At 39.0% G+C, this 144179-nt stretch overlaps 4 protein-coding genes and 1 pseudogene across 5 annotated transcripts in view; 2 read left to right on the top strand and 3 right to left on the bottom strand.

Annotated features, from left to right (window-relative positions):
- The window catches only part of si:dkey-251i10.3 (uncharacterized protein LOC553498 homolog), a 19257-nt gene extending 8982 nt beyond the window's left edge, over window positions 1-10275 (top strand). For both annotated transcript variants that reach the window (XM_052102656.1, XM_052102650.1), the window contains exons 7-15: window positions 694-813; window positions 1983-2077; window positions 2159-2282; window positions 2373-2450; window positions 3924-4278; window positions 6329-6759; window positions 8149-8333; window positions 8579-8678; window positions 9594-10275. In XM_052102656.1, coding sequence (XP_051958616.1) covers window positions 694-813; window positions 1983-2077; window positions 2159-2282; window positions 2373-2450; window positions 3924-4278; window positions 6329-6759; window positions 8149-8333; window positions 8579-8678; window positions 9594-9908 — 1803 coding nt within the window. In that variant the 3' untranslated portion in view covers window positions 9909-10275. The remainder of the gene's footprint in view (window positions 1-693; window positions 814-1982; window positions 2078-2158; window positions 2283-2372; window positions 2451-3923; window positions 4279-6328; window positions 6760-8148; window positions 8334-8578; window positions 8679-9593) is intronic.
- A 23803-nt stretch (window positions 10276-34078) lies between these two features.
- On the top strand, window positions 34079-41812 carry si:dkey-251i10.2 (uncharacterized protein LOC562682 homolog). Its single transcript, XM_052106406.1, has 5 exons — window positions 34079-34447; window positions 35253-35365; window positions 37312-37421; window positions 37642-37706; window positions 38565-41812. Exons 1-5 carry the CDS (start codon window positions 34165-34167, stop codon window positions 38675-38677), a joined length of 684 nt encoding a protein of 227 aa, XP_051962366.1. The 5' UTR covers window positions 34079-34164; the 3' UTR covers window positions 38678-41812.
- A 1668-nt stretch (window positions 41813-43480) lies between these two features.
- Window positions 43481-57246, bottom strand: LOC127621780 (ADP/ATP translocase 3-like). Its single transcript, XM_052095505.1, has 4 exons — window positions 57219-57246; window positions 47556-47668; window positions 44555-44801; window positions 43481-43638 (listed from the first exon to the last, which is right to left on the bottom strand). The coding sequence occupies exons 1-4, from the start codon at window positions 57244-57246 to the stop codon at window positions 43481-43483; spliced, it is 546 nt and encodes a 181-aa protein (XP_051951465.1).
- Window positions 57247-58991: 1745 nt separating this feature from the next.
- ebf2 (EBF transcription factor 2) lies at window positions 58992-105780 on the bottom strand. Its single transcript, XM_052104244.1, has 16 exons — window positions 105421-105780; window positions 103533-103689; window positions 103000-103063; window positions 102631-102686; window positions 102439-102512; window positions 100987-101055; window positions 73014-73095; window positions 68668-68809; window positions 68222-68352; window positions 67971-68097; window positions 67421-67509; window positions 65365-65430; window positions 64433-64610; window positions 63502-63687; window positions 60977-61144; window positions 58992-59567 (listed from the first exon to the last, which is right to left on the bottom strand). The coding sequence occupies exons 1-16, from the start codon at window positions 105552-105554 to the stop codon at window positions 59536-59538; spliced, it is 1755 nt and encodes a 584-aa protein (XP_051960204.1). The 5' UTR covers window positions 105555-105780; the 3' UTR covers window positions 58992-59535.
- Window positions 105781-120422: 14642 nt separating this feature from the next.
- Window positions 120423-141700, bottom strand: LOC127631498 (polymerase delta-interacting protein 2-like; annotated as a pseudogene).
- Between the last annotated feature and the right edge of the window lie 2479 nt (window positions 141701-144179).

Here is a 144179-nt window from a genome sequence, read left to right as displayed (position 1 = left end):
TTTTATTTTTAATAAACTTGTTGTGTTTTCTGAAAAAATTGTACATGCTCAAAGCCTGGTGTCCACCCGTTATACTCCTGGTCTCTTGGGCCACACCTATCATGAGTGGAAATCAATCATGTCCAATCCTGTGAAAGAGGAGAGAGAGAGAGAGAGAGAAAAAAAAAAAAACTATGAAAGGAAAAAAAATTTTCAACAACAACTGGACGATATAATGCCATAGGACGTAACACTTAAGCAAATGAGCTTTGCGCTATCCTATCTCTAATTCGCACAGAAGGAAGCCCTTTTGTTGTGCTCACCCTCCAGAGATAAGATAAAGCAGAGTGGATCACCTGTGTGAGTGGTTTCATGAAGGGACTTGTTACAAGAAAACCAGACTTGAATTGCACCACTCACATGTGCATTTCAGGTGAGATGCATATTTAGCATATTTAAAACGGTGAACGTGAGATGAATTGAGTGACTACAAAGCAAAATAAAATTCCTTTTGAAAATGGACACTTCACAGTTTGTTAGACACTGAAACCATGTTTCACCTGGTTTAACCATTTCCTCCCAAGTATATTTGTGAATCTGATCTTGAGTTGCAAATGTTGCTTCAAAGTTATTTTGCTTCTTTCCGGGTTAACCTGGTGTACCTAAAGCATATATTCATTTTCATAATAACTCTATGTATATTCTCTCTGACAGGTTCAGACACCTCTTGAACAAGAGATTTTCAAACTCTTGCACAACAACAAACAGCCAGTCCATGATCCTGTCCTGACTCCTGTAGAGGAGGCATCGCTTAAGGCCATGAGTTTGGAGGAGGTATGACTTTTTTATAAAGATTCAAAAGGGTGCAGCAGTCGGGTTTCGGAAGTAAAAATCCTGTTCATTTCTAGAGAAATGTTTTAATTTTTTTTAATCCCCTCAATTTGGAATGCCCAATTCCCACTACTTAGTTGGTCCTCGTGGTGGCGCGGTTACTTGCCTCAATTCGGGTGGCGGAGGACACGTCTCAGTTGCCTTCGCTTCTGAGACAGTCAATCCACGCATCTTATCACTTGACTCGTTGTGCATGACACCACGGAGACTACAAGCATGTGGAGGCTCATGCTACTCTCTGCCATCCACACACAACTTACCACGCACCTCATTGAGAGCGAGAACCTCTTACCACAACCACAAGGAGGTTACCCCATGTGACTCTAACCTCCCTAGCAACTTGGTGAATTTGGTTGCTTAGGAGACCTAGCTGGAGTCACTCAGCTCACCCTGGATTCGAATTCACGACTCCAGGGGTTGTAGTCAGCGTCAAAACTTGCTTAGCTACCAAGCACCAGAGAACTTGTTTTTCTCCCCAATTTGGAATGCCCAATTCCCAATGCACTCTAGGTCCTCGTGGTGGCGTAGTTGCCTCCATGCCTGAGACAGTCAACCAGCACATCTTATCATGTGGCTTGTTGAGCTCGTTACCGCGGAGACATAGCGCATGTGGAGACTTCACGTTATTCTCCACGGCTTCCACGCACAACTCGCCACGTGCTCCACTGAGAACAAAAACCACATTATAGCAACCACGAGGAGGTTACCCCAATGTGACTCTACCCATTCTAGCAACTAGGTCAATTGGTTGCTTAGGAAGCCTGACTGGAGTAACTCAGCATGCCCTGGATTCGAACTTGTGACTCCAGGTGTGGTATTCTGCGTCTTTACTCACTGCGCTACCCAGGCCCCAGAGAAATAGATTTTTAACAAAAACATATAAACCTTTTAGAACAGGCACCATAAGCTTTAGATTAAGTGATATTTTATCCTATAGAAGCTCAGTAGTGACTGTTTACTCCCATGAAGCATTGCCAATGATGTAATTGGACTTCCTACTTCTGGTTAATGTTGGAAAATTTTGCAATAAAATGTTTTCCAATATTTTTTATTATATGGAACAAAGGCTAATGTATTCTTCAGTTTATGTAACAGTTTGTTTTAAATGGCAGGCTAAGATTCGTCGTGCAGAGCTCCAGAAAGCAAGAGCACTCCAGTCGTACTACGAGGCAAAATCCAAAAGAGAGAGGAAAATCAAGAGCAAAATGTGAGTTCTATGAATGAACATATTTAAACAACTTTTGTAGTATCCTTCTTTTGCTTAAAGTACGAAATATGTCTGTCTTAGGTACCACAAAGTTCAGAAGAAAGCTAAACGTAAGGAATTTCTGAAGCAGTTTGATGAAATGGTAAAAACAGACCCCACAGGAGCTCTTGAAGAGCTAAAAAAGATGGAGCGCTCCAGGATGGAGGTGTGTGTTGATGAGAAGATCAGCCTGTAAAGAGACAGAATGACAGAATCACTCAGACTAAATCTTTTTGTACCTCTTTATTCAATGCAGGAGAGGATGTCTCTGAAACACCAGAACAGTGGCAAGTGGGCCAAATCAAAAGCCATCATGGCCAAATATGATGATTCGGTAAGAATGAAAAAAAAATTAAATCTTGTCTCAAAGTGTGGAAATGTTTCACATTCCTCTTGTTTGTAGCTTTTGTATTTTGTATAAAGCACTCCGTATCCTCTCTAGGTACCTCGTGTCAATATAACAAGTGACCCAGCAACGGTTTTTAATTATTATTTTTTTGGATCATTTTGATAGAATCCTGCTTAAAACAACTCGAACACACATTGCTCTTATAGGCTCTCATTGTTAAAAGGCAAACGCTTGTTGGGGCAACAGTTGCTCAACCAGGATTGGTCAGAAATTGTGTAAGGCGGGGCTTAGCTAAGGGTCAATTTTCATAACCGATTAGTCGATGTGTTGTCTGAGCTAGGAAACTAGGAAAGGAACCCATGTGTATTTACACTGCAAACAAAAACAATAATTTTCTTATTAGATATTTTTTACTTGGACGTACAAAATGGCATTCGAAATTAATTCTTGTTTTTAGAGAAGTCTGACAAAATGAAGTGAACATTGTTTAAAAAAAAAACTAAGAAAACTGCTAATGGGATATGAAGGGTTATGAACTTAATTCAATAGGTTTTTCCTTTGAATTAAGTTATAGATTTTTTTCTTGTTTTAAGCATAACCTTACTAAATTTAATTCAATTTATTTTAAAATGAGACTTAAACATCTTGTGCCATTTTGCCCATCAATGTTTTTAATAATGTTTTGTAATTTTACTGGGAAAGTCCAAATACTAATTAAGAAATGTATTTATTTACTTTTAATTTTTTGCAGTGGCTGCATTATGTCAATATGACCCAATGAGATGTAGGATATATGGACGTTAAGCACAGCCCTTTTACAGGGTAATTCATTGATATTCAACAAATAATTAGGCTAAATAACTGTCATGGATTATCAAAAAAAGAACTATTACTGTAAGAAACTTAAGAAACAAGAAAAGCTTCAAAACAGAGCTGCACAAAACCTTCCCGGATGCAGAATGGCGCACTTCTATGTTATCAGACCTCTTGGAGTTACAGGGCGTTCCACAATTTTAATTCAAATTGCACAGCTAAATATTACTGGAGCACAACATGTAGTTCATGGCATCCAACTGTTTGATGAACCTTTTTAATGCAACTATTTATTAAGAATCTGCAGAATGACTCCTGAAAAATAACCTCACAAATAAACATGTAGATTGTGAATAACAGTAACATTACCCACAGATTATTGTAAAGAATAAGAGAGATGTAACTTCTCGGGGAGAAAACCTGTCTCCCTATACCTATCTACCATAATATTAGCATATTAAACTAAATGTAAAATGAGACCAATATGTTGCGACGAGTCCACTGTATGTTTGTAAGGTGAGCTATATTTTGTTGTGAAAATTTGCAAGCAGAGAGCTTAAGGTGTTAACTGTATAACCACGGAGGTCATTCATGCTAATGAAAGTTGAGGTTGTGATATTTGTCTGTTTCTCTCATGTTCATCAGGCACGTAAAGCAATGCAGGAGCAGCTGCAGATGAATAAAGATCTGACCCAGAAGATGGTGGTGCTTTCTGATGATGATGATGGAAATGATGATGAAGAATCTGAGAAAGTTCCTGATTTTGTAAACGATCCTGAGCTGATCATTGACACGGTCAATCCATGGATGAGAGGCAAGCTTACACATGAAGAACCTGAGGTCAGCACGGCCACAACAACAGAGCATGCTCAAACTGCTGAAGAAGAGAAGGAAGAGGAAGAGGATGAGGATGAGGAACTTCTTGATGACTTTGAGATGAAGAGGAGGCTGAGGAAAGCAGATGAAGAGGACTTGATTCCTGCACCCACAGATGAAGAGGGTATGAGACCAAGGAATAATTAATCTAGAAATACTCTGTCATCATTTACTCACATATATGTAGTTCCAAACCCAAATAAATGTATTCTGTGGACACAAAAGGAGATGTTTGGCAGAATGTACAAGATGCTCTTTTGCATTCAATGAGATTAAATGGTGACCAGATACTGTCAAGCTCCAAAAAAAAGTCCAAATGCATGTATAAGGAACAAGCCCAAATTTAAGTCATTCAATAAAAATAAATATCTCTGCTCTAGCTCTCAAATCTCATTCGAACTTGAACATATTTAAACCTGATTCCTCAAGACTTGTGGCACTATGTTTGATGTCAGTAACTTCCAATTTCTGGTTCTCGTGCAAGATTTGAATACGCATTAGCAGGAATGGCATTTCAGAGCTATGGCGGAGGGGAAGATTTTCAGTGATTAATGACTTTGTTCGGTTCCACACAAAGCAGTCATTTTTCTTGAAGACTTTGAGTATAGTACATAAGTGATTTTATATAGACTGCTTTTATGATCATTTTAAGGTGGTTTTTTGGAGCTTAACAGCACTTGAGAGATGAGTTACTAAGAAATTAAATAATCTGGAGGGCACTGATGCCTTTTCTGAAGGGCTTCTCTTTTCATAGAAGAAACTAGTCCATAATTACAACAATTTAAGTTTCACTAACCCTACAATGCAGCGTTTTAGAATTGCTTTCAAACGTAACAGTAACAGTTCTATACTTATTTCGAGTCCGACATAAAAACAACCTGCTGTTCAGTGAATGAGCGAGCGAGTGAGTCATCTGTGCTGATTCAGTCCCGTTCAGACCAATGACTCCTGTGTTTCATTCACTCAGTAGCTCAACGAGTAAATACGCTAACTACCACCCCTGGAGTTCGAATACCAGGGTGTGCTGAGTGACTCCAGCCAGGTCTTCTAAGCAACTAAATTGGCCCAGTTGCTAGGTAGTGTAGAGTCACATGGGGTGACCTCCTCGTGGCCACTATAATGTGGTTCGCTCTTGATGGAGGGCGTGGTGAGTTGTGCGTGGGTGGTGTGAACCCTCCACACATGCTATGTCTCCTCAGTAATGCGCTCAACAAGCCACGTGATAAGATGCGCAGGTTGACTTTCTCAGACGCGGAGGCAACTCATCAGTGAGTCACTACGCCACCACGAGGACTTAGAGCACATTGGGCATTCCAAATTGGGGAGAAAATAAAGATAAAGAACTACACCAACCAAGCTCATTGATTGCACTTTATATTTGTGTGCCTTCAGTGATTACAATGCAACAGAAAGTTGTCCAAATTTGTGTTCGTTGGCGGTACAGAAAATGTGACATCCCGTATGGTGTTGATTCATTTTCTAAAGCTGCTCAGATATGCGGTAGTTTGAAAAAGCAATTTCACCAGCTATGTAAAAACTGAATGGATTGAATGTCTAGGGATGGGCCTTTTCAAGTAATTTTGTAATTAAGTACTCTTACCAACAAAACAAAATAGTAATCAATTACTGGTAAATTAAAATGCAACTCAAAAACAATTATAATGCGTACGTGAAATTAATATTTTGTTTTATTCACAAATTTTACCCAGAACTGTTTCAAAATAAGCAAATTTTCTTTTGGAAATAAATAAACAATATGCATTAATAAAAATAAATATATAAAAAAACACATTTGCACTCACCTGTAGCTTCAGAGGAAAATTGGGAGTATTCAGCACTGCTCTCTGCAGTCAAATGTGCCAAGAATCATCCAGTTAAGATATTCGTAAATAGTTTTTATGGTGGACCAGCTGGTGTGGAACGAATACTTGATTACTTGGGCACAACCCTATGAATATCCATTAAAATACTGTACTAATATATTATAATGTGACATTTATAAGTCATGTTTATAGCATATATGGGTAAGTGGCACACACAAACACGTTTGCTGGAAAAGAGCGGAATGAAAGGATCTTCCATTTTTGGGAGGATAGTGTCAGCTTTGATGTTTTTCTTGTATCAATGTGTTAATATCATCTAAATTCTTGAATCTTATTTTTCTGATATTTTAGCCAAAAAAACAAGAGTGGTATTGATAGAAGAGGTGGTTGGAGAAGATGTGGTCGAGGTTTCCGACAGTGAGGAGAATGATGATGATGATGAAGAAGAGGAGGTTGTTTCTGAGTTTAACACTATTTTCAAGCTTATGCGAAGTGAGAAGACACGTGAAGCTCCAGCTCCGACACAAGAAAGGCAAGAAGATGAGGATGGGCTTTTAGATGAGGGACCGATTTTGATCAGGGATATGGAAGACCTGGATGTGTTGGGGGAAGTTTTGGACCCCAAACCCAGCACAGCTCCATCAGTCCCACAAGCAGCTGCTGTGGAGGCAACATCTGAACCAATTAAAAAGAAGAACAACAAGGAAATCAACCTTAGTGAAGTTCTGACTAAAGAGGCTAAAGTCATCAAAGTGCCCTTTGCACCAACAGTGGTTGAAGAAGTGAGTGAAAAAATTATTATGGTTCTGTTCCAAACACCTATTGATCTGCCTTGCTGCCTATTGCCTTTTAAGTCAGTATCTTGACTGATATGAAAGCTCATAAGTTACTGATTCAGATCACTACATGCGTAGCAATACTGAGTTTTTAAATGCACACCACCTAAAATCAGCTCATAACAAAAATGCAACAACGCAAGAAAACAGCACTTTATGTGAGACTTGATATAATTGTTTTTTCCTCTGCTTTTGATGTCAAAATATAAACAAACATGCACACAACACTTGCGAACATTGGATAAGCTGGTAAGAACAGCAATTAAGGTAGGTGTTCACATGCTATGCAAAGTCAGGATAATGGTCAAAAATCTGTGTGTGCCGATCGGTATCTCGACATCAGAGATTACAAGAAGGGACAGAAGCAATTGAGACTGCCGAAATAGATAGAAGAACTTTGGTGAATTCTCCAAGAAGCTTGGAACATCCTATCTGCCAACAACCAAGAAAACTGTGTCCAGGTGTACCTAGCAGAATTGGTGCTGTTTTAAAGGCAAAGGTGGTCACACCAAAGTGTGATTTAGCTTTTTTTAAGTTTATTGGACTTTGTATGATGTTAATTGATAAATGAAAACTATTTTATGGCATTATTTCTGAAGACATCCTCACTAAGCAACATTTTTCACAAGTGCCTAAAACGTTTGCACAGTGCTGTAGATTGAGTGTGTAGTAAGACCCACTTGATTGAGTCATTCACAGGACATCATGCAAGTGGGTGGCCGCTGCAGCACTTGTTTGGTGTGCTTTGTTGACCGCGATTCTCTGAAGCATTTCTCTTCAGGATCAGGGATAGTCTAGATCTTTACCAAAAACTTTGCCATTAAACATTTTTTTTTTTAAATAACATGGAGTGATGGCTTCAACAGAAGCATACATCATCAATTCACAACTTCGGAGCTCAAGGTTTATAAAGTTATTGTTAAAAATGTATCCATCTTTGGACAAATTTTATTTAAAAAATCTGATTTGTGGCTCAGGTGGTAGAGCACGTTGTCCACTAATCGCAGGGTTGGCGGTTCGATTCCCGGCACACGTGACTCCACATGCCGAAGTGTCCTTGGGCAAGACACTGAACCCAAGTTGCTCCCAATGGCAGGCTAGTGCCTTGCATGGCAGCTCTGCCGTCATTGGTGTGTGTGAATGGGTGAATGAGACGCAGTGTAAAATCGCTTTGAATACCTCTAATGTTAAAGGCACTATATAAGTGCAGACCATTTACCTTAGATTACCAGTGAATGCTTTTATCAGAGTAAATACACACTGATGAATCGAATTTGTAAAAACTCCTACTAACATTATTTTTGCTGCATTTAAAATGCTTCCCCTTTTTGTTAGGAGCATGATGAACAGATCAACATCATCAAGGAGGCTTTCGCTGGAGATGATGTCATATCTGATTTCCTAAAAGAGAAAAGGAAACAGGAGGCAGCGGGACGGCCAAAAATTGTGGACCTGACACTGCCTGGCTGGGGAGAGTGGGGGGGTGTTGGCCTCAAACCATCACGCCAGAAACGCAAAAGGTAGTTTTGTTGATGTAGGAAGTTGGGCTGCATCAAAGGGCTCCTCCCTGGCCAATAGCTATTAGTTTACATCACAGCCTTGAACCATGATACAGTATACAAATACCAATTATTATGACTAGTCTGTGGCAAGTGGTATTAGCATTTTATTAGATATCAATTCGTATATAAATGTGTATACCTTAGGAATTAAAAAAGCTACCGTTTCATAGCTGTTTCTCTAAAATTCATGTGTCTCTCTGTAGATTTAGAAAGAAAATGGCCCCTCCGCCTCCAAGGCAAGACCAGAAACTGCCTGATGTCATCATATCAGAGAAGAGAAATACATCCGTTGCTGCCCATCAGGTAACAGATCTTATTGCTGCTGATCTTATTATCATCATAATATAATTTATTTGACAAATGATTAAATTGACAGCTTTTGTTGGAGTTGTGTTCTAGCAGTTATCTATGGGATCAAAATCCCGCCAAATGTATTGCAGTCACGGATCCAAAAATAATAAAGAGTGATTCATGCTTATTTTTTTGATCTGTGCTTATTATTTTTTTGATTCACTCTTATTATTTTTGGATCCGTGACCGCAATACATGTGCTGGGATTTGATCCCATAATTATCATCCATGTAAATAAAATCCTGTTAAATTTACAGTAAAACAGTTGGCAGCTGTGGTTGCCAGAAATTCACCGTAAAAACTTAATTGACCATGTTGTCATTTTATTTTATATAATTAAATCATTATATCAGATACATTAGTGAATGATATAATGTTAATATTCCAACCTACTAGAACTACAAAAATCTGCTTTGTACTTTTTAATAAATGTTAAACGCCACAGTAACACAGAGGGTAAAACAAAATGCCACATGAGGACCAAAATATCAAGAAGAGTGGTCTTTCCAGAAGCAATAGCAAAAAATATGTATTGACAATCACAAAACACCATCAAGGTAAAACACAACACTAAAATAGTGCAATAAACATGAACTAAACAACGTAAAATGTAACATTTGTAAGACTTCTGTGAAGGACCATTTATTGCTTTTCAACTTAATTTGAACAATAATTTACTGTAAATGTTTTTGTCTTGTTAATTCAAATTTTCACTGTTAATGATAAGGTAAATCATACTTGTATTTCGAAAGGGTTCAATTTTATTTACAATGTTTACCCCAAAATTATATGAATTGTATTGTTAAATTAAATATCATTTTAATATAATTATGGAGTTTATAATATCAACTCTTTCTTATTTCATAGGTTAGTCACCTACCGTTCCCCTTTCAAAACACTGCACAGTTTGAGTCCTGCATCCGTACTCCTATCGGACAGACGTGGAACACACCAAACACTGTGAAGAAGATGACAACACCCAAGATCGTCACTAAAATGGGGGCAATCATCGAGCCTGTGGTCAAAGAGGACTTCATAAAGGATAGGACAACCACAGTAGCGGATAAAGGAGCAACGATCATGTTGGGAGAAGCCAATAAAAGACCAAAAAAAGGCAGACAGCGGTCATCAGAAAAAAATCATGGAAGAGGATCAAAGAGGAGAAAAAGAAACGATCATTAAAGACTAATTTCAGAATATGCAACAAGAGTGACTGGAAACATGTACTTAAGCAAAGATTTGTATGAAAATTGTTTTAGGACATATAATAAAGCAAAACTGCTGATCTTCATCGAAATATTTTCCACGTCGATTTTGTTTTGTTTGGAGGGGGTGGTGTCATTTGTACATGTAATATTTACCATATCTAAAATTCTGTATTGTGTTTGAGAACATTCAGTGGTGGAAATTACAACTTATTTAAATGTATTTGGAATAATATATAGAATTTGAAGTTATCCTAAATGCACACACATAGTATTTTCAAAAGTTTTGCATAATTTGATAAAATTCCAGATTGATTAGAAATGTTGCACAATAAAATATTTGACTGAAGTGATATTTACCTTGATTTTTTTCATACAACATATTTAATCTTGGAATGCTCCCTGGCAGATATTTTCTATTGATGAAAGTGGCATAAAAGTACAGCTCCCATCTTCCTGAATGGAGAAACACTGAAATCTTCAAAACGGTTGGTCAAGATTACGATGAAAGAACATTTTAAATCGGCAGTAAAATCTGACAAGATCTGTATTGTGAATTGTGCTTCTTTAGCTCAGATCAGGCCGAAAAAACACAGTTTTTCATGAGTATGTGTGTTCCTGTTTTGACTGACAGGTGATGTCTGTATCTAAAAGTTGATTGGCTCTTTTTCTATGCTCCTATTCTACATCTGCCATATTGAGCATTCCAGTTTTTCTGATTCATTTTAATGCTTTAATGCAGTTCTCCATCTAGGGCTAAATTGTTTCTGGCTCTTTACGGTCACTTGTCTCCTTTGTAACAAAGCACACTAACTTGTGAAAAGATTTGTTATCATAATGGGAAATTATCCCACAGCTTTGGAACAGTTGTAAGTTGTGCAAAACAAAAAATGTAAAAGCATGGGTCTGGGAAAAGGGTAAAACTATAAAAATCTATCCGTAAAGGTTTTTTATATAAAGCAAAAATAAGTTGTTTTAATGACATGTAACAAAAAGTTTTTAAAGTTTGAAGTTATGTCTGAGGTCTTTAGGCCGGAGTCTCTGATGGACAGGTCTGGGTAAAGTCTTGAGTCTTTCATCATGAGTCTAAATTTAGTTTTAAGTCATCAAATGTTTCATCATTTAAACAAAAAAATATTCTACCTAAATAAAAACATATAAAGCATATTTACTGAAATGCATTACAAAGCCAAAAGTAAATTCTGTTAAATCTGGGATATTACCACTAAAAACGCAATAGTCTGGTTCAGGATGTAAAAATCCCATTCATTTTTTCCATAGACTAATTGATTTTCAACGAAAACATTTAAACCTTTTAATACAGACCTACCGTGAGCGCTGAGGTTGTTCAATGATATATGCTTATGTTGAAGCCATCAGTTCATATTATTTAAACTTCATTGTTTAAAAAATTGGAAAATAGCAGAATTCCTGGTGGAAAAACTACACTACCCATAGTCCTGCAGAGAAGGATCCACCCATCAGTGAATCATGGTCAACAAAGCCCTCCAAACAAGTCCAGCAGCCAGCGCCCACTTCCATGACACGAATCGAGACTACACTCCCTACACTCAAATTCTATATATATTTGTATATATCTGAATATTTTGCAGTAAACTTAACATATATTGTTTCCATACTCCAAATCAACAACCTAAAATTAATAGTTTTATATATTTCCTTTTTTTTAGTTTTTTATTACATTATTCTCAGTGCTTCATGGGGTTTGTGGTCTTGTGAAAGACAGTATAAGAACACAGTCTTGTACCTTTTGTCTTTTTCTGATTTTCAAATACTTTTTTGCTTCAAATCAAAGTTTGAAATGTTTTGATTCATCTCAGTGCAGGTCAGTTTGGTTCATGTCTTATGAAGGACTTTATGAAAAATCTATGGGGGAAAAATGAATGTATATATGCATAGAGTCAATATTTACAGTGTTGACCCTTGTTCTTCATAACCTCTGCAATTCGCTCTGGCAAATCCTGACTGATGGCGATCCATTCTTGACTTATTGGTGCTCTGATTTGATCACAATTTTGGGTTCTTCTGTTTGTCCACTCGCCTTTTGAGGATTGACCACAGGTTCTCTATGGGATTAAGAACCAGGGAGTTGCCTTGCCACAGATCCAAAATTTCAATGCAATGATCTCCGAGCCACTTCATTATCACTCTTGCCTTGTGACATGTTGTCCCATCATGCTGGAAAATGCACGGATCATCACCAAATTACTCCTGGATCAATGAGAGAAGTTGCTCTTGCAGGACGTTTTGATACCATTCTTTATTCATGGCAGTGTTTTTGGGCAGAATTATGAGAGAGCCCACTCCCTTGGATGAAAAGCAACCTCACACATGGATGGTCTCAGGATGCTTCACTTTTGGCATGACAGAGGACTCATGGTAGTGTTCACCTTTTCTTCTCCGGACTTGATTTTCAAGATGTCCCAAACAGTCGGAAGGGGGCTTCATCAGAGAAAATAATGATTCTGCAGAATTTCAGTCTGTCCTTGATGTTTTTCTTGGTGAGAAGTGGCTTCTTTGCTGCCCTTCCTGACACCAGGCCATTGTCCAAAAGTACAAAAGTCTTGCAGAAGCACTCACACCAACCTGCTGCCAATATTGAGCAAGTTCTCCACTGGTGGTGACACGATTCCGTAGCTCCACACTTTCCCAGGTGCTGCTGATATTATTTGTGAAATTATGTAAGCTGGTAATTTTGTGCCAGGGCCAAAAAACATTGAAATTTGGGTTTTTGTGATAATGATCACTCTGCACAATAATCTAGAAACAATATGAATCAACACCACAACAGCTGAAGCAGAAACCTTTGCAAAAAACAAAATGTATGTCACTGTCAATACTTTTGGCCACGGCTGTAATCTACTAACAAAGACAGTGGGGCGTCGTTTAATGTGAGGGAAAGCAAAGCCTTAATACCACAGTTACTATATTTTATCATCCTCACTTTTGTTTACAATTTATTTTTAAAATAAAGAGTAATAAATGCCTAGTTACCCTTCACAATTCAGCAGAAATAACCAAGTAATTGACAGAATGTCCTCTCGTGGACAAAAACTGATTCACATGAAAAAGATAACTTTTATCATGTGTTGTATCTGGTTAGGACACGGTGTAACTGTATCTGTCTCAGCCTTCCTTGATTTCCTAGTACTCCAGCTCATTCAAATAAGCCTGGGCATAGAAATGCATCTCCTCTTTGACTTCAAAATCTTCAGATATTTTTGTAAGTTCGGTTCTCTTGTTTGTGAGCTGCTGTGTTTTGTTCTCTTTTGTTAATATCTCTGAAGTAGTCTGGTTGTAGCAAACAAAGCGAGTTCTCGCATGAACACCCCCTCTCACAAGTGGGGGCTGTGTGAACTGCTGCTCGTGTGCACTGGTAAATGCGCACCAGAGAGCAATGGTCGATGGACATTCTCAATAAATAATACATTTTATTTCAGTTTATTTGTCACCAAAACATATTGCATGCCTTCAAAATAGCATGGCATGAGTTGCTTGGAATAATTTATTAGACTTGTATATTATAATTTTGTGTCCTTTTTGAAGCTTGATGTGGTCACCATTCACTGACATTTTATGACTTAAGTGAGCAGAACTTTTTTCAAAATGTATCCTTAATTTTACCAACAAAAAAAAAAGGCAAATGGTTTTACAACAACATGAGGGTGAGTACATAATGACTGAATTGTATTTTTGGGTGAACTATCCATAATCAATGGGTCAAATGCAGTATATTGTAATCAATGTACTCGACCAATAAGACTTCATATGTGCCTCCTGACAGACACTATTTATTTGGCTTGTTTAGACTGAAACAAAAAAATCAAATTGAACATATGCAAAACAGCTCCATATACTTAATATACAGAGAACTATTTAGTCAGTTCCCTGTTGGAGGGACAGGAGTTCCACAGCTGCTAGATAGATCCATTATTCTGTAATAAAGATTGTCTGGCATGACCAAATTTCACAATTTCCAAGTTAGCAGAGTCTATCAATGATACCAAAGATCAGATGGCTAGAACTTTCCTACTACTAAATTTCAACAAAACAGAGCTACTAATTATTGGCCCAAAAAATCTCTAAAAATAAGCTGCACAAGCTGCTTGAGTCTCAATGTCTTCTACAGCGAAGAACTGAGGTGTTATATTTGATAGCAATATTTGTAGAACAGCCAGTTGTCTTCCTACTCAGAAATATTGCTAAGTTACAACATATGCTCTTTGTTTCTGATGCCAAAAAACTAATATATACATTCAAGACTCTGATTAAATGCTAGATTATTTCAATGCATTACTAGGAGGATATCCTGCAGGTTCAATAGATGAACTTAAACTGGTTCAAAATGCAGTTTTGCATTTTAAGCTTGAGTGCTGACAAGAACCAAGAAATATGATCATATCAGCCCAATTTTATGGTCGCTACACTGGCAACCAGTTACATTTCTTATTCATTTAAAATTCTGTTAGTTACATACAATACTCTGAATGGTCTAGCTATACAGTAATCTACAGTACACATTTCATCACGTTCAATACAATCACAAAATTCTAGCCTGTTAAAAATACCTAGAATATCAAAATCCACAAAATGAGGTAGATCCTTTTCCTACTTAGCACCTAAACATGGTTCGGGACTCAGACACACACTCTCAATTTAAGTCTAGACTAAAGACTCATCTTTTCAGCCAGGCATACACCTAATTTATCCATCAACTCAATTTATACTGCATTAGACAAGTCTGCCGGAAACAGAAACACTTCTCATATTCTATAATTCTGATTTAAAGTGACTGGCATCTGCACTCATATTATTATATTTGTTTCCCTGTCTCAACCTCAGAATACATATCCTGCGGTTACCAGATCCAGCTCCGGTCCTGCCTGATGTCTGACTGCTATGTGTTGCTGAGTGAGGACGACTAACTGCAGCCTGTGCCAGCCAGATATCACTTCTGTCTACCACGATGGACTTCACAGAGGATTAACTGGTGCAGCTCCAACTGTAAGACATGATATACTTCACTGACCACTGCCTGAAACTTGGACTTCAGATGGGCTGCACTGGAAATTAACTGCCACTTGCTTCCAGTCAAACTGTGATGCACCTCACTGACTTTTTCTACATCACCTTGGTCAAAGGATGGATCACATTCGTAAAATGGAATACATAGTCAATAAATTATTTACCAACTAAAGTCTTCATCAGCAAAATAACAAAGGACTAACACATCTGTGGGTCATTTCACTTCATTTTAATATACATTGTTATATTTTATTTTGATATATCTGTGCAATAGGATTCTATTAATTAGCATTAGAGTGCATTCAATCCTAAAAATCTGACCAAAAGTTCAGTTTCAGGTTGCAGATGATGTTTGGACCACTTAACATGTTTGGCAGACATGGACAATTGTAATCAGTACATAGATTCAGAATTTTTTATTCAACATTTTATTTTAACATGGTTGGTATTGATTAGATGATGCTTGACATTACATTGAATCAGAATTAACTATGCAAATGTCTAATGTAGTGTCTGTAACATCTCAAAAACATGAATAATCAACACTCCTGGAAATATAATAAACAATCTGATAAAAAATAAATCTGACTTTCTGTAGCTTAGTTTCATTTAAATGTGGACATATGTGCACATTGTAAATCTTTAGGAAAACTATTTGCTCTTGAAGTTTTTTGCTTGTTTATTAGTAGCTAATTGTTACAAATCAAAAAGGGAAATGGAAAATGCACACAGTAGTCACGCATGGGTCACAAGAGGTTAAATATGGACCCCTAACGTTTACTTTAGTTTATTTATTTTATAGCATTAAATTTACGCTATTTTGCCAGAGGGGAACTGGCCCCCACAGTGAGCCTGGTTTCCCCCAAGATTATTTTCCTCCATTAAACAACATGTTATGGAGTTTTGTGCTCCTTTAGACCCACAGATAGGGTCTAAATGCAAATATTATATACTTATTTATTTTAAGGCACACTTTACAATCACTTTTTTTTATCAAACCACACAATTATGACTCTAAGACATTACAGATTTTACAGCTAATTTTTGTGTTTTGAAATGCTTTGAAATGATGTGTGCTGTTAAAAGCACTATACAAATAAAATTGATTTGATTAGACCTTGTAAGGTAAAACATCAAAGAAGGAATTAATTTCTGTGTAACAATCCCCATTTACTTATGTAAACAGTAGACTTCTTGCATTCCAAGGCATACAGAGGGGGCTGATAGTGATCCATCAGCCCATTGGTTACAGTGTTTTTATATCGGGGGTCTGAAAATGGTCACAACTCCGCTGTCCCAGTTCTACAGGGATGCTTGAGGGTGCTGCTAATCGGGTCGATTTATCAAGTTTTTTTTTTGAGATCTTTCATTTATCTGGCTATCATGCATCCACAAGCTTTTAATATTCTCAGGGTTGCCAGATAATATATGCAACACCCCAATCAGAGATTTATACTTGCACAAATTAGAAATATTTCGCCTTGTGTCATACTTAATTTATGCAATCTGCAACCGTACATGAGTGCATGTGCTTTCTCCACAAAAAAACAAACAAACAACAACTTAGCGCTCAATAGTGGAGGGGACACACGAGTAAAACCAAGTGAGAGAGGAATACATTTATTCTTTGTGTTATTTGTAAAATGCTGAAGTCCCTCACACCTGTATGTGAATGTTACTCTGACAGTTATCATTTATCACTGTCATTTAGCTTGTTTTATTCAGTTGTGTACTGAATGGGGTGCTAAACATTGACAAGACCCACATCATGACCCATGAGCATGTAAACGGGTTGATAATGTTCTGAGAATAAAACAAGTAAACAGGTCCACTTTGCGGCCAACATTAAAATAAGCTAATCATTTCTATCCCGAATATTTTATTTTCCTTTTAAACCAGATTATATAGAGTGTTAAATTGAATACTAAATTACCATTGCATTGAAGTATGGTAAAATAATAAATTAATAATTCAGCTTTATTCAGTTTTACTAACACATGATAGAAAGAATAGCAGCAAAACTTCAAGCAACCACAGAATGGTCCCATCAGTATACACTTCAGAAAATTGTGCATCATTCATTGAGTGTATGTCTGGGCTTAACTTTTTATCTACTTAATGGCTGATGTGGCCACAGTATCAAAATAATTGCCTAAGTTTTGCACCCAATTGCACCCTGCACAATAGAATATGTATGACTAATACTGTAAATTGGCAAGCAGATTTTCTTGAATACCAGGAAACACACAAAAATCCTTGCATTTTGTGAATGCTGCATCAAGTCTTATAAACGGGTATGATTTTGCAAATCAGTATGTCCTAATCTGCAGGCGCAGAATTTTGCTGTCGGATAAGGCGCCATTCCTTGACGCGCCTATCGCTCCAAGCGGCCTGTTCGGATCAGCGGTAAAAGAATTCGCTGAACGCTTCACTGAGACCCGGAAGGATTCGCAAGCTATGCGTCACTTCCTGCCCAAGCGCTCCAGCTCGTCTCACCAGAGACCGCCTCAGCAGCAGCAGCGAGCCAGGGCGGCCCCTCCCGTCTCCCAAAAGCCGAAGAGCAGACCTGAAACGGACGCCGACGCCGCTCGCGTCCGCTGGTCGAAGAAAGCCGCCTGAGCAACGAGGTCCTCGCCCAAGATCGTGCTGAACCCGGAGCCTCGTAAGTCTTCCTAGCAATAGGAAGAAAAGAGAGAGTACGTGTCTCGCAAAGGCCGGACCACTCTCTCTAAAACATGTAAAACATTACCCAGTCCCCTTACAGGCGGTTGGAAATGTCTGTACAGCAGTCAATGGGCCAGTCACAGAACTCGCTCACCTGCAATCAAACGCCGTTTTAACGGCGACACACAGAAATCACGAAAAGAGTCATTTTCTGCCTGTGTCACTAAGGGTTCACATGTCCACACTAAAGTGCGCATTCCCACATACCAATACTGTCCAAAAGTGCCAAATACTTCCCCAGCTCAGGCTGGACGTCCAATAAATGTAGATCGTGTGCCTATTGTCATGTATGCACCACTACACACAAGCACTGTTCCCACAGTTATAAACACTTCCCCAGTAAAAGCGGGAAATACTATAAAGGTAGCGCGTGTGCCTGCTGTCCTGCATGCACCCCTACAAACAAACACTGTATGCATAGCCAAAAAACTCCCGCCGTGAGCGGAAGACTTTATGAAAGTGGTGCGCGTGCCTACTACAGTATATGCACCCCCACCCATAAGTGCTGCCCATACAGTTTCAAACAGTTCTCTGTCTCATGCCGCAAACATCACAGATGCGATGCGCGAGCCAAGAGACGCCCCGCTAAAAGCGGGAAGCTTTATGAATGTGGCGCGCGTGCCTATTACGATGTATGCACCCCCACCTGAAAACTCTGTTCATACAGTTTCAAGCATTTCTCCGACTCATGCTGCAAGCATTTCGGAGATAGCGCGCGTGCCTGTACTCTCACACGCACCTCTGCACTCGGCACTCAATACGGCTGCTCAGCGCGCACCTGCGCCTCTGAGAGCTGTAATCTCAGTGTTAGCACAAGGCAATTTGCCGGTGGGGCCCATACGTCACAGCGACATGCCCCCAGCCAGCATTCAGCCCATATCTGTGCGAGCAAAAGCCTGGGAAAAAATCCCCGACATGCCGAAATGGGTTTTGAACATAATAAAACACGGTTACTCACTTCAATTCGCTCGCAGACCGCCCCGCTTTTCAGCGGTGGTCGAGACGAAAGTGAGGAAAGATGTGTCACATGTTCTACGCACCGAGGTGCTCAAACTGATAGAGAAGGGCTTATAGAAACTGTTCCTCCCTCTATGAGCGAGGCGGGTTTTTACAGCTGCTATTTTCTCGTCCCGAAAAGGACGGTGGCCTCCGCCCCATCCTAGATCTCAGACATCTGAACAAAGCTTTAATGATTCGCTCGTTCAGAATGTTAACAACCAAACATATCCTCGCGCAAGTTCACCCCGGGATTGGTTTCTATCAGTGGATTTGAAAGACGTTACTTTCACATTCGATAGCGCCTCATCACAGGCCTTTTCTAAGATTCGCTTCGAGGGACAGTCATACCAGTACACAGTACTACCATTCGGCCTATCATTGGCCCCCGTACATTCACGAAATGTATGGACGCTGCACTTTCCCCTGAGACAGCGGGAGTGCGAATACTGAATTACCTCGACGATTGGCTAATCATAGCACAATCAGAGGGTCAGTTAACGACGCACAGATCTTGGATTATCAGCCATCTAGAATGCCTGGGTCTGAGAATCAATTTTGCAAAGAGCGTGCTATCCCCCAGCCAGAATATCTATTTTCTGGGAATAGTGCTAGACTCAGTGCAGATGACAGCACGCCTCTCATCAGAGCGCGCGCTCTCTATTCGACGCCTTGCAACATCATTCAGAACGGGCGCACACGCCCCCGTCAAACGATTTCAAAGAATGCTTGATCTCATGGCCTCGGCATCAGCGGTACTCCAGCTAGGATTGTTGCACATGCGTCCTCTCCAGCGCTGGCTCAAGAGCCGTGTCCCCACTCACGCGTGGCGCTCGGGCCACTTTTTGATCAGAGCGAATCACGGCTGTATAAAAGCCCTGATGCCCTGGAAAGCCGTCAACTGGTATCAAACCGCCGTGAGTCTGGGCGTAAATACGCGGAGAAAAATGATCATGACAGATGCCTCCAAAATAGGATGGGGGGCCCTTTACGAGGGCAGACCTGTATCCGGCTTTTGGTCAAACCTGGAAAAGCGCCTACATATAAACTGTCTGGAAATGAAACCGGTCGCCTTGGCTCTCAGAGCCCTGCTTCCGTACCTGAAAAACGAACACGTCCTGGTCCGAACGGACAACATGACGGTAGTTTCATATATAAATCGCCAGGGTGGACTCAGGTCGAGCTCCCTGCACTCTATGGCCAGGGAGCTCATCTTATGGTCACAACACCACCTTCGCTCGCTGAGAGCAGCGCATGTGCCAGGCGCCCTGAACCAGGGAGCAGACATGCTGTCCAGAGACAAGGTTCTCCCAGGAGAATGGTCTCTCCACCCCCTGACGGTTCAGTGGTTATGGCAAATCTTTGGCGAGGCAGAGGTCGACCTCTTCGCCTCCAGAGAAAACGCGCAATGCCCCCTTTTCTTCTCAAAGAGCACGGACGCGCTCGCCCAAGTCTGGCCGAGCCACCCCTTGTATGTTTTCCCCCCGATCACGATGCTACCTCAGGTCATCAGTCGGATCAGGGAAGTGAGATGTGCAGTGCTCCTGGTAGCCCCACTCTGGAACAACCAAACGTGGTTTCCAGAACTGATGCAGATGATGCAATCTGCCCCATGGCTGATTCCGTTGAGGCTAGACCTCCTCAGGCAGGCCAACGGGATGATTCTTCATCCCCGCCCCGATCTGTGGGCCCTCCATGCATGGCCCCTCAACGGGTTCCCGAGAACCTCCCCAGTGGAGTTTTGAGAACCATCACTGAGGCGCGAGCACCCTCTACGAGGCGCTTATATGCCCAAAAGTGGAAAGTGTTCAGTGACTGGTGTGATACCAAGAGCTTGAACCCCAAATCGTGCGAGATACCAAGTGTACTCGCCTTTTTGCAAGAGCTGCTGGAGGCGGGCCGCACACCCTCCACGCTCAAAGTCTATGTGGCTGCCATAGCGGCATCACACAATCCTGATAAAGGACGTTCATTAGGGAAAAACGGCCTAATCATTCATTTCCTAAGAGGCGCTAGGAGGATGAACCCTCCTCGCCCCCCTCGGTGCCAATCTGGGACCTGGCCACGGTCCTGGACGCACTCAAGAGTGCCCCGTTCGAACCTCTCCGAACCGTGCACCTTAAACAGCTCTCGCTCAAAACTGCGCTCTTGCTGGCGCTCGCCTCAGTCAAGAGAGTGGGTGACCTGCACGCGCTGTCATCAAGAGCTGCTTGCCTGGAATTTGGACCTAACGACTGCAGAGTTGTCTTTAGGCCAAAGCACGGGTATATTCCTAAAGTGCTCTCCACACCCTTCAGAGCACAGGTGATATCTCTGGCAGCTTATCGTCCCCAGCAGACTAAAGCGACGCTAATTTACTCTGCCCGGTCAGGGCGCTCAGAGTATATTTGGAACGTTCTGCCCTGTTCAGACAGACGGGACAATTATTTGTATGCTTTGGCGGCCGCACTAAAGGTCTCGCAGTCTCAAAGCAAAGAATATCGCGCTGGATAGTGGATGCTATAGCACTAGCTTATGAAGCCAAGGGCCTTCAATGCCCCTTAGGCGTCAGAGCTCACTCTACGAGGAGCATGGCCTCCTCGTGGGCTTGGTCGAGTGGGATACCCATTGAAGATATTTGTGCGGCGGCGGGCTGGGCCTCGCCTTCGACATTTATCAGGTTTTATAACCTACACGTCCCCTCATTGCATTCCAACATTCTATCAGCCTGACTGTAGAATGGACTGGAGTATGTATATGCTGAGCATTATCTCCTCCCTTATAAGGTCCGTCTCTGACTGACTTAGAGGATTTTTTATGCATATCAGTACATAGAAAAAAATGCATTCCAACATTCTATCAGCCTGACTGTAGAATGGAATGGAGTATGTATACGCTGAGCATTATCTCCTCCCTTATAAGGTCCGTCTCTGACCGACTCAGAGGATTTTTTATGCATGCCAGTACATGCATAAAATACAGGCACCCATACTCCAGTACATGCTGTAGAATGGACTGGAGTATGTATACGCTGAGCATTATCTCCTCCCTTATAAGGTCCGCCTCTCGAGCCTCCTACGGCTCCGCCCCAGAGACTCCAGCGCCATCTAGGGCTCCGCCTCCAGAGCCATCCAGGGCTCCGCCTCCAGAGCCTTCCAGGGCTCCGCCTCCAGAGCCATCCAGGGCTCTGCCTCCCGAGCCTCCTACGGCTCTGCCCCCAGAGACTCCAGAGCTCCCCTCTAGAGCATCCTACGGCGCCACCTCCCTCGGCTTCACCTCCAGAGCCTTCCAGGTCCCCGCCTCTAGAGCCTCCTACGGCGCCTCCTCCCTCGGCTCCGCCTCCCGAGCCACCCTCAGCTCCGCCCCCTGAGCCGGCCACGGCTCCGCCCCCTGAGCCTCCAGAGCTTTCCATGGTTCTGCTCCCTCGGCTCTGCCCCTTGAGCCTCCCAAGCCTCCCTTGGCTCTGCCTCTTGTGCCTCCCTCTGCTCTGCCTCCTGAGCCTCCCACGGCCCCGCCCCCTGAGCCTCCAGAGTTTCCCATGGTTCCGCCTCCCTCAGCTCCGCCTCCTGAGTCTCCCTCGGCTCCACCTCCCGAGCCTTTCCCGATTCCGCCTCCTGAGCCTCCCTCGGCTCCGCCTCCTGAGCCTTTCCCGACTCCGCCTCCAGTGGCTCCCTCAGCTCCGCCTCCTGAGCCTCCCTCGGCTCTGCCCCCAGGGTCTCCTGCGGCCCTGCCTACGCCTTCTTCGGCGCCGTCACCTAAGTCTTCGACTGCTCCGCCTCAGAAGTCCTCCTTGGCCCCGCATCACACAGCTCTGTCAGCTTCCCCAGTGGCCACTCCCAGGCCACCCAAACTGGTCCTTGCCCTGTGGCCATCTCCCTGGCCTCCTAAACCTGTCCTTATTCGGTGGACACCCCCCAGACCACCTGACCTGGTCCCCGTCACATACCCCCATGGACTTCCTGTCTTGCCCTCTGTGCCCCCCGGTCTTCCTGCCTGCCCATTGTGCCCCCCTGGTCTGTCTGTCTGCCCCTTGTGCCCACTTGGACTGTCTGTTTGCCCCTGGTGCCCTCATGTTGTTTTTGTGGGTTTTTGTCTTTTGTTTTTTGTGTTAGGATCGTCTGGAATCCAATCCTTTGAGGGGGGATTCTGTCATGTTCATTGTTGTCCTTTGTTCTTTTGTGTTCTTTTATTTTGAAATTCCTGTTCAGTTCCTAGTCTTGTCACATCCTGTTTTCCCTCCATGTTTTGTATCTGGTTTTTATTGTTTCATTGTTTGATTACTTTGAATCGGTTCTTGTTTGTCATTGGTTTTAGTTAATTATCTTGTTCTCTTACGAGAGGTTCTCTCGTATTGCGTAAGCTATCTTACGCTACGGGAAAGATTCATCTTTTCTGAGATATTGAAGCCAAAAAATTATCCTTAATTTTTGTATCCATTGTCAAGCAGTGCGGCAGCTGCAGACCTTGAGCGGGCTAGCTAGCGAGCTCATAGGATGCTCTGCGGCAACTGCTGCAGCCTATAGACGAGCTTGGGCGAACTCGCATCCAATGAGAGGCGTCCGCGCGCTCACTGCATCAAAGCCCGCCAAAATGGGCGTGACTTGAGTGCATATAAGCGTAGTTCGTAGGCTGGAACCCTGATTTGCATCTCTTCAGCGAAGCTCTTCGCATCGCTGACCTGGAAGCCGCGTCGCCGTTCGAGGGGCATCAAGCAAGCGTGGACAGCGCTAGAAGAAGCCGGCCGTCTCAGCCACCTTCAGCCATCCTGCGAGCTACGCCATCCGATGACGTATCCTTTTGTTCAGCAAGCTAGTTCTCACGAACTATTCACAAAAGAGTACGAGCGTCTTTTTCAAGATGCCTCGCTCCACTTGCGCCTCATGTCGCGCCCTTCTCAGCACAGGAGACCGCCACATCATCTGCGCTCTCTGCCTGGGACTGGGGCACGCAGAGCTCGCCCTCACTGAGGGCGAATGCGATTTCTGCGAGGAGCTACCGATGTCGACCCTGCGGGCTCGACCCGAAGCGCTCAAAGCAGAAACCGCCGCGCCTCCTTACCTTCAGCCGCGCAGGAAGAAGCGCCGCTCACAAAGGCTGCCGGAAACTGTGGTTGAAGCGACTGCCTCGCCGGAGCCTCTCCTCGAAGCATCGCTTTCACCCTCCCCGCCCCGGACGCCGCGCAGTTGCCGCCGAGCGGCCGCACTGCTGCCATCTCGGATGATGAGGCGGAGGATAAGGGCCGCTGTTCCATCATGGCTTCGGACAGCGAGGAGTGGTCAGGCTCCCAAGCCTCCTCCTCGGCCCAGGAATCCAGCAGGACCCGCGCCGGAGTCGAAGGGGAGTTAACACGCCTCACACAGGCCGTTGACCGCCTCGGGCTCGAGTGGTCACCGCCCCCTGAGCAGGCACCCAACAGACTCGACGGCTGCTTTCTTCAAAGCCATCGCCGCTCTACACCCGCGGCCCGGGCCGCTCCCTTCCTACCGGAATTACACACGGAGCTTGCAAAGTCGTGGAACGCTCCTTTTTCAGCCAGGTCCCGTTCCCACGTCTCCACCTCTCTCGCGTCGGTGGACGGCACCACTGAGAGAGGCTACTCCTCCATCCCCCCGGTCGAGGACTCGGTAGCACCACACCTTTGTCCGCCCTCCGCGAGATGGCGTTCCAAGCCTGTGCTCCCGTCTAAGGCCTGCAGAGCGACTTCCGCCTATGTTGGCCGCGCCTATTCCGCCGCCGGCCAAGCCGCATCTGCTCTGCACTAAATGGCCGTTTTACAGATCCTACAAGCAGACCATCTTCGGGAGTGGGATGAGAAAGGCAGGCACCCAGAGGCTGTTACTGATCTACGAAGCGCGACAGACCTCGCCCTTCGTGCTACCAAAGCTGCAGCCCAAGCTGTAGGGAAGTGCATGGCCTCGCTGACTGTGACCGAGAGACACTTGTGGCTAATACTAGCTGACATGGGAGAAGCAGAGCGCTCCACGTTCCTCAATGCACCGCTCTCTCCGACCGGTCTCTTCGGCTCCGCGGTGAGTGGCATTGTTGACCGCTTCTCAGAAGTCCAGAAAGCCACCCAAGCCATGAACCTCTACCTGCCGCGTCATGCTAGCTCCTCTGCAGGCCGCTCACGTGATCAGCCTCCTGCACGAGCCTCTTCACAGCGCCCAGTTCAACAAACTCAGACTTCTCAGCATCGACAGGGCGGCCGCCCTCGATCGCGCTCAGACAGCCGCCGCAGACCGCCGCCCCCCCGCGGGCCTCGATCTAAGGTAACGCTGAAACCCGAGCAGCCGAAGTCTTCCTAACTGTGTTGAACAAAACGACGGCTCAGTCCGCCGCGGCCGGACCACCGCCAAAGCTTCGCCCCTGTCAGTCCCCTTCTCTCAGGCTACTGCAGTGGTGAATTTAGCAGCCAACAAGCCGGTGACACTGCCCGCTTGCTCAGCACTCAAACGCCGTTTCCACGGCAACCCAAATAAATCTTGTAAAGAGCAAACATGTCTTATGTGTAGAAAATGTGCCCACAACCCAGTGTTCACCCCTACACACAAGCATAACACATCCCGTGCCCCTATCAGAGCACGCTCTCATAAAGCGGTTACTGAACCGCTCGAAGCGCCAGAGTCAATGAAGGCGCTCACAAATGCGTGCGAGCGCCCATTCTCTGGCCGCTCTGTCACACGACCAGCCCTATGTGTAGAAAATGTGCCCACAATCCAGTGTTCACCTCTACACACAAGCACTGCATGTCTCGTGGTCCCCACCAGAGCATACTCACATAAAGCGGTTACTGAACCGCTCGAGCGCTAGAGTCAATAAATGCGCCCACGAATACGCTGCGCTGCCCATTCTCTGCCCGCTCTGTTACACGGCCAGCAAACATTCGTCTGTGTGTAAGTCCCGTGCCCATGACTATGCTTACGCATCACGTAACAGATGTGACTCTTTCCCCATTCATTCCAATCGGAAGTCACTCACAAAACAGCCTGTTCATGCTGTCTGCGAGCAATCATGCATAAACACACTAAACGCGCTCACACATTTTGTTCAGCTCTGTGTGCGGCAATCAGAGCTGAATTGGCCATTCACCCTCTAGCGCTACGCTTCAAAGCGTGGGAAGCTATTCCAGGGATATCCAAGTGGGTGTTAAGCACAATACAACAGGGCTATTTGCTACAGTTCGATCGCCGCCCTCCTCGCTTCAGAGCGTGGCTCGAAACCACTGTGAACACGGAAGCAGCATGCATGCTTCGTTCAGAAATAGCAAGCCTTCTGTGCAAAAGGGCCATAGAGAAAGTGCCACCCTCTCTGAGCGAAGTCGGGGCTTTACAGCCGTTATTTTCTTGTTCCCAAGAAAGACGGCGGCCTCAGACCCATATTAGATCTCAGGGTTTTGAACAAGGTGCTTGCAAAAAGACCGCTCAAAATGCTTACAATCAGGAAACTCCTCGCGCATGTGCGCCAGGGGACTGGTTTATTTCTCTCGATCTGAAAGATGCATACTTTCAGATTCAGATAAATCCCCGTCACAGGCCATTCTTGAGATTCGCCTTCAACGGCCAGGTTTATCAATACACCGTCCTTCCGCTCGGCCTGTCCTTAGCACCCCGTACTTTCACGAAGTGCATGGATGCGGCGCCGCATCCCCGCGGAGTCAGGGTTTGCGAATTTTGAACTATTTGGACGACTGGCTGATTATGGCACAGTCACATATGGAGCTTCTGTCTCACAGAGCAGTTCTCCTCAGCCATCTGAACAGTTTGGGTCTTGCAGTCAATTGGACCAAGAGCTCACTATAGCCCAGTCAGACAATTTCCTTCCTTGGAATAGAACTAGACTCCGTGGCAATGACGGCTCGCTTATCTACACAGCGCGCACGCCGTGTTCAGCGACTAGCCACATCTTTTCAGATGAACAGCCTCACGCCTCTGAAGAAATTCCAGAGAGTGCTAGGTTACATGGCCTCAGCCGCAGCAGTACTTCAGCTGGGTTTACTGCACATGCGCCCGCTTCAGCATTGGCTAAACACCCGCGCGTCTCGCCGGGCTTGGGCCACAGGCCGCCAGCCCATCAAGGTGACTCAGACCTGTATTTCAGCTCTGCAGCCATGGACAGTGGCGGAATGGTATCAGCAGGGAGTGACAATGGGAGCTGTATCTCGCCGAAAAGTCATCTCGACAGACGCGTCCAACACGGTTGGGGCGCGGTCTGCGAGGGCTCTCCGGTTTTCGGCCTATGGTCAGTTCAGGAAAAGCTCCTTCACATAAATTGTCTGGAAATTATAGTGGTCGAGTACGCGCATGTGCGCTTTCTCCCAGTCATTCAGGGTCACCACGCCCTGGTCCGTTCGGACAACAGATCTGTGGTATCCTACCTAAACCGTCAGGGCGGTGTCAGATCCAGGAACCTATTCCATCTGATCGAAACGCATACTGAGTTGGTCCCAGTGCCACCTGCGCCGCTGAGGGCAACGCACGTGCCAGGCCACCTGAACGACGGCCCGGACAGACTGTCCAGAGCCAATATTCCCCCAGGGAATGGTCCCTGCACGCTCAAACAGTCCAGACGTTATGGCACCTATTCGGCAGAGCAGAGATAGACCTCTTTGCGTCCAAAGAGAACTCTCACTGCCCAATATTTTTCTCGAAAGCGAGGACGCCGCTGGCCCAGGACTGGCCCAGACGCCCGCTTTACGCCTTCCCTCCCGTCTCGCTATTGCCACAGGTAATGCAGAGGATCAGGGAAACGAGTCACTCGGTGCTCCTCATAGCCCCACGTTGGGAGAATCAGACATGGTTCCCGGAGCTTACGCAGCTGTCACTGACAGCGCCGTGGCCCATCCCAGTGAGAGCAGATCTCCTCTCTCAAGCTCGCGGCACAATCTGGCATCCCCACCCAGAGCGCTGGGCGCTGCATGCGTGGGTGATCAACGACTACCCGTTGCTCTGCCAGGAGTAATAAACACCATCATACACGCTAGAGCCCCTTCCACGAGAAGACTCTATGCGTCAAAATGGTCTGTGTTCTCAAAATGGTGCACCGACAGAGACCTGGACCCGCGGACATGTGGGGTGTTGTCGCTGCTCATATTTCTACAAGAGCTGCTGGATAAGGCAGATCCCCATCCATGCTCAAAGTGTATGTGGCGGCCATTGCGGCGTTCGCTGAACCCCTGCACGGCCAGTCATGGGGTAAAAACGAGCTGGTCATCCGCTTCCTCAGGGGAGCTAGAAGGATGAACCCCCCACGCCCCTCATCGGTTCCTATCTGGGATCTTTCTATAGTTCTCGAAACTATGAAAGCCCCCCCTTTCGAACCACTTCAATCCGTGGATTTGAAATACCTTTCACTCAAAACCGTTTTTCTGACTGCCCTGTCATCAGTCAAACGTGTGTGAGACCTTCACGCGCTGTCTGTCAGCGCTGCGTGTCTTGAGTTTGGACCAAGTGACTCCAAGGTCATTTTAAAGCCTAGACACGGCTATGTTCCCAAGGTGATCGGTACTCCTTTCAGAGCACAGGTCATTTCCCTATCGGCGCTGCCAGCATCCGATAGCTGAACGCGATGCCAATCTCCTTTGCCCGGTCAGAGCACTGAGATTGTATACTGCGCGCTCCGCCGCTTTCAGACGCTCTGAGCAGCTTTTCGTTTCGTTCGAGGGCGCACCAAAGGTCTCGCCGCCTCGAAACAGACACTATCTAGATGGATAGTGGACGCTATTGCTGCTGCATACGCGTCAAAAGACCTGCCATGCCCGTTGGGCATTAGGGCTCACTCCACTAGAGGCATGGCATCCTCGTGGGCATGGTCCAGCGGGATTTCCATTCACGACATATGTGTGGCAGCGGGATGGACTTCCCCCTCCACCTTTGTCAGATTTTACAATATGGAAGTGCCCGCTGTGCAGGCAAAACTACTAGCGGTTTAATACGCTACAGCTCCCCTGGTGAGCTGCACTGATGGAACACATTCCACACAGACCGGCACCGCCGCTCTGTTGTTCCCTTCCCACTATGTGCTTATGTATTACACAATCAATGACCCGCATTCTTGCCGGCCAAATATTATTTCCCCACTCATAAGGGCTCCCCCGGGTCCCCCCTTAATTCCCTGGGGCTCATACAGTGGATGCTTGGCGCGCACGGCGTTGACAATGGGTTCCCATAGCGTAAGCTAGCTTACGCAATACGAGAGAACCTCTCGTAAGAGAACGTATCGGTTACCTAACGTAACCTCGGTTCTCTCTAGATGAGGGAACGAGTATTGCGTAAGCTAGCTTACGCTACGGGAAAGATTAATCTTTTCTGAGATATTGAAGCCAAAAAATTATCCTTAATTTTTGTATCCATTGTCAACGCAGTGCGGCAGCTGCAGACCTTGAGCGGGCTAGCTAGCGAGCTCATAGGTTGCTCTGCGGCAACTGCTGCAGCCTATAGACGAGCTTGGGCGAACTCGCATCCAATGAGAGGCGTCCGCGCGCTCACTGCATCAAAGCCCGCCAAAATGGCCGTGACTTGAGTGCATATAAGCGTAGTTCGTAGGCTGGAACCCTGGTTTTCATTGACTGAAGCGAAAAGTCGCTCGTGGCGCGAGCACGGCCGGCTACGCAATACTCGTTCCCTCATCTAGAGAGAACCGAGGTTACGTTAGGTAACCGATACGTTATCCTGTTTCAGAGTTCTGTTTGTTGATTGGCCTTGTTACCCTTGTCCTTGTGTATTTAAACCCTGTTTGTTCCTCCATTCCCTTGTCGGTCGTTGGATGTTTGCACTTCATGTGTATGTTTATGGTTCCTTGTTCGCGTCGTTACCTGTCCTGCCGTGTTCTCTTTGTTCCGTGTTCCTCCATGGTTTGCTTCTTATGTTATCGTCTTTGTTATCCCATCGTGGATGTTTTATTTATTCCCAGTGTTTTGTTTCATTCTGTGTTTACTTGTTTACTCAATAAAGAGCTGCGTTTAGATCTCCACTCCTCGTCTGCAATCCTGACACAAAGTAAGATCAAACAGGACCTGGTCCTCATTTTTTTTTATATGGAACATTTCTCAGGCTTTAGAAGCGTGTTAATTGTGTGAGGATGTGTATTTATCAACCTGTTATATGTCCAACATGACCATACAGGCCTATTGAACCAAGTTAAAACTTGTGTAGCGACCCTTTGGTATCGAAAGAAGGAGGCAGAGAGTTTCCTACGGGTGCCTTTGTTTATTTAGCTTCAGGTGCAATAAACTTTAATGTTCAGCGATGCCGTTGTTTGATTTCAACCACCTTCATGCATCACATTCTTCTGCAGCACTGTATTGAACATTGTATTTCGTCGTATATCACATCACTTCAAATCTCCTTATGATACATCGTAAGCACTTCAAAACACCGTAAAGCACTGTAAAGCACCGTAAAACTACAAAGAAAGACAAATAAAGAATAAACAAATGTAAATACATATTCACAATATGAAATTAAGCGTTCACAGCATAAGAAACATATATTATTAGCCAAAGTTTAATTACAAATATTATGCTCGAAATAAGAAATCAAAAGGCACAATGAAATTATCATGAAATGAACACGAAACATAACATACCTCGCTCCGCTTTCCAAAGGGCTACTAAAACAAAAAATATTTAAATTTTTAATGATAATTAGAGCTTATTGACTGTTGACTGTGAGCTTGTGTAACACACGTGAACTCTCTTCTGTGTTGCAAATAAATTCCCTTGCGTACCTTACGCCCTCTAGTAGAGATGTAAAGCAAAACAAACAGTTTTTGCCTATATAGTTTTGTTTTTTTCGTGCAAGCATTTTCAAAGTCTAGGCGCAAGTGGGGTTGGCAAAATTATGCGTGCAAAGGACTAAATGAGCTAGGTCAAGTGCAATTAAATTCTGAGGTTTTTCTACGGTAATTGCACCATCTGCATCCTATTATATAGTCCATTCCCTCAAGCACCAGCGATATAAACGAAGACAACACATTCATAAGGGTTAGGAAACCTGCGTGTATACCTCAGTGTACAATGAAGATTGTAGCAGCTACTTGTCCCAGTCAACTTAGCAAGTCTTCCAGTGCTGTTGCTAGAGCCATTTATTAATGGCTATAATTTGCCAGAGGGGCTGTTAGTTTCTTCTCCACCAGTATTGGTGGTGAGAGGTACAGCATTTTGTCCCCTGGTAAATGTGGGTTGTTCACAGTTGACCTTTTATCTAGGTAATCCAGTGGGGTTGTTAACACAGTCACAGGTGGTGAGTTTACTAGTAGGTGTTACTTATGTGTGAAGGTGTTTGATGGTGTAACTGCCATCAATGTGTTGACAAATTTGTTGTCATTGCAGATTCAGGATGTTGATCTGTCTGCCCTTTCTGATCTGGAACAGGATAAAGAGAGTGCCTTGCTTCAAAGGTATGTGTAGTGTTTTCTGACTATGTTTTACTAAACTTATGTCTCATAATTGCCCTTTGTTGGATGACAAGCCCTTAAGACAGGTATAGGCACATACCTCCATCTGATTGCGAAAAGGTAAAAGCCAACTAGCCCCATCCAACAACTTTGTCTTTGCTGAGATCATTCTTGGGGTTTGCCCGTTATTATCAGAGATTTGTTGAAGTCTTCTCCAAGCTGGCTGCTCCACTTCACTGTCGAGTTGCAGAAGTAGGTGAAGGAAAGAGTCGAAAAGGACAGGGGTTAGATTTGATGAATATTGGTCTGATCACTGTGACCACAGTTTTCAGAATTTGAAGTTTGTAAGTGCTCCTACTGTTAAGTTCACTGACTTCTCTCTTCCATTCATCCTAGAAGTGGATGCCTGTCATCAGGGACTGGGAGCGGTGCTTTCCCAAGTACAGAATGGGAAGGTGCGTCCTGTGGCCTATGCCAGCCGAAGTCTGAATCCATCTGAGAAACAGTATAACTGTTTGAAATTCATTTTTGGGTTTAAAATGGGCCATTACAGACTAGTTTCATGACCATCTGTGGGGTAAACAGTGGATAGTATGAACAGATAATAACCCTCTGAGTCAACTGAGTACTGCAAAGTTGCTACAGAGCAATGCTGGGTTGGTCAACTGTTTCCAGAATGTACAAACACAAATGCAGATGCCCTTCCCAGACAATGCCTTGAGTCCTCAGCATCTTACCTTTGTGCCTACATCAAGCTGCCAGATGTCGGCCATTAACCTCTGTCCAGGCAGCCACTGCAGCCTTACCCACTCACAAGAACATTGATCTGCAATGCCTCCAAGAAACTGATCCAGCTATCCAGGTTCACTTACCTTTTTGGAGAGAGAAGAGGTTCCCGCTGTACAGAGCATTGTCAGTGAGAGCACAAGTATTCCTACATTAATGGGATCTACTTGTTTTTGTGAATGGTCTGCTGCATCATAAGATTTATTAAACAGAGGATGTCTTTCAGATTCTCTTACCTGAGTGTCTGCAGCCTGAGGTGTTTATGCAGTTACATGCTAATCATGGACATCAAAGTTCAGAGCGAACAACAGAATTGGTGCGACAAAGGTACTAAGGGCATGGGATGGCCAAAGCTATCAAGAACTGGTGTTTGTGGTGCGAAATGTGCACTATTGCTAAGGTGATCTTCCCACAGATATATGCCCCATGGGCAATGTGCTTGCTTCCAGACCCAACTAGGTGGTTGCCATTGACTTTTCTGTTTTAGAAACTTTCCATGATGGGGTAATCTTCCCCAGACACTTACAGTGGAACATAAGCTACACTGGCCACAGTGTCTTCCTCAAGTGATGTTTCATTATAATTCTGCTATCCCCTCACTCTTTGATGTTTGAGCAGGTGCCGTAGTTGCTGGTTGACATTCTCCTGGGCCGCATTCGTGAACCGGAGGGTGGGGTTATCTGTGAGTGGGTTCAAGAACACCAGAATGTATTGCAAGAGGCCTTTGATAGAGCATGAGATTGTTGATTTCATGCACACAGAGCTGGTTGATAATCCGGTTCCAAGAGGCTTGTCTGCCACGCTGGTGCCGAAACCTGTGATTGGTGGAAGACAGGCAGTCAGAGAGCCCTTGCCGCTGATGGAGGATCACGATGCCAAGGATACACGATCCAGTGGTACTGGAGTAGTTCGCCAGGAGGCGGAGGAGCCCGCTGCCATCTGCTAGGAGGCGGCGGAGCCTGCTGTTGTCCACTAGGTCAGCTGAGCGTCAGCTGAAATGGCGGCGTGGTAAGGAACCAGAGTTTTTGTTTCTCTCTTCTATTTTTTTCTTTTCTTTTCTCTCTCACCCCTCTCTCACTCTCTGAGGCTCTTCCACTCTCTTCCTTTCTCCTCTGTCCCTCCCCTCATCCAAGACCAGTGGTACGGCCGGAGGGGCATCTCAGCCATTAAGCTTTGTGTAACTCAAGTGTTTTTCACAGTTGTAGGCAGCGCCTATTTACTGCAAGTGCTTTCTGCGTGATGCCAATTTTCTTTATGAATTTGATATTGATTTTGTCTTGTTTTTAAATTGTTGAATTAAAAAGAGTCTTTCCATCTCAGCTTGGTAAATATTAAGAGTATTTTCGTGAATTAATTTGTGATTAAAGTATACTTACATATTCTGTCAAAATGTTTTGTTATTGAATAGTCTCCTGGCAAAACATTGTGATGAAACTGATACTTGAAATAGCATGGAAGTCTTATATTATGAAATATCCTATTAAATAATAGAAAACATAATAAAAACATTGTGACGTGGGAACTGTTTAATTGACCAGCATGAGACCCTAAGTGACAGATTATTAATGAACAAGTGCAATTTAAAGTATAGAATTTAGAATAATCAATTATAAAATCAAGCTAAAATCTCAAGTATTGATCAATAATAAATGGAATCTTAATAAAGTTCGAGTTCTTATACAATTGGAGTCAAACTAAATATTGATGGAATCAGATTCAGTCTAAACAAACCAAATAGTTTAAGACACTGCAACTACATGTGCCAGAAAAGACAAATGCCCAGAATGTTTCACAGCTCTGCTGGATACTTTCCTTGGCCCACTGGGGTGGCTCTTACATTTTTAACCAACTGGTGATTTTTTTGTGAAATTATGAAGTTTCCAAATACTTTTGGCGCCTCTGTAATTCTGTGTGCATTTTCTTAATAATAAGTCTTAGAACATGAGTTTTAGCAACAGAAGTATTTCATAATGACATTACATGGCTGTCTAAAAAGATTCTTTGTAAAACATCCTTTTTGACATGCCACCACCCAAACATTACAACAGAGTGATACAGTATGATCCTAGGGAGGAAAATTTAGATTTTTCGTGCTTATTTCCTTCATGACAAAGGATGTCTTTGTTTCTCCATATAGATCAATGGCAGATTCCCTAAACCAAGGATTTTTTTTCTTTTTTTTTTCTGATAAAACGTCTCACCTGACACCATGTGAATACTTCATGCAGAGGAGTGGCAGTGTTCTGTTGCTATGAATCATCCAATTTTCAAGCCACTGTGACTCAGCAACATTGCCTTTCAAAAGTCGAATGTCCAGCACAGGACCTTGTGTGTTTAAATTACTCTGTACTGATTGTCCGACTGAAAATAAGCTGTTAAAGATGCCCATTATAGGAATGATGGATTCTGTGCTTTTAGGGTTTGTTCTACTACAGGTTTTACACTGTGCTGTGTGCTTTCCAAATGGAGCACCAACTTCAGCATGTGTGGACATGATTCCGAGACATGGAGGGGTAGAACCACAGCCAAGCCCTGCTCCTTACATAATACAGCCCAGCAGCAGCACCTTTCAGACGGGCAACCCTGTCACAGGTAGGATGCCACCTTTGTTTCAGAAGAGTATTTTTGTGAATTAATTTGTGATTATATTCTACTTACATATTCTGTCAAGACTTGTTGTTACTGAGTAGTTTCCTCCTGGCAAAAACTGATGCAATTGTTTCATACTTGAAAAAGCATGGAAGTCTTGTATTATGATATATCCTATAAATAATATAAAACATTATAAAAATGTATCCTCCTTCATATCGTCCTTAAAAAATGTATTTGGAAACAGGACTTCGTTTAAAAAAGGTTTTGTTTTGATTTTGTGAAAATATACTCTGTATCTTCACCATGTAATTCTAGGTAATCAGGGAATTTTGGGAATATTTCTCATTTAGAACTGCACCCATAAGGATAATTGTGCAACAAAACTTTGAATATGTATTGTTGTTTGCTCTCTATTCTCTCACATATTTATGTGCTATTCTCACAGACTAACTGGTCTCAAAAGTCAGTTGTAGCTCATCACATTAACTATGGCCATGTTCCAATAAAGTGGAACAACAAAGTGTCTAATATGTTTCACTTTTAACAGTATAACGTATGTTTTTATTATGAACGGTAAGAATCATTTTATCATTTGAAATTTAACAACATGGTTTGAAATGTTAAGACTACAACATGTCTTTGAAATGAATGCTGCTTGGCTTGATATTTTATTATCAGTATAATGCAATGATATTTATACACTTTCATGTGTGACTAAAGTGTTCAAATAAATTAAGTAGCCTTTTTATTTCATATGTTTAGTTATGATAGCATCACTGATAGAAAATGTTTGTTTGTTGGTAAGTTGTAATCAAAGGACCAGACTATCGTGGTGTGCTCTTGGAGGCTCGATCTGGATCAGACACAAATGCAATAGGATCCTGGCAAACACCTCCAGCCAACACAAAGTTCTTAGAGGTAAGCTTTGTGTAGAGTCAGTTATCACACTTCTATTGTACTTATAACAAAGGAATGTTCCAGGTTCTATACAAGTTAAGCTCAGTCAACATGGTTTGTGGCATAATGTTGATTACCACAAAAACTAGCTTCACCTTGTCCTTCATTTAAAAAAAAAAAAAAGGCAAATGACAGTTACAGTAAAAGTATAATCCCAACACGTTAACATTATACATGTTATGTATAATGTATAGCTTATAGACTATACAAGCATTGTGTTGTCATCGCAACAAAGTTGTAATGTTGGAGATAACTATACACAGATAATGTTGGTAGGTGACTCTATCACACTAAAATAATGTAATGTGTATAATGTTTGTCTTGTATTGTTACATGTAACAATGTGTATTTTGGTGTTTATGGACTAGCCCCATATTTTCTTCCTTTGTAAATACCTTACTGGAACCGTGATTTCTGCTTTTTTTTTTAACCCAAAAGTTCCATTAACTGACACAGAACCTCATCATATCTTTATATTGCACTCAAACAAACATCACCATGGTGACTGCAGTTTCCACCAAAATACCTTTTTTACTTAGGTACCTAAAAGGAATTTTAAGTTGCCTCCATTCACTTCCATTGTATGTGAGTTTCTGTAAACAAGAAAGATAAAGGCATAAAGGATGTATATTAAAAAATGCATTTCTTTTTATTGAATATTGTTGGAGCAATACAATTTGTGTGAAAAGAACCATCCTAATAATGGACGGTTGTTTTGATAATTTTTTTAAAAGGTGTAAACATCCCCTGGTGGAATAAAGTGATATTGTGTATATATTAGGACAGTAGTTATAGTGCAAAATTTGTCAACTTAAGAAAATAATTTTAAAACAGCAGGATGCTTTTTTTGAGTAACAAATTAAAATAATACTTCATTTTTAAGATAATACTCAAAATGACTACTTCAAGAAAAACATTTTCTGTTCATTTTAATCATATTTGGTATTTACTAGAATTCTATAAACAAGTTAATCTCCATTGTGATTGGATCAATCAATGGGGCCATCTTTGAACATTCTTCATAACAAATCTATTCGCCCCACTCAAGAAAAACAATGTGTTTTTTACAGGAAGTGGGGTAATAACTTTTTGGGAGAGAGATATTTTCTTTTAATTATAAATGATTATTATGTTTTATTTTATTTATTTATTTTGTGTGTGTGTGTGTGTGTGTGTGTGTGTGTGTGTGTGTGTGTGTGTGTGTGTGTGTGTGTGTATCTATTTGTGACCACAGGGGTGTTCGTTGGGGTAAGGGTGGGTTTGGTGATTGGGGAGGGGTATTAGGGGAGGTTAAATGTTGATTCAGTGTGTATATGTTGTGTTTTTTTAATTTTGTTATACATTTATGAATCATTAAGTATTAAAAAGAAAAAAAAGATAAACAATGTGTTATATGGGTGCCTTTAGCCCCTGCAGCAGGGGGGCTTTTTTCCCCAAATACTATCCTTTCACTTATTGGACAGTTCTTTAAAAAAAAATATTTAATCACATTGAACAAAACTGAAAATGACATAAGTATTTTATATATGTGAATAAATAAATCTGATTGTTTCAGGGATTCTCATTAGCGTAAATGTGCAACATTTTAAAATAAAATATCAAGTATTACCTCAGATAAAATGACCTCAAAATCAAACTTTAGAGATTGGACGCAGTGATCTCATGGATCAGGAATATTTTACAGTGTATAGTGACAAACAGGTGTTGAAGAAAGTATTTTTGTAGTTTTTGTTTCTGTTTAGTGTTTTGGGAGAACATAAAATCATGAGTCTTTTACCCCGGGAGGGCCTTTAGCCCCGTTGGACCCTAACTATAACACGACCACAGTCATTATTCATTTGATAATTCCAGTCATAACAGGGCAATCTGTTAATTCTGTGCATCTAAATTATACTTGTCTTTCTTAGTGTGCAGGAAACCAGCAAGGTGCCATCACCCATGCCAACACCAACGTTAAAGACAACTCCACCATTTATACCTGGATTCCACCAGCTACAGCCAAAACCGTCTTCTTTATGTAAGAGTGGCCAATAACAGTCTCCAAATTCTCACTGTATGACTGTCATGTTTGACACTCTTAAGTTCTAGTTTACTCAAATTGTGCATTTTGTTTCATTTGTGTGCAAATACTTTTCTCAATTTTAGATTATTATTATATGAGTTTATAAATATGAAATCAGTCATAAAGAAGTGACTACTGGTTAAGACACTTCAATATTTGTCTGCTCCTTTCTTAGGGTCACTGTAGCCCAGCAGCGCACTGTGTTTTGGCTAAATGTGAAGTCATCGAATCTGACCCCAAGTAATTACATTTTGATTTATTTTTTAAAACCTCAAACATTGGAATAATTCTGGAATTCTGTATTGATATGATGAAATCAAATGTAAAAGTTTTTTTATATATGCTTTTAATCTATGTCTGTAACCTTTGAGGTCAATTATATGCTAGTGAACTCAAAAAGCCTGACAAAATTATCTTTTAGCAAATTATAATTTTTTTGGTAAAACGGAACAAAAATATTAATGATGCATCTTACACTAATGGGTGATAAATATATATATATATATATATATATATATATATATATATATATATATATATATATTTCCAAGTCAATCAAATGCTCTCTAGAATGAAAACGTCTCCTCCTCCTGGTTCACGGTTTTGATGTAAACTAAAAGCTATTGGATTTTTAATTTTATTTTAAAGCCCTTCGATATGTTTAATGGCCTCCTATTGCTTAACTATTTAAGCAATAGTTCACAAAACATTATAATTCTATCATCATTTACACCCTCATGCCATCTTAAAAGTTGTGTGAATTTTTTCTGCTGAACTCAAATGTAGATAGTTTGCTGGATGTTTTTGTCCATACAATGCAACTCAGTGAGTCCAACACTTTCAAACTCCAAAAAGGGCATAAAGGCAGCATAAAAGTAATCCATACAGCTAGAGGGGTTTAATTCCTGAGAATTAAGTTGTGCAGAAGAAAGAATGCTGAGTTTGAGATAGCATAAGGGTGAGTTAATAATAAGAGAATTAGCATTTATTGGGTGAACTTTTCCTTTAATGACATTTGTACAAGGACAAATTCATACAACATTTATTCAATTCTATGCTTTTGTTGTCTCTGTTGTATTTTTATCTTCTAATTATCAGGTGGTGGAGGAGGAACATTGCTTGATGTAAACAATAGTGCTGAAAAGGCCACACCTGCCGTGCTGCTACTACTTATTGTCCTGCTGGCAAATGTTCATTATTTAGTTGAATGAGGATCCAGGTCTTCTTGTTAAGGAAGATCCAGACTGAATAATGTATGCCAGCTCAGTTAGTCAATATAAAGTATTTAGTCAGCATTATATTAAGACACAGTCTTTAATCAACTCTGCCTCCTTTTAATTCCTTTTTAATCATGAAAAAGAAACAGAATTAACCTGTACTACAATTTCCTTTGTGATTTGGATTTGAATTCACTACTCTAATTTCCTAAATAAAAATGTTATCACAACCAAATGTGAAATAGTGTTGGATTCGAGTCCACCTTAGTCGAGTCTGAGTCTTTAAACAATCGAGTCCAAATCAAAAAGGGGCTGAGTCTCAAATTATTACATACAAATGAGTCAACATAGTAGTAATTAGCGCTTGCTGAAAAGATCTGACTGCAAATGCTACATCCTAAAACACTGGAGAAGCCCACTGATAATATTAGGGCCATTTAACATGGACAGGATTTTCTAGTTAATTGGCGGGAAACCTCACAATGCAGTGCAGTTCTACGTGCTGCTCATGTAGCTACCTAAATCCCCGATGAGTCCATGTGCGTCTCGCAGCAGCTGACCGCAGAAGATGAAAATAAAATAATAATTGATATTTGTTTGAGCGGCAGCCGTGTTGGTCAGCAATCAGTCTGAAATCTTTACATGCCAACCAAACAAAATTTAATTGAGCTCTTCTTTAACCACGAATTTTGAGTCTGAATTTTATAGAATTGTCCTTCAGAAGCATCAGAGATGTATGCTACCCGGTGGTTTAAAATAATAATTAAAAAAACAAACATTTTAAATAAAAACGGCATAACCAACTAAATTCATCTCGTAACATGAAGTTCAGCATCATTCACAAACTCTGTCATCAAATAATACATTTATTTTATAGCCTAATTCAATTATAAACAAAACAATTCACTGCCCTAAATATCCTAATATTTTATTGTGCATGTTTGAATGTTGGACAAATGCTGTAAAAGAATGTATTTTAAGCAACTCGTCAATTCTTTGAAAATGGTCAATCAATAATAAATAAGTGCCAATTATACAGTTAATTCATCAAACTATTAGGTCTGCGTGAACCACAAGAGACTACAGAACCTACATGTGTAGATGCATTATGCCTAAAAAGACTTAATATCCAATAATAATACTATTTTTATGTACTTTTATTTTGATATGCTGTTTTTAGTATAACTAGTAACTGAGAGACATGATGTGGATTACGTTTTTAACCACGTTGAAACTGCAATGCGAGCACTGTCTTGGCTGCACAAACACCACACACAATTTTACCAGTTGTCAAGTCCTGGTTTGTGTAAAACTGCCTTGTTTAATTTCTATTTTCATTGGATACTTACCTCTTTATGTTTTCGTCGTGCCAGCCACAGTTATACGGTAGTCTCTGTAGTATCATTCAAGCGTATTGGCTGACTGATGAGTACACCTGTGCACATGCGGATGTGTGTGTGCATGTGTTTGCTTAAACACAACTCTGGCTACATCTACGCCTTCAGGGGCTGATACAGCTGCATGCAGACAGAGATGTGTTCATTAATTTCTGTTTTGTTATTTATTTATTTGATTAGACCACATCTTTCTTTCTCAGTTTCTGAAACGTATTTACATGCTATTGTGTTCTCAACATTGTCCTACTGTCTTCCAATCTGGTTTCTTACCACTAAGGACATTACGGAACCTATAGCACGACTGTATTACAGAGCACTTAAGATCCACAGTAATCTCCCAAAATGGTCTCATCATTGCAGTGCACTCACACGCACAAATGCTTTGACTTATCAGAACTTTGTAAACAGCCATGCTCTTGCTTTTTATTTTCGTATTCAAAATAGCTCTTCACCTGCACTTACAGGTCTTCTCCCGACACAAACTTCGAGACCACTACGCCTTACTCGGTCAGTCTCGCAGGCACTCATTCCAGTTCCACAGTACAAAAATAACTATGGTCAGAAATCGTTTTTCTATACTTACACTAAAATTTGGAATGACATTCCTTATCATATTCGAACATTATCGTCCTTCACATATTTCAAAAAGTCATATAAACAGTTTCTTCTTACTAGTCAAACTTGTACACATTGATTGCTCATGTACTGTTTTTAGTCTTGTTTTTCCGTATTTTATGTTTTGTTTATATCTATCTAGTCAATAACAATGTCTTGTATAAATGTGCTGAAATTCTGTTTATTGTTTTATGTTGCTGCAGAACAGGAACCTGCTGTAAACCAGTTTTTAAACTGAGCCAGGCCCGTTTTACTGTAACTATACTGTTGCTGTTGAATTTTCCTGTATAATGAATGAAATGAATGAATGAATGAATTGCTTCACAAATGGCATGAACTCTCAAAGGCTCGAGTCCGAGTCAAGTCTGAGTCCAAACTCGAGTACCCCAACTCTAATGTGCAGTGTATACAATGCAATCCAGTTTGAGTCCCTCAGAGTACAAAAGTGTATGTGGTGGAGCTATGGAGTGGCCAGGTGTTTCCGGGCCACCCCACTCGAAATTGCTGTTTTAGTAATTTGTTTTGGCACACTTTACTTTTTTAGAGGTGAATAAATCCCAAACATGCCAAACATGTTGAGTGGTCCAAACATCATCTGCAGCCTGAAACTGAACATTTGGTAAAATGTTAGGAGATCAGCATAGGAAAGCTATAGAATGCTCCCTTGCTTCTTGTTTAGTGAATTTCTTAACCTCCAGTGTGCTGTCTGTCTGCACTGTTCTCAGAACAGTTCAAAATGCATCTTATTTTCATCCTAACTCCATATAAAGCCTCTGAAAGCAACATTTTTCAGATTTTGGATGAATACATTTATTCTCAATGTGAAAATGCAGTTGAGTAAATGAGTAAATATATATAGGAATGCATTTATTTACTAATCTTATTGTACAGTGATAACAAACAAAAATATAAAACATTTTAGATTAAAATGACGTGAAATGACCTACACATTTGTTACTGTGAAAAGTTATTGATAATATCGAACATGTTTTTGGAACATCTGCCAGAAATCCACTCCACAGTACTCATCATTCATGTTAACCTTCAGGTACTTCAAGTTTATCAGCACGCCAAAGTGCAAAAAATTTATGGAATATTGAATGCAGCATTTAAAAAAAAGATTTTAAAGAAAGAAAACGTATCAGTTACGAAATCTCGGTTCCCTAAGATGAAGGGAACGAGACATTGCATAGTAATGCATATGGGTGTGCTTCATACACGACCTTTTTGAAACCTCTCTATAATAATGGCAATATTCTAATATTGGCTATGGTGTTTGAGCCCCGCCTGTTTTGGCACGAAACTGACCACTATAAAAACGGGTGCACAGACACCATTTCCTCAGAATTTCTGACTGAGAACAAGGAGCGCATCACTCGTGCCTCAAGAACTCTGAGTCTTGTAGTGCGGCAAGCGTTTGCAATGTCTTGTTCTCTTCGTCTCAGGGAACCGAGATTATGTACGTAACCGAGACGTTCCCTTACGACTCAGTCCACTTGACATTGCATATTAATACATATGGGGAACAGAATCCCATCACGCCGCACTACACGACATAACTTCCCGGAGAGGAAACATGGCGGTGCAGTCTTATGGGACGACGACCGACATGAGCATGCCGCAGTGAGTGATCCTCATGATGACCAGGAGGAGAAAGCTCATAACGAATATATGAACTATAGTCATATATTATAATTAACTCCTTATGTACCCAGACGGGAAGGGAGTTTATTTATAATGAAAGTGCTTGTGAGTTTATGGTAATTATAACGGCCTGAATGCAGGTGGTTGTGTAATGATGGGGAGCCCATACTTAAAGGGCACAAGTATATATTGAGGAGGCCATGCCTCTAGTTGAGTGTGCTTTAACACAAGTCTGAACCTGCGACTCATAAGCCATTGATCTCATGTAGTCTACATCGACAGGGACCCTCCACACTCTGCTCCTAGAGACACAAGGAGACCGAAGCTGGCTCCCCGAGGAAAGGCACACTCTGCGTTTTTATGGCAGTCTTGATAAGGCCCCACTCACATCAGCTACCTCATCATCCGCTGCCCAAACAAATGAGGTTCATAAAATTGCGCATCTCCTCGTCTCCAGCCCACTGCTGTTGCGAGCCTGGCTGAAAGATGGCCCTAAGAGGTGGGGCGACGATGACGAGAGGGAGAGTTGGGTAGTTCCCCAACATCATTTTGACCAATGCATGAACTAATGTTATTATATACAACCATATTGTGCTGTTTTATGAAATTTATGTCTGAAATGTGACAAAAATATTATAAAAATACTTGAAAAATAAAGTAGATTCATTACAAAAATTGTAAATAAACTTTTTGGAACTCCAAAATCAAATATACGTGTTATTGTGCATTCTTCAAAAAAAAGCCAAGCTCATCCTCACCTTTTTCAATTGGATGAACTAACAGTGCACTTGCAGTTTCCATAAACTATTGCGATGTTCATTTTTGTTTGAAAAGAATAAATGTATACCATGTTTATTTTTTTTATACAATAATACAATTATGGTAAACTATTCCAAATAAATGCAATATAATAGATACCAATGAGAAAATGCATTAGACAAAACAATGTTATCCCATTATATATATATTTAATCATGTACGGTGAACAAAGTAAGTTAAACCAATGAGAAAATAAGTCAACCATGGCAGATTACAGAGAACAGGTGAGTCTTCAGTTTTCAGTGATCGTAGAGGAATGACAATTTTGGGGGGTTGTTTTTCAATGGCGTGTTTTATATGGCATGTTTTATATAAACGTTGTTTACATGATTTTCTTGAGCTCGTCATACAGAACCAGCACGAAGGCTCTGCCAATGCCTCTGAGCACGTTGGACCAGGCACCCTTGAAGAAGGCATTGCCACCCTCATCACGTGCAATCTTCATCCAACAGTCAATAGTGCCACTGTACATTATGTCAGCTAAAAAATATGTATAAAAAAATTCATTAAATACCTGCTTCCCACATCTTTTGACCAAAGATTTTTCATGACTTTTCCCGATCAGTTGTGATTTGTGGATTAGGGTTTTTATGAGGGATGCAACAATATTAACTAAAACCTATTGGCCAAGTATATGACCAATATTTTGCCAATAATATTTTGCCATAATTTCTAAGAAAAACAAAAGGACAAAGTGGTAAAAAAAACATTCTAACAATCAATAATTACCATTAAATTAATTACATTTAATTAAAAGGAACAAACCCCATTTTAAATTCTGTATTATGGTGAATTCCATCCAGGCCGCTAGAGGGCACCACTAGCTAACAAAGCGCTGACTGACACGCTGAATGCAAAATATGTTTTAAAACACAGCCTTTCATGGTTTAGCAATCACACAAGGCCATATTGCAATTTCAGTCTTAGTTCAATAAATCATGCAGCATTAATGGTTATCATACCGATATCTCAGAAGTCAAAGTTTGCTGGTTTCAAAGCATTTTGAATGGTTTCCCTCAACATGTAATCTATAACTTTCACAACCATCACGTCCATTTATGGCGTTTTTTTCTGCAATAACGTGAGAACAACAAAGAATAGAAATTAAATATTACGTGCTCTTAGGAGTGCCAACTCTTATCTTACTCTTATTATTTCTGTACTGTGCATTTAAATGTAGAGTTTTTACAAAGTGTTTTAATTATAAATAAACAATTTTTCATATCAGCATTTAATGCTTAAAACCGATATGCAGATGGTTTTAATTTTGTCAATAAATGTCGGCAGCTGATACATCGGTGCATCCCTAGTTTGTAAAAATAACTTCCTCACAAGTCACAATAATACATTTCCATCAAATTCAATAAATTAAGTGAGGTAGCTCCTGCAGCACAACCAGAGGCGAGGTTTCCAGCGAAGTACCTCCAAAACTGGGTGTGCTTGTCAACGCCGTCCAGGAGGACCTTCTTGTACTTATCCTTGAAGGCAAAGTTGAGGGCCTGTGTTGGAAAGTACCTGATGACATTGGCCAAGTTGCCCCTCCAGAAGGACACGAAGACCTGCTCCTTGGGTATACGTACAACACAGTCAATAATACCTTTGTATTGCTTGTCTGCTGTGATCTGCTTGCAGGCATGTTGGATCTGCAAGAAAACAAGTAACATTTTTCCAACCATTTAAAAGTTTGAAAAGATAAATTGTATATATACATTTGAAAAAGGCTCAAAAATTATTTAGTTCTCAGCAAAGTCCCTTCAAAGTTGACAAAAAGCATAACATTTTAAAAAAAATAGAATGAAATGGCTTGACAAGAGCAGTGGTCTTTCTGGTTGATGCATTTTAATTGTATTACTTTGTGTTGCTAGTCAAAAATAAATGGTATTAAGATGAGGGGACTGATTCTAGAGAGCATTTGAAAGACTTGGATACACCTTTAAGTGCAAGAGTCATCATCAATATATTTAATCAGAAGATAAAGATTGTAAATTGTTTAAAAGTGATGACATTTTAGGAGTACACTAGTATATTGATGGCCTCAACGCTATCAGACATGGACCAAAAGCCACACAACTCTAATTTTGATTTATAAGTGTGACTTTGTCAATGGCAGTCGCAGTCTTGTAACCCTTAATGACGTTGTTGGGCAGGGTCCTGCAAATAGAGTACCTTGCCACGACCTTGGTGCTTAACAACGATTACAACAAATGCCAATTCAATGGAAGTGGTCGTTACTACAACTAGAACCATTCTGGAGGCTCGATTGAAGCCAGAACACAAGCTTACAAGACTTAAAGAATCGTTAAATGTTACATAATTAGGGATCACTTTCATGCCCCCAATACAAGTCCTAAATACAAAGCAACACTTTGGTATTATTGTCCCACAGTATTTAAGAGCTTGACAGTTTTATCAGTTGCATTTAACTAAATGTAGTTAACACCAATGTCACCATGTCCTCCGTACCACATTATGGAGGCCCAAACGTGCAAAAATAATAAATAAATAAATACATGTAATAATACAAAAATAAATCAAGGAATAAATGTCTTGATAAAACAAATATAATTTGTTTTTAATTAAATTTATTCCATTTTCTATATTTATTTTTAACTTTATTTTTTATTCTTTTTCACTTTAAATTATTTATTCATTTATTTTGCATATTTTTTTATTTATGTGTTAATTTGTTTTTTTATATTTATTTATTCCCACATATATTTATTTCCATATTTATATATTCCCATATATATTTATTTATTTATACATGTATTTATTTTTACTTTTCTGTGTGCAACATGGAAATGAGGGAGGCGGTCCTTGCGTAGCTCCAGTGCGTCATTGGTTGAGTGCTCAATAGTACTTATCAGAAGCTAATAAGATGGACGTCCCACCTTAGCACCCTCTGACTCGCACAGATTTAGAATATGCAGGGAAACGTTTTGCAGAGAGTTTAACAATCCAGGATGTGCTTCGACATTCATACTGGCAAACAGCTCTCTTAAAACATCAATAAGCACCTCTACTCTAAATTAAACATAGTCATTTGATGCGTTGTTATCGACTTCATTCGCAAGTTGCACAACTGTCTAGATATATGTGAAGCATCAGCTATAGTTTTTTTTTTATTGTAGATGTATACATACATACATACATACATACATAAACGATCAGGGAAATGAAGCATGGTTGTATATTTTACAATGAACAATCATAACAACAGAATAGTATGGATTTGCGGACATTAAAATATGAAGTTATATACACAGAAAATAAGGAAAGGGCAAGGTTAAATCATATCATTTATGAAACTTGCTCATTTTGTGGTTTTGTTGAAGAATCAGCTCCCCATTTATTTTGTGATTGTAGTATAACCAATAAATCTTGGATTGACTTAAGCTCTTATGTTTTTAGCCCCACAAATAGCTATAGTTTACACGATATGGCTATGACCTAACATCACATCAAAACAAGTCAAGAGTAATCGAGCACACGCTTCAATCTGCAATAAGCCAATGGTAAGCATGACCCGCTCACACAATTATCATATAAGAGACAGAAATGTAAGAATAAATACAAAAATAAATAAATGTGGGAATATTTATATATAGAAATAAATACATGTGGGAATAAATAAATATACAAATAAATGAATGCATAAATATATATATATTTTTTTTTAAATACAAATAAAAAGAGAAAATAATAAAGGAAAAAAAGTCATACAAAAATAAATTCAGGAATAACTTTCATTAAAAGCTAATTATATTTGTTTTATCAAGACATTTATTCCTTTATATATTTTATTATTACATTTATTTATTTCTGTATTTATTTATTTATTATTTTTGAACGTTTTGTCCTCCATACAATTCAGGGTCGGTTTTGATTCCCTAATCCAAAGGAAGGTCCTTCTAGGAATTAAATGCCCTGCTGATGTTCACTCTAGACGGGATTCCGGAAATTATCTATTTTTTTGCTTCCTCGGTTTGTAGGAGTCGGTGTTGTGCCCTACGTCCTTACGGAAACAGTTGTCTGTGTTATGTCCCATAACACATTTGATTCTATTGACTTAAACACTTGTTATTCAGGGGGTATTATCTAGGCACGGCCATTTTTACACCTCTGCCTGTATTCTGCCTCCCTCATTATTCTGCACGGATGCCCAAAAAGTCTTAAATAGAGGTATGTTGCATTGTCATAAAAGCACTCTATGTCCCATAACTAATTTGATTTATTTGACATAGTCTTATTGTTCAGGGGTACAAACAGGAAAAAAGATTATATGTATAAACTTTTTTGAATATGTATAAAGCTTTTTGGAACAATAAAGTATATTCAGTTCAATTCAATTTCCACATTATCTGGATTCTACCTCTCTGTTCAGGTAGGGTAATTACTCTGATCTCAGCATTATCAGTGCCACCAACCACCTCAGCAACATCAGTGCCATCACCCACAACCTCAACATCATCAGTGCCATCATCCAACACCACATCATCATCAGTGCCATCTCCCACCACCACAGCATTATCAGTGCCACCACCCACCACCACAGCATTATCAGTGCCATCACCCACCACCTCTGGCATGGCTGCAATATCTTTCACTACAGCTGCATTTGTGTCATCCCCTACCACCTCTGCAGCACCTGCAACACCTGTAACTTAATTTGCAACCATGCCATCACCCACCATCTCTGCCAAACAATGATCACCTATAACCTGAGCAAAATCTGTGCCTTCTCCCTTCAGTTTAACAGCAGTTGTGGTATCAACCACCACAGCAAAAGCAATACAGCATAACCTCTACAGCAGTACCTCAGCAACAGGATTAACATTTGTAAACCAATGTAAGTTAGAAATCTTATTTGGTCACATATGTTAACTGATAGTGCTTTGAAAGATTTATTTATAACATCCATCATTACATATATCCAAGTGGCTTGGTCAGGAAAAATTTCTATGTGTTGCTGTCCAGAAGTGGACCATACAAAATCTTCTTTGCAGACATTAATAAAACTGCTCCAAATAATGAGCTTGAAAGTGACGTAAATGTTTTAAAAAATGTCAGTGATTTAAATCATAGACAAGGATTATGTATCAAATGTTGACTTGAACTGTAAATCCCTCATTGTCTTGCTTAAGGTCATAAATGCATACATGTCTCTTCTTGTAAAGAGATTCAATTTTATATCAAATTTGATGAGGCAAAAATATATTTTTTTATATCTTCAATGATATTATCAAGTCCACATGTGAAATAATAATATTCTTTTTTTGGACTGCTCAAGGGTTTTTCAACAAATTTTCAACACTTGTTGTAATAAAATGTATTACACTTGCCACATATACCAAAGTTGTTAACCATAATGTCAGTTATAGTCCTTTTTATCGCTGAAAGATAATAAGTTCTTGTTTCATTTTAGATTGCCTGTGCAACCGTTGGTATGCGTCCAGGGGAAATCAAATGTGTATTTTCTGTGTGCTGCCAGTTAAAATTCTGCTGACATGAAGAACACATACAAAGAGGCTTGTGTAAATTACATGATAAATAAAATAAACATATCTATTTATTTATTAAGTTAGATTGTACATTGTTCAAACACTGGATGCTATTTGTAAATTAGGATATATGTACATATTTTCTTTCTTCTTATGTTTATATCTTGGGCAGAAAATACCTTCTTCCTAGTTATTGGCTATTTTTGTTTGTTTGTATTTTTCTCTGTGAAATCTGTTTGTAATTTATTTGTTTATTAATATTTTGTTTCTCCTGAAAGTGGGATAATAATAAATGTTTGGGAATAAAATAAGTGTTTAAGTCAATAAAATCACATTTGTTATGAGATATAGAGTGCCTCTTATCCCAATGCAACATACCTATTTTTATGACTTTTTTGGCATCCATGCAGAATAATTAGATTCAACTTTATTGTCATTGTGCAAAATACAAGTACAGAGCCAATGAAATGCAGTATGTATATATAGTATGTGTATATATATATATATATATATATATGAGAGAGAGAGAGAGAGAGAGAGAGAGAGAGGAGAGAGAGAGAGAGAAATATGTAAGTATATACAATATGGGTTTTTGAGTACAAAGTTATGATGTAGTTAGAATTATGAGGGAGGTAGAATTCCCTCATGAGGTGTAAAGAATGTTCCTGCCTAGATAATACCCCCCTAAATAATATAGGTGTTTAAGTCAATAGAATCAAATGCGTTATAGGACATACAGTGCTGCTTGTGTCAATGCACTGTACCTATTTGTAACGCAGTTCAATGGGAAGGAGTAGGCGAGAAGCGTGGCAATGTAAATAATACAAACACACACACATGACGGACATGTTCGTAAATGATCTCTCTCTCAATCACCATCCTCCGCAGTCAGCCTTTATCCCTCTCGGAGGCTTGATTAGCCTGATAAGGGGCCGGGTGTGTAGAATCACTACCCGGCCCCACCCTCCACCCTGCCACACTATTTTTTATGGCATTTTGACCATCAATGCAGACTAATAAGGGAGGTAGAGGTGTAAAGAAATGTCCTGCCTAGATCATGTCCCCTGAATAATAAGTGTTTCAGTCAATAAAATCAAATTTGTTATGGGACATAGAGTGCTTCTTGTGTCAATGCACTGTACATATTTTTTATGATGTCTTGAGTATACATGCAGAATAACGAGGGAGGTAGAATCCAGGCAGAGGTGTAAAAATGGTTCTGCCTAGATAATACCCCCCTGAATAATATAGGTGTTTAAGTCAATAAAATCAAATGTGTTATGGGACATACAGTGCTTCTTGTGTCAATGGACCAGACCTATTTTTATGACTTTTTTGGGCATCCATGCAGAATAATGAGGGAGGAAGGATCCAGGCGGGGCTTAATATTTATATGTCTTGCATGCTCAAATAAAGAAATGCCATTATTATGTGGTTCGGCATGGGGTGTGTGTGCACTTACTGTATGCTAAAACATTTTCAAAACAACCAAGAAGAAAAACTGTTTAAGTAAATAGAATATGTTATGGGATGGTGTTGCTTGTGTCCGTACACTGTACAGTATATATTTGATATTCATGTGTGTTTATGTTGTTTTTGATTTAATACCCATAACATTATTAATTATAATGCAAATTAAATACACTTGGGTTGAGTGTGTCAGATTGACAAACAAATTTTATTTTGTAAAGCATGTGACACCTTAGTGTAAAATCTACCAGTAACAGACAAAAGAGACTAGAATCGACTTGTTACACGAGCTGTGTAGAAACACAGATAACTGTTTTCATAAGGACGTAGGCCAATGACATTTGAAATCCTATGAATTACATTTCGAAGTCTGTGATTCCATCAACTGGAAAATGTATAACATATCATCGTAACTGAAATTTCGGATGGCTGGAATGAAGACGAAATTCCAACTTTTTACTGCCATCAAGTGGGAGCACGGCGGTACTGTGCACGTGCACGCTAAGGGGGGAATTAGGCACAACACCGGCCGTTCTAATCGGCAACCTAGGAAGTCCGGGATGGGCTCATTTTTAAATTGCGTTACAAGCCGAAAATTGTTACATACTTAATGTGGCCTGAATTCTGCATTGCCCGTCTGCTCTTATGAGAGGAGTTCAGCTGTCCAGTGCTGACTGCGGCTACAGCACCTGATACAGTTATTCCCTGCAGGCATCATCAGGGAGAATAACAGGTAACAGTTATATAATTTTAAAGCTGTTTCTCAATCATATATTTGCATACGAAGACAGATGGTATTTGGCGTTTTTTTTTTTTTTTACATAGGCCTATATAATGTAAATAGTCTGGAGAAGATTATGAAGCATATGATTTCTTATTGGATCAGTGAGAAAATTGGATTCCATATGGGATAGAATGCACGCAAGAATGCCCAGCAACCTTAAAATTCAGGAAAATTCAAAGGTAACATCTAATGTGAATGTTTTCAGACTGAAACATTGTAGAGGTCATATTAAACTATGCACAGATGTTACTGCCTAAAATTAATCGATTCCTCATACTGTGAAATTAACCAGATGGGGCCTACTGTACAACCATTTTCTATGGATTTCCCCTTATGACCTCAGAAAAGTCAAACTCCCTCAGTGGACTATTTTCACTGTTCTCAGCTTTGTATAGCATTATTGTATCACCAAAACGTGAATGCCTAATAATATAAGCTATTAATGCTTGGACTGAGTGCTTTTAGGAGATTTTGTAAATCGCTTGTACGTTTAAATTCTATTATTCTAATATTCTAACATTATAGGTATACTAATAAAGTAAAACATAAAAAAAAGAAGCATTCAGTAACCCATTTAATTCAGTTTCGCAGTACAAACCACAAGTCTGCACTCACAATCTCTCAAATCTGCACTGCAACTTCAAATCTTCACGTCTTGATAGCTGTATTAATTTATTGATTTATTTACATTATTCAACACAAGCACAAACGCTACCTGACAGAATATGTGGTGCCCATGCATTATTCCACCAAAAGGAAGCGCTGTAACATAATGTTGATTTTAACAGTCTAATAAAGCTTTATTTTAGAACGTTGATAAGTTCATCAAAATCTAAATCAAGTGTTGTTTTATAATGTTGAAGAACCCCATGGAGGAGAGGGAGAGAAAGATATGGCAACTCTTAATACAAAATAGCCAAGCCTATTTTCTAAATATAAGACAACTGACAGTTGTTTATGGATGAATGAAGTCCTGGAGACTTGAGGGTGTTTAACATTTTAGCGCTCAGAAGGGTGCTCACGAGGGTTCCCTTTGCGCCCTCAGCTGCAGATAGAGCTCCAAAAAGTGGCGGGAGCTGCAAACCGCCAGCAAAGAGCCCCTAAAGTTTGAAGTTTCAAAAGGGGGTTGCGCCGACTCCAGAAGGGGGCGTCACATCCACTCACAATTAAGGTTAGGAACTTACCTTAGGAACTTTTTGGAGTCGGCGCAACCCCCTTTTGGATTAACCACCCCCCTCTGGAGTAACTCCGCCCTCTTAGGAGATTTCACCCCCATTTGGAGGTCTCTCTGGCCTGCAGCTATTGACCTTATTCACGGTAGCGGCATTTTTTATTTTGAATGGGAATGAAAGCGAGGCTGTGAGGGATAGAAAACACATCCCTGCAATGGCACGCACCTTATAAAGGTGTAAAAAGCTCTTAGATCACATCCTGATTTTCCACAACTCATGTTGTCCTGAGTCTTTTGTATACTGAATGTTTTGTCCACGGAAAGATCCAAAAACAATTTAAACTGCAGTACATCCCATTGAAGAGACTGTCTTTCTATCCCTACAGCCTCGTTGTCGTTGCCCTGAAAAATCAAAGATGGCGCTGCTGTGAATAAGGTCTATACCTTGAGCTCCACAGTGATCTATTACCCAACAGACCCCGCTACTTATCCTCTCGTCCAATGACAGCGGACTGGAGTTTCCATGCTGGAGGAAAAATCATGGCAGAAAAAAAACTATTATTGAAATCAATATTTAATCCCTATAGTTTTTCCTGATTGACGGATCACTTGCTTATCTTGTGTATAAAGTATTACTTTTTGTCTTATGTGTATAACTGGTTTAAAACGTTATTTTATTAAGTTTTCCCATAGATTCAATTATTCATAATGAGTTTTTATTTAATTGTTTTTCTTGAGGAAGTTGTGCATTCTTAAAAGTAGGTAATCTACATTAAACCTTTGTATTGTTGTTTCAAAGAGGATTTTAATGTTATTGTGAATCTCTAAAACATTAATGGATGAGTGAGTAGTGTCCTGTACATAGCTGTAGCTGTAGCTAAGATTGCTTATATTCAATGATATAGCAACGTTCATTCTAAAATGGGATTTTGTTGTTGTTACGTTCACAGTATGGCGCTTTGTGGTTCAGAGGTTCTTGGTTAAATTATCTAAAGCTTTATTGTCAGTGTTTTGCTTGTAATGATTTAATAAAAAGAGTAAGTTTAAAGTGTGTTCCTTTTCCCTTTCTATCTAGAGTGCTGACTACAACCAAGAAATATGATCATATTAGCCCAATTTTATTGTTGTGACATTTGCTACCGGTTGAATTTCGTATTAATTTAAAAATGTTGTTTACTACATACACATCTTTGAATGGACTAGCTCCACAGTACATAAGTGACCTTCTGACATGTTATATTCCATCATGTTCATAATTCCAAGAATTTCAAAATCCACAAAAGGTAGGTCCACTTCATTTTTGGCTCCTAAACTATGGAATAGTCTCCTTAACACTGTTTGGGATGCAGACACACTCACTCAGTTTAAGTCTATTTCTAAATCTATTTAGCCAGACATACACATAATTTATCCTTCAACTCACAATTAGGATGCTTTAGTTAGGTCTGCAAGAACCAGAAACATCTATCATGATTACCACAGCCGGCCAGATCCAGCTCTGTTCCTGCTTGGTGTAGGACTCTACTGCTACGTGTCGCTGAGTGATGATGACAAACTACAGCCGGTGCTAGCCAGACATTACTTCAGTCTATTGACTTTAGAGGATGAGCTGATGCCAACTCCAACTGTAGGACATTGGATACTTTATATGCCACAGCCTGAACCTTGGATTTAGGATATACCCCACCAAACCCCACTGAAATGGCCTGCCGGTTGAACTGAGATGCACCTCATTAATCTCTGCCTGCATCACCTTTGTTTATTGATGGACTAAACCCTTGAAATGGAATACATATATCATATAATTGCTAACAAAAGCCTTCATCAGCTAACTAACAAAGGAAAATATATCTATGTAAACTTCTGCAGTTAATCCAGGATTGACTTCAAACCCATTAGTCATTAATCTTAAAGTTCATAAATTTTTTTTTTTTTTTTTAACACTGGACCTTAACACTTACTTAATTAAAAAATGTTAAACCATGACTTCCACTGTACATAAATAACTAATATTGGCATTAGATTCATGCTGGTTAGCCAGAGGGGAACTGCCCCCCACAGTGGGTCTGGTTTCTCCCAAGGTTATTATTCTCCATTAATCAACATCTTATGGAGTTTTGTGTTCCTCGCCACAGTCGCCTTTTTAGTCGGCATCAGCAACAGAGGGCATGTGCCGTAATTTAGCAATATTTCTTAGGTGGAAGAATGCTGTTCTACAAACATTGGAAATTTGATTTTCAAAGGACAGATTGTTATCAAATATAGCACCTAAGTTCTTCGCTGTTGAAGATGATGTAACAGAACATCCATCTAGAGTCAAATTATATTGTAGTGGCTTATTTTTAGAGTTTTTTGGTTCAATAATTAGTACCTCTGTTTTGTCAGAATTGAGTAGAAGGAAATTTCTGGCCATCCGATCTTTTATTTCATTGATACACTTTGCTAATTTGGAGAATTGTAAAATCTCCACGTTTTACAGACATAGGACAATGATAATCGTTACATACATTTATTTTAGCATGGTTGGCTGTGATTTGATGATGCTGGCCATTATGTTTAATCAGAATTATTTATTCAGCTTTATAGAAAATCAGCTGTAATGTCTATAATGTGAAACATTAATAATCAACACTCCTGGACACATAATAATATATTTGATGAAAAAAATCTGACTTTCTATAGCTTGGTATTACTTAAAATTCCACAAGTTTATCCTGCTGTCCACATATGTGAACATCAAATTTTAGTAAAACTATTTGCTCTATTATTAGAGTACTATACTTTTATTTGTATTTATTTATTTTTTATTTTGCTTGTTTATTAGGTGCTACTAGTTACAAATCAAAAAGGGAAATAAAAAATGCACACAGCAGTCACGCAGGGGTCTCAGGAGGTTTAACATATTGTAAACATAATTTTATGTCTGCTGCTTAACACTAACTCTGCTCAAAGGTATTTTTAATTAGTTTAAAGTATTGTGTACATTTGTTATGTAAATCTTTGTTAGAAATATTTTTACTTTAAAAGCAGTGTTTCTAATATGCAAATCAGTAACATTGATGAAGGGGAGTTTTAAGCTAGACTTGTATACCATCTTTATCTAAATATGAAAAATTCCATCAGAGGGAAAAAAAATGAATAAAGAGGAAATTGATTGGCAAGTGTACACACAAACACATATGCACACACAAGCATAAACAGAGGCAGCAGGTGCTCCTGGTTGGGCTTTAATTACATGATCTCTGATTCATCTAATTGATATGCTAATGAGGATGTAATTAATGCATGAGAGAGAACATCCACAACCCCTATTAATTAATGGATAATCAGTTCATATATGGCCTTGCATATTTAATAACACCATATAAACTATCAGTTTTTTTTTTTATTTAGTTTTGCAAAAACATGCAACAAGAATCACTGAATGTAGTTTCAATAATACATATACATTTATATATATATATATATATATATATATATATATATATATATATATATATATATATATATATATATATATATTATGGAAAATCATGAGTGACATTACTTTATTGCATACAGTTTGAGCCATCAGTATACAGAAGATATAATTGTCAAAATTGTACTGCAATGGATAAAGCCTCAGACTTAAAAGATAGCTGAAAAATTACAATTCTATCATAATTTCCTCATTCTCATGTTTTTCCAAACCTGAATGACTTCAGCGTTTTGGAAGAATGTCACACGAAGCTATTGCACGGCTTTAGAAGGCTTGGAATATAGAATACAAGTCAAGTTTATGATATTTTATGGACTATTTTAATGATGATTTGAATGTGCTTTTTTATTATTTTGGCGCTTACCAACCCCAGTCACCTTTCACTTTCTTTATATGGAAAGAGCGACCAGGATATTCTTTAAAACTATTCACCTTTTGTGTCCCACAGTAGAAAGTAATTAAAATGGGTGATTTTAGGATTCCTCTCCATTTAGTTTATCTCATATGTGCTTCAGGCTATTGATCCTAAACACACATGTGAGACCAACAATCACTCTCAAACTGCTATCTTCCCCCTCTGCCTCCGTATGTTGTGCTCATCTGTGGAAGGTGAATTAAACAGAGCTAATAATATTAAATTATGGTAGGCCTGCTTTTACATTAGTGCCATAGTCTGAAGGCCAGGGTGATTGATAGCCCAACAAACCCTAGGTCAATTAGCTTGTGGGCTTCCCTCCATCCCTGGTATTGTTTGAGATCCATCTGTTGTTAAATTTATCACTCAACCAGCAACCGTCTCACCATAATTAAGACTTCAATTACAAAAACATTGGTTCATCCAAATTTAGGTCTGCCATTGCATGTACTTGAGTTCTGATATTTGACATTATTTTCACTGTTTGTTTTTATTTATTTATTTTCATTTGTTGTTGTTGTTAATTTTATATACATAGGCCTATACATTTTTATAGTAGGGTCCAAAAGACTAAGACCACTATTGAATACATACACATTTATTTATTTACTGATTATCTATGTTATCTAGATTGAGAATGTTTCAAAGAGCATTTAGTGCGCTTCAACTTTTTTTATCAGGTCCTAACTTTTCTTTGTTTTTTTTCTATTAAAATCTGACAAAACAAATCTGACAACACAAAATTTTGCTGCTTTAGATTACGCAAAAAAAAAAAAAGAAAAAAAAAATGTTACTTGTAAGGTGGGACTTCCTTTCTATATCCATTGACCATTGGGCGTTCCAGTTTCTCACTCTCATTTGAAAAGAAATAACCCGTCTCTGCTACATACAAAAAACCGCTCCTTATTTTCACATGCAAATTAGCTTTTGATTCTCTGCAAATGTTTGCTAGAAGTTTGCAGCTCTTCGCCGGTGGTGGTGAACCTCCAGCAAACCTTTGGCAACAATGGACATTTTGTTGCAAGTTTGCGGCAAAGCTCATTTGCATGTGAAAATGATCAGTGGCGAACTTGTGGCAAGTATGCAGCAAATTTGCCATGATCTCTCGATTTTCGTAAGGGTTAGTAATAGTAACATAATATATTCCAATAATATGTGTGTGTGTGTACATGTTTATGCTACATTGTGGGGATATTGGACATAATGTTCCCACAAGGATTGTAAAACCTGAGATCACCTACCTTGTGGGGCCCAGCCAGCGGTCCCCATGACGGAAATGATTAAACATGCTAAACTATGTTTTTTTTTTTTTAAATGCAAATAGGTTTCTGTGAGGGTTAGGTTTAGGGGATAGAAATTATCGTTAGATCTGTATAAAATTCTTAAAATGCATGGAGAGTCTCCACAATAATATAAAAACAAGTTTGTGTATGTGTGTATGTGTGTGTGTTAGAGAGAGAGAGAAAGAGAGAAAGAGAGAGAGAGAGAGAGAGAGAGAGAGAGAGAGAGAGAGAGAGAGATTCTGATTTGTTTTGAGAAACACACAAGGGACCTCTTTCTGTCTGTTCCATCTGCCAACCCACTCCACTGACGCCCAGGGGACACTGAGGGAAGCTGCAAATCTGGAAGACTTATAATAGACCACAATAAAGGATTTGCCAAAAGTGTAGAAATGGCATTGAGCTAAAATAAATTAATAAATAAAAGCATTATCCTCTAAACCCACAAAGGCATAACCGTAACCCCCATTTAATTCATTTTGTCCGTAGAATGCAGTGACTCAGCAGGTATGGTAATGGAACTTATTGTATAAACATACATGCACATTTACTTTTGTTTGTTGGACTGGTCATAGTAGTGACCACAGAACTAATTACTGAGATTAATATATCATATCCCAGGAGGAGAGGGCAGAATATTGGGATGCATTCATTTAAATTGCCATTTCAATGAGTAGATGTAGAGTAGATTTGACCAGAGTAGATGTAAATTAGCAATAGGCAACAACAGGACATTCTTTCTTTATCTCAAATAAATGTATACATTGTCTGTCTGGTGATCGTTTTTTTATGTGTGCTGCAAACACATTCAGTTGTGAGAATATGCCAGACCATGTACCTGCATACATAAAACAGATGTTATTAGTAATTTGATTATTAAAAAATGTAAATTTTTGGCAATTCTCCTTGCCATTCTCCTCTGACCTCTGTCATTAACAAGCCATTTTTGCCCACAGAACTGTCGCTCGCTGGATGTTTTTTACTTTAGAGACTGTTGTGCGTGAAAATCCCAGGAGATCAGCATTAAACCAGCCCGGCTGGCACCAGCAATCCTGCCATGGTCGAAATCACAGAGATCAAATTTTTTCCCCCATTCTGATGGTTTATGTGAACATTGACTGAAGCTCCTGACCCATATCTGCATGATTGTATACATTACACTGCTGCAACATAATTGGCTGATTAGATAATTGCATGAATAAGTAAGTGTACAGGTGTAACTAATGAAGTGGCCATTGAGTGTATAACAAATAGGTGATAATGTAGTGTACGGTCTGAAAACGGTGAATACTAACTATATCATCTTTTCGGTGAACAGAAATTGACGAACTATATAATCCTGAATATAAAGTGATTTTCTTGCTTGATGACTTGTTCTTAATGGAGTGCAAACTTTCTAACAAACCCATTCTTGATAAAGTTGGGGGAAAAAGCTTATTGTTTACATGTTTAAGAACAACACTCTTTTACTCGTAAAAATCTACAACCACTATTTTAATACCAATAAAAATGGCAACATTTAAAATGTTTACAGAAAACAAACAAACAAACAAACAAAAAAGATAACAACAACAAAACAATACAAATACAAGTTCAAGGTTTCTTATATTAGTACTTAACCTAAAAATATAACTTATATAGTTTTTGTCTTTAAATAAGTCAATATATGAGGTAATCAGTTCATAAATCTAAAACTAAATAAACATATTCTGTTTCTCTAAATGAAATGCTGGATATATCATTTTAAAAACACAATTTCAATTTAAGGATATGTTTGTGTCCGTATATGGCAGAAAATCTCCACAGTACATTTTTCTAGCATCTGAAAATCCATTGTAAAAGCTTTGGACTGCCATCCCTTTTACTGGCATCCACTATGGTAAGAGTCTATTGAGCACTTGACCAAGGAAGAGTAAGTCTTAAATTTCATGAAGAAATTACAGTATACATATTTTTGACATTTTGCAGGTGGAAGATCCCTAAGGTAACTCCATTCCTTTGGCGACCGCCACGCAAGTTTGTTCAGGCCAAAAGGTGGTTGCCGTGGATGTCTTTTTAGAAAGCTTTAATTCTCTTGAAGGTTTGCTTCTTTATCAAAGACATCAAACGTCTGTGTGAGCAGACTGTGACTGTTTATCTTACACAATACCTAAAGTATGTTTATCGATGTGTTTTGCCAAAGTGGATGGTTTATATAAGTGGGAGGCAGTGGCCGCATTGGTCTCAGGTTGATTCTGGTCACTGGCTGTGAAGCTTATGGTTGATAAAGACTCATCTTCTACATTGGGGGCACCACAAGTCCTGTCATTGCTGAAAAAAAGAAAAAGAAAACTGAACTCACGACAATAACATGCTGTATTAATACAGTAACAGTTTTGCTAGATGTGATTCAATTCATTTGATTCATTCACTATATATAATTCATTATAGTTCTATACTGGAATCAAGAAACTGATATTGAGAGATTACAACAGAGTGGGTGATGAGGGGACAACCGGGTATGCTTTCCTGGGCACTGTGGTGAGGAAGACTCACTAGCTCAACATTTATTTACAGTATTTGTTTAATCTTGTGCGTCCCTTTGTACAAATGCTTAGACGTTGTATTTTGGCTTCGGTATAAGTAACGCGTTATTTAAATTAATTTAAACAGACTGATCTCAGTTCAGGAGACTCTGTGCTGTCAGTAAAGGGTAAAACGTTCGACGTACGGAGCCATGTGACAAAACAACATGGTGCCAACCAAAGCCAAGTTTGTCTTTGGGAGAAATGGCAACAAAACTAAAGCTGTAAGAACCTAATCAAGTTTTTACATTGAAACCTGTTTGTCAAAAGATTAGAGTCTCTAGTTTCATTCTATAATCCATTTTTAAAGTTTGAGTGATTTATCATGAATTGCCACACTGATAAACACAATGTACTTTAATGTGCACTTTAGCGCATATTTTCCTTGGAAATCCTATATTTAGTGTGCATTATTAGACTGAGAATCACTGGGCTCATCCAAAAGTTGCACATTTTTGCTTTCAGAGTCTTTATATGGAGTTAGGATGGCCGTGATTAGGATGGCCGTGATTGGGTGATGCTGGACATAACTTTGAATCAGAATTAATTATGCTAATTTCTCTTAAACATGAATAACCAACATTTCTGGAAACATAAACAATTTGATAAAATTGTGTAAAAAAATCTATAACTTGGTATTATTTAAAATTTTACAACTTAGTCCCGATGTCCACATATATTTTTGTCCACAAAATGTCCACATTGCTGCATGTTTATTAGGTGCTAATAGTTACAAATTACTAGTTACTAAAAAGGGAAATGGAAAATGCATACAGCAGTCACGCTGGTGTCTTAGAAGGTTAAAGAAGTTGTGCATTTAAGAGGTTGTCAAAGTATAGTGAACTAATCGGGCCCGAGGGAAGGGCGTTTTCTTACCCATTAAAATTTTTTAAAGTAATGGTGGTCTTTTGTGTAATATTTCAGCACAACACTATTTCAGCACTGATTATACATCCTTAAACTAGATTGCAGGTGGTTAGTGTATAAGATGCAGATTTTGCACTGAAATACCATTCGTAAAATTGCCACAACTGTTAAGTGAATAAACGTTAAAAAAGTTATAGGTCAAAACAAATCCCATCACCCACAGACAACTTAACTTTGAAGATTTTTGGACAAGTTCAAGAAGATCTGGGAATATGTTGCAATATTCACCTCTAAAGCCGTTTCCTCCTGTGGTTGGGCAGGCAGGTGAAGGGGAACCCTGTGGTCTCAGGACAGGAGCAAAGGCACTTTTTTGTTTGGTCGAGGACGGGAAAGAAGAGAAGGGCAGGAGGGAGGATGAGGAACTGGACCCTGGTACAGTTGGGCTAGGTGGCATGACTAAAAAAGATTCTTATCTCAGTGCCTTATTTTCAAATTTCAAACAATATTTTCAAATCGCAGAAAATCTCTTCTTTGTAAAATGACAGAAAAGAACTTAAACATTTAAATGCAATGTTTAACACAACATTATTATACCTCAGGTTTTTAGTGACCCGACACTTATATCTACCACAAATGGATTTGCAAAATGCCCAGAGAGTGTACAAATTTCAAAGCATTTTTAAGACAATTAGAAATGTATAAAATAGAATACATTCTGTGACATTTTTATGTTTTATTTGTCATTTATTAAAGAGATGAAGCAACAACTGATAGAACAGGATTCATTACTTCCCCACTGACACTTATTTTAGTCGTAACTCGCTGTCAAGTACATATTAAGCTACACAACACATAATGTGTATTTTCTCAGGCACTTATTGAATTTCAGTATTTTACCCAACTGTCTATAGCCATATCATACTTTCAGCCTAATCTCGTGAAATGTATGTGACAATTTTTGCAAACCAACATTACGTGTTTTATTACACTTTTGGCTGCAGTTCCCAGTGAAATGTCCAGTGGGGGCACCAAAAGCAAGTGGAATTATGTTTTAATCAGACGAGGTTTTTAAGGTGAATATTAGATGAGTTTTAATTAGTAAAACAAACCTCCCTTGCCCAACTCTTTAGCCTAAATCTAACCAATAGTGTTCTAAAAGATAAATGAGAGGTGAACAAAACAAATATCCTTACCCTAAACCAACACCTAAACCTAACCGATAATGTTTTAAAATATAAACGAGAGGTGAACAAAAACAGACATCCTGACCCTTAACCTCCTAAACCTAACCGAAATTGGAGAAGAAAAGGACTTTTACTGAAGCAACCACATCATTTTGTGTTTCTCCTATGGCACTTAAACTTAAAAAATGAACCCTTCCTGGACATCCTAGGTTGCATATTAAAGCCTGTAGACTTATTTTCATGCAAATGGAGCAGGTCGGTTTGTAGCGTGGCCACATAAGGGGAAGTTATAAATAAGGTAATTGCCAGGAAAATCCAATCTGTTTATGCTCTCTCCCAAGAGCCTTCTACATTGGCAGGGCATTTGATTCATAAGTATGTGTACATTTGATATGTAAATTGTTTTGTGTAAGTATGTTGTTTATTGTAACTGGTATATGTCTTGTCACTGTCATGACTGCTATGTTGCTCGGAACTGCACACAAGAATTTCACCTACTGTTGCACTTGTGTACATGGTAGTGTGACAATAAAGTGATTTGATTTGATTTGATTTGATTTTGATTCCTGGAGGGACCTTTGTTCAGTTTTGGGGATCAAAACTTATTGGACAGGTAAGCTTACATATCTGCAAAGCATGTGAGATATAGTGCCATAAGGATTGAGCTGTGTAATTTTAACTAACATGATCTTGCCTGCTAACGCTGACGAATTGCATGCTACCTTGCGCCGTAACATTCAAATAATTTCAACGATCTTCTCTTTATACTAAAAGTCAGGTATACAGGATAACTTTAAGCAAATACGCTGGTTTATTGATCGTAGTACAACATATGACATAAACATACAATAGTGCAACATAACAGTGCAGTGCAACAGTAAACTGTCGGGTATATTTCAGTAGTATGTAGCTGTATGCGTGTATCAGTATGCTATGTTAGCTGATAAGTAGCTTTAGTTTAGTCTAAAACTTTGTAGTAAAACAATCATAACTGTGTCATTTTAATTATGCTACCTCATCTGTCAGCATGATGCCGGTTTATCACGTTCAGTTTCTTTGTACGTTATGTCATTGTTTTTTGTGATGCTCTCTAACTTGCGTCCATGTGGAGTGTGTGCACGAGCGTGAGCATGAGCAACAGGTAGCTGGCTGCAGTTCACATAACGGCCACAGGTGTCATTAATAACAAGTGTTTCTATTGCAAAATTGCAGTACTGCAGAAAAATTTAGAAAGCAGCATGTAAAACTCAGTTTGCAAAAATTTAGTTATAGTAGCATTTGTTCTATGAGACTAGGTTGCATTCTTTCCATGTGCTGTACTTGCTATAGTTTACCTCCACATTTTTTCGTCAAATAGCAATGTCAAATGTAAATAAAGTATATCACTGAAACAACAGCGCCACCTTGATGAACAAACACCATGTATAGTGTAAACACATATGGGATACTGATAATTCACCATTGTTGCGCAGTAAATTTTGTATGAGTATAGTACTCATTTTTGAGAAAGGTTGAGGAATACTAAATAGGTGGGGGCATAACTGGCAAAAATGGATGAGGTCCCTTGTCACTTAAGACCCAAGGTATGCATTTAAGTGTTAAGTAGAAGACATCAAAACTGATACTCACTACCATATGGAGAGCTGTTTGGGGAGGCACTGTTAAAGCCCGGTGACCCTGGAACACCCAGACTACTCATCGGTACTGTCCCGTAACTTGAACTCATGCCTCCATTAGACCCATAACCTGACTGGTGAGGAGTTGAGGCTGAAGGGTAGCCCCGTGGTGACAAGCTGCTTGAGCTACGAGTGTAACCTTGGTAAAAAGCAAGAGTAATTACAAAGCTATTATAATCCAGCCAATTTACTAAAAAAACAATACCAATGAGGTCTTCTTCACTGTTGTGGAAGAAAATACACTGCCGTTCAAAAGTTTGGGGTCACTTACTCATTCGTTATTATTATTTTTTTCCCCATTTTAGAATAAGTGTAAAGTCGTCAAAACTATGGAATAACATAAATGGAACTATGGGAATTATGTTGTGACTAAAACAAATCCCAAATAAAACAAAACTATGTTCTATTATTTTATCAACTTCAAAGTGGCCACACTTTGCCTAGAATTTGCAGAAATGCATTTTCTCAAACAACTTCTTGAGGTATCACCCTGGGATGCTTTTTAAAGAGAATTGAAGGAATTCCCATCTATGTTGGGCACTAATTGGCTGCTTTTCTTTATTATTTGTTCATCCATTTCAAAACTGTTCTTTTTTTTAAATACAATTTTAGTTTTGTAATGAAATAAATTAATATGGTGGCACAATTAGATTTTTGTCTACAAAACTCATTTGAAACATTTAAGCATACGCCTTCAGATCAAAAAGTTATTAAGAGAAACATTTCAGTCAAGTGACCCCAAACTTTTGAACAGCAGTGTATTTGGTATTATTTTTTCAATATAAAGATATTTGGATAATTGGTGATCAGGAGGAACTCTTCATAAACATACTTCCCTTAATGGGACTGGGACTAAGAGTTCTAAATTGTCTTAGGGTTCTAACCTTGGCTATTGTTTTGCCCAGGTTCCCCAATGCTGATGCCCAGCTGGGTAGGATAGGAGCTGAGGCCCATGACACTGCCATGGACAGGGGAACTTGGCATGGCCTGCAGCTGACTGTGGGGTCGCGGCACGCTGTACAAAGCTTCAGCAATGTCTGCAGCCCGTTTCAACAAAATGTCCTACCCCAAAATAAATCATTAAACACATTTTGATTCAATGCAAAGCACAACAACAAAATTAGACACATTTGGTGGCATTACTAATGTTATAACATTTTAGCTATAGTAAAATGCACAGGAGACAGACAGATTACTTTAATTTTCAACCATGCTTTACAAAAGTGAGGCCCAAAAGTCTGAGACCACATTGAAAATCTGTGATTTAAAATCACATTTAAACCTGGAAATAAAAATACATAAATAATAAGATTTTGTCAAATTTAAAACAAAGAATTGTTCTGATTTGAAATGAATGAGAACAATTTTAAATTCAGCTCTATTTTATAGTCATTAATCCATATTACAAAATGTCTTTCTACAAAAGGTCATGCACACAAGATGCTCTAGAACATTGTCAAATCATGCTGGGATAACATGGATCATCAAGTTTGTCCATGCTAGTGCGAGTGCATGCTGTTATTAAAGAAAAAAGGGAGCATTCACAAAAATAAGCAATTCTGAAATTCATGTACATTATTTATTGCAGCATTTCATTTAAATTATGCTTATTATCTTATCTTTTATTATCTTATTTCTAATGACAATATTTTAATTAAATTAGAAAAATGCAACATGAAAGCATTTTCACTTTTGGACACCATTGTACATGTTCAATGAATATACTTGTTTAAATAATTTGTTAAAATATATATTATATTTGTGTTTACATATCTAACTTCTCATAAAACAAAAATCATTGCATTTTAGTGATTACCTGATTGCTGGGTGTATTTCCATAGAGTGACTCGACAACATCTGCAGCTCTTTTAAGTAACATTTCCTAAAATACAGAAGTCAACACAATGGAAGTCAAAACAAAAATGTATCTGTGAGTCTATGTTTCAGTGTATATGAGAGAGCAGTTCTGTGCAAACAGCAGCATTTACTAATAATTCACTGTAAAAAATTAAATGTTGGCTTTTTGTTATCATTAAAGGGGTTATGACATGAGGAATTTAATTTTCCTACATCTTTTGACATTATAGTATAAGAGGTCCTATACTATAAAATCATATTGTAAGTTTCAGAACTGAAAACCAACTCCTTAATAGAAAAAGAGCATTTATGACATCACAAGGTCCAAATACATCTGCATATGCAATGCTTATTTTTCCATCATTGCACCCTTGGCCCCACCCACTGGTGCTCAGTCAGTCAAACAGGTGAAGAGCACAGAAATGGGCCTGTCATGGGAAGTTCAACCAAAGTGGACTCACATAGGACACCTTAATGTTCCTATCTAGATTTAAATCCTTTTCTACATAAACTTGCACTAGATGAACGGCTTTGACCGTTATCATCTCGCGTCGCTTTTAAAAGATGCAATGCCAAGTTATAACTCTAAAAATGAATACCACCATTGTGTTTCATTAAGCTGCGCTGTCTTGCTGTTGTGCTGTTTGGAAGGCATCCTGGACAGTTTTTGCACCAATCTAATTTTAATGGTTTGTCTTTTGTAATTATGTAAACATCTTTGATAGTATTGTTGCCTTTCAGCACAACACCGGCTATATGTGCCACGTTTGAAGAGCGGTACAAGCGCAACTTTTAAAAATGAGTCTTATTCTGATGCTGCCACTGACAGGGAGAAATACATGCAGTCATGTGCATAAACAATCAAATGTGAGATGTGAAGACCAGCGCCTCTGCTTTGGCCTGTTGAAGCCGGTTAAAGCACCCAGCATCACCGTGTATTGTATTACGTTTGTGTATTCAGAAAATTTCAGCATTGATTGCTTGTGAAACAGTCACAATATGATGGGGGAGTTAAAATTGGACTACTGGACCAAAAAAACGTAAGTAACCAATTTCATTCATGAATATTTAATTAAATGTCATAACTGTTTGATAGATTATGCTGTGCTTGAGTGAACAGTTTGATACATTCAGATGAAATGTGTTGGGTGTACGTTATGCGTTAACCCTGAAATGTAGTTTTATAAATATCGTGGTCTTGCGGAATGTTAATTTTCTTCGGATTGCATTTCAAATATGTCTGTATTGGAGGCGCTGCATGATGTTAGCCAGTCACAACAGTGGTCATTTACATTGAAGTCTTAAAGGGCCAGACAGTTAAAACCAAGCATTTCAGACAGAGGGTCAGAGATAGGGTGGAAAAGTATTATATATGGCTAAATTATGACTGCTTGGTGCAAAAAAACTTTACTAACATTCTAAGTGGACCTCAGGGAAGACAATAAAATAATAAAAAAAATATTATGTCATGGCTCCTTTAAAATGTAGCATTAGCTGCTTTTTTTAACATATGCTGTTGTTGTTATAGTTGTTGTCACTTTCAGTTATTTATCATGCATTGACTATTCAGAACTTATCTTTTCATGTGAATACTTGCTTTGCGTCTAAATAGCTTGACAATTTTAAGTCTGATTAGGACATAGGCAACAGTTAATTGTCTCTAGTCAATTAAAGGCTATTTATCCATAGGTTGCATCTTACACCCAAACTACAGCTATGGTGCGCAGCAAGAATAATTATAATATGTAATGAACTTCAGTTTTCAGTTTGAACTAAAAATAAATCAAGTTGATTGAACAAAGAAAATCAAGTTTATTTAAAAAGACACAATGCTCATTTAACAAGATACAGTATATTTAAGTAAACTGTGTCAACTTTCCATCTTAAGTTGACAAAACTTGAAATTGTATGGGAGCACGGACAATTGTTGTTGGTTCAATGTACTGTAGGCTATACCCTGAAATCACTGCAAGTTGCTGTCTGTCTGTCAAATGCACAAATTTTAATGTTCTAACCTTCGCCAACTTGTCGGGATCACCAGGGTGTCGTGGGATGAGCTTTTGAAGTCTCTGGAAGCCATAGTCAATAGTTGGCTCATTCAGTGCTAAAAAGATCATAATGAGTGACAATTTTCATTAAAACAGCCATCCAAATATTGCTAACATGCTTAAATTCCACTGTATGAATCAGGTAATGTATTTATGTACTGTATGATACGATAAACACTCATTCTCTAATTGACAATATCAGTGTCTTGTGTTCAAAAATGGTTTAATGGTCAAGTATGTAATTCCTGCATCAAATGGATTTTAAAAATAATTATTGTTTAAATAAATATTGTTTTAGGAAAAAAACAGGTTTCATAGTCATACCACAAACTCACACCATTGGTTGAGTCAGAAGTTGACATGTTGGCCCACTCAAACAAACAAAGCAATGTTTTGCAAGCTTGACAGAGCCGCTGTGTTTATGCTCAGAAAGTCAGGATGTCAATCTATGAATGACTTACTTATAGTTTCTCCACATTAAATATATGATTATAAGGATGTCGAAGTGTGTATTTACCTGTGTAAATGAAGCGTCCTGGAGTTCCTTTACAGAACTGCTTGGATTTATAAGATAGTGTGACTTCCACAACCCCTGGAATGTGTCTGGGAGGAGTCTGAACACGGATTGCATGAGGAGTGATTAACTGTGTGAACAATGACAGAAAAACAAGTGCTTCAATTACATAGTAGAAAAACTTCAGTTAATCATTGAGCTTATCCTCATTTTAAGCTACTTCATGTATGCTCCTATATACGTTTCCTATTTACCTCACTCCACACTAGCATGCTCCCGAACACCACCTGTAGACCATCAAAGAAGTTTTCTCCAATCACAATGACCATAGCACCACCTGTAGTCCAGCCTTCACTAGGGCTGATGGCTTTGATACAGGGTGTAGCTGAAGTGTAGAGAGAAGAGTGGAAGAAAATGAACATAGTGTCAATGATCCAAGTTATTGTTATCTAAGGTCTAAGAAACATCTCACAGTATTTTTCCAAAAGTACCATGTAAACATAGATCTCCATTTTTCAACAGTATACAAGCTAAATTTGAATGTTTACAGTTGTGGGTTAATGACCACCACTATACAATGAAACATTAAAGACATATATTATTCTTAAACTGTTATTCAACAACTTATCCATATATCAAACTCATTACTACTCATTATAGCAAACAAGCCAATGTCAATGTTATTTCTTCTAAATCTCACCATATTCCATGTTAGTCTCCAAAGTCTCGCCAGAATCCATTCTACGAGCACGACGCCCATGTTTGGAGTTGTTGTGTACAAACATATTATCGGAAATGGCTAAAACGGGACCATCCACACTTACTGTGGTGGACAAAACCACCTGTTAGAATAAGGAGCGAGAAAGACAGACTGATAACAAAAAAAGTTTGAGGGAGTACATTCATGTGATCCACAAAATGAAAGAAGCATTTAGAAGAATATAGCAACAAAAAAACAGTGATAATGTGTAGCGTATGAAGGATAATCATTAACCCATCAGATTCATGAATTCAAAGAACCCCTTTGTAAGATCACTGAAATGGCGCCCGCTAGTCTGTGAAGTACAATGAACTACTGACAAACCTCCTTGCCCATGTGACACTCCAAACCCGTGCTGTCCCATGTGAGAAAGGCACGTGAAAGTTGGCAACAGAGTGTGTGTGTATTTCATTTGAAACCTAGAAATGTTTATTTCTAAGGGAATATATTTTAATCCCCGTATGTTTGTGTTTCTGATGTTAGATCAAACTAGTAAGACTGTTTAGTTGTGTAGTAAAACTCTGAGGCCGTATATTTAATAGCCTAAGAGTGTATATCCACTTTTAAGTGTACCAAATACACGTTCCTTGGTATCAAATTAAACCTTACGACTTGTCCTAGCTGAATATAAATATAAGATCACCTTAGAATTGTATTCTGCTAGGTTTTTACTGCCTTTTGAGTGAGTCAAAGCAAAGTCCTGACCGAATCATAAAGTATGCAAATGAGCCTTGACCGGACAAAGGGAGCAAACTCGTGCCCAAAACGGAGGGGTCTCATTGGGTCACTTCTCCCAAAGGAGGTGTGACCTCCCTACCTTTAAAAGTCAGGACCGGCATTGAAATCTCTCTCTTACTTCCCCACTTCACTTCTGGACCTCCCTTGGACTTCTTCTGGATCTCTTCAAGCCATCTTACACTCTCTCACTTCTCCCCCCGATCTTCTGCAACTCTCCGGAACACTCGTCAACTATTCAACAGCTACCCTCTCAGACGCTTCGAACTTCTCGGAACAACCCTTCAACTCTCTCTTCACGTGAGTTTCAACTCCACGCTCTGGAAACACCGAACCAAAATCCTCCGTCTCAAGAACGCCACGAGGATACGACATACACGCAGTCTTGCTCAGCAACGCAAAGATCCAGTGTGCAAGTATTATTTCACCTGAAATTCAAATGCGTTGAAGTGTGTAATTCCATTTGCTGGCTCTTAAGGGTTGATTGTTGTAATAAGTTGGCTATCCTTATAAAAATCCATCTATTTTACTTATTGTTTACTTTGCTTATTTTATGTTTATTCTATGTTAAATGTCTGTTTGTAAGTGTAGTGATATATCATAGTGCCTTGTATTAAAATCAGTTATATGCTTGATTGTCTGTGAATGTTGGTCATAAAACAAAGCCTCTTTAATGTGCGATTTTAAGCTACGAGCTGATATTATCAAAGTAAGTTAACGTGCTTTGATGAGTAAGCTTATAACTAAGAATAAACCTTCTGGAGAATTGATCAGGAGTATTTAGCAAAGTGGTTCGGTGGACGAACTGACTGGTTGCAGTAGCCTACGGGTCAATTCCATTGAGGGTTTATTAAAATAAATATAGCCTGTCTGAATATAATGTATATTCCTAATTAATTATAATTCGTTGTGTTTAATTATCTATATATATTTGAAGCAGACTCTTGGACTATATAAGCCCTTTTTGGGGCGTTTTTGTATGTATTGTTATCTGGGTCAACCCGTATGATTAATCATTGATTACGATCATTGGAATTAATTGTACATTCCCCAAACCTGACCTGCATACCTTACAAATGATTAATGATCTGATTTATTATCTCCTAAGGTGATAAATTTAATACAGAACTTGCAATTTCATATTACTCGTCTAAATAGGAGAACTAATTCAAAGAACTAGTCCACATGGGTTGTATATTCATTGCAAAGTGGTTTAAATCTCTTAGACTCTTATCCTCCACAATATAACAACATGAATCAACTTTACGATAGCAATCGTGAAGACGCTTTTATGATTTGCATCAGGGCATCAACACCAGCGTCAAGCACCATTTTGAACAGTGTTTATTTGAGCTTTTTTCAGCTTTGAAAATTTTCAGCTAGACAATTGGTGCAGATGTGTTGTTCTGCTTTTAGCGCCGGCACTGCCCACGTAATTATGCTTTATCAAAATTGTCATTTTGTTGAAAGTTAAGACTTGACATGCTTCTGTGGTAATTAAATTGCACCCTACAGAGGCTGGAAAGTATTTGGTTTTGTTTTGTACCACAAAAACCATTTAGAGGTCCTTTCTCCCACTTGATCACTGTTCCGACCTACTCCAACCAATGTTTAGAACTCACATAGAGCTGAATAAAATGTCAGAATATGATGTTAAATTGTTAAATGCGTTAACCACATTAAAGAAAAATTTAAGTTCTAAATAAAACGGAAGGTTTTGTGGCATTATTTAAACATTTGTATTTTTAAACAGCCGATTTTTCAGATTAAGAAGAAATTCAGAACTCCAAATTCAGTTCTCTCAAATTAAGTTACTTAATTAGACCAAAGTTCAAGTTTCCAGGTTCCTTCAATTTTGTTAAATGTCACATGTCTAGGGGGGCCTGGGTAGCTCAGTGAGTATTGACGCTGACTACTACCCCTGGAGTTGCGAGTTCAAATCCAGAGCATATTGAGTGACTCCAGTAAGGTCTCCTAAGCAACCAAATTGGCCCGGTTGCTAGGGAGGGTAGAGTCACATGGGGTAACCTCCTAATGGTTGCTATAATGTGGTTAACTCGTGGTGGGACGCGTGCGTGGTGAGTTGTGCGTGGATAACGCGGAGCCTCCACATGCGCTATATCATCATGACTTTGAGCGCATTGGGAATTGTGCATTCCAAATTGGGTAGAAAAAAAAATTTCACTGTCTAGAATTCAAATGAACAAAATTCAGATTCAAATATTTTCTCATTGTTCTAGCACCCTAGTTTTTTCCTTTCCATTTTCTCATGAATTCTTCTCCCAATGCTGTCATATTCCTATAGTAGCTCTCTCTCTCTCTCTCTCTCTCTCTCTCTCTCTCTCTCTCTCTCTCTCTCTCTCTCTCTTTCCCATCTTTCCACCTCGAACTTCCCTTCTCTATCTTATCTCTCTGTATCTGTATCTGTGGCCTACTTCAAAAAAAAAAAAAAAAAAAAATACGGAGTGAATCTCATGTGCTCCTATTGTTGTGTGTTAAAGTAAATAAGAAGTATTATTTCTAAAAGACTGCAGAGTTGAAGAGTTAAATGCTCAAGAAAAGACAAAATGACAAAAAGACATATGAAAGATGCCACAAAAGTGTGGCAAAGTTGGAAAGCACAACACGATTCTAGAGTAAACAATTATAATTTCTCGACATTGTCAGAGCACCACATACATTTAGTGCAGTAAGACCTACAAAAAAATAATAAAAACAAACTCAGAAAAAACAACAAAGAATAGCAAGGAAAAGAAGAGTGAGGGACGAAATGTTAGACATAGGCTCCACTAGTGAAAGACAAGTGGCAGGAAGTGCAGCAGGAGGGTCCCCAGTGAGCACTTCCTGGGTCACAGGGCCTGACCCCTCCCATCTGGAGCCCATCACTTAAATCTTGACAACTTCCTGAAGCACCTCAACTGATTTCCTGATGCTCCCTGTTTTTCCCACTCCACTGCTTTCTCTCTGACCAGTCTTTTCACTGTCTAGTCTCAGATACTATACTCTCGTACACAAGATAAAACGTGTGACTGTCAGTTTATGCAAAAATAATCAGTAATTTTGTATTGTTTTACAGAAAAACAGAATGTTCTAGATAAATTCTTGATACTGTACTGCACATGTAAATGTATCTAATTTTAAGGATGTTCAGATATTTTTGACAAAGACACTTATTGAGAATAAGATTTGTTGCAGTGTAGAGAAATGTAATAGGCCAGAAAAAAAGACTGTGACTAATTCTACTTTAGATTCAACAGAATGTTTCTGCATACTTGGAACAAACATCATTTCAATCCTTTTTTCGTTACTGTTGGGGAATAGTTAAATAAAAGTAGTGACTCTACTAAATTAACTACATTTGTCACTATATAGCATGACAATAGCAAAATTATTTTAAGTAACGAGTTACTTTTTCCATCAAGTTGCACTGCAGCGTCACAAAATGCTACATTTGTCACATATGAACTTTAAATTTGAGTAGCTTCTAGTAATGAAAGTAGTCTAAAGGTGGCTTCCCCAACACTGATTTTCATGTATGTATTAATCCATACCTGAAATCTCCTCATGTCTCGGGGGTTCCCTGCTGTCTTCAGACAATTTTGATTGCACTTTAGGAAGAACTTCAAAAAAAATCTGTGGGAAAGATAAAAGACAACCGAACTGTAAACTACACACAGGTTTCATACAGTTTATTTAAGGAGAAATTTCAAGCAAGAAAGCAGAAAGCTGTTGAAATATGCATGAAATAATACATTAGGAACCACTGGGAAAGCTCAGGGGACCAGAAGACACTTGTGTCCCACAATGCAGTGCTTGAAACTCCCACAGGACGAGCAGATCAAGCAGTCTGTTACAATGTGTGACAGGCATACGTGTTCCTTTCATATTTTTCAGATGATCTACAGTGATCAAGCACATGCAGATTCACGTGTGTTTGTGTGCTTTCAAACACGGACATGTTTAAAGACACATCATTATCTGGAAAAGTAGATGAAGAGGGGGAGACTTTAAACCCCAAAAGCGAATTGTACTGCAATAATGGCCTGCTACTATGGTAACCCAGCTTTGACGCAATCCTAAAATTCCCAACGTAAGAGAGAAAGACAACATAGATAAAAACACAGCAGTGACAAACACTCCAGGAGTGAGAAAATGACATTAAAAACAGTAATAAATGTAGCTTGTAACATTTTAAGTGTTTTCAAATCAATGTCTCGCCCTCATTGTCAATGATGGTTGCAGACATGATTCAAATCTACTGTAGACTTTACTACAGTAAAAACCCTGATTTCATAAAAATTGTTGATATTCTGTAACTCCTGTTTGATCAAATACATATTTACAGTACTGTGCAAAAGTTTTAGGCACTTGGTAAAAATGTTGAAAGTGTAATGTTGGCTAGCATCAAGGTAGAAGCAGAGATGATGACAATGAAGTGCGATGATCCCAAGTGCAGTTTATTTACATGATGAATATCCCAAGCATGTATCCAAACATGAGAACAAACATAAAAATGAACTTGACTTAACTAAACTTGGCTTGGCTTGGCTATGAAACAAAACATAAATATGACTTGACTATAGGACCAACATTTCACCAACAATACTCAAAAATGGACAATGGCAAACATGAGGGTTAAATACTTGGACTAGGGAGAACACATGACAACGAAAACCAATGAACACTTAGGACTCTAAACAAGATAACGAGACTGCTAACAACCCAATGAAACAATGAACCAATGGGGACAAGACACAAGAACATGGGAAACACATGACAAGGTCACATGACAAGGAAACAGGAACAAACATGGCATGGAACAAATGTATCAAAGTAAAAGACATGAACAACAACACATACAACCCTGACACATAGTGAGGATGTCTTCAGAAATAATGGCATAAATAGTTTTCATTCATCATTTAACATCATACAAAGTCCAGTAAACATAAAAAAGCTAAATTAATATTTGGTGTGACCAACTTTGCCGTCAAAACAGCACCAATTCTCCTAGGTACACCTGGACAGTTTTTCTTGGTTGTTGGCAGATAGGATGTTTCAAGCTTCTTGAAGAATTTGCCACAGTTCTTCTATCTATTTAGGCTGTCTCAATTGCTTCTATCTCTTTATGTAATCTCAGACTGACAAGATGTTCAGTGGGGGCTCTGTGGGGGTCATGCCATCTGTTGCAGGGCTCCCTGTTCTTCTATTCTATTTGCAATACTCAAGATAGCGCCGAGTATGGCTGCTGCGTTGCGAGCTCCGTTACAACACTGCGGTTTATTGTTTGTTTTGTTTACAGTTCTTTGTTTTGAATGCTGTTTGTAGACTACAGCTCATCATTCAACACCATAGTGCCCTCCAAGCTTGATATGAAACTCCGGGCTCTGGGCTTAAACGGCTCGCTGTGCAGCTGGATCCTGGATTTCCTGTCAGGCAGACGTCAGGTGGTTAGAATGGGCAGCAACACCTCCTCATCACTGACCCTCAACACTGGAGCCCCACAGGGCTGTGTTCTCAGCCCACTCCTTTATTCACTGTACACACATGACTGTGTGGCAACACATAGCTCCAATGCCATCATTAAGTTTGCTGACGATACAACGGTGGTAGGTCTGATCACTGACAATGATGAAAGAGCCTACAGAGAGGAGGTGCACACTCTGACACGCTGGTGTCAGGAGCACAACCTCTCCCTCAACGTCAGTAAAACCAAGGAGCTTGTGGTGGATTTCAGGAGGAAAGACGGAGAACACAGCCCCATCACCATCAATGGAGCACCGGTAGAGAGAGTCAGCAGTTTCAAGTTCCTCGGTGTCCACATCACTGAAGAACTCACATGGTCCGTCCACACTGAGGCCGTTGTGAAGAAGGCTCACCAGCGCCTCTTCTTCCTGAGACGGCTGAGGAAGTTTGGAATGAACCACCACATCCTCACCCGGTTCTACACCAGCACTGTAGAGAGCATCCTGACTGGCTGCATCACTACCTGGTATGGCAATAGCACCGCCCACAATGGCAAAGCCCTGCAAAGGGTGGTGCGAACTGCCAGAAACATCATCGGAGGTGAGCTTCCCTCCCTCCAGGACATATACACTAGGCGGTGTGTGAAAAAAGCTCGGAGAATCATCAGAGACTCCAGCCACCCGAGTCATGGGCTGTTCTCACTGCTACCATCAGGCAGGCGGTATCGCAGCATCAGTACCCGCACCAGCCGACTACATGACAGCTTCTTTCCCCAAGCAGTCAGACTGTTGAACACTTGATCTATCACGATCAATAATTAGCACTGCACTTTATTCATCTATAATTTCACACTGGACTGTCAACATATTCTCCTCAATATACTACTTCATATATATATACAGGTGAAACTCGAAAAATTAGAATATCGTGCAAAAGTTCATTAATTTCAGTAATTCAACTTAAAAGGTGAAACGAATATATTATATAGACTCATTACAAGCAAAGTAAGATATTTCAAGCCTTTATTTGATATAATTTTGATGATAATGGCTTACAGCTTATGAAAACCCCAAATTCAGAATCTCAGAAAATTAGAATATTACATGAAATCAATAAAAAAAAAGGATTTTAAATACAGAAATGTCAGCCCTCTGAAAAGTATAATCATGCATATGTACTCAGTACTTGGTTTGGGCCCCTTTTGCATTAATTACTCCCTCAATGTGGCGTGGCATGGATGCTATCAGCCTGTGGCACTGCTGAGGTGTTATGGAAGACCAAGATGCTTCAATAGCGGCCTTCAGCTCTTCTGCATTGTTTGGTCTCATGTCTCTCATCTTTCTCTTGGCAATGCCCCATAGATTCTCTATGGAGTTCAGGTCAGGCAAGTTTGCTGGCCAATCAAGCACAGTAATACCATGGTCATTGAACCAGGTTTTGGTACTTTTGGCAGTGTGGGCAGGTGCCAAGTCCTGCTGGAAAATGAAGTCAGCATCTCCATAAAGCTTGTCTGCTGAAGGAAGCATGAAGTGCTCTAAAATGTCCCGGTAGACGGCTGCATTGATTCTGGACTTAATAAAGCACAGTGGACCAACACCAGCCGACGACATGGCTCCCCAAACCAACACAGACTGTGGAAACTTCACACTGGACTTCAAGCATCTTGGATTGTGTGCCTCTCCATTCTTCCTCCAGACTCTGGGACCTTGGTTTCCAAATGAGATGCAAGATTTGCTCTCATCAGAAAAGAGGACTTTGGACCACTGAGCAATAGACCAGTTCTTTTTTTCTTTAGCCCAGGTAAGACATTTGACATTTGAAGCCCATGTCCAGGACCCGTCTGTGTGTGGTGGCTCTTGATGCAGTAACTCCAGCCTCAGTCCACTCCTTGTGAAGCTCCCCACACATTTGAATGGCCTTTTCCTGACAATCCTCTCCAGGCTACGGTCATCCCTGCTGCTTGTGCACCTTTTTCTTCCACACTTTTCTCTTCCACTTAACTTTCTATTAATGTGCTTTGATACAGCACTTTGAGAACATCCAACTTCTTTTGCAGTTACCTTTTGAGGCTTTCCCTCCTTGTGGAGGGTGATGGTTTTCTGCACAACTGTCAGGTCAGCAGTCTTCCCCATGATTGTGAATTCAACTGAACCAGACTGAGAGACCATTTAAAGGCTCAGGAACCCTTTGCAGGTGTTTAGCTGATTAGAGTGTGACACTTTGAGCCTACAATACTGAACCTTTTCACAATATTCTAATTTTCTGAGATTCTGAATTTGGGGTTTTCATAAGCTGTAAGCCATAATCATCAAAATTACATCAAATAAAGGCTTGAAATATCTACTTTGCTTGTAATGAGTCTATATAATATATTAGTTTCACCTTTTAAGTTGAATTACTGAAATTAATGAACTTTTGCACAATATTCTAATTTTTCGAGTTTCACCTGTATATATATATATATTTCATATACTCCCACTTATTGTATATTGTGTATTGTATATTGTGTGTATTGTTTACTGTACATTGTATATAATTATTGTGTTGTGTAAGTATGTGTACATTTGATTTGTAAATTGTTTTGTGTAAGTATGTTGTTTATTGTAATTGGTATATGTCTCATCACTGTCATGACTGCTATGTTGCTCGGAACTGCACACAAGAATTTCACCTACTGTTGCACTTGTGTACATGGTAGTGTGACAATAAAGTGATCTGATTTGATTTGATTTGAAAAGTAATGTTTGGGAGTCTAACATTTGTATTTCCTATTGACACACTAAAGCTGAAGATTTAAATAACCATCTTAAGACAAATGCTTTTGTGAAACATCTTATGTGCCTAAGGCTTTTGCACAGAACTGTATATACAGTATATACAATATTGTGCAAAAGTCTTTCTCAAAAACACATGTCTTAAGATGGTTATTTAAATCTTCAGCTTTAGTGTGTCAATAGGAAGAAAATAAAACATTCTAACAATACAACATATTTCACAACTGCCTAAAAATTATTTTACACATCTAGATGTTAAACAAAATGACTGCCGTTATTTATTTATTTATTTATTTTTATAACATGCTCTACCTCTGGGTTTGAGCTTTTAAAAATAAAGTCAATCAATATTGTCGTTGTTGTTGTTGATGTTAGAGACATAATGATTTACCATTAAGCGTCAAGACCTCTGCTCTAAAAAGTCTGGCTGCTGTGTTAGAAATAATTTGTCTCTCTGTTATACTCAATGGCAAAGTCAAAACCAGTTAGTTTTATTGTGATTTTGCAAGTGGAAACTATTAGGCAATATACTATTAAATATATAAAAACACATGCAACAGATATCCCCTTTCTCGCTCCCTTCCACATGTTGTCTTCACATTGGTTAAGATTTGTTTCCGGTAACACTTTACATTTATGTTCCCTTTTGGGAAAGCTGTGCTACGGAAGCTGTTTTATTTGAAATGAACAAAATGCCTTTATATAGTGAGTACATACAAATCAGTGATCAAAACCATGTCCTTGCCTTCCCTCGATTCACTACTGTAAGCCTACAAATAATTATTTGTATTTTAAATTTACGGGTTGGATTTGGACAAGAAATTGAAGGCTTAAGTCATGTCCGTAAACAAAGAAAAAAGTACTGGCTTTCGTGTGTTCCGGATGGGGAAACTACGCTGTTCAGTCAGTCACACAGTTCAGGACAGCAGCATCAGAAAAGAAGACTGAATGGATGTATATCTGTTAACTGTTTGGCAAAGTAGTTTACTTACTATATTGCTTGGATGTGTTTTCAGGTAGGATTGTTAAAGCTTTTATTGGTTGTCATGCTTTACTGAACCGAACATTACTCATATGTTTACTGATCGCAATGTATCTACGTTTTCCTGTGAAGTTACTTAGCATTTTATAACATTAAAGATAAAAATTTGATAAAATCAAATAAAATTTTTATAAGAATTTGATCAAAAAAGTAATTTTTTTTTACCACAAATCTCCACTTTCACTTTTACATCTAAAAGTCACATGAATTGCCTGTTTAGTTTCACTTTCACATCTGAAAGTGAAAGCGGAGATTTAGTGTAAAAAAAGGACTTAAATAATGTTCTGTTTCTTACCCACACCTATCATATTCTGAAGAACACCATTTAACCACTGTAGTCATGGGGATTACATTTATGTTTTGTTTATATGATTTTTGGAGCTTGAAAGGTCTGGCCACGATCCACGTGCATTGTATGGACTTACAGAGCTGAGATATTCTACTAAAAATCTTTGTTTGGGTTCAGCAGAACAAAGAAAGCCACACACATCTGGGTTGGCAAGAGGGTGAGTAAATTATGAGAAAAGTTTCATTTTTGGGTGTACTGTCACTTTAATAAATTCTTCATACGTACCCACTCTACAGTAAGGTACTGAACATTTTCATAGATTTGTAATGTCGAAGAAGTGCTATTAATCATTTATAACATTCAATATAATGGCTCACTATTTAGCAAGTGAAAGTTTCCCCTTTATTCTTATAGTTAGAAATGCATTTCAATGATTTATTAAGGATCTGTACATTCATTATTAGTCATTAATGAAGCCCTTTATAAACCCTTAACAAAGGGAATATTAATTTAGTGTAACTAATTTTTCATCACTGATAGCAACCACAGCACTAATCCAACCCAAAATTAATACATTTAGCAACATAAATAAGCAACACAGAAAGAGTCATTTTCTAATAATTCTGTGATTGTTTTTGTTTCAATTACCCATTCATAATATTTTGAATGAGCATTCATGCTAAATTTTGTGTAAATCAGTTCAGCAAATATGTTCAGCAAAGTTATGGCTGTTTTGAGAAGAAAAAAAAAAAGAATAAGAGAATTAAAAAAATAGATATTAAAAGCAAAAGGACCTAAGGAATTTTCCTGCTTTGGCCCCTTATACCGAATTTTCCGGAGAGAGTTTAAGTAGCATCCAGCACAAGGTCTGTGTTCTGTTTCACATCCATGTCACTGTGTCACTCTTTTCACCTCAGGTATATGAACAACTTTTCTGCCCTTTTTCAAATTGTAACACACAGCTGCAAGCAGGCAAATTAAAGCACATTGGCCAAGCCCACATTAACATGCATTAGTCACTCCCTCACCCACTTAGCATGCAAATCTCTAAGCCTCACTGCCTCACACCTTCTGCCATGCATCCATTCACAGCATCATAATTAGACTTATTTTGCATAATTAATTAGGACTCCTTGCTTCTTCAACACAACAACCCTCCCTCTCTGTTGTGTCATTAGTACAAGTTTAATAACAACAATGCGTTTTTACATTGTTTTAAGCTCAGTGGAGGCAGGTCTATGAAATGTGCTGCTAATGAATATTTGGTCTAAAAAGCATGTAGATCAGATGATTTTTGTGATGTAATTATTCAAAAACATTCCTTCTTTAATTGATGCTTTGTTCTTTCAAAAGTTTGAAGTCTTGGAAATAACTGGATCCATTTGGTTCTCAGTTCCATTTGGTTTCTTCTCCACTGAGATGAACTGTGCATTCAGTATGTACTGTACAGGTTGGGGAGTAACTAACTAAAATGTGTGATGCTTCTAACTACATTTCTGAGTAGCATGACTGTAGCTAAGCTATTTCCACAATAGTGTAGCTTTTCCAGTACCTAGCTACAATACATTCCAAAGAGTAGCGCTGTAGCATTCACCTTACGAAGTTGGTTGAGAGAACGCCCTGTGTGTGCAGTGCAGTAATCTAGGCAAAAAGTACCTACTTTGAAGAATCTCTCTTATAAACTTATATTGTTTAGGTTGACATTTCTTGAGCTAAAGTCGGTCTTTGCCTTGTCTCACATAGCCAGCCCGGACTGTGGGCAGTCCGTGGGCATGCTGTCTGAGACTGAGACTAGTCTGTGCTTACCAAAATTCGAAGCACTGCCCCCCATTGGCCAATGAGGGAAGTGTTTTTGAACTTATGGCACATGTGAGCTCCAGTTTCCGATGAAATGACCACAGAGGGGTGTTCTAAGCTGTTTTTAGCTGATGCATTACAGTGATGAGAAATTTTATTTTATCAACTCTACCCCCAAACCCCAAACCCATACCCAACACTAAACCTAACTGTTAGTGGAGTAAAAACGTAATGCTAGAGGGAAAACGGAACCTCCGAATCACACTTGTTCATAATTCACAATTGCAACACTGGATGAGAACCCTGTGCTACCACGCAGTTTCCCAGAGTGCTTTAGGTTACGTTACAGAAGAAGGTAAACAGACTAGAACCGAGGCAAAAATGTCTGATGGGAGATGTCCCTTTTCAGTAACTTGGCATATTGGGGCCAAAGTCAGGGTACTGGAACATTCGGAAACAAGAATTTCTTGTTGAACTTAGTTAAAAACAGCCCTTTTTATGCAGAATTTAAAGGTGCACTCTGTATTTTTTTTCCTCATTAAAAAACTCCTAAATACGTGAATTTTAATTTTGCAATATATGTAGGAAATCATGACCACTCACATTAAAATGAAGACAACCTTATAAAAATGGTTTTATACTACATGGAGAGGGTCCGCACATGGGGGCTACCATGTTAGAATCACATGACCAGCCGAATACTACTCGCTTAGTATCAGTAACCGTCCTGTTATTTGACACTTTCCTTCATTGATTATCATTATCAAGTAATCATGACTGACTATAAATACTACATTTCTACAATAGCATCTGAAACTAAACACTATTTATTTTAAATGATGCTGCATCCAAGCCGTTAGGTGTCAGTGTAAGTCCAAGATGACACAAAGACAAAAGTTACTGAGTGCACCTTTAATGCTACAATGTTTAATTACTAAATCAAATCCTCATAAATTCCAAATTCAATATTATAAGAGCTCGTTTCTTAGTTTTACTTGAACAAATTCACAATATATGTGGATGTGATGCCTGTAGTCTGCAGATATCACCAGACAAATCATTCTTTGGGCAGCACAACACTTGATTCGTAGATTCAGGATCACTGGTTTGAAAACACAAATAGAAGGTAGACCCTCATCTTAAAGCATGGGTCAGTTTCCACACTGCCTCAGTGGGGCGTCTCTGGTCAGGCCTCTAAGCTTTGTGTGCATCTGCTCCGCTTCTCAACACTAAACACAAGCCACTCAGCAAGGGGCTGCCTTCTGAAGTTGACAACATGCTTAACCCAAAAAGTAAAACACACACTCACACACAAAACCTTTTTGAATGGGACCACATAAGCTCCTTGCTTTAAAAACTACCATATTTGCATCGCAAAGCAACAAAGGCTTGACAACATTAGAAATATTTTTGCAGCCTACAGACTTGTTTGACTGAACTGAATGTTTTGGTGGAAAGTAGGAATTTAACAGAAATTACAAATTTTCCAAGTTCAATTTTGAGTTTTGTCTAAATGGCTTTAAACAAGAAAATGGAGTTCCATACAAACTATGGAAGGAGGTGAGCATGCAGTCTCATATATCCTTGTAAACCACAATGCCAAATATCCATGTTTACTGTATGTGAAAATATGAAAAAATGCAATGTGGTTTAGGCGTTAATGGTTAGTATCTCTGTTTTGTTCACATCCCATTTATCATTTTGATCACTATCAGTTAGGTTTAGGTGTTGGATTAGGGTAATTAATTGTCAGAAATTTGTTGTACTGTCCTGTACTTTTTGCACATGTTTGCACGTGCACTTTATATAGGTATATATAGGTAGTTTATATAGGTATTTTATTTCGTTGTGTAGTCTCACGTGGTCCTATGTTGGTCCTTTGTTGTTTTTATGTAGCACCATGGTCCTGGAGGAACGTTGTCTCGTTTTGCTGTGTACTGTACTAACTGTATATGGTTGAAACGACAATAAAAAACACTTGACTTGACTTGACTTGTAAGCATGGCTGTTTTGTTTATCTCTCATTTATCTTTTAAATGTGCAATATGTAAAAAGTTTAATGTAATATTCGCCATTTTTGCCAATGTGTGAATGGCTTATTACACAATTAAAAAATGTGCAGTCATCCTGGGTTGCCTATTAAAGCCTGTAGACTGATTTTCATGCGAAGTGAGCGGGTCGCTTTTGCCAGGAAAATCCAAAAGATGTGACTTTATGCACGCTCCCGAGAGCCTTGCCTCTGTAATAGCTTCTCTTCCGCAATTCAACAGCGACAACAAATTGCAACACTAGGTAACGTTATCTTAGAGATGGAATCCAGCAAATGTCCGGCACCCAGCACAACACCGACTCCTACACAAACTCAGAGTAAGCCCAAAAAAAAACAAAAAACCCTGAATCCAAACAAAAATCCCTATCTACTGAATCCCGTCTGGCTGAGCAGGAACGTGATCGTGGTCGAGTGAAAACTAAAATGAACATCAGTAGGGCATTTTATTCCTGGAGGGACCATTGTTCGAATTTGGGGATCAAAACCAACTCTGAATTGGGGTTCTTCTTATTGTACAGGTAAGCTTTAAATTTTCACAAGCATGTGACTATAGCGCCATAAGGATTGATCTGTGTAATATTAGCTAAACTACAATAACACATGAAATGAATGCTAGACAATGATCAAGATAATGCAAAAAGACGCATTCATTAGTGTAACGTAACTTGGTTATACAGAAAATATATACATTCTATTATTAAAAAAACAATAGCGCATCGATATATCAAAATGACAGTTTTGAACTGTGTCAACTGAATCAATACTGAACTGTGTCAACATATTTATAATGTACAGTCTATTTTATAAACAGCTACTGTCAACATCCACCAAATTTAGCTAACAGCCATTGATAAAGCTAGCTTGCTAGCAAACGCTGTCAAAGGCTATGGTATAATGCAGTCAATGTATCATGCAAAGAAATGTTATTACTTTGCATAGCAAGACCTATATTCACACTTTGTTTTAGCCCTGTTCCAGCACTGGAGAGTCAAATGTAATATACAGTCTCAAAGTTTGTAGTAAAACAATCATAACTGTGTAATTTTAATTATGCTACCTCATCTGTCAGCATGATGCCAGTGGATCACATTCAGTCTCTTTGTACGTTACGTCATTGTTTTGGCTTATGCTTGCTCGCTCGTGTCCCTCCCGAGTGTGCATGAGCGTGAGAACGAGCAACAGTTCTGCAGGGCTGCAGTTCACTTAACGGCCACAGGTGTCACTTATAACAAGGTTTTCTGAATTTTACATACTGCATCTTTAAGACACTATTGGTCATTTTTATGTAAAAACTTTATTAGGGAGGTGTTTGAAGCCCAAGGTATATTTCCAATTTTACGCGAATGCTCGACGTCTGCGGACAGTCGACTGCGAGCCTGTCAAAGTATACTCCATATAACTATGCGCGCGCATACACAAGAAGTTGGCGCATGCGTGCTACGACTACTATGAGACACTGGACTATTTCTCTTCAGGAGTTTAGACCCATAGAGATGTTTTTATATTCTTTAAGACTCAATTTACACAAAAGCAGGTGTCTCCAGGACTCCTCACACATGTGCTTTTGACTTGCAGCTCCACTTTTGTTGTTTTTACCTTAATCTCCTGATGTTTAGCAGTGATTACATTTTCTTCTAACGCTTCTTTGTGACAGCAACAGCTCAATTGGGAGTGTTGCCACCTTGTGGACTCACTAATTAGTGCAAATAACTCTGATTCAAACATTCAAGATGCGCAGTTATTAAAATCGTGCTGCGCGTGTTCAGTGCTCAAGCACTGATAATTAGATTTGTGTTGCGCATCCTGCCTGACTGAAGTATATTTTGGGCTTTACTGACTAAAACATCCATCTAATATTCCCCTTAATAAACCTTGTATGATTATAACGTCATTTCATTCACTTTTGGCACCCCCGCTGGACATTTCACTGGGAAACTGCAGTCAAACATGCAATAAAACACATAATTTTGGTTCGCAATTATGTTGCCATTGTCATGTAAATTTCATGAGATCAGCCTGTAATAGACAGTGGCATGTATCTATATTAGCCTTCATTTTCTCTGCACGTTATAATGTACAGATCCACAGACTCCTCTTGGTTTTCCAATGTTTCTCACAGTTTCCCCTCATATTAAAAAAAGGGAATTTTTGTATTTCAATGAGCTTTTATTCAAGAAATTTCTAGGTTTTCTCTCATACATTTTTGATTTTACCATCTGCGCAGATGTTTTTTCAGTACGCATGAATGGGAGCAACACCAGAAGTGCGTAGCCAACCACACAGGCAGCTTAATGGAAACACAGTTTCCTATGTATGCTGGCAGACTGATTTCACTGGAAAGTCTACAACAGGAGGTCAATTTTAAAATCAATGTTTCCAGATTTTCTGAAAGCTAAAACTACAGATATGCGCATGTTTGCGAAATTTTCTAAATTAAGAATTACTCATAATGTAGCACAGCATAACACCGATTTCCATTTAAACCTCGAACATTTCTTTGTAAGATGTGGATTATTTTAAAGAATATTGATGCTAATAAGTGGGCATATTGCCATACTTCAGAAATGGACGAAGTATGTGTGAGACTGTTGACCAAAGTCTAAAAACAAAGGTTGAGAAAGAGAAAGAGGCTGTTGATATTTTAGATTCAGGACATCATTCATCAGTATTTCCCCTTGTCCATCAGCCCCTCCACATTCCCCCATCCCATTTTAGAAAAACAAAACGGTGTCATGACATGGAAAGAGTGGGGGAAAGAAAATTAGGAAACCAGATGTGCAGCATCGAAGCACTGGCATGCTGAAAAGCTTCAGCAGCAACACATAAACGACTGTATGCTACGAGTGAGAGCACAGCCACTCGTGTACACAGAGATTCACTAAAGACAACATTCTAAATTTAACAATGAAAAATGCAGCCATTTGTTTATTAGAGACGCCTGTACTACTCCAGCCACCTTGACAACCTGGCAGTACAACACTGCAGATGTTGTTCAACTTTGTATGACAAATTGCTTGCTATATTGCTCATTTGTAAGTCGCTTTGGATAAACGCGTCTGCTAAATGACTAAATGTAAATGTATTAAAATGGATGATGCACTGGGTCTGAGACTACTCGTGAAAATGTTTCTATTTTAAAATGTTCCGTTTTAATACAATTTTGTCAGTCAAATTATATTATCAGCATGACAATTTGAGTGAAAAGTCAAATTATTTTTTTTTACAAAAATCTTAGTGTTTGGTGTGTGCCTCTTTTGATTTAATGGCAACATACACTCAAACTGACATAGTTGCAATAAAACAAGATTAGTGACCTCAAAATGGTGCAGAGTCAGAAATATTTCTTATTCACTTTACATCATAACATTTCTTGAAAACTTTCTCTTAACTTCCGGGTCAAACATAGATTTGGAATCTCAGATTTTCAACATGGTCTCCGACTTTTGCAACCCACTGTAAATTCAGCTTTACCTAAATACTTTGCTCTGTAGACAGTAGTCTGAATATACTGATGGGGCGATAACTTTCTTGTTTACTCTAGGCAGACAGCGTTGTAGGTGAGGATTGTGGGGGTAGCCTCTGAGGGGTGTTGGTAGCAGAGGTTAGTTGGGACGGGTCATAAATACCCAGGCTCTCAGAATCCCTTGGCAGACTTGGGGCCAGACTGGTTGTGGGGTTAACAGGGCACGTTCCCAACCTCTGACCCCTCTAACAGGGCACACACGGAGACTCCAAAAAGAAATACCTCTATCACCACATACCACACCAAGACCTTTCACACTTGCCTCCACAACTAAGAAAAATAAAAGCAACAAACAGATTTTTCCAGACTCTTTCCTAAAAACGGCGATTGGTAGGCTATACATTTCAGTATACTCTTAGATAAAAAAGAAAATAGGACAGGAATTTAAAGCACAGTATTATGATTAAATTGGCTCTGTACTAAAACTCAATGAGCTACCTACATCGGTATCATTTTACAAGGAAGGTAGTCCATGCATTGCGCCAAGTGAAACAATCCATCCAAAATGTCCTAGGAAGCAAGAGTACCAAAATGCATTAATAAAAACTAATTCTGAAACACTTTAAATTTATGTTCCCTTTGTATAATGGGGTCATAATGGCTAATAAGTTATTTACAAATGCATTTATATGCACTTATAGCAACATGTATAAAAGGGTAACTTTCATCCTTGCCAAATAGTGAGCATTATAACTTACATGTAATAAATGCTTCATTAATAAACTTATTCATAATTACATTAATCATTAAAATAAAATGTTTTAATGTCTTGAATCACTCGTGTTTTTACGCTACATACTTAAAATGTAATAAATGCTCCACAAGTGTCCACTTTACATTAAGATTAATTTTCATAATTTACTAATTCTGAATAGGTGTTATAACTAATGAGGTAAATGCCAGTATTTGTTTATAAATGTATTATTAGTCACTAATTAATATATAATATATTTAATCCCTTAACAAAGGACATTAATGTAAAGTGTTAGCAAAAATTATAATTAAGACGGACTCATTTACCCATTATTTGTGTGAGCTGTGTGTTTTTATGCTTATTAGACTACCATGCTGTTGCCAAACTCTAGTGAAGGATGTCCAAACTATTGTAATCAATTTTGAGTTGAATTTCCTGTGCACTTCACGTGAGAAGCATCATTTGTATGACTTGCTGCCTATATAAAGATTCACTTGTCAGCTTCCATTTACGTTAGGATGCTGCCTTAGAAGTCAGCTGCCTATGTATGCAGTAGACAGTAAGTAGACAGTGGCTCATTAGCTTTTTGAACATAGCCAATTTGTCCAATTTGTCAACATTGTTTTAGAATCGTTTAAAATGTGAAGTTTTAAAATTTGCTGTACATGTTAACATTTGTTATAACTCTCAGTAATCTCCTGACTGTACAGTAGCACTCGATGTCTATGTTAGCACAGATTTATTTAACCCATGCAGAACACCAAAAATAAAGTGTCTACTTTCATCACTAGGCATTCATCACTAAGGGGAAACAAAGTCTGGGCTATCTGCATGAATAACAGAGTGGCAGACTGGAAAAGAGAAGGAAGAGATGTCTGCTTAATTAGCCAGTAATGATAGGATCTGATAAACAACATCTGTTTCAAAATTTGGGGTGAGGGGAGAGAGAAAATGAAGGATGCCAGCACTCACTGAACGTCAAACAGAAAATCTTGATGTGAGTTTTGAGTAGAGAGCTGGCACAAATTGAGGTAAACATACAGCGTAGAAAGGAAAAACAAAAAACTTTGGCCATGTACATAGTGTAGTTAAGTCACTCCTATTCTAGTAACACTTAACATTAATGTTCCCTTTGTTAAAGGTGCAATATGTAACAATTTTCCTTTTTATTGCCAATGTGTGAACGGCTTGTAACGCAACTTAAAAAATGTGGGTCTTCCTGGACTCTCTAGGTTGCCTATTAAAGCCTGTAGACTGAATGTCATGCGAAGGGAGCAGGTCGCTTTTCCCGGAAAATTCCAAAGGATGTGACTTTAGCCAAAATGAACATCGGCAGGGCATTTGATTCCTGGAAGGACCATCGTTCAGTTTTGGGGATCATAACCGACCCTGAATTGCCGTTCTTCTTATTGAAAAGGTAAGCTTGCATGAATGCAAAGCATGTCAAATATAGTGCCATAAGGATTGATCTGTGTCATTTTAGCTAACTTGATCTTGCTTGCTAACGCTGACAAAATGCAAGCTAAATTGCTTCGTAACTTTCAAATAATTTCAACGATCTTCTCTTTATACTAAAAGTCAGGTATTCAGGATAACTTTAAGCAAATACGCTGGTTTATTGATCATAGTACAACATATGACATACAAAACATACAATAGTGCAACATAACAGTGCAGTGCAACAGTAAACTGTCTGGTATATTTCAGTAGTATGTAGCTGTATGTGTGTTAGCATCAGTATGCTATGTTAGCTGATAAGTAGTTTTAGTGTAGTCTTAAAGTTTGTAGTAAAACAATCAAAACGGTTTAATTTGAATTATGCTACCTCATCTGTCAGCATGATGCCAGTGAATCACATTCAGTCTATATGTACTTTGTACGAGCGCGAGCATGAGCAACAGGTGCTGTTCCCTTAACGGCCACAGGTGTCATTAATAACAAGGGTTTCTGAATCTTACATACTGCACCTTTAAGGGTTTATAAAAGGGTTCATTAATGACTAATATTTTATTTACAAATGCATTATAAATCATTTATATGCATTTATAACCACATACAAGAAGGGTGACTTTCATGCAATACCTGCCAAATAGTGAGCCATTTACCTGGCATGGTAGCAATACTTAATAACACTTATTCAACATAAGTAACCTATGAAAATGTACTTTAATGTAAAGTGGACACATAATAAGCATTTATTAAGGAGTTTCACACATTAAAAACCTATTATCATAAAGTTCAGTATGGTTTAATGATCATCAGGCTTTATTATATGATATATGCTGCCTGTGAATTAAGATGAAGACTTGAAAAGTGTTTTCACAGAGGATTTTGTGGACAAAGTGGACTGTAGCAAAATGACATAATCTTTTCTTTTAATCTTACTATAATCGTTTGGAGTGTGCAGTGACGCCGTTATCTGTATCTGTATCTATTGCAATGGCAAAATGATCTGTATCTGTATTTGGATATAACTGGATCCAGGCTGTGCTAAAACTGTTTCCATATAACAAATACGCCTTGTATAATTCATACAATTATTTCTTCTTTATATTATTATTATTTTCAGCCTATTCGATATTCGATAAGATACACTGTATATCTTGATAATTATGTATTTGTATCATTTATCATTTAATTCATAATGTTTATAATTTAGTCAAACTGGCTTCACAGACTCACCATTGCATTGTCATTTTAGATGTCACTAAATGACAATGATAATGTTAAAATATCACTCTATTCCTGTGCTCATTTATCAGTCTGATAAATATGTTTTCTATTATTCGATAGATTTCGTTATCCACTTTGAAATTGGTATTCAGAGATTGATAGTAAAGAAGGACTTAAATATTGATCTGTTTCTCATCCACACCTATTATGAAGATATGGACTCAATCACTGGAGTCATATGGATTACTTTTAGGCTGCCTTTTTGTCCTTTTGGAGCTTCGAAATTTGGTACCCATTCACTTTCATTGCACCTAAAGAGCTAAAATATTCTTATAAAAAATCTTTGTTTGTGTTCAGCAGAACAAAGAAAGTCATACACATTTGGGATGGCATGAGGGTGAGTAAATCATGAGAGAATTTTCATTTTTGGGTGAACCATTCTAGGACCAAACTCACGCCCTAAATATTCAGGTAGTGACAACCGAATAATCATAAAATCGTGAAGCGTGTTCAAAACCTGAACAACTAGTTGTTAATGCAGTGACGTCACTCTCTTCTGGACACTGACGCCTCACCTGAAGTATAATACTCGAGAAATCACAGAAACAGGTTATTGTCTTGACTCATTCACAAATTTTTATACTGTCTGTCTCTCTCCGCTGTAGTTGCTCCAAACTTGAACGTAATATTCAACTTTATGCTGTTTAAAAGCAGAAACTAAAGAGCATAAACACCACAGCGCCTCTGTCGAAGGTACAGATTTAATTTCCATGCAAATAAATAATTTAATTATTCTATAGTAATAAGAGAAAAACAGCATGACGGAATATGTGGATATCTGGCAGTAATGTAATGTCCATGGCTAATCCATAGCAAATGTGCACAGATGCAGACAGGAGTAAAGGGAGAGGGAGGAACTGTGCTGGAGGGGAATAGGAGAAAGAAAGAGGAGTAGAGAGACTAACGGGGCTCACAGCAGGCCTGCTGAGAGGCTGTCAATGGCCCCATCAACCCTGGCCTGAGTCCTGACAGATTAATTACACACACGCACGCACGCACACACACACACACACACACACACACACACACACACACACACACACACAACACACACACACACACACACACACAGTGTGGCATTAATTTGAAAGAAAGTAAGCATAAGTACACTGGCCAAGCAATATATTTCACCATTTAGGTTTTAAATGATAAAACAATAGATATACTGGCCACTTTATGTCTGTCAAACATTGGTGAAACATGAAAAGTCATAAAATACACATATGGTTGTTCTGCTAGGACACCTCCATTAGCTTCAAACTATTAGACATGTACAACCCCGCGTCCACATGTGTGGATGCTGTATTTTGGCTTCGCTATACGCAACGCATAATTTAATTTAATTTAAACCGACTGATCTCACTTCAGGAGAATCTGTGCTGTCACAAAAGGGTTAAACTTTTGACGCATGGAGTCATGTGACCAAACAACATGGCACCGATCACAGTGACGACTGAATTTTGTTGAAACGTCAACAAAACTACATCTGGTGAGAAACCTAATTAAGTTTTTTAATTGAAACCAGTTTGAGTCAAAAGAGTCTCTAGTTTCATCCAATATGCCATTTTTTTAATTTGAGCATTTATCACAAAACGACACATTGTTAAACTCAATGAACATATACATGGACTGTATGCTCTGCTTCATTTAAAAGATCCTATTTTCGCTGTGCATTATCACATCAATCACAACAGAATCAATGGATGCATCCAAAAGATGGAAAATGTTCCATTCAGAGGCGGTATATGGAGCAAGGATGAAAATAAGGTGCATTTCAAACTGTTCTGAGACCAGTGCAGACAGACAGCACACTGAAGGTTAAGTCATTTACTAAATAGGGAGCAAGGAATGCATCCTATAGCTCTCTATGCAGCTATGTGCATTCAATCCAAACGTCCTATTCAAAGTTCAGTTTCAGGCTTCAGATGATGTTTGGACAATTCAACATGTTTGGCAGACATGTGACAATGGTAATCAGTTCATAGATTGAGAATTTGTAATGTGTAATTTTATTTTAACATGGTTGGCTGTGATGCTGGCCAATGATTTGAATCAGAATTAATTATGCAAATTTCTGATGTAATGTCTGTAACGTCTCAAAAACATGAATAACCAACACTCCTGGAAACATAAACAATTTGATGAAAAATAATCAGACTTTCGATAGCTTGGTATTATTGAAATCACAACATTTCCGCTGTCCACATATGGGGACAACAATTTACACTACACTTCTTTTTTTTTTTTGCTTGTTTATTTGGTGCTACTAGTAACAAATCAAAAAGGGAATTGGAAAAGGCATACAGCAGTCCTGCTCAAGTTTCAGAAGGATAAGCTGTATGCCCAACTATCTATCTATGGATTAGAAAGTTCGATTTTGACTCAGCACTTTCCAAATTGCAGAGGTTATGCCCTTTAGTTCCCAATTTTATATTATAAAAAGTATTAAATCCTCTCAAAGCATATCCTCCATTTTTAATTTTAAATGTTACTCAAAAAAGTAATCCGCTACAAATGACTAATCACTTATCTAAAATTGTAATCAGTTCAGTTGAAAAAATTATTACATTACTACTAATTATTATTATTATTTTAAATTTCTATCGAAAACACTTTTTCACAGAAAAATTCTTCCGCTCATCAAATTCAAAATGTCTATATTGTGGGGGGCATGACTTGATCATTTGTACAATATGCCAATCTATTCAGTTACAAATACATCACTTACATCCTAAATCCTGCAGTATTTACAAAATCAGGAATGTACGAGGAAGAAAGTGTTAAGGCAAACAGAAATGTTCAGAGACCTTCACATGGAAGAGATCTTCTGGATTTCCTTCAAACTGCTGCCAAGCAGACACACAAACAAACAAACAGAGGGGCCAGGCTAACAGCGGGGGGCATCATTAACTCATTAGTGAAATTTAAGACAGTCAAGCACCAGCGCCTTCACACACACACACACACACACACACACACACACACACACACACACACACAGGCACAAATACACATCCTCACACATGGCTGCATATCTGAACTTAAGGCTGATTTCATCACTAGCTGAAGAAGTGTAGATATAGTGAACGTTTATATCCTGTTTGGGCCTTTAACATTGTAATTAATTATTAAATAATGCAAATGACTGAATGATTAAATGCAAATAAAAGTTGATTGTTTTAAACCTGTAAGCACATAGATGTCTAGGGTTGCTAGGTGGTTAATTAAGCACTCTTTAATATTCTATGTGGGAATATGCAGTGATATGGTTCAAAGTAGAAAAAACAAAAGGCAAAACAAATAAGACAGTTTTCTACGTGTGCTTCTGTAGTGTAAAAAAAAAACACTTATGATATATCTCACATCAATTTGCCCCGTGTCTAGAATAATGTTCTTAAATCCTGCTGTCCAATAATTGGCACAAATCTACCATAGGATCCAATTGAAGGCCATAATCAATGACCATGTTTACATGCACAATCTTACACCCATTATGCTTAATAAGCCAACAGCTTGTGTTGTCATGTAAATGCCCTAAATATTTTCCTTTATCTTGGAAAAGCCATAAATGGCTTAATTACACATGTAGATTTGTGCCCTTTATCTCGGTTTTGCATTGCCTCAAAACACTTTTTACAGTCATACTTGCAGATATATTGAATGTGCGCTACTGTTGTGCATATGCCTATTTATGTTTTGACAAGAAAAGCAGAGTCTCATGTAAACATGGCTTCCTTGCATTGTCAGATATTTTAAATCAGTTTAAGTAGTTAACGGCGTATGGTGTGCATGTAAACACATTCATTGTGACTACTGGTTTCAACAGACACATTTATGTTGAACATTACATTTACATTAATTCATTTAAAAGACACTCTTTTTCAAAGCATCTAAAAATGAGATCTATTTATTATGAATAATAAAATCTATTTGTCATAAAATGTAGTATATCATAAAGGAATGTAGAAATGTAACTGCAGAACAGTAGAGAATATGTAGAAAAGTAGCTGTATTTGCTGCACTCTAAATTTCCTAATCAGGATTTGTGCAAAATCTTTCTCTCCATCTCTTTAATGGTTTTGTTCTCCCCTGGGTTTGATTAGCAAAGTGAGATGGGACAGATGCTACTATTCCTATCACTGTGTGAATTTTATAGATCAGTGCACTCATTACAGAACAGAACAGAACAGAACAGAGCTAGTGATGCGAATGAAACTCTACCTCAGACCTCTAAAAACAGTCCCAAGCTTGTTAGCACTCTTTAATGAGTGGAAGTCCTTTAATTGCTACGATGGCTCTTAAATTTGAGATGTAATTTTTTTTTTAGTTAGTTAAGAAGTTAGCTGGCTATATAGGTTAAAATTGGTGGTAAATGCAGAAAGAAACTTGCAGGATTTGACAAAGTTTGCGAGGTTCACGGCATCGTGTCTTCATTAAATAGTTTTGCGAAAACATTTGCGAATTCTTCAAGCACATCTGTATATTACTATTTGTTTTGGTTATGTATCTAGATTTTGGGTGCTCATTATATATAAATGGACCAATTCAACACCAATATCACTCCAAAGATAGGTATTTTGACTGTTCACACACAGAGAATAATAATAATTACAATTTATATAGCGCTTTTCTAGGCACTCAAAGCGCTCCACATAGTATAGGCTGAATTTCCTCAACAACCACCAGTGTGCAGCATCCACCTGGATTATGCGACGGCAGCCATGGTGCACCAGAACGCCCACCACAAACTAGCTATTGGTGGAGAGGAGAGTAGAGTGATGTAGCCAATTCAGGAGTCATGCAATCACGAGTCGTGAGCACTTTTCTTGAACGTGCAAATACGCAGTGAGTGCTGGATGGAAACCACAAGGAAGATAGTAGCTGTGTCCCAAATGACACGCTATACACTTACAAAATATACTATGCATTCAGCCATGTAGTGTATGAATTTTCAAAGTGTAGTATCGTCTAAAATGGAGCACTTAATTTCTTGATTTTTACTACATAGAAACATTTGCCATTTAACAGCTGACAGAAGTGACGTTTCAAGCGCACGTGATGTGTCACTGTTAGCTTTAGCGTGTTTGCCAACCTCGTTATTATTGAGGTTAAGAGGCAACTATTGGCTAAATTGTATCATATTGATTATTTTGTTTGTTTAACCACTTGCTTTGTTCCTTATAACCCAACAGAAAGTGCAATCAATTAAAGGGATATTGCAAGGAATTGATTACCCACTCCTGATTCTTTTCAACGGCTCCTTTTTAACCCCCACTGGCTATATGCATCCATTTATTGAACCTAGTGTGGTACTGATTTGCTAACCCTCAAGCTGTTAGCCACACAGCTGTATGTTCACCACTAGAGAACTTCAGATATATCATGCCCCAGAGAAACCTTTATCATGTGATTTACTTTGCACCCATACAGAAGAAGTGCTTTTACTTTGTCTGACTTATGCTTTGCATAACACTAGGATGAAGTGAATATAACTGACACTGATTCAAACACACAGCTCGTGGTCTAAGTATGCAAGCCCAAATGCTTATTAACATATCACCCCTGTTACTAATTTGCATGAAAGGATTTTCGAAGTAACAGCTTGCATCCACAGGATCAAAGTGAATAGTCAAACATGCTGGTGTGTTATTGATCAGTCATTGATTGTTAAATTGACTAAGTTGGTCTATCAATCAATTCATCACTTACACATGGCAACCACATGATAAGACCCTCTTAAAAAAGGATGTGTAAAGCAGAGAAACTAAAAAACTAGTGAAGGTTTCCAAATATGTTAAATAAAATGTGTATAGAATACTGATGGAAATCAGACACTTAAAAAAAGCATAATCATATGTCACATAAAAGTTAAAACAAGGGTTCAAGTGTTCTGACTCTTTATCTGAAGTCATAATTATTGATGAATTATCACAATGACATCATTTCATTTGTTCTTTGCTATGATGACTGGAGGATTCTCAAAACTCTGGGGAAAATGTTTCTTTTTCCAGATTGTATGATAGTGTCTGGATCCAAAAGTCTCTACAGACACAAGGTGAAATAATCAGTATAGTATTAGAACAAATTAAGAATTTTCCTGGTTATCTTGGTCTTTTTATGTACAATCATCTCTATCTACAGTACTCTGATTGGCATCAATGAGCCTGGCAGGCCCAAGAGGACTTTTGGGGAACATAATGTGACAAAAGCCTCCTTGAGGATAAGCTGAGAGCTATTCTGTCCCCTTTCACTAATAACAGGATTAGTTTTGAAGGGGGGGGGGTTCAGAAAGGGGGAAGAAGAGAGACAGACTAAGCAGCAGGTCCAAACAAACACAGATTATTAAAGAAGGTGGGGGGTGTAGGTGCTTTGGGATTTCAATTTCCACATGGATTGGGGTGGGGGGTGTCCTGATGGAGCTGACTAATTATATCAATATTAGGGGAAAAGGTTGTAGGTGGCAGGGAAAAGAAAGGAAAGAAGCAAAGGAGTAAACATGAATGTTATTAAAGTGCAAAATATTCCGATTCTTAATTAGTGCCTTTGTATTGCTTACCAATAAAGAGCAAAACTGCATGAAACCTGTTTTCAGAGAATGTATGATATAGTTAAGAGTACTTTGTCTTGTTCCATTGGTAGATTTTTTCACTTGTTTTAAGAATAAACAAAATATAACAAAAGAAAACACGACTTACATATAAGAAGTTTTAATATTATATGCAGATTTGCTTCTCAGGAAAAATTATCTAGTTTTAAGGATGTTTAGATATTTTTAAGACAAATGCACTGATTAAGAATATGTTTTTTAATACAGGCTATAACTAGAAAAAATATAACAATTTAAATAAATCTGAATTTAGTATTGAAAATTAAGTTTGACTACCAACAGATGTTTTAAACTCCTTTGTCAACTTCTTTGCTTAATCACATTATATTGCACAGTACAGTTTGATTTAAAACATTTACTTTGACCCAATGATTTTCTAAATTGTACACAATATATACTTGATGATCTGAGTTGTAAGTCACCCTAAAGATGGCAACAACAATAAAAAGCCAACCACTTCCAACACACTGTTGCAAAAATAAAAAAGTATCCTAATGTTTCACTAATGAGGTAATACACTGTCAATACTAAACATGAAAAACCTTCATTTTATGGAACATCTGGGTAAGCCTGGCCTTGTTCGGAGAACTGAAGAGATAGAAGGAAAATGTAGACAAAGAGAGAGAGAGAGAGAGAGAGAGAGAGAGAGAGAGAGAGACGATAGATAGATAGATAGATAGATAGATAGATAGATAGATAGATAGATCGATAGATCAGATAGATAGATAGATAGATAGATAGATAGATAGATAGAGAGTGAGAGAGAGAGAGAGAGAGAGAGAAGAGGAGAGTCATTTAGTAAAGAATAAAAACAGCTGTGGTGCTGAGGAATTCTGGGAAAATCTGAGAGACATCAGACAATTTTTGCAAAAGTCTGAGCAAATCCTCTGGGATGCTCTGTCATCATTGTTAGCTTGAACAGTGTAGAGAGGTAGAGAGGGATATAAACACTGCATCCAAAATCGCTTACTGTCAGAGTATGTACTGCATGTTTTTTTAGGTATGCATGTGAGTAATATGTATACATACCTGACATACTTAATCCAGGAACACGGGCATTGTCCCATGACCCAAAAATATATGTTCAAATAGCACCAATTTAATTTAACCACAAGGAACATCTTTTTTGGTATTAATGGCAATTACTATTATATGAATAGTGACAATTCAGACACCCTACTCCATCGGTACACTGTTTTTGGCATACTATTAGGGAAATATGCATATTTGGATGCAGTGATAGACTTGTACATAGTGAAACTGTAATATCCATATCTTTGAATCGACCAAAAGTATTGTTTAATAATATCCATTCTGTCTTAAACCACATGTGAGAGATGCTTTTTTGGATGCTACTCAATTGACCTGTGTTGAATGATTTTTTAAACTTTTTTACTCACAAAATCAAGCATATTAAAAATTGATCAACCACTAATACATCCAGCTCTCTGACTCACTTTGAGTTTAGTCAGAACAGATAGCAGATGTAGTCTCCAAGATGAGTTTCAAGCATGCAATTCTACATCCTTTTTTAAAAAAGCCTTCTTTGGATCCGGCAATACACAATAATTATAGGCCAATCTCTAAATTGCCTTTTGTTTCCAACATCTTGAGGAGAGTTGTCTATTTGCAACTTTACTCCTATATAAATGCATTTAGCATTTTAGACTCATTTCAGTCTGGCTTCAGACCCTTGCACAGCACCAAATCTGCAATCCTCAAGGATGGATAAGCCTGAATCTCCATGGATTCAGGCTTACATGTTGCCTTAGTCTTATTTTATCTTGGTGCCGCATTCAACACTATCGACCATAACATTCTTCTCAATCATCTCGAGTGTAAGGTTGGCATCCAGGGCATGGCCCTCCAGTGGTTTGCCTCCTATCTAAAAGGTAGGATGTTTCTGTAAATGTAGGGAATTTCTCTTCTACATCGGCTCATTTATCATGTGGCGTCCCCTCAAGGGTCAATTTTAGGACCCTTGTTATTTTCTGTGTATTTCTTTCCTCTGAGCTCTATTTTCCAGAAGTACAGCATATCCTATCACTGTTATGCTGATGATTCCCAATTTTACTTACCAGTGAGCTTAGACAAGAAGTGTTAATTTGATAACATCTTAAATTGCCTTGAAGATATTTAATTTCACAATTAAACGAAACCAAAACCGAAGTTCTGATTTTAGGTCCACACATGTCCTTACTTGGCCTGGCCGCCCATGTCGAATGTACAAGATCATGTAAGAAGTCTTGGAGTGATTTTAGATTCATCATTACATTTTAATGAGCAAATTAGTGCCGTTGTCAAGGGTAGCTTTTTCCGCCTGAGATTTATCGCTTAAGTCAAACATTTTCTTTCCATCAAAGACCTGGAAATTGTGATCCACTCACTAATTTCATTAAGGTTAGACTATTGTAACTCATTGTATATTGGCCTCCCTCAAACTGCGTTATCCCACCTACAGCTGGTTCAAAATGCAGCAGCTAGACTTTTGACAAGGTCAAGAAAGAGGGATCACATTACCCCTGTATTAGCATCTCTACACTGACTTCCCGTAAAATTCAGGGTCGATTTTAAAACTCTGCTTTATGTTTACAAGACACTATCTGGTCTCGCACCCAAATACATCAGTGATCTTCTCGTCCCTTACTCCCACACCAGAGCACTCAGGTATTCTCATCAACTTCTTCTGAGGGTTCCTCATTGTCGCTATAGATCTAAGGGTGATCGTGCCTTCTCTGTGGTGGGTCCTAAACTCTGGAATAGTCTCTGTTACCATGTGAGGTCAGCTTCTTCAATGGCCATTTTTAAATCCTCTTTGAAAATGTATTTATATTCTTTAGCATTTGAATGACCTTTTAAAAGGTTAAATTAGGTAAATACTTGATGCAGTTTAAAATTGTATTTATCTATCTATCTATCTATTTATTTATTTATTGATTATAATTATTTTAATATTTTTTTGTATGTGTAAAATTCTGTCATTGTATATTTATTTGATTTGTAAAGCACTTTGGGTCAACTTCTGTTGTTTTTAAATGTGCTCTATAAATAAAGTTTGACTTGACTTGACTTGACTTGAGATAGCTTGGGGGGATCAGGTTGAGACAGAGAAGTAGCTTGTAGCACACAGACATTTAAAAGGTTAGTTCACCCAAAAATGAAATGTCTCTCTTCATTTAATCACCCTCATGATATCCCAGGTGTGTCTGACTCTTTCTACATCAGAACACATTTGAAGAAAAATCAAAAAATATCTTAGCTCAGTAAGTGACACAAAAAGATCAGAGAGTCAGCATAAACGTCATCTATACAACTCCACTGGTTAAATGTATGTCTTCTAAAGTGAAATGATCGCTTTTGCTGTGGAAATGATCAATATTTAAGTACTTTTTAACTATAAATCATTGCTTCCGGTCAGCAAAAGTACGCGTGAGATATGATCGCGTTGGCATGTTCACTTGAGAACAGACACGTGTGCCACACACCCGGAAGAGCAGTGCTGTTTACAACGGAGTAGGAGGAGCTTTGTTGGCTTTATCTATTTATTTACTCACAATGGGGCATTTGTGTGCTGATCCTGGATGTCTCAACCGAGAGAAAAACGTGAGATTAGATCCATAACAAGCCAATGTAAATACATCATACAAGACCACATGAACTCCGCCCACTTGTGAATGTTTCACAGCAAAACCAATCGTTTCACTTTAGAAGGCATAAATGCAACCAGTGGAGTCGTATGGATGATGTTTATGCTGACTGTCTGTTCTTTTTAGAACTTCAAAGGTTGTATCACCATCCACTTGCATTTTAAGGACCTACTGAGCTAAGATATTGTGACAAGGAGTTGGGCATGGCCAGGCTGTGATGCATGCCTGGTGCTGAGTTGACTAATCAGCGGGAGAGAGATTAGGGGGTCCGGAGACATCAGTTCAAGAGAGAGAGAGACACACACACACATGAAGCTGTGTGTGTGCGTCTTTGTTATTTTTTAGTTCAGTTTCTTATTAAAGTTTTACGTTGATTGTTCAGCTGGTTTCTGCCTCCTCCTTGTACATCTTAAGAACCTTGTTACAGATATTTTTCTGTCGTGGAATTCTTTTTAGCCTAATGTAAATTGACTAAACTGTTTTCACCCCAAACTGACAAAATATATGTTTTTATATCTACTGTATTTCTAAATTTATAATTAAGACATTTATACTGATATTGAGATAAGCAGCTCAGGCTCATTCTCTCAAACAAGCCCTCTTAATATAAATGTTTCTCAGGGTTTTTTTTCCCTTTAGTCAAACTAATTGAGTAGATCATGCAAACTTTTTGTTACCTGTTTTAGGCGACGTCCACACTAAGTTTGAAAACACATTAATTTTGCTACGTTTACACCTCTCATCCATACTAGAAAGTTGTTTTTTTCTCCACCAAAAATGGCGCGCTTCAAAAACGTTCTCTTTACCGAATACTTTGGAAAACAATGATGAAACAGAAACAGAATTTTCAATCAAAAACAGATTGGTGTGGATGTGGCCCTAGTTTAATAAACTGAATTTACCTGTCAATGATGACTGGGTCAGATGGTGTCTCATTGCGATTACCACAGCTTTTTTTCTCACAACAGCGACTGTGTATGAAAAAGAGAACAAAATGAAGTTAAGACTTGTTCTGAAAGGCAGCATATAACCACTACTACTGAGATAATTAAGGGACTCTGCAGAAAAAGGCAGGCCAGCAATCTGTCACATTGATTGTGAATGATCAATCTCAGCCCCGCTTCTAAAACATACACACACGACCCTACACAGAGCAGACAACCCACACACACCATTATTGGACCTCATGTCTGTGCACAGACCCCCCCCCCACACACCACACACTTCTTGCACCACACCACCAGCATAACAAAAGTGCCCCCCACCCCTGGCCATCTGCCTATATGCTTTCTCCTTTCCCCCGCCCCACAAACCCCCCAGTCAGACAGAATCACTCCCCAGCTGTGTCGCCTGCCCTCTGCACCCCCTTCCCCATCAGCTTTGTTATTAACCAGCTGTGAGCACCCACTCGGGCATCTGCTGGCTACACAATGGGGCAGAGACCATTCTGATTCCCCCTTTGCCCTCCCTGATGCTGTCCTCAAGCCTGAGGTCACCGCACACCCCCTGTTCTTTCTGTCTCCAGTGACACTTGCTGTCGATCTTTCTTTTAACCCAGCTGTCATGTGTGCTCTTAGACATTAACTTGTGCTCGTCCTGTACAGAAAATGTTTCGCTTATGATACCTTGCCTCATTTGTTTTTTGAGTCATTGTTACAAGTTTAGAGTGAGAATCAGTCTAGGAAGATATTTTAGAAGAAGGCTGGACTCTCAGCATGTTCCCTGATGATAGATTTTTCAATGTATTCAAGTAGCATAGCTACTACTGCTGTTTTGTACAAGTTGCCCAAGGTGGATAACAATGACAGCATGCATTATTTTTACATTTCGGTGAATAGTGGTTCATTTAGGGAGTTATTTTTTTTTAATAAAGTGTTGGATTAGAGACAAGCAAATATGTGATGCTTTCATTGTACTGATTTTAAATTATGTTTGTTGGTCTAAAAGTAATCCCTTTTCATACTAGCCTGTGTTGTTAAAACATAGGTGACAAATGTGTATTTACATGGTACAAATGTACCAAGGAGTTGCATGGCTTCCTACAGGATGCTGACAGAGCAAGCTTCTGTCAATGAACACCCATCACCTGTGTGCAGCAAGCACTGTTAACAGGAGCGCTTTAAGAATTACGGATAATATTAAATAATGTCACCTTCAATTGAAACAAGATTGCTGCTGGTAGTCCAGTCATCGCTAACATTTTTAATCTTTATTGGGGTTTTAGTAAGTATAGTGATCTTGAAATTACTACAGACAGTGCAAGTGCAAACCAAATTTGCAATTTTTTTCTGAAACAGGAGACATAAAAAGGCCTGTGCGGCAAAAGCATGAATTGGTTTGTGTTTTTTACTCACCTGCACATAACCTCGTGAGTTAGCAGAACACGACACATTTCTGGATTCTTGTTTTGTCCTTCATATGATATGGGCTAAACCATGGAGAAGAGAATATAAAAGGAGTAATCAACACATTGTAGAGTAAAACTAAGAAAGCATTTAATGTTGCTAGTTGGGCATTAGCCTCAGACACACAAGGTGGAGCATTACCTGTTTAGTGACAGAATCGATTAGTCGTGCATAAAGGTCTTGCTCTGTGCGAACACCTATAAACAGAAACAACACAGACTTTGTTGACACCTCACTCTTTGCTAAATGAAAGCAACAATTATGTGACGAATGAAAAGGGTATGTCAGATTAATATATGGAATAACATTGCCACTGGTCTAATAGCAGGAGCAAGTAGTGTAGAGTTAGTTGTGTCTTTGTTGAGAAACATCAATAAACAATATAACATTTTCATTTAATGCATAAAATAATCATAAGATCAATGCTTGTGCATAACCTTTAAGTCCCAACGGACAGAAAAATATACACAGACGTACAGGTATATAGGTGGATAAAATGGATGAACATACCATTACTATAAAGGAGTTGGAGTTTATAGTGAGTGCCATTGTTGGTCTTTTCTCCAGTCTGCTCCTTCGAAAATGTCAAAAACAGATGCGAGAAGAAGAAAGAATTTGATTATGCCAAATTAACATTTAGGAGACTGCATGTATTCCAAATTCAAAACAGGAAAACATAAAAGCTTATGACAGAGTAATGACTACAGTAACTAACAGGTAATAAACTCTTATGTGTGTGTTTTAGCTATTCTTTCTTCTCTAACTTGACAGCTAACTGGCCTACAGAGAATCTACCAAAGCTCAAGGAGTGATGACAAGGAGAAGAAAAAGTGGATGGGGAGACAGAGAAGAAGATATACAGTAAATAAGATCAGAGTACAACAACAACTAATAATAATAATAATACAATTTTTTAGGTAAATAAATTAAGGATTTGCCTTCAAATATACCATATATTAGATAGACAGAACATTTGTAACGTTCGATCTATTGATTACAATTCAGTAATGTCTAATCAATGTAAAATATAATGAAGAATATACCTTGTCCTGCTCCACAAAGTCAACAAATGCGGTCCTCTCCACCTCCACAGGTTGCCCATTGCGATCATAGAGTGCCAGGACGAAATGGAAGAAGTTTGACTTTCTGAGGTTAGAGGGAGGCTGCTTTTCAAAGTGAGCTCGGGATAAGGCCACTCCACTGTGGATGAGGGGTTTTGGAGAATAAACCGAATTTACACATTGCTTTCACAATTGACATACTGTAGACCACTCACTCAACATTGCCTTCAATACAACTCTTAATTCAAATCCTTCTAAACACTGAAATCCCTTGCTGTCATATAGCTCCAGATTTGTTAGTTGTTAGTGGTCTCATTTGCACACAAAAGGCATGATTTTGAATCACATTTGTTATTTTTTTTAATAGTTCTGTGATGCATGAATTCATAATTAATTAATAATATAGTAATAGAAAACTAAGGTGATAAAAAATATCTAAAACAAAGTTGTGAGATTAAAGGTTTGTTTTATTTAAGACCATCTGTTTCATAAAATTCCATTTACATCGTTTAGAGTATTATTATTATTATTATTATTATTATTATTATTATTATTATTATTGTATTCGTGATTATCTCTTGGTCAGGTTCTCACAGAAAAACGTGAACACCTTGAGCGCATGCACATATCAAAAACGCATATTTATTAATTCAACATATTTAGGTGCCCTCATTAATTTCTACAATTTTCAATTGGTTAAATCACAGGATTATAAAACTAAATCTTCTATAAGATTTCGAAAATTGTCGACTTATTTTGGGTGACGTGAAGATTCTGAAAAAACATTTGTGTTTGCAGCATAATCAGAAATAGATATCATAAAAGTATGGACTTGTTGCACCATCAAAATTTAGCCATCAAAGCTTTTTTAATAAATTGCTGATCGTTAACCTACAATTTGACTGATATAAAAAGTGTCACCTCAAACCTACAACCTTTAACATTTAGTTCAGAGAGCAAAATGATAACGTGTTAATTGACTGCTAATAATTGAAAAAGAAGGTATACCAACGAACAACCGTAGATGGTTACTGTCATCGATTAATTTACAGAACTACTATCATTAGGCTCCAGAACAGACTGATCTAAACTTAAAACTCCAAATGCAATAGACGTTTGTTTCAATTCGTTAATAATATACTAAATAGACGATTATAACTATTGTAATAACTACTGCAGACTAAGAATAAAAAAATATTTTAAAGATTGAGATTGGTCAACTGTGCTTAGGCTATAAGCGCGGAATAATTGTTGGACAACGAAAAAAAAAACTGTAGACAACGACTACTCTTTGGATGAGCAAGAAATTAAATGAATGAGAAGGTCCACATGCAACCGCCGTTCAAGTGACGCGCTCAAGAACCATAAGATAACATCATTAATGAGTGAATCGCCGTGAGACAACCCGGGTTTTGTGGTATTGTCTTGTTTTGTTTTGGTTCTTTCAGTCGGCTCGTGTCACCCTCAGCATCACTAAAGGCGAGCTGAGCCTGTGCCATTTTGTGGTTGCGCGGCCAAAGAGATTTCTGTTGCTTCAACTCTTTTTTTCTTTTCTTTTTTTTTTTTTTTTTTTTTTGCAAGGGGATGTTTAAAAATGTGCAATTAAATTGTAAATGATATATGAAATTAGCTGAATAATTATCATTATTAAAAAAAACGGTGCCCGAAATCGCACGTGCAATTTAATAATATATATAACCCCGTAAATATATAGCAAATATACAGCTATAAGCACAAATTCTGCTCTGTTGGGCTCTATTAGGCTCTGTTATTTGGGATACATGGATAGCATTAAAGGCAATTTCGTACAGTCTTTATAAGATGTATTTTGATTTATGAAAGCTTTAACTAAATGAAAGAAGTCAGTTACCTCTGTGCTGCTGTATTTGCATCAATAACACCAACATTCCGCACCCAAGAACGGACAGGATCCATTTCTTCTTCAAAAGTTTGCACTTTAGCCCCAGTGGTGTTTCTTGCCAAGAGATCTTGACTCCAAAACATTTAAAATAAAATCGGAATGACAAAACTGCAGAAGGACTACTACAAAAATGCAAAAGTATCTGAAGACGTTGCTCGCCACTATGTCACGATATAACGATCTCCTCCGGTTTTTAGAATTCCGATATTCTCCAAGATAGGCTGCGATGTTCTCCTACTTTTTATAAGTTATCAGGGAACCTGCTGCGTAGACTTGTTCTTTTTCGGTACCCAAGCATTGTTGAAGTTAAAGTTAAGTACTTTGTCCGTTAACTACAGTACATGTTCTGTAGGAGCAACAATCAATTCCCAAATAGTGTCTTTCTCTGCAAATATATAGCTACTGCTGCACTGCTACAATATACATCCACAAGAGGCTCAAAACTTGAGGCTGCGTACTCTGCCTATTACCTCCTGTAAATGATGAGGATGCAGCGAACAGGCGTTTAAAACCACGAGAACGTGATGATGCAGTCTATATATAGGGACCTGGATTATGAATGGGTTCCACTGCCAGATCTTGAGAAAGAGGAGGGGCAAATCCGTATTTGGAGAAAACCCGCAGTCATATTTGGAGGCTGAGGACTGATTTTAGAGTCGTAGAAACTTCCTTCATAAACAGGAATGAGGACACGATATCGAGGCATGAGGCATACGGATTTAAATAAAATGGCTTATTTAAAAGCCAAGTCTTAGCTATTAGCTTATAAGACAGATTGTATGTTGTAATGGATGTATATAAATGATAGACATACGTATTTTAATAAAGTCTGCAAAGTTTACTAGAAATTGGATGCGACAAATTCACTTCATCTTTTTGAGCCTATAGGCCTAGTGTTTTCTTTAAAATAAACGAATTCTAAAATGTAATTGTTTTAATGTTATGAATTGCTAGGATTGCATGCTTTGATGTGTGTTTTTTAGTTTTTTGTTAAAAATGATTGTTTTTCTTTTTAATAATCGCATCTAGTTGCCTACAAAGAAAAACGTATAGTAAATGAGACTGAAAGACTGACATCTGTGGGCAGAAAAGCAGCAGACGGGCAAAACAGCGCTCGCGCTGTAAGAAGAAGCCTTTCCATCCTTTCTTGCTACTGGATGGGGTTATTGTCTGTGCTTGAGGCTAAAAAAACTAAACAATAAGTAAAGAGACCCCCCCACACACACACGCACACACACACACACACATACACACACACACACACACACACACACTACCACCACCCGGCTTATACCAACCATCTGCCAACACGCCTCGAAGTCAGCTGTTCACCCTATTATGTGACCTGTTGCGGAATCCATGCACTCTGCAACGTGCTTATTGTTTTCTACCACATTTGCATGCCCTATGAAAAAATATTTTGTCATCAAGAATAAATAGGCTTGTTGCGTAAAAAAAAAGAAAAAGAAAGAAAGAAAAAAAATCCCTTCTAATATTTTCTACAAGCGGCTTCAATAGCTGTCACCATTTCTTGAAATCTTTGCGCTAACTTGGGCTATGAAAACTCTACAAAATCATTTTTGGGGCTCTAAAAATCCCAGCTTTAAATTCCGTCTTGAAAAGACGACTTTGACACTATCGTCATTTCACAAAACATTTATAAAATAACAAATACTATAATATCGGTAATATGAATTCATGATGATGTTTGAAGTCATGATCTTTTCAGTAATACATATTGAATACATATTTTGGCTATTATTCGGACTTTCAAATCCAATATTCGGAGAAATGTTGGTTCAAGCCTAATTAATAGGCTCCTATTGTGTTTTAGGCTACATACTAACATGACTTTCTAAGAGAACATCATTATAAATAACAATTATAAAAGTCTATTTTGTAGGTTAATAAAATTGTTTTTCTTCACATGCGTAATATTGATCATCATCATCAGCCAAATTGTTGAGAAGTCACAAAAGTTAATTCTCTTCAGTTTATACTAATACAATACGATTTTTTTTTGTTTTTTTTTGTTTTATGAAATAAGAATTTCTAGGATTTCATATAAGCTCAAAGCATAGGTTATAGCATGCTTTGCCTCAATAGCAATTTATTTCAAGTGGCATTTTGCTGAAATAGCTTACACTTTATCATGTTTCAAAAGCTTATTTAATTGTACATTTAGCTTCCTACATTAGGTCTATATTAATTAGATTTTTTGCATTGTTTTGAGGCATTTTATCTTTTAAAATAGCAAGAATTTTAAGCGTTTTATTCAATGTTCTTCTAAGACCAAAATTTGAGGACACATTGATTGATCACATTAAAATAGTCGTGACAAGCTGCATATTTTCTGAGACTATTTATTCTATTATAGCCCTATGTATCATGTAGAAATATTTTTTGTTAGGTAAGGGGTGAGGCGTAACACCAATTAACCAATGAGAAATTAGCTGCAGTGAAATCATTATTGGACATGACCACCACCACCCTCACTGATGTGGCAGTAAGGTGGAGATGGGGTGGAATAATAACTATTTTGGACAAGTAAATTTGATAGGCTACAATCATAAATTAATGAATAATCTATTAAGACATGACAAGGCACTCATTGAGCTTGACATTACTTTACACAGCCTAGGGATAACATTTTTTTAAAGCTAATTTATAGCAGAAATATGAGAGTTGTAGAAGTTTAAAACAAACAGTGTTACAACACTTCTCAGACTACAATAAAAATACATGTTGCTTTACTGTCACTTAAAGGGTTAGTTCACCCAAAAATTTACATTCTCTCATTATTTACTTATATCATACACTGCCATCCAAGATGTGTATGACTTCTTTCTCAGCTCTGTTCATCCTTTCAATGCAAGTGAATGGTGACCAGGCCTTCGAAGCTCCAAAAATCACATAATGGCCACGTAAAATTGATCCAGTGGTTAAATCCATATCTTCAGAAGCGATGTGATAGGTGTGGGTAAGAAACAGATCAATATTTAATCCTATTACATCGCCACTAACAAAAGTGAAACTAAACAGGTGCCACATGTTATATTTTTAGTAAACAAGGACATAAATATTGATCTGTTTCTCACCCACATCATATCATTTTTGAAGATTCATAATTTAACTGGAGTTGTAAGGATTACCTTTATGCTGTTTTTTGGAACTTAAGATTTCTGGCCACCATTCACTTGAAAGGACCAACAGAGCTGAGATATTCTTCTAAAAATCTTAATTTGTGTTCAGCAGAAGAAAGTCATACACATTTGGGATGGCACAAGGGTGAGTGAATGATGAGAAAATTGCATTTTTGGGTGAACTATCCCTTTAATGATACATTTGAGGGAAAGGGGGAAACTTCCATTTATGTTACACTTTATGGATTAAGAAGTGGTCCGGGTCCCACTGGTTAATTTACATGCAACGTTGTTGTTTGTTTCTGTAGTGTGAAAAGCCAACTGAAATTAATTTGTTTCAGCCTAGCTTTCGTGGTCCCTGATGGACACAAGGTTAAGAAACACTTGACAAACAAGTCCTCTGAAGTATAAAGACCGCTTTTTACACATTACATTTTCATCTGTTGTACTAAAAGTGAATAATTCCACAATTCATTGGTGAGTTCGAAGTCCAGGTTATAAGAACAGATCAAAACATGTAAAGTAAGTGATACTAATCCTCCAGTGTTAAAAAAAAAAAAAAAAGGCATTCATTGGCACACTCCAGACCCTATCAATCAGTTACATCAATTTTTTAAAGTTAATAGAACTTGCCTATTTTAATCTTGTAGTATACATGCATGTTAATTGCTCTTGAACTATTGAGCAAGCTAACTCAAACATGCCATTTAACCTTAAATTTAAATCTATGGCTGAACTTAAAATTAACAAGTAAACTCAATGTAAATACTTAAAGTAGAGGAAACCTAGCTAGTATAAGATAGAACAAGCTGAATGCATGCTTGCTGGTAGCAAAGCAATTGCTAAACAAGCAACACAAACCACCATGCTGGGAAATAGAAACACCCTGCCCAGTTTCAGTTAAATTTAAGTTCCTGTAAATGTAAAAACAATTTAATTGAACAAACAAAAAGAGAGAAAAATCAGGTTACTTAAAAGGTGTCAGTTTTGTGAACTCAAAATAAAGGGAAAGTTCTAAATACTCAACAAGGTTAAGTTATTTGAAATAATTTGTATGATAACATTTTTCCCTACTCAAAACAATCAATTATTTTGAGCCTTAGAGTTTACAGTGAGCAATTGTTTATCCAGCAAGGCACTGTTTGATTACAGCTGTCACTGTATTGCAAAATGAGTGTTGTACCAATACAGCCACATATTGTATTAGTACACTGCTTTTACTGTTGTACACTTCCATTTGTGCATTATTGTAAATGCATTTTTCACTGTGTTTACAAACTGAGAGAAGAGTCATAATCATTTTCTGTGGTGATTACCAGCATCTGTAAATGTAATATGTGCTCCAAAAATGAGTTAAATTAGATGTGTTAAATTAAAATATGCCTATTACAGGTACAGCCTTCACTGGAGCAACATGTGACCATTTCAGTTACTAGCCTAAGTTACCAATCATTTTAATTTCAATGGGAATAGTCTGATGCTCTGTGCAATGTTTTGCTGGGAAACCCTGGGTCCGGCCATTCATGTGGATGTCTATTGGACATGTGCCATCAACCTAAACATCATTACAGACCAGGTACACCCATTCATAGCAATGGTATTCCCTGATGGCAGTGGCCTCTTTCAGAGAGGTAATGCGACTTGCCCTGGCCTCCAAATTCCCCAGATCTCAATCCGACTGAGCATCTGTGGGATGTGCTGGGCCAGAAAGACCTGTTGGTCCAGCACATCCCACACTCCACCTCACAACTTACAGGACTTGAAGGATCTTCTAATAATGTCTTGGTGCCAGATACCACAGAAAAGCTTGAGGGGTCTTGTAGAGTCCATGCCTCGGCGGGTCTTCGCTGTTTTGGCTGCACACAGAGGACCAACAGCATATAAGGCAGGTGGTCATAATATTTTGGCTCATCAGGGTATTACTGTTTCAGGGAAAAAATATTTTCAACCCAATCATTAAACAGTAGTCTAATGACATCATGCAACAATGTAAGCACCATTTTTGTAGGTTTGCAGTAGCTGGTGCAAGTGAGTGGCAGGAGGATACAGTATGCCTCAATAGCAAGATTGACTCCAGTGAAGATTGGCTGCTGAAAATTAGGCCTGTACTAAACCACATTAGGAGCAAGAGCTTGAAAATTGACTCAATTGAGCTCAATTGACCCTGCGCTAAGCTCCGCCTCTCTTTGTTACTGTTGCTTACTCAGACAAGCTTTGCAAAATGTCGCATGAAAGAGGCATTGTCATGGATGTCAGGATTTTTTACAAAATATGCTAATAATCTGAATAAATATTATTTTTGCATGGGTTGGAAAGTAGAGTAAAACAGCAGAGCATATTAGCCTTGTTACTTGAATTAAATAGTTAACTTTGACAATTAAAATAATAACAAAAAGTCAGACACTGCAAATCAGAGATGCTAGCACAGAGTAAACGTCTTAAACAGGACATATTTACAGCGACGGCAGCAATAGTTATCGACAATATTTTAATAGGTTTACCCTAATTGTACTAGTGCAAAAGAAAGATGGAGGAATTTGGATATGTGTGCATTATCAACACTTAAATACTAGGACAAGAAAACTGCTTGTCCACTGCTACAAACAGAGTCCTTGGTCTGACAGTGGTTTTCAACTACTGACTTCTTAGCCAGTGGTTTTTTGCACATTTCAAAGCAGCTTTACAAAAAATGATGCTGTGTCTGTAATTTCTTAAATGTCATAGTCCTCATTGAGCAATTACATTGAAAAACATCATTGAAAATCATGCCTTAAATTTATTTGTCTTTAAAAATAATAATAAAGTATATAGTCTATGTTTAGGAGGAATACAATGACATGGAATGATAAGTTAAAGATGAAAAAATAAGTAAATCATGGAAAACTGACAAGTGTGAATTTGGTGTGAACATTACCTTAAAATAATTTTTGTGTTACTGATAACAGATTAACTAATTGTCACATCATTACTTTGTATGTCACTTGACTAATAGTTCTCTCTCTCTCTCACACACACACACACACACACACACACACACACACACACACACACACACACACACACACACACACACACACACACACACACACACACACACACATACAGCAGCCACAAAGAGAAGCCACATAAAGAAGGGCAAAATTAAAATGTCATTCATTCTTGTCAAAACAATGGACACCATTTGGAATGAATCTTTTGCAGAAACATCAGTAAACGATGGGAAAACTCAACCACGCAAAGTCCTCCTTAAGCCGCAAAATAAACACAAGGAAATGGCACAACATTGAGGGCTGCAGTAATAGTCTCCTCCCTGGAGAGGCGGAGCTGAGCACTCACAGGAATACAGAGCAACAGATGCAGTACATGCAGGGGCGTATATTCCGGTAGGGTGGAGGAGAGTTCCCTGAGGTTTCGCACTACTAAACCTTAAACTTTTGTTCTCATTACAATCAAACTAAATAAATGCAGTGCTGTTTAAGCTCCTTTATTATAGAGCTCTATTTTTGTTTCCAATGTTAGACACTGTTGTGTAATTTATGATTTAAAAGGCATTTATGCTGAATCCTTGAATATGTTTTAGTGAAACATTTGTGTGCGCGGTTTATTAATTTTTTTACTTTTACCGAACCGTATTGTATCATATAGTGAGGCTTTGTATCGTATGGTATAGTGAAATTTGTGTATGGTTACATGCCTAGTTCATTTCTATCTGAGCATGGTGTGTTGCACTATCATGTGTATCCAGCAGGAGGAGATTTATCATCCTTGTTGCTCTCCAGGAAGAAAGTGGAATCCGCACATCAAAGTGAGAGCCATCAGTCCTCAGAGGGGTTACCAGGATATCATGTTTGGGGGGGCATTTGGCTTGTTTGGGGGGGCAACATAAACAATTGAAAAAAATCGGCGCAAAATTAAGCTATACTACACACAATCTGTTTCAGTGCATATCTTTTTCTAAGCCAGGAACCCAGAGATTTTTGTTGTGTCAGACCTCACTCATCTGCTAGCGATGGAAAAATATGCACAAAACAATCCACTTTTAAATTGTAATTTATCATCAGATGCACAGGCGTTTCCAGCATTGAAGGACATCTGGGGCTTAGCCCAGACAATTTTATTTTCACACTAGCAACCACTTCCCTGTAGTCCAAAGCTGGCGAGAGGGTGAGTTTTGCTCTGGCTGGGCCTGTTTCTACAGTTCCTAAATCTTCCACTCTAGTACTATCCTCAACATCCTCTCTCCTCCCTGAATCATCTGTGATGCAAAAGAACAGATACAGCGCATAACTTATTGCAAATCAGCTTCAAACAACTAATTCATCAAGTGCTACATATGTCAAATTGTGGACCAATACCATTGAAGAAAATGTATTGGGAAGAACAGATCAGTGGGATTGCCCTTAGATCTATCATGATTCTTGAATTTTCATGTACATTAACATAAAGTCATCACAAAAGAGTTATATTATAGTGAGTAAAGTGAGGTAAAAAAAAATATTGAATATAAATAATTTATATTTTTTGACATAAATAGTCAAAATGATGTATAAGATCCTAAGATAAAGCAATACATGAATGACTTTAGTCTAAGTTCATTGACACACTATGGCATCGAACTGTATATAATTCTCATCATCTCTATGAGAATAATTCATCTGTCAAAATCCTTTCATTAGGATCATTGAGATAAACAATGTTTCACTTTTAACTTTCTCTAAAGTAAAGTGACTTATTGTTACCAGTTTCCATTCCTGATTCTGGCACAGCTGTTGCTTCTGTAGCTCATCTTTGCTACACTCTACAAAACCATTTAATCAAATCAAAGTGTATATTTCCTACAAACTAATATCACAAAACAAGTCACACATACATTTTATGTTAATGCTTATTGGTTATCCTTAGCGAAAACAACACCTGATAAACAAGAAAAATACGCTCCGAACGGGGCTCGGACCGCAGTCTCCGGAGTGAGAGGCGATTGCGTTAACTCGGAGCTACCAAGCTGCGACGATCTTTCAAGGAGGTTAGAGGCTACAACTCTTGAGGTTTAGCCTATTGTGGGTGAAAGCCAGCTAGATGATGATCTTAAGACTTTAAGGACAAAAACAAATGTGAATTCTTACCCACTGACTTCTTTCGGAAAAATCCCCAAAGCCTCATTTGCTTAATTTTTGCTGTCTTTCCTGCTAATTGCCGTTAACTCGCCACTAAGTAACGTTAGTTGATGTCAACGACTGTGCAAGCTCCTCCTCTACCTGCTGCATATTCAACAGAGAGGAAGAAACGGAGTTGCCCATAGGCTACCGACAGCAAAGGAACTTATTCTATAAGATAGATTATGCCTATGTCTATTTTTACAGGCTGTATGCAGTATGTGCAAAGCCAAAGCACAATGAAATGAGGCAACTTATGATTTCAGGGGTTTACATAGGCTTTTGTCCGGTTTCATATTTGTCAGTCAAAATGCATTCGAGGCTACACTCAAAATAACAGATGGACAGATTATTTCTCAAATTCTCAGGGGAGGCAGAGCTTATCCTAGGGGAGGCACTGCCTCCCCCAGCCTACCCTTAGACACGCCCCTGTCAGTCCTCTCGATTTGGAATGTTCCCCTGCAAAAACAGATGCAGATTCTTAGGTGTACTTCATATATTATAAACATTTGATACACATGTCTTGACACACTCTTGTAATGCTTGGTGTGCTTTGGAGTCAAGAGGAGATGCTGGAGTAGGAACTTTCAATCCTTTAATAGCAAACACTGGAGTAGGAGCAAACACTGGAGTAGGAGCAAACGCACTCTAAAAACTAGGAGAAACTGAAGGGTATATACACACAAAGGATTAGACGAGGGAAGGACAAACAGGTGGGGACAATAAAGGAGTGATCAGGGCAGTGGCTTATGGGAAATGTAGTGAGGGAGAGAACTTCAAAATAAGAGTCCTGGAAAAAGGTGCAGACTGAACGTGACATTACCCCCCCCCCTCCCCTCTTTAAATGGGCGACTCCTGGTACCCCAAGACAGATGAGGGTGAGGAAATGGGGAAGAATGATCCCAGGAGGATGATCGGGGCCTGGGAGGCGGCCACAGGACAGGGACAGGTTCAGGGGGCCTGGGAGGCGGCCGAAGGACAGGGACAGGTTCAGGAGGCCTGGGAGTCGGCCACAGGACAGGGACCGGTTCAGGAGGCATGGGAATGGGCAGAGTCGCAGAAGGCGGAGCCATGGAGGACTCTGGGGGCAGAGCCGTAGAAGGCAGAGCCATGGAGGACTCTGGGGGTGGAGCTGTAGAAGGCAGAACCATGGAGGACTCTGGGGGCAGAGCCGTAGAAGGCAGAGCCATGGAGGACTCGGGGGGCGGAGCCATAGAAGGTAGAGCCATGGAGGACTCTGGGGGCGGAGCCGTAGAAGGCAGAGCCAGGGAGAACTCTGGGGGCGGAGCCGTAGAAGGCAGAGCCAGGGAGGACTCTGGGGGCGGAGCCGTAGAAGGCAGAGCCATGGAGGACTCTGGGGGCGGAGCCGTAGAAGGCAAAGCCATGGAAGACTCTGGGGGCGGAGCCATAGAAGGCAGAGCAATGGAGGACTCTGGGGGCAGAGCCGTAGAAGGCAGAGCCATGGAGGACTCTGGAGGCGGAGCACTGGAAGGCTCAGGGGGCGGAGCCCTGGAAGACTCGGAAGGCAGAGCCGTGGAAGGCTCAAGGGGCACAGCCGTGGAACACTCGTGAGGCGGAGCACTGGAAGGCTCAGGGGGTGGAGCCCTGGAAGGTGGAGCCGTGGAAGACTCGGGAGGCGGATCCCTGGAAGGCGGAGACGGAACCCTGGAAGACGGAGACGTGGGAGACCCTGGGGGAGGAGCCGTAGAAGGTGGCACTGGTAGAAACTGGGGGGAAGGTGCCCTCTTCCTTCTACTTCTCCTTTGGCCAGCAGGGAGAGTGGTTACGTGGATGGTCGAGGCTACAGGCGCTGGCTCTGGGACGGTCGAGGCTACAGGCACTGGCTCTGGGATGGTCGAGGCTGTGGGCTCTGGCTCGCTGACCGTGGCAGGCGTGGGACTTCACTGTTGCACTCTGTCAACTTTGCATATGACATCACATAGCACTGCATTTAATGGTCACTCAGCAATTTCTGAGAAACACCTGAGTTCCTGAGTTTGGTATATGAGCTCAACTGCCAACACAAACACACCCCTCCCTTCAGTGCTCCTTTGGAAGCTCCGCCCCCCAAATATATGCATGTGAGAGGATTTACGCACACCAGCTCCAGACACACATCTCTCCTGCTACTAAATCTAACATCACAGCAACAATATATATGGATTCTGTGAAACACAGCAAAACCGAGAAGAAAAAGAGCAAATTCTGCATCTTCTTCAAGCCTTTTACCTCTCGGAGGTCTCTCCACCGCTGAAAAGCCTCACCGATGTTGACGCGGCTCCTATCCTTCTTTTTTAGTTACATTTTAACTTTTCTCTTGGTCTGTTTCTCAGCCATTTGTTCTCATTGGAGTTTAGAAAGTTTGCATCAGCCAGATTTGCCATTGCATCCAGATTTGCCACCCCCTGTTGCTGATTGGCTGGAGTAGTGTTGTGTGGATCGGTCTGTTCCACTTTGTTTTTGTTCCATTTACAGAGATTGGACTGTGTAGAAATACTAGATTTTTTCAGCCCACCCACAGTATGGACAGCTAGCAGAATGTGAGGAGATCTTTGCAGAATTTGACAAAAAGTGTATGGGATTAGAATGACTGAGTGCACCTTTAAGACGTAGCACTCTTAAAACAGGGCCCAAAATCTTTTCTTTTTTTCTCAAATAAATCATTTGTAAATTATGTAGATGTTTTGTAATTTTAGATTATCGAGAATTTGGTGTAGATGAGTGACATACAATCCCAATTAATTCCATTTTATTTCCAGGCTGTGATACATTAAAATGTGGAAATTTCCAAGTAGTCCTCTAGGTAGCATTCCATTTCCTTCAAAAATAATTCCTACAGCGAGTCAAATTCAGTGCATATTTGCTACATGGCTGAAAGATACACACAAATAATATTTTCAAACAAATTAATTATGTACAAAATCTTAAAATTCAGGTTAACTGTAATTAATCTCAAAACCTGGCAGAAAAAACAGCTTTATATTGATTTGTTCAACTTTTCAATGGGACACTGAGAAATGAGTAGTATATGAGACATATTCGTCTGTCATCACTAGAAGTGCAAGGTAATGAAATAAGTGCATAGCATTCAGAATATATTCAAAGAAATACATTTTAGCCATGCAGCATACTAACAGATGTACTTGCCCATTAACTGACTGTGCACAAACAAATTTTTTAAGGCTTTGAAACGGCTCTTTAACATGGCAAGCCAACAGTGATTGAAAACTGAAAAAGAAAGCAGCACTGATTTGAACTGAAAATTAGCAAGAAATCAGATGAGAGAATCAAGGGAGAAGATGGCTTTATATGGGTCATTGTCATGAAACTCAACCGTTTGTGAATAGCCTACAATTTTCAGGACTTCTTTTCATATGTTGGTCATTTCATTTGAAAAGCTTACAGCTGAACTTTTAATAAATTAAATTTTTCCACCAAGGCCCAAATAAAAGTCACAGCATAACAGGATTGAACAGTAAGTGAGGGACGAATACAATTTTTTATTTCTTCAGAAAATACAATATAACAAACGAAAATAATACTATACATAATAAAAACATGATATTGTAATCTCTATAAAAGCAAAGTTTAGGTGGAATTTGATGTTTTAATTCTCTACAACATGATAGACAAGGACATGCAAATTGGCTGATATTCCAGGGATTGTTTTCTGCTATTTATCAGTAGGAAGCAGGGTCAGAAATTGAAGGGGCTTAGGGCAAAAATTTGACAAAAAGTAACAAAAATACTCTAGAGGGTCAAAACTATTTCTCTGTTGAATTCCTGTTTTATTATTATTATTAATAATAATAATAATAATAATAATAATAATAACATATGATATAGTTCAGAGCAACTTAAGCTCTATATTCATATTATCACATAAAATTAGTTGATGTTGATAATATTTTTAAATGGTGAATTGTTAATGGGTAAAAATGCTCAATTTTTGTTTCAAACTCATATGACTTTTATGTCTGTTGCAGAACACAAGCAAACATATTTTGAAGGATATGTGTATATCCCACACAATGCAAATCAATAGTGTCCAAAATTTTAAAGCTTCAAAAAGCACATAAAAGGCAGCATAAATGTAATCCATACAACTTGAGTGGTTTCATTAATGCCTTCTAAAGAAATATGATTGAATATAGGTGAGACACAGACCAACATGAAACTACTTTTTCTCTATAAATCTTGGCATTTGCAGTTTATTTGGTGCATTCGTGAGTGAAGCTCGCTCAGACTTCCTTGTGAATGACGTAAACGTGATCTGCACATGCATCAAGCTTGAGGAAGTGTAAGCTAGCTTCTCTCTTGAACGCATCAAGTACATTGCAGATATTAAGGTTTTTTTGTTAAGTACACTGATGATCCAAAACTTTATGACCATGTGCCTAAAATGCTGTTGGTCCTCCTTGTGCCACCAAAACAGCACTGACCCGGTGAGGCATGGACTCTACAAGACTCTACAAGGTGTCCTGTGGAATTTGGCACCAAGACATCAGCAGCAGATCCTTCAAGTCCTGTAAGTTGCGAGGTGGAGCCGCAGTGGATCGGACTTGTTGGTCCAGCACATCCCACAGATGCTCAATCAGATTGAGATCTTGAGAATTTTGGCCAGGGCAACACCTTAAACCCTTCATCATGTTCCTCAAACCATACATGAACAATGTGTGCAGTGTGCATTATACTGTTGAAAGAGCCCATTGCCATCAGGGAATACCATTGCCATGAAGGGGTGTACCTGGTCTGCGATGATGTGTAGGTAGGTGGCACGTGTCTTTGAAGCTTGAAAGTTTTTGACCCCCATTGACTTGAATTGTGTGGAAAAATGCAGATCATATTTCCTTCAAAATATCTTTGTTTATGTTCTGCAGAAGATAAAGTCATACGAGTTTGAGATGGCATAAGAGTGAGTAAATTATGAGAATTATAATTCTGGGGTGAACTATACCTTTAAATTAATGGATTAAATTGAATTATTCAACATAAGGATTACATTTTTTTGTAAATATATTATGGTATATATTTTAACAGTTAAAAGAATATATGCCCTTTGATATAAACTCACCTAAAGGATTATTAAGAACACCTGTTCAATTTCTCATTAATGCAATTATCTAATCAACCAATCACATGGCAGTTGCTTCAATGCATTTAGGGGTGTGGTCCTGGTCAAGACAATCTCCTGAACTCCAAACTGAATGTCAGAATGGGAAAGAAAGGTGATTTAAGCAATTTTGAGCGTGGCATGGTTGCTAAGTATTTCACAATCTGCTCAGTTACTGGGATTTTCACTCACAACCATTTCTAGGGTTTACAAAGAATGGTGTGAAAAGGGAAATACATCCAGTATGCGGCAGTCCTGTGGGCGAAAATGCCTTGTTGATGCTAGAGGTCAGAGGAGAATGGGCCGACTGATTCAAGCTGATAGAAGAGCAACTTTGCCTGAAATAACCACTCGTTCCAACCGATGTATGCAGCAAAGCATTTGTGAAGCCACAACACACACAACATTGAGGCGGATGGGCTACAACAGCAGAAGACCCCACCGGGTACCACTCATCTCCACTACAAATAGGAAAGAGAGGCTACAATTTGCAAGAGCTCACCAAAATTGGACAGTTGAAGACTGGAAAAATGTTGCCTGGTCTGATGAGTCTCTATTTCTGTTGAGACATTCAGATGGTAGAGTCAGAATTTGGCGTAAACAGAATGAGAACATGGATCCATCATGCCTTGTTACCACTGTGCAGGCTAGTGGTGGTGGTGTAATGGTGTGGGGGATGTTTTCTTGGCACACTTTAGGCCCCTTAGTGCCAATTGGGCATCATTTAAATGCCACGGCCTACCTGAGCATTGTTTCTGACCATGTCCATCCCTTTATGGCCACCATGTACCCATCCTCTGATGGCTGCTTCCAGCAGGATAATGCACCATGTCACAAAGCTCGAATCATTTCGAATTGGTTTCTTGAACATGACAATGAGTTCACTGTACTAAAATGGCCCCGACAGTCACCAGATCTCAACCCAATAGAGCATCTTTGGGATGTGGTGGAACGGGAGCTTCGTGCCCTGGATGTGCATCCCACAAATCTCCATCAACTGCAAGATGCTATCCTATCAATATGGGCCAACATTTCTAAAGAATGCTTTCAGCACCTTGTTGAATCAATGCCACATAGAATTAAGGCAGTTCTGAAGGCTAAAGGGGGTCAAACACAGTATTAGTATGGTGTTCCTAATAATCCTTTAGGCGAGTGTAAATGGCACCTTTTCCAGAGAATAATTTGTATGTATTGTAAGGGATGACAAAATGGTTGGTTAGAAGAGGTGTTGACGCTAATGCAAAGTGTTTTTTTTTTTTGTAAAATAATACAAATGTTTATAATTAGTGGGTGCAGAGTTCTTCAACATACATTTGGAGTAGAGAGAAAAGTTTAGACCAGCAAAGACCCTGATCATACAAAATGTACTAAGGTTGAATTATAGTCATCAACCAACACTATTCATATTCCTCGCAGTTATTAAAACGGATTAGCAACCCTACTTTTAAAATTTCATAAACATAAGTATGATGAGGAATTAAAGATGGGGTGATCAGAGATAATGTGATGCCGATGTGCAAGGCGAGCAGAGAAGGGGATCTAGAGCTCTTAAGCCAGGGAATTGAAGGGACCAGGCAGGATGCTGATGGGAGTATCGTCCTTCTTGCTCTCAAGAGAGAAAAGAGGGATGCGCACACCGAAGACGGTACCGTTGGTCTGCTCAAGCCGGTAGGAGCCCCTGCAAGCAGTCAGAGACACAAGGATATGCACTGTAAGAGAGCCAGCGCCTCCTTCCCAGCACACTCATGCTATAGACAAGTGGTCTTCTTGTAAGTAAAACTTCTTTACATATATATATATATATATATAGGAATAATGTCCAGATGTTGTTGTTTCGGAAGGAAATGGGTACTTTAATTCACTTAATTCAACTGATCACAAAGTATAGTCAGGACATTACTGATGTAAAAAAAACAGCACCATCACTATTTGAAAAAAGTCATTTTTGTTCAAATCTAGACCGGACCCATTTCCAGCAGCCATCACTCAAACACCTTATCCTTTAGTAATCATGTTAAATTGCTAATTTGATACTAGAAAATCACTTATTTCCCAATCATTATCACCATTATATCAAACACAGTTGAAAGCTATTTGGTTTGTTAAATGAAGCTTAACATTGTCTTTGTTTTACAGATGTCACAGTATGAAATAGACTGGCATGTCATAAGGTAAATATTAGGTAGAAATGGTAAAAAAAAGAAACTCATCAGTCAATCATTGTTTTGAGAAATGAAGGCTATACAATGCTTGAAGTTGACAAAAACTGAAGATTTCACATAAAGGTGTACATTACAGTCGTCAAAGACAAAGGACAACTGGTTCTAACAAGGACAGAAAGAGATGTTGAAGGCCAGATGTGCAACTAAACAAGAGGATAAGTACATCAGAGCCTCTAGTTTGAGAAATAGACGCCTCACATGTCCTCAGCTGACAGCTTCATTTAATTCTACCCGCTCAACACCAGTTTCATGTACAACAGTAAAGAGACTCAGGGATGCAGGACTTATGAGAAGAATTGCAAAGAAAAAGCCACTTTTGAAACAGAAAAAGAAAAGGGTAAAGTGGGCAAAGAAACAGACATTGGACAACAGATAATTGGAAAAGAGTGTTATGGATCTTAAACCCATTGAGTTTTTGTGGAATCAGCTAGACTGTAAGGTGTGTAAGAGAAGTGCCCGACAAGACAGCCACATCTATGGCAAGTGCTACAGGAAGCGTGGGGTGAAATGTCCATGTATCTATATTGGGAATGACAAATGTGTTATTTAATAAATTAATAATTGCTGAGGTCATATACTCCATATAGGAATGTTTGAAATGTTTTTTTCCTATATCACATTAAGTTAGATGAGGAAGCTGACATGCTGTCTTAATGCTTTTGTGCCTATTATGGATCTTTGAACGACTCAAAGTGCATGAGGTTCCGCACCCCCACCCTGTGAACTCTGGCGCCCCAGGTTGGGAGCCACAGCTATAGACAAACTAACATGCTGACAAATGCACAAATATGGACATGCTGTCACAGACTAACATGTATGTACACCAGGGGCAGAAATTAACCTGGGCTCAGGGGGTAAATGCCAAACAATAGTGACAAATGCCTCATATATGATAAACAAAATCCCTGTAGTAAACCTCTCTGTTTGCATCTGTATCCTTTACATAACATTTGATATATTTCATCACATTCTAGTTATAGGTTTAGTCCCTCTGCAACCACTGTAGTAACCAGTAGCCATCATATGTCTACATTCACTGTCTCAGATGAGAGTTTTAGAAGAGAGTGAAAACTCAAATCAGCTCTTAAATCACTGAATGTAAAGAAAACACTCCCAAGTAAAGCTGTCAATAGGGCTGAGAAAATACATTTGAAATTTTCACTTAAATAATATCTAATTTTACCAAAATTCAAATTATATTAAAATATTATAATTTAAAAGACATTATTTTAATTAAAGCCAGTGCCACACCAGCAGACTCCACACAACTCGATTTAGGCTGGGGGTGTCACAATTGCTGACTGTTTTGCTGAGATCTCGCTCTCTTTAGTATGTCACACATGCCGATACAAAATGGTGGAGGGGTGACAGACATAACGACTCTCCCTGACTCCACTTTCTGATTTCAGTATGCATTTTAGTGTAGGAAAACCCCAGGAAAAAGTATTGATTACAGAATCACAATAGATTACAATCTGCATTTGTGATGATATGCAACGGAGTACAATTGCTGATGAAAATGATCAGATCAACATGGCGTCTTGTCAGTTTTTCAGTAAAAGAAGAAGCTCATTGGTCACTTGATGAGAACACAAGAGGCAGGGAGTCCTGGCAGTCAAGGGATTAACAATCTCCCGCTGGCAGACACTTTTGCACGCTCCATTTCTTACCTTCTAGCCAGCAATTATGTAAATGAAGCTCACACATGAAAATCGCTGGACAAATCAGCTAGTGTGACAACAGACAACAAACAAGACATCAGTGATCATCAAATTTTCAATATATATGTCAGTTGACAAATGTTAGTTAATAATTGCTGAGGTAATTTAACCATTGCAATCGCTCCTCCATGCTTTGCGGCAGAAGAGATGCCTGAAGGAAAGCTTGTCTGCATCAGGAACAGTAACTAAAGCCCTACGTATACTTCCATTTTGATGAGAACGCTCAGCATCTGCATACAGCCGAACACAAGCCAGTCAAATTATACTCCATATAACTGTGCGCTCATACACAGGCGCATGTGCGATAAGTTTTTCCTGAATGCAGAAGTGTTCCATGGATCGCCCATTTTCAATTTCCGGTCACCACTGTTTTCACCTGCATCAGCGTTTATTCTCAGCGGGTACAGTATTACATTTGTAGAAGTTGTTAAAAAACATGTGGCTCTATAGCAGCAACACTTCAAAGAGTAGAGATTTTTTTTGATAGTGCCTTACCTGAGTAGATGACATGCAGTGATTGTCCGAGGTCAGTTACGTTGTCTTCTGTGAGACTGTGAGTTATGACAGTCAGCAAGTGCACAAGGTAAAACTTTTACTGGAAATAACACTTAAATGGTTATTGTTCTCCATCTGGATCACTCGTTTAGGTTAGCTTTACATTGCGTCTTGAGACCAGAAACAGAAAACAGGCAATTAGAATCCTTATGGCACAGTTTTCCTGGCTGCTCAGGAAAACTGTTGATTTCATCAGACTCGAGTTCTACAAATGCAGGTATCGGGTCATTGAATAACGTTCAAGGAATGGAATCCTGTAGAGTTTCGAGTGGTTGTCGATAGATTATGATGATTTTAATATAATTAATTTTGGCAGCAGCAGGACCTTACATAACCATGGCAGACACAATTCTTGAACATTTCTAGGGGTTGGTCACATTATGGTCTCATTATATAGTGTGAACATGTCAACAAGGTATACAATTTTAATTGCATTTTGCTGTCTTGCAGTGACTGGGTATGATGTTGCAGAATTTCCATGAATTCCATGAAAGAAATATAAACTCACAAGCACTTGGCAACGTAACAGTCAGCGCACCTCTTTTAGATGCAGAATACAGTGCATCCGGAAATTATTCATAGCGCTTCACTTTTCCCACATTTTGTTACGTTACAGCCTTATTCCAAAATGGATTAAATTAATTATTTTCCTAAAATTCTACAAACAATACATCATAATGACAATGTGAAAGTTTGTTTGAAATCTTTCCAAATTTATCAAAAATAAAATATTCAATATAAATAAAATGTTATACTTATATAAAAGTATTCACAGCCTTTGCTCAATACTTTGTTGAAGCACCTTTGGCACCAATTACAGCCTCAAGTCTTTTTGAGTATGATGCTACAAGATTGGCACACCTATTCTTGGGCAGTTTTCTCTCAATCTTCTTTGCAGTACCTCTCAAGCTCCACCTGGTTGGATGGCGAGCGTCGGTGCCCAGCCATTTTCAGATCTCTCCAGAGATGTGTCGTTGTCCTGTTGGAAGATTAACTTTCGCCCCAGTCTGAGGTCTCCATTTTCAACAAGGATATCTCTGTACATTGCTGCATTCATCTTTCCCTAGATCAGGACTAGTCTTCCAGTTCCTGCCGCTGAAAAACATCCCCACAGCATGATGCTGCCACCACCATGCTTCACTGTAGGGATGGTATTGTCCAGGTGATGAGTGGTGCCTGGTTTCCTCTAGACATGACGCTTGCCATTCAGGCCAAAGAGTTCAATCTTTGTTTCATCAGACCAGAGAATTTTGTTTCTCATGGTCTGAGAGTCTTCAGGTGCCTTTTGGCAAACTCCAGGCGGGCTGTCATGTGCATATTACTGAGGAGCGGCTTCTGTCTGGCCACTCTACCATACAGGCCTGATTGGTGGAGTGCTGCAGAGATGGTTGTTCTTCTGGAAGCTTCTCCTCTCTCCACAGAGAAATGCTGGAGCTCTGTCAGAGTGACCATCAGGTTCTTGATCACCTCCCTGACTAAGGCCCTTCTCCCCGATCGCTCAGTTTGGCCAGGCGGCCAGCTCTAGGAAGAGTCCTTGTGGTTCCAAACTTCTTCCATTTACAGATGATGGAGGCCACTGTTCTCATTGGGACCTTCAATGTTGCAGAAATCTTTCTGTACGCTTCCCCAGATCTGTGCCTCGATACAATCCTGTCTCGGAGGTCTTCAGACAATTCTTTGGACTTCATGGCTTGGTTTGTGCTCTGACATGCGCTGTTAACTGTGAGACCTTACAGGTGTGTGCCTTTCCAAATCATGTCCAATCAACTGAACTTACCACAGGTGGACTCCAATCAAGTTGTAGAAACATCTCAAGGATGATCAGTGGAAATAGGATGCACCTGAGCTCAATTTTGAGTGTCATGGAAAAGGCTGTGAATACTTATGTACATGTGATTTTTTTCGTTTTTTATTTTTAATAAATGTTCAAAGATTTCAAACAAACTTATTCACGTTGTCATTATGGGGTATTGTTTGTAGAATTTTGAGGAAAATAATGAATTTAATCCATTGTGGAATAAGGCTGTAACATAACAAAATAAAAGTGGAAAAAGTGAAGCGCTGTGAATACTTTCCGGATGCACTGTATGTTTGGTGTGCTACATCCTCACGCAGTTGTGCCTAGATGCACTGGTTGGTAGATTGTACATTTAATAAAGTGTACAATTTGCTACAGTTTACAGGGTGTCTGTCTTTGGACAATTTTAAAAAAATATATTTTTATGCTGAGATTTTGCCTATATCACGTTGAGTTAGACAAGGATGATGGTGGTATAGTGCATTTTATGGATCTTTGACAACCCCCCCAATCCCACCTCGTGAATTATGATGCCGCCCTAAGGGGGGGTGCAGACCACTGGTTTATACTGAATGCGTTTTAGTGGCAAAAATCTAGACGCAGTGACAAGCTGAACGCAGGTGTCTCAAGACGTGCTTTTAAAGTTGGCACTCGAGAAGTTGTCAGCACTAAATACAGATGTAAAGGGGTTCAATGCGTGTTCAAACTGCATGATGATACAGACTGCATGACTTTGTTTTGAGACAAACTTTAATGTACTTAGTATATATTTTCTTCAACCTAACTATCTCTTGCCTGATCTACATTAAATAATACAATAAATGTAATAGATTCACTACTCATGTAATTCTCAGTGCTCTGCTACCAAATCAGCCAAGTGATATGTATGAATCCGTATATGAGAATAATTGGATGGACTGTGTTTGCATGTGTGCACTCACCACATATGTCCACTGGGGGCCTGCAAGGAGACATGACTACTGTACTGGAACGCAGGCTGTTCTTTGGACAACACTGGCTCCTATCACACATCCAAACAATTGACAGAATTTATTCTAACCAATGAATATTGTGGTCTGTGGCTAATTTCATTCGATTTTAACAGTAGTAAGCAGTAATGTATAGAAAAAACAACTATGTGCTGAGAGATAAACGTATAATATATGCTTCTATTGAATCAACAAGTAATTACACAAGATTTCAACTTGTTTAATAGCCAAATGCCCAGTGTAGAACTACACTACACATAATGCTGAAGAGAAATCAACCAATCAGTGATGTCACCATTTCTGGAGATGGAAATTAATTAAAAAGACCTCAGCAGTTCACACACACTCCAATAAAGCATTGCAGATGATGTAATCTAATCATTCTCCTTACAGTCTCAAAACACTTATATTTGTAAATATCGTAATATATTGATATAAACATATTCAATGACTAAAAGTCATTAGTTTTACATTGTACTATAATTTTGATTTAATTACATAATTTGCAATGCTTCATGGCATACATTGTTCATTCCCTCCTAAAACAAGTTAAGCACATGCGGTCATGTACCCTTGTCTCATCTTCAAATACATTTTTGTTTCAAATCAAAGTTTGTAATATTTCTTGTAGAGCTGGTCATCTTGGTTAACGTCTTAGAACAATTTATTGAAGAATGTTGCCATATGATTTATTACATGTGTGTTTGTGACACTCACCCGTCCTACGACTCCTCTGCCCCTGAAGCTCTCTAAAGTGCCAGACAAACTAAAGATCCTCCAGTGTCTCTCTCAGCTGCACCACCTCATTCCCCAGATTCTCCAGACGAATACAGTACCGCCACTGACATATCAAAACAAATGAATGGTGACATACACTCACTCTCACACAAATATTTATGGGTGAAAAACAGCTTTATATACAATGGGGACTGCAGATGTAAATTAGCCTGTGGCTAACTCTGGTACAATGCATCAAATTGTAATATTTATGTTTGTGCATGGTCCCTAATAAATAAAGAAAAGAAAGAAAAAAAGAAAAAATAAATAGTTATTTTATAAAATGTGGATATAGGTAGACAAGCATCCAAAAGAAAGTGAAGTATGTCACGGGGAAATTAAAGCCAGTGACGCAATAATACATTTTTGGCATGTTTGATAAACATGAGTCCACTTCACAGCTGTGCCTAAACCATCAGATATGTATTCACATCACAAACAGACTCTGACAGTGTAACTGTATGCAGATTTAACCATAACATCGGAGTGTAGTCACTTACCCAGTAAACATGTGAATTCTGTGCTTCCTGAAAATTAACAAAAAAGAAGGAATGTAAACTAAAAACTTTAAAACAACTATGTATCAGTAACAATTTAAAGTGCCTATATCTTACAAATATTTGTTTGAGCTCTTGAGAAGTTGAAAAGACATTTCAACAGTGTAGAACAGAATTTTATTCTGCATAATACATGCCAAAATGATACAAAATGTTTAAATAAAATTCACAATAAAATTGACAATCATTTTACATTTATTAAAAATGTTAGTACTACTATTATTAATCTCAGCTTTATGGCCTGAAAGAATGTACATTCTAGGCTGGACTGTACAAAAAAACTTGCTTGGGTGAATAATCCATTGTTATATCTCAGATGTCTAAATCAAAATATGCAGTCCAGAAGGACAAGCATGCTAAACAAATTTGGGATATGCAAATCCATCAGTTTTCATAATCGACTAGCTGGTCGGTTGTTTGAGCGAGTAGTTGACTAGTCGTGTTAAGGATCATGTATAATTAGGCTCCTTTATGGTCATATGACCAAGGGCGGATTAAGAACTGAGAGGCCCCCCCATGACATATCACGTGACTAAGTTCACCTTTATGTACTACACAGGACGCTTGCCAGATTTGGTTGGATTTTTCAAATTGATGGAAGAAATGTTTGGAGCAATGTCTTACATGGACAATTAAAGGCCAATGTACTTTTAAATTATGAACCAATTCAAAATCATTAATAATAGGTATGTGCATGGTATTCAAATACCAAAAACACTTTTCAGTTATTCTGCACATGTTACGAGGTCTTCAACCCGATCGGAGTCCAACGGTACCCAACAAATCTACAGGTTTTGGGCCAGTTTTTCCAAGTAGGCTATAGGGCGAGTTACAGGGTGTTCACACGTGCATCGAGGCCATGTAAACACACACTGGACTGATCGAACACACACGTCTTTGATCGTTGTGCCACAACTTACTGTTAAGATTAAAATAATTTGTATACTTATAAATGCATCTCAAGACACCAGCGTTCTGTTTTTAGATTCGTTGTGCAGGGCCTTTGCATTTTTTAGACACTTTTAACTTAAAAACTTTTACAATATTTATTAATGCATCGAGACACCCGTGTTCTGTTTCACCATTTGTTGAGCTGCATCAAGCTTTTTCAGCGCTGGTGTCACAAATCGACATTCTGATGAAGTTTGCAAAGATGACTTAATGTGACTGTTACACATGGTTCCAGATTGTTTTTCACCTGGCAAAGTTTCAGCGCTTGATAAATGGTGTGTTTTCCGCCTTTCCACAAGTTAAATGCTGAATCATTTAAAAATCAAAGCATCCCGAAGAAGTCCTTTAAACCGTAGCGTTTGCTACCTCATGGAACACATTTTCTATTGATTAAGAATAGGCCTACTTTGTAGCAGGCAGTGACAGACATTATTTTTGTTTGACTTTAATGTGATTTTATCATTTGAAGATCTATGTATTGTGCTATTTAGGCTCATTGCTCACTGTGCACTTTTACCTGCTAATCTGAGATTGTGTTTGATGCATCCATGGTAATAAACGTTCTTTATTTCCGAGTCCCAACTCCCGACAAATAACACAAGATATGCATCTTTCCCTGCAGGAAGCTGAAAAATTTGGGAAGAAATGGGGTGGACAGGTTTTCTTTAGTGCTGGCTCTAGAGATGGGGAATCATTACACTGATAAGTAAGCATCTACAATTCAAATGTCTCAAACAGATTAAAGATAAATTAGGAAGAGCCATTATTGATTATTTAGAATTATGCACCTAATGCTGATGATCAGTGCTTTTATACAGATCTTGAAGGGATGGGAGGTGGAGTTTTGGCTATTCAGGGCAACACAGTCATACTTTGACAGAGAGAGTCTTTATCCACCATTCCCTCAATTAAATCTGCTAGTGGTGAAATATTTACCTCAGCCATTGATATTAATAATGCTTTTAAAGAATTCTATCTTGATCTATATAGTTCCATGTCTTCGTCTACTGATGAGGATATTAGAAACTTTGTGTTACCATTAGAACTTCCTAAACTGACAACTGAGCAAAACAATTATCTTGATTCTTAGATAAACTTGGAGGAGCTTGGCGAGGTAATTAAGGCCTTGCCTACAGGCAAGGCTCCGGGGCAAGATGGCTTTGCCGCTGAGTTTTTTAGATCTTATGCTACAGAACTAGCTCCACTTTTGCTAGAAGTTTATACGGAATCATTAAAGAATGGAAAGCTTCCGCCAACCATGACGCAAGCCTAGATCAGTCTGATTCTTAAATAGGACAAAGATCCAAGCAAGTGTAAGAGTTACCATCCAATTTTCCTGATCCAACTAGATGTTAAAATATTGTCCAAAATTTTGGCTAACCGATTAAGTAAAGCGATGACAACTCTTATACACATAGATCAGGTGGGGTTTATTCAGGGCCTTAGCTCTTCTTTTAACATTAGGCGTTTCATCAATAGCGTGGTAAGTGGTGAATGATCAGACTCCAGTTGCTGCCATCTCACTTGATGGTAAAAAGACTTTGATATGGTAAAATGGGATTCTCTTTTTAAGATTTTGGAAATGTACTGGTTTGGAAATACTTTTATTGGTTTGATTAAGTTACTTTATAGACACCCGGTAGCGGTGGTACAAACGAATTGATTAATTTCAGATGTTACTCTGGGTAGGGGCACCCGGCATGGTTGCCCTCTTTCCCCATTATTGTTCTGTCTTGCCCTGGAACCATTAGCAGCTGTGATAAGAAAGGAGGATTACCAACAAATTTGTGTGATTTAGTTAGACTTCATTTTGACCCTTTAAAAAAGTTTCCGAGCGATGTGGGCAGGTGGGCTTCATTACATTTATCTATGATTGGGAATGTTAATGTTATTAAAATTAATTGTTTTCCAAAATTCAACTACCTGCTACAGTCTCTCCCGCTCTTATTTCAAGCAATTTGATAGCATAGCGAAGTCCTTCATTTGGAATGGTAAATGTCCCAGATAACATTTCAGCAAGTTGCATAGGCCAATTGACAAGGGTGGGCTAGGCCAACCCAAGATTTTGTTTTATTATTATGCATCCGGTCTCAGACATGGGTCACTTCCACCTGAGAGAGCCCCTCCCTGATTTTGTAATGAACAGGTAGTTCTTGCCCCGATTTTGCCATTGCAAAGCCTTTCAATAAAACTAACCAGAGAAGTTACACCCCGTTATCTCACATATGCACTCGGTATTGACAAAAGTGTTGAGTGTTTAATTCAGACATTTATTTAAATGTTGCCTCGACCATATGGCTGAACCCAAAATTATGTATTAATAAGTCCCTTTTCTGCTGGTCAGAGTGGATTGTGAGGGAAGTTAATACACTTTGTGTCTTATATGAGAGTGGAGTGTTGAGATCCTTTGAAAATTTGGTTCAACATTTTGGGATTCCCTGATCGAAGTTCTTTAGGGATTTACAGCTGTGCCACCTGCTCTGTAATATTTGTGGGAAAAGCATACATCCCCCTAAAGCGGCAGATACTCTGGGAGTGGTGATTACTGATTTTGGAAATGTTAATGAGGCAACAGTGTATTACTCCCTGCTAATTTAGAGTCTGGGAGTCTTTAACTTCTGAGTGTGGGCTAGGGTTCTAAAAACAAGTCTGCATCTAAAGATTGTATAAGTTCGCCTTATCCAATTCAAGATTTTACATTGATAAAATCCCCCCCCCCCAGGCTTGGTCTTAAAGCCACACCCACCTGCTGGCGATGCCAATTAGATGGTGACACGACCCATGTTTTTGGTGGTGTTTAGAATTTAATTAAATGTTCAAAGTTTTATGTGTGATGCATTGGGCACTCAAATGTCATTTTGCCCCAAACTCTGTATTTTAGGTGATGGTGTGGTCATCAATAATGGGGATAAACAAAAAATTGGGTCCTCTTCATTGGATTCAGAAGATTTGTATATATAGTCAGTGCCACTCCCTCACCAGAGACCCGGGTTCGAGACCGGCTCTTGACAGGAAAACCAACCAATCAACATGGATCCAGAGACAACCACTTCCAAGTACTCCAACAGGCTCGAAGCAAGTGTGCAGAGACATGAGAAACGGATCATGGATCAAGAGGAACTGCTGGCCAGCCTACACAGTCCATCGGATACTGGACTCCCATCGGGTACAACGGTCCTTGCAGTATCTGGTGGATTGGGAGGGCTACGGTCCTGAGGAGCCCTCCTGGGTTCCTGCCAGAAACATCCTCGACCCTGAGTTGATTCGAGAGTTCCGCGCTCGCAGACCGGGTTGTCCTGTGGGGAACGTCAGGAGCCGTTCCTAGTGGGGGGGGTCCTGTCATGTATTTAGCTGTAATTCCCATTTTTGCCCACTAGATGTCCCTAGTTCTCTGTTTTTGTGTCCTGTTTTCCCGCAATTTTTAACATCATTGTTTTCACCTGTGTCTTGTTTGGTACTATGTATTTAAGTTACCTCAGTTCCCTTGTTTGTCACTTGGTTTTCGAATGTGCTAGCCACCAGTCCCTTGTGTTACTCTCTCAGCCTGCCCTGTAACTAGGAGGAGTAAATTCTAAGTTTTTTTTCCCCTTGCTGGACTTACTGAACTTACTGAGCTTTGTTTTGGATGTTTCCTTCATTGGATTCAGAAGATTTGTATTCTAAGTTTTTTCCCTGGTGCCAAGTTGATTCTTTTGAGACATTACTTTTTATTATAAAACATTTTGGCTCATCTTAAGTGCTGTGTGGATAGTCAGTGCCACTCCCTCACCAGAGACCCAGATTTGAGACCGACTCTTGACAAACCAGTGTTATGATCGTCAGACAAATTGTTTTAAGAGGATGGAAGTCAGCTGGAGTGCCCTCATTTCAAGAATGGTGCACATAGATGGGGAGGGTGGTTGCTTTTGAGAAATTGTTATGTAGAAGGCTGGGGAATTGGGATTCGTTTGATGGGAAATGGGCCAGCTATTTGGTGTTTTTGGAGGGTTCTCGGGGAGGGCAGTGGACAGAGAAGCTTAGTTTTAAATGTGTGTGATTATTATTATTTTATGTGAGTGTCTATAATCATGTGTGAACACAGGGATGTTGTTGAGGGTCAGGGTGGGGTTGGGGATTGGTATGGGGAGGGGTAATAGTGGGGGATAAATGTTGATTCTTTGTAAATGTTTTACTTTTCTTTGTTATCTATATGAATCAATTAAAATTGTAATCATTGTGAACATTGGCCTTTCCATGAACAAAAGCTATTAAACAGCTTGAAAGTTCATTAATTTGTGTCAAGCACACAAAGACAGGGTACAATGATAAAAGAAACATGAACTAAACAGTAGAAATGTAGCACACAATACAATAATGTATAGAATTAAGAAGAAACATAACTATTCAAATAAAATATAATCAAATCTGATGCATTAAACTTCTAGGAATGTTACCGTTTCTCAAGGTGACTGGTATTTTACAAAAAGCTATTTGAATAATAATTTACAGTAAATGTTTTGACATGTTGAAAATAATATAAATGTTCACTATTTTATATGAATTATATATATGCTATAATTGTATGCTAATGCAAAACATTTTTTTTAAACTAAACCGATTTACAGCATTTCACACAAACATTGTATGGAATGTCCTTACAATGTAAGTTAACATACTGTACAATTAAAAGGTTTTTACTGTAGCACTTATTCCTTTAAAATAGCATAAATATTTTTTATAAATAAACACACATTAAATATTCAGTGTAATTGATTCTGTCAGTTACATACCTGCATGCCCATGTAAAACAGGATAACTGTGACTCATATTTTCTGTGGTCTCGCGGTGAACATCAGACAGCTCCAGCCAAGGGTGTTTTTTTTCCTGTCATGCGCGAAGTGTGTCTCTGGGTATAAATGGTGGCACTGAGGACAGGTTATTATGCAAGATTACACAAACTCTCACAATGTATTACTCGTACTACAGAAGAATGTTGATTTCAGGGGGAAAACTTTAAAAAAAACTCCAACCTTTGGATGGGTTGAACTTGAGGAATCTCTCAAACAGTTCATGCTGAATTGGCATTTGGTCTGTTGAGTTATAAGGAAAAATGTCTTCATGGCTTACATAGTCCAGACCTGCAAAAACGGAGTCAGCTGAGAACAAATGTCCATTTTTGATTGATCCAAACACTTTGAAAAATGAAACATTCTGGCCCATAAAGCAAAACTTACATTAAATTAAAATGATTTATAAAAATGACCTGGAATAGCATAGAGGGCCCTGATATCATCATGGCTAGCCAGAAACGTGACAGCCTCTGTTTGTGACCTCTGAGACTGCCAAAAAAATAAGAGAACACTTTCAAGTTCTCTTTCAAAAAGCAACTTCCTTGTTGGTTTCATGTTGACCTTTTTACAATAAAACACAAAAGGACATTTTTAAAGAATCTCTGAGCTGCTCTTTTAGGCAAAATACAAAAAAATGCAATGGCATAAAATGACAGAGACAAAAAACACAATGAAGGTAGCATAAAAATAGTCAATACAACTTGTGCGCTATATTCCAAGTCTTCTGGAGTCACCGTCAAGCAGAGACTGTTCGAGCATATACTCACTATATGTGGACAAATTCTGGTGTTTATGAGGATCTGATAGTATGTGTGGGTTTGCCTTTCACCTCCTTATACTCTTGAGCTCCTGAAGGTTCACATTTACTGCAAGGGAGAGGAAAAATATGTGTCAAAAATATTTTTCTTCATGCATATATCTTTGCACAAGCACATTATTACCTTGACCTCCTAAAACAATTAAACCTGACTGATCTATTAAAAAATTAGCTGAAAGATTTGTCTAAGAACAAGACGAGGTTCTATACCACCCAGTTTCAAAATCAGCAGTAGCACAGATATGTGGACAGGAGGAGAACTCACATTTCTGCAGCTGGTGGGGTGACATCTCTGTCATAGAGTTGAGCATGCCAGGGGAAAAGAACTACACCTCTGTAGCCAAAGACGCTGTGCAAGAATAACTGACCCAAACATAAATGCACAGTTGAATGTGATTCTGTGTTTCCAGTTATGTTTATTTGATTTGTCATTGCCTTACAACAGGCCTACAAGCCCTCAGTCCGGCCTCTCTCAGCCTATTGCGGACAGTCTGAGCACTGATGGAGGGATTGTGCATTTCTGGTGTAACTTGGGCAGTTGTTGTTGCTTCCTGTACCTGTCCCGCAGGTGTGATATTCGGATGTACCGATCCTGTGCAGGTGTTGTAACACTTGGTCTGCCACTGCGAGGACGATCAGCTTGTCCTTCCAGTCTCCCTGTAGTGCTGTCTTAGGTGTCTCACATTACGGACGTTGCAATTTATTGCCCTGGCCAAATCTGCAGTCCTCATGCTTAAATCACATTCATGCAGCTAAGCAGGAACCCTGGGCTTTCAGAGTCAGTAGAAAGGTCTCTTTAGTGTCCTAAGTTTTTTTTTAACTGTGACCTTAATTGCCTACCGTCTGTAAGCTGTTAGTGTCTTAACGCAGGTGCATGTTCATTAATTGTTTATGGTTAATTGAACAAGCATGGAAAACATTGTTTAAAGATCTGTAAAGTTATTTGGATTTTAACAAAATTATCTTTAAAATACAGTGTCCTGAAAATGGGACATTTCTTTTTTTTTGTTGAGTTTATGTACATATGTCTGGTTCCTCCCAAGGTTTTATTACTTAAATTCTTCTGGAGTTTTTAATATCTTATAGAGTTTTTTCCTTGCCTCAGATGTCTTTTACATTAATACAAGATTGAAACAATATGTCTTGATAAAATCGCTACACAAATAATGCTGAATTAGCTTGTATCGGGCAGATACTGGGGCTATATACTCGTCCTAGGTATCATTGTCATCATTTCATATTTCCGAATACAAGTACAATAACATAATTACATAGTTGGTTGCACATGCTGTACATTGTGCTTCTAAGTTCAGTTTAGAAATATAAGAAACATTTTGTTGTTTAAACCATTTCAATGTGAATATCACAATGATAGGCATCATAGAATAAGGGTCAGCAACAAGGACTTGTTCTCTGAAGTTAACGGAGTGTGTTTTTTATAATATACATACATCAAATCCATTGATACTATTCAGTACAGCTTTCTTTATTCTAAAGAGGTTAATGGGTAGCTGTATTTTACTAATTCTGTAAAATAAAACTGTCATGCCTCTGTCTCGATCATCAAAACAAACCTAGGGCACCATATTGTAACTATACTTAGGGTTGTTTCTTTAAAATCTTTTTATTATTTTTTCTTGGTTTAACATCTTCAAATTGGCATAGTCTGTTCAGTTTAAAATCACCTAAGCACTGTTTACATCTTTTCATTCTGAGTGAAAACGTTGTTGTTGTGGAAGATTAAGCCTCACCTGCCCAGTCTCATATTTGCCATGCTGTTTTGTTGCTTCAAATACTCCAACTGTTTCCAGTACCTTGCGCTCAGGCCTGTTACAGATCAAAATGTACACAAATAGGACAGAAAGAGGGCATGAGTACAAACAGCGGTTAAAAATCATATTGCTATTGTTTTGACATATGATATTGTACTTGGCATAAGCACTAGCATTTTCGGTCAAGATGTCAAGGCTAAAAGCACCAAAATTTACAAAATCACATTAATGTGTGTTTAAAATGTGATTTTATATTGAAATCGTCATGGTTACTGTTGTAACCTCCGTTCCCAGATGGAAGGAACGAGACGTCGTGTCGATTGTAGTGACACAAGGGGTCTCTTATGAGAGCCTTGCATACCTCTGAACTTGAACTTGAGAGGCCAATGTCAAGTTGGCAGACAGAATTTGCAAGCCCCACATACGGGTATAAAGGGAGCTGGCGAGTGAATGCCAGACAGGTTTTCACTGAGGAGCCGAGAATACGGTTACGGTGCATTACAGTGGTAGGGATAGTGACCTGGCAAGGGGAACACAACCGTGTCGATTGTAGTGACACAAGGGGTCCCACTTAAAAAGGCCATGCACTAACCCGTGTTACGTGGTTGCTGAGCTAGGTGCAAGCAGGCTGTTGCGTGCTAGATGCAGCTGGGTCGTAGATAACCCTCCCCAACGCACCCAATAAAAGGTGTCATATACCGCTCTTAGTTTCCCCGTACCATACGGAAACAGGTGACAAGACTTGCATGGGGACCTTTTCTCGCTCTATGTTTCTCGTCATAGAGTTAAAAGGAGGCTGGGGCTATCTTAACACTATAGATGTGTTGGGGAAGGCATCCTTTCCTATTCTTTCAGGGGGAAAAGGCCCTGCGGAGACCACTACCTACCCAAACTGGGTAACTTGTGGCTAATACATACGGGGGTTGTCAGGCCACCCGTGGACATGGTGCAGTGGTAGATCCTGCCTGCAAGGGAGGAGTTGCTACAGACACGCCGACCGGGGGGCAGCGAGGACTGCCCCAGGGAGACGCGGGTCCTGCCAGTGGGGGGACCGTACCGCAGAAAATATGTCACAGGGAGTTGCCTGATGCGGGAACTATGCCTGTGGAGCCCAAGCCCAACACAGAGCACTCGACTCATGGTGGATCTGGTGGCGAATTCCTCTGCTGAATCTGCGGCCAGAGGGCTAGAGAGGAAGAGCATCCAGGGAGCGAGAGCTTGCTGGCTCACCTTGAAAAGAAGGCGCACTGGATCATCTTGGTGAAGGGCGCAAGGTACAAGCGGAACACCCGGTCGTATTACCAAGTTCTACCGGCTCGGACCTGTCAAAACACGGGATGAGACCGACTCAACCATGAGGTTGTCGAACTCCAGGCAAGTGTCGCTGACAGAGAACGCTTGCAGGTCCCAACCCTCTTGATGGAAGCGAGCGCCATCAGGAGGGCCGTCTTCAAGGAGAGGGCTTTGAGCTTGACTCACTCAAGCGGCTCGAAGGGGGTCTCTGAAGGCCTGAGAGGACCACTGAAAGATTCCAGGAGGGGAATGGGCTTGGTCGGGAAGGATTTAACCTCCGGGCACCTCTAAGGAACCTGATAATCAAGTCGTGCTTACCTAGGGACTTGCCGTCGTGGTGGGCTGCGAATGCAGTGACATACACCTTCAAGTTTGAGGGGGACAGCCTCCCCTCCAGCCTTTCCTGCAGGAAAAAAAGCACTGACTGAACTGCACATCTCTGTGGATCTTCAGATCTGGAAGAACACCAATTTGTGAACAGAAGCCACTTGAGGGCGTAAAGTTGCCTGGTAGAGGGAGCTCTGGCTTGGTTGATCATGTCCACAACTGCAGGTGGTAGACCGCTTAGACGCGGGTGCCAGAGGGTGCCCCATCCCTGAGAAAGAAGGTCCTTCTTCAGGGAGATTTGCCAGGGAGGTACTGTCGCAAGGAGCGTGAGATCTGAGAACCAGGTCCGGGTAGGCCAATAAGGAGCCACCAAGGTGACCAGGAAATGCGTACTTGTGCAGCCCCCGGGACCAGCTGTGTGCCAGAGCATCTGTGCCGAGAGAGGCCTCCGTTAGGGAGTAGCAGAGCGGGCAGTGGGAGTTGTCCTGGGAGGCAAAGAGATCTATTTTTGCCCTGCTAAAGTGGCCCCAAATCAGCTGGACCACCTGGGGTTGGAGCCTCCACTCTCCGCTGAGCGAGACCTGTCGAGACAGCGCGTCCGCCGCCGTGTTGCGGTCGCCAGGGATATGAGTGGCGAGCAGCAACCTGAGTCGCGGCTGACTCCAAAGGAGGAGATGGTGGGCGAGTTGTGACATGAGACAGGAGCGTACGCAGCCATGGCAATTTATGTACACTACCGTGGCGGTGCTGTCTGAGCGCATCAAGACGTGCTTGCCCTGAATCGGTGGGAGGGACAGGCTCTATCGTGTCCTTGAGTAGCAGAGTGGCAATGTCTGCTCGTAGAGTCAGGGCCGGCGCTACCTATAGGCGAACTAGGCAGTTGCCTAGGGCCTCGGCCTTGGAGGCGGGGCCTCCAAAACATACACATGCTTATCCACCAATCAAGAGCAGCAAAATACTATGCTGTTTGTCCATTGGATATAACAATTTTCATTCACCTGTAGTTAAACCAATTAATATCACTGTTTACATGCGAGTCACTCCCAACCTCTGAATTTATGAATGAAGAGATTGTAGATGAATAAAATCCAACTTTTCTGCAAATTTATCTGATGGCACCGAAACGAACTCATCCTTCAGGGGCTGCTAAGAGTAAGGCTAAGCAGGCACGCAAAGAAATTGCAGCTTGTGATTCAGGTATCATCTATTTTTGAGTGATTGTAATGTATTGTAAAAAATAAACTGATTCTAACGATCAGCGTCATTTTGAAATAGATCATTTGACGGTTAATTCCAGTTCAAAAGAGCGCGAGCACCGTTGATGGACTGAATTCGCTTCTGACACTTTGAATCCGAGCGTATGTAGCTACAATGCAGACTTTTGTTAGAAAAAAGAAATACGTTCTAAATGAACCGTCCGAAAGAGTCTGATTCGTGGAAATGAATCGGACTTCCAGTCACTGTTGGAGAGATAGAGGCGAATTCATGATTAACTGTTGAACTGAATCTTACAAAGGAGTCGATTCTCCTCGATGGAATCGATTACAACCTGTGGAACAGAATCTTGATTCCTAACGCCTCTGAATCAAGCCCTAGTCAGGAGCTGACTCGCAAAATATTTCAGACCATGGAAAATGTTAGGGACACTTTTGGTATTCTTTTGAATTTTAATGATGTTGCAACCATGTCAAGAGGTACAGTGAAGAAACACTGTGAAGACATTGAGAAGGCACTCAGCAAAGAAGGACATGCAGATATCTCTGGAATTGAAATGGCAGAAGAGATCCTCAACCTTCCACCATTACATCAAAAAACACAGCCCTGGAGCTTCTGAAATTTCTTCACCAGAAGCAACTGCAGGAGATATTTCCAAACCTCTGGATTGCTCTCAGAATTGCAGTTACCCTGCCAGTAACTGTAGCAGCTGCCGAGAGAAGTTTCTCAAAACTGAAGCTTGTAAAAAATTACCTGCGCTCCACAATGACTCAGGAACGGCTTAGTGGACTTGCTTTAATCAGTATTAACAGAGAACTCGCACAGCAGATTTCTTATGAAGTAGTTATTGATGAGTTTGCTTAAAAAAAAAGCAGAAGAGTGCCTCTGTAGGTGGCCATGGAATAAGAATAATAAGTGCTGGTCCAGATGACTTTTCAGATTATTTTTTTTTTGTTTACCTTAATTAAATATAAACAAATACTGATAACAGGTTTTGTATAAATAAAATGGTTAGGAATCACATTTGTTTTCAAGTCTTTTTCATTAAATGATGTTTTATTAACAAAGTTCGGGAGGAGCACATTCAGATAGTCCTAATCAACGAGATAAGAGGTATATATACTGCAGACTTACCTCTGTTCATTGACAGTTTATCAGCATCCCTCCACCGCCCCCATCTCCTCACTTTGATTTTTAATAATCTCTTATTGGATGTAAACAACACAATCCAAAATACAATGCAATCCAATGTAATACTGTGTAAATCTGGCCAAAATTCAGAGCCTGGAGCCCTCCCCTGGACATGCCAAATACGCATGATCTTTACTCTATTTAATTTGATGTAAGTGTGAACTCGTGAATTATGAAAGGTGGAGGGGAGAAGGGCATGGCGGGGGGCCTCCAACATACATTTTGCCTAGGGCCTCCAAAGTCTAGAACCGGCCCTGCGTAGAGTGCTGCCGTTTTCGGAGCGAATACCGCTGAAACGAGGCGGGAGCCGGGCGAATTGAATCGCATAGCTGAGTCGGATGGTCCTGGCCAGCCAACGCGACGGGCTGGGAAGCGCAAGCCATGCGTCTAAACTCCATGTGAGGGGCACTAACGGGATGATCGTTTTGGACGTACCGGGTGGGGCCTCGCGGCGGGGGAGAGCAGGTAATAGTGCGTCGGGAGGCAAACACATGTCCCGAGGCTTGGGACCACACTAAACATGGAGATCATTATTCCAAAATGTTTTTCTCTTTATATTCTTTTTTCAAAATGCTGTCTTGTCCTGTCTCTGAAACGACTCATTTTCAGGTGACGTCACCATACCGTCTTATTTTTATATTTTTTACTTTATTAGTCCTTCCCCTCCAACCACCTGTCAGGTTGAGACCACTTTTCAAAATCTATTTAATTCCCGATGGACAAAATCAAGTCCCGCCCTACAAAGTTTGGCTAAATTTAGATTAGCAAAATATTTAAAATGTTTTCCGTGATCAGTGTCGCATTATGAACAAGTTATTGTATTCTTGTCTAACAAGGCTTAGTCTAGGAATTGGTGATACATTTTCTTTTCGATGCGATACCAATCATTTCAAGTCCAATATTGTTGATACTGATAACATTACCAATAGGCCTACTTCTATTAAATTGATTTTTTGCAATTTCCTGGGATCAGATGGGTAAATAAAAATGTATTTTTTAGTCATAACTGAAGTTATTAATATTATTTTACATTTGTGAGCACAAACAGAAAATTATTAGACTTCTGTTTTGTTTACCCTTACAAAAATTAACCATGGTTTCACTACAATAATTATTGTTCAACCATGATATTATAAGCAGTTACCCAACCACACAATGAACCATATGGTTACTACTACAATATTACTGTATCAAAACCATGGTTTCAGCGTGGTTGTTAGAATCAATATGTTTGTGTGAGGATCGATATTTTTGTAACATCAGTATCGGAAGTATCGATACTTCAGGATCGATCCGCCCATCCCTATAGGGGGCACTCAAAGCTCACTGATCACAACGCTGTGTCGGCCGTCAGAAACACTATTACATTTGGCACAAGGAAACTAATTAGGCCTATATTGCACGATTATCTGGTGTAAGACATCCCATGCAAGCAAAGACTTCTAAACACTGGCTAGTAGGCTACAATGACATAATCATCCAGCCCAGATTCAGATCTAAAAGCAAACATATTTGCCTTGTATATAGCCTATAGTAAAGAAATCCCGTTGATATGCTGCATGACTCTTCTTTACTCTTGGAGGACACCTTCGATCGCTTGCTAGGCTAAATGGAAATTTTTACCGAGAGGACAGTGACCGTCTCTGTTGTACTGCATTGAAAAGACCACATCTGAAACACTGCGCGCGACGACTGTTAGCATTATGTCTACTGTTGAAATCCAAAGATATTGTATACGAAAGTGTGCTTTTTATTGTATTTATTAAAGGTGCAAAATAACCCTTGTCTCAGTACGCCGGCTGCCATTTTTATTTAGAATAGGTTAAACATTGCTAGTAATGGTTGGCTATACTGCCATCTTGTGCTGTAATGACACTTGTTTATGTAGCAGTTTTATCACTTTAGCGTGTATAATATCATTATATTGGTGCCCTGGAAAAATGATGTGTCCAGAACAAAATTGATATTAAATGTCACTCAGGATCATCTAACATTGTGTAAGGGTCAGCCTGTCTACGATTGTTATTATATTTCCTGTTTTGTTCATAAAGCACATATCCTTTCAATATCTTCCTCTGGATTAAAGGATGTAGTTGCATCTGGAACACACGCGTACAAGCTCACACACAAAATATGTCTAAGTAAAACTGTAGATTTGACACCAGGATTATGTGAATGTATTATATTTTATTTGAAGATTATTTTTGCTGTGGAGATGATTATGATACACAGAGATCAGTGTCCAGTAGGTCAGAGGAAACCTGGGAGGTCTGCAGTCTCCTCTCTGTTATTTTCTCTGTAATTACTTCGATAGTAATGTACTGTTCAGATCTTCAAATCCTAATGTAATTTAAGCCCCATAAGCTGATAAAACATGAGCCCTGTGGATTTTGATATTGTTTTTTAATTTTATCTTTCATTTATTGTTTATTGTTTTTTATTCATTGTTTATGAGGATGAAAATATTTTGGATATGATAACAGCTGTATTATTGTTCCCTCCACATTTGATGTACAGTTAAGGGTGATTTGGGGTTTGGTTTTAATTACTGTTTCATGTTAGTGCAAGATATTTTCTATCTTCTTAGCATTTTGTCCTCTTGTTAATACTCCCCTATTTCTTTACCATTCAAAAAAAAAAAAAAAAAACTTTAAAACAAAGAGATAATATTACATTTGCATTTAATAATTTAGAAGATGCTTTTATCCAAAGCTACAAACAAATGAAGAACATAGCATGCAATTTGTCATACAAAGTTCAATAACATCTACAGTGTTGTACTGCCAGGTTCTCAAGGTGGCTGGGGTAGTATAGGTGGTAGCGCAGAAGAAAAAGACAATATATATATATATATACTGGCGGGCAAAGGTTTGGAATAATGTACAGATTGTGCTGTTTCGGAAGCAAATTGGTACCTTAATTCACCAAGTGGCATTCAACTGATCACAAAGTATAGTCAGAACATTACTGATCTAAAAAACAGCACCATCACTATTTGTATATTTTGTTTTTCATATATTTTTTTTATCCAATCTAAACAGGCCCCATTTCTAGCAGCCAATCCTCCAACACCTTATCCTTTTTTTCTTTTTCTTACAATAATAAAAAAAAAAGCAAAAACATATTTATAATCAACATTTAAACCACCAATCCCCAACCCACCCTCCAACAAACATCCTCATGATCACACATGAGTAAATATACTGAACAAAAGCACACCAAAAAAATTTAAAGAATATATATATATATATATATATATATATATATATATATATATATATATATATATATATATATATATATTTAATTCTTTTATATATATATATATATATATATATATATATATATATATATATATATATATATATATAAAATCATACTCAATTAAAACTATACTACTCTCTCCATGCCCCACACCGAGAGCCCTCCAAAACCCCTAAATATTTGCCCCATTTCCGAACAAACAAATCTAAGTTACCCCGTCTTCCATATGACACCTCTTCAAAAGCCACCACCCTCCCCATCTCCTCAAAATAATCTGTCTGGCGATTATCACACAGGTCAGAACCCAATACTCTGTGTGACTATTCCCCACATCGATGACTGTCCCATTGCCCAAAAGTCATATAGTCTGGGGCAAAACGGAACCCGAGTGCCCACTACATCACACACAAAACTGAACCATCAACCAGAACTCTTTGATCTCAATACACCACCAAAAAAACATGGGCCATGTCTCCATCCTCTGATTTGCATCGCCAGCAGGTGAGTTTAGAATCCTAGCCCTTTCCTCCTGCAACACCAAGTTGAAATCGTTCTCCCATAATTTCTTGATAGACAATAAAGCTCCATCCCCCAGAATTAGCAGGGAGTAATACACTGATTCCTCATGACCTTTTCCAAAAGCAGTACAACAGCTTATCCTTGAGTAATCATGTTAAATTGCTAATATGGTACTAGAAAATCACTTGCCATTACATCAAATACAATATATGAAGCCTAACATTGTCTTTGTGTTTGTTTTTGAGTTGCCACAGTATGCAAAAGACTGGCATGTCTTAAGGTCAATATTAGGTCAAAAGTGGCAAAAACAGCTTTCTCTAGAAACTCGTCAGTCAATCATTGTTTTGAGAAGTGAAGGCTATACAAAAGATTTCATACCAATGTGTTCACTACAGTCTTCAAAGACAGAGGACAACTGGCTCTAACAAGGACAGAAAGAGATGTGGAAGGATACATGCACAACTAAACAAGAGGATAAGTACATCAGAGTCTCTAGTTTGAG

This window comes from Xyrauchen texanus, chromosome 3, assembly GCF_025860055.1.
Source record: "Xyrauchen texanus isolate HMW12.3.18 chromosome 3, RBS_HiC_50CHRs, whole genome shotgun sequence".
NCBI lineage: Eukaryota > Metazoa > Chordata > Actinopteri > Cypriniformes > Catostomidae > Xyrauchen > Xyrauchen texanus.
Note: the sequence above shows the minus strand (reverse complement) of the source record. Positions and strands in the feature narration are given on the sequence as shown.

Bases quoted from the DNA above. Each gene is read 5' to 3' on its own strand.
- LOC127621780 (XM_052095505.1), bottom strand. From the start codon at position 57,246: ATGGGGACCGCTGGCTGGGCCCCACAAG. The intron at 47,669-57,218 runs GTAGGTGATCTC...TGGTGGTGGGAG, and splicing joins CGCTGGCTGGGCCCCACAAG to ATGGCACTGATGATGATGTG. The intron at 44,802-47,555 runs GTAATTACCCTA...GTTTTCTTGCAG, and splicing joins CTGATAATGCTGAGATCAGA to ATCCAACATGCCTGCAAGCA.
- ebf2 (XM_052104244.1), bottom strand. From the start codon at position 105,554: ATGTTTTGGAGTCAAGATCTCTTGGCAAGAAACACCACTGGGGCTAAA. The intron at 103,690-105,420 runs GTAACTGACTTC...CCTCATCCACAG, and splicing joins GCAAATACAGCAGCACAGAG to TGGAGTGGCCTTATCCCGAG. The intron at 101,056-102,438 runs GTGAGTAAAAAA...TTTCATACACAG, and splicing joins ACTCACGAGGTTATGTGCAG to TCGCTGTTGTGAGAAAAAAA.
- si:dkey-251i10.2 (XM_052106406.1), top strand. From the start codon at position 34,165: ATGTCCAGCACAGGACCTTGTGTGTTTAAATTACTCTGTACTGATTGT. The intron at 34,448-35,252 runs GTAGGATGCCAC...TTTGTTGGTAAG, and splicing joins GACGGGCAACCCTGTCACAG to TTGTAATCAAAGGACCAGAC. The intron at 35,366-37,311 runs GTAAGCTTTGTG...TGTCTTTCTTAG, and splicing joins CCAACACAAAGTTCTTAGAG to TGTGCAGGAAACCAGCAAGG.